This window comes from Sorex araneus, chromosome 3 (genome assembly GCF_027595985.1).
Source record: "Sorex araneus isolate mSorAra2 chromosome 3, mSorAra2.pri, whole genome shotgun sequence".
NCBI lineage: Eukaryota > Metazoa > Chordata > Mammalia > Eulipotyphla > Soricidae > Sorex > Sorex araneus.
The window spans coordinates 6,707,166-6,849,886 of record NC_073304.1 but is presented as its reverse complement, the minus strand read 5'-3'; the positions used below and the strand labels follow the sequence as shown (position 1 = coordinate 6,849,886).

At 54.5% G+C, this 142,721-nt stretch overlaps 1 protein-coding gene across 5 annotated transcripts; it reads right to left on the bottom strand.

Moving 5' to 3' along the window:
* Nucleotides 1-41,172: 41,172 nt before the first annotated feature.
* DICER1 (dicer 1, ribonuclease III) lies at nucleotides 41,173-114,511 on the bottom strand. Of its 5 annotated transcripts, none has more exons than XM_055130179.1 (29): nucleotides 114,269-114,504; nucleotides 91,400-91,463; nucleotides 90,329-90,422; nucleotides 87,288-87,471; nucleotides 84,925-85,087; nucleotides 84,118-84,248; nucleotides 82,917-83,051; nucleotides 82,286-82,446; nucleotides 78,450-78,618; nucleotides 76,990-77,462; nucleotides 71,487-71,619; nucleotides 69,177-69,419; nucleotides 68,366-68,514; nucleotides 65,738-65,870; nucleotides 64,281-64,356; nucleotides 63,116-63,255; nucleotides 61,260-61,439; nucleotides 60,833-61,046; nucleotides 60,482-60,635; nucleotides 58,655-58,837; nucleotides 58,309-58,414; nucleotides 56,999-57,174; nucleotides 55,379-56,123; nucleotides 51,548-51,703; nucleotides 47,893-48,736; nucleotides 46,802-47,070; nucleotides 43,554-43,716; nucleotides 43,384-43,459; nucleotides 41,173-43,030 (listed from the first exon to the last, which is right to left on the bottom strand). In XM_055130179.1, exons 4-29 carry the CDS (start codon nucleotides 87,399-87,401, stop codon nucleotides 42,865-42,867), a joined length of 5,652 nt encoding a protein of 1,883 aa, XP_054986154.1. In that variant the 5' UTR covers nucleotides 87,402-87,471; nucleotides 90,329-90,422; nucleotides 91,400-91,463; nucleotides 114,269-114,504; the 3' UTR covers nucleotides 41,173-42,864. The 5 variants fall into 5 exon arrangements, with proteins under 5 accessions (XP_054986154.1, XP_054986155.1, XP_054986156.1 ...); XM_055130180.1 differs by having other exon boundaries at nucleotides 114,427-114,454; XM_055130181.1 differs by lacking the exons at nucleotides 90,329-90,422; nucleotides 91,400-91,463; nucleotides 114,269-114,504 and adding an exon at nucleotides 90,169-90,303.
* Between the last annotated feature and the right edge of the window lie 28,210 nt (nucleotides 114,512-142,721).

The window sequence follows — 142,721 nt, the reverse complement described above, 5'->3', positions numbered from 1 at the left end:
TCACAGACGGTGCCGTGTGCAAAGCCTCACCCCAAGATTATTTACTTATTTATTTACTTATTTATTTATGGGCTTTTGGGGTTACACCTGGCAATGCTCAGGGGTGATTCCTGGCTCTGCACTCAGGGATCCCTCCTGGTGGTATCGGGGACCTTATGGGATGTCGGGGATCGAACCCAGGTCGGCTGTGGGCAACACCCTCCCCACTATCCTATGGTTCCAGCCCTCCCAGCCCCATGTATGACGCATTTTCTCCCATCGCAGACGGTGCTAGTGCTCCTTGCCCGCCCAACCTCGACACCTGTTGATGACGCACTTTCCCACACTGGAGACAGCCCCGAGCGCCCCCAACTCTCCCCCCAAAGCAGAGGGTCACAGCATGTGCATTTGCATCCCCCAAGGGCATTCCTGAGGCCAGGACCTGGGAGACAGAGCTTATCTGTGGGGTGTCCCAGGAAGAGGAGGAGAGGGCTGAGTTCCACCCACCTTGCAGTTCCACCCACCCTGCCTGGTGCAGTTCCTCTACCCTCCTGGGGGCAGGTTTGGGGGGGCACTCTCTCCTGTGTACCTCGCCTTTGTGAGCATGCAGTCGAGCGGGCTGGCAGGGTCCTGGGTATGCACTGACCCCTGCTGGACACTGCCCTGTGGGAGGGGTGGGGGGGGCCGAGTGGTGGTGAGTCTCTTGATAGACCCGGTTCCCCATGGATGCAGCAGGCTTGTGTCACACAGGCCGGGGTAGCCCCAGGTCAGGCCACTTCAGGGAAGAAGCCTGTCCTCCCCGCCAGGGACACCGTGGTGCTGCCTGGGAGAGAGCCCCCTTCCTGCCAGCACGCGCCTGTCCTCAGGGGCGCATGCGCACTTGCCACCTGGTCTCTCACTAAGGGCCCCCAACTACAGACACGCTTTTGCTTCACACTAAGACCACCTGCATCATCCTAGAACAGAATTCTGCTTCTGGGGAAGGAATGAGCCCGAGGTGCAGGGCGGGGTCTCCGAACCCCCAACCCCCGAGTTAGGGACAAAGGGTGAGTGAGCCCGGCAGGGGAGCTGAGTCCCCAGAGAGGGTCCTAGCACGTATGGCCAGGGGAAGGGAGGAGTTGTGTACGGTTCTGGGAGGATTGTATTGTGGACTGTGTGTATGACGAGAGGACTGTGTGTGCCATGTTTATGTATGATAATGGTTGTGTATAAGACTGTGTGGGTTGTGTTTAAAATGTATGTGGTTGTATGACACTGTTTATATATGACTATGGGAGGGAGTTTGGGGAGATTCTGTGTGTGCTATGGTGTGTGGTTGGAGGACTGTGTGTGATTGTATTAGGTTGTGAAGAGGGTATATGTGTACATGCGTGTGCTAGTGGGTGAAATTTTGTGTGATTGGGGTGGGGCACAGGATTTGGCTTGTGTGTTATATGTTTGCTATGTGTGTATGAGTGTGTGTATGTGATTGGTGTGATAGAGTATGTGTGTATGATCGTAGAGGGCTTAAGGGGAATTGGGTGTGCATGTGCCAGTGTGTGTATGTGTGTGATAGGGAGTGATTGTGTGTACAACTGCATGTGTTGAGTTGTGTGCATGTGTTGAGTTGTGTGCATGTGTGCATGTATTGAGTTGTGTTGGGGTGTGAGTAGGGTTGCGGATGTAGAAGGGTGGAAGGAGGATTCCTGGGGGACGGTCTCTGCCCTCACCCCTCTGAGCCCACCCTGACCTGCTCCTCAGCACCCTGAATCCCATCTGAGGGTGGCCAAGGCCGGGAGGCCCCGGGCCCCTCGCTTCAGACAGACCACACTGCCATGGACGGGCGGGCAGAGCCGAGGGCCAGGCACTGCCTGCAGATGGCAGGTGGGCTGGCACCTTCCAGAACCACCTTCCTCAGAAGCCGTTTCTCCCCATGTGGAAAGCAGATGGACTTCAGGCCCCCGGGCCCCCTGGAGCCCGGCCCCTCCCTCTGTCCCCCTCCCACAGCTGCCACGCCGTCCTCAGCCCCAGGCTCTGCAGCCTCCCCCACGCCTGGGGCTCTCATGGGGGGCTCTCGGCGAGTCCTGCGGGGTAGCAGGACCCCCACGTGTGCTGAGGCTGAAGCCAAGGAGAAATGGCCCTTCAGCCCCCCGAGACCTGCTGCCAGTTGCCGAAGTGTCTCCCAACCACAGAGACACGGCTTCTCGGGCTGCGTCTGGTCCCCTGGGGGACCCTCGTCTGGTCCCCTGGGGGCCCCCCATCCCACACCATGGGTCAGCAGTCACCCCTGGGGTCTGTCTGCACTGGGCTCTGGAGGTCTGTCCCACCCAGGGTATCAGAGTCAGCTGGCAGGCCCGGGGGGCTCCTGTCCCCCAGAGACCAGAGCCATCACCTGCCTTCACCCCACCTCCATCCTCTCCATCCTGCACCCCCATCCTGGGAGCCCAGCAGGAGGCCCTGCCAGGACCGAGTGCCAGTGGCGATGGTGCTGGGTCAGCCCCTCTGGACCCCGAGGGGCGGGTGGAGGGGCGGGCTCCCCTCTGTGGCAGCCCCTCCCACCATCACACCCACCCCAGGACCCGCATCTCCTTCAGCGCTTTGTGCTGTCAGAGGCCAACTGTGATGCGGAGCAAATGCCTCTGCGCCCGGCGGTAACGGCCCCCCGGAGAGCCCGCTGAGGAAGTTGTATGCTACCAAATAATAAAGCATCGCCCTCTCCGCGCCGAAGCTGCGGACAGCAGCAGGAGCCGCCGGGGACCCCGACGCTTCAGACAGGATCCGTCTGGCCCGTCCGGCCTGATTCACCGGGACTTAATCCATCACCAGGAATGAAGGCGAGGCCAGGAAGCCAGGTCGGGCCTGATTTCCTCCACGTCAGGCACCATCCATGGAGGCTCAGCGACAAATCTTGGGGGAGGGAGACCCCAGCCCCCGTCACTGAGTCTGAACAGAGGCCAGAGGCCCGAGCCTCACAAATGCTGGGTCCGTGGAGGAGAAAGGGCGATGGCCACTGTTTCAAAGGCAGGAAATGCAAAGGAAGCAAGCATGCCCTCCCCCCGCCACCTCCCCATGGCCAGGGCAGTGCCAGCCCCCTTCCTGGGTCAGTCTTCAAAAACCCCAGTGGGACCCTCATGAGGGAGGGAGAATCACCCTGAAAGTCGGACATGGGGAGCGGGGAGACAGTACGGCGTGTAACATGCTTTGCACATAGGTGGCCCAGGTTCCTTCCTGAGGCCCATCTGGTCCTCCGAACACTGCCCAGAGTGATCCCTGAGCACCAAGCCAGGAGGAGGGCCTGAGCACAGGCAGCTGTGGTCTGAAAACCAAAAAATAAATAATAAGAACCTGCAAAGGGACTGGAGCGATAGCACAGCGGGGAGGGCGTTTGCCTTGCACGGGCCAACTCAGGTTCTATCTCCAGCATCCCTTATGGTCCCCTGAGCACCGCCAGGAGTGATTCCTGAGTGCGAGCCAGGAGTAACCCCTGAGCATCGCCAGGTATGACCCAAAAAGGAAAAAAAAAACCTGCAAAGGCTCCTGGCCGTCCTGGCGCCTCTTACACTGCCACTGCAGTGTCCGTGCCCCCTAACCTCAGTGGCTCTCCAGGACATTCCAGCCAAGGCCAGAGGTGGAGCACCTCGTGGGCCCACAGCCCCCTTGGTGCTTCTGGAGGCGGGTGAGCGCCCAGGGCCTGGAGACAGGGCTGCCGGTCACGTGCCGGGTCTCTGCAGCACCGAGCCGCGTGCTGAGCAGGGTACACACACAGCCCCGCCTGGTGTCTGCCACAGCCTCACTGGGTGCCGATGATCCCCACGGACAGAGGAAGGAGTGAGGCGGGGCCATGCCGTCACAAGCAGGCAGCCAATCACGGGGGAGCCCGAGTCTGGAGCCAGCCCCACCCCCCACCCCGAGCCCCAGCCCCAGTGTGACCAGCCACCACAGCGGGGCCTGCCACAGGCCACCTCCTCCACACCCAGGCCCAGCAGCGGCAGACAGCGGCCTCCCTCCACCTCCCCGCCTCTCTTCATTTCCTCCAGCGGAGGTCCAGGCCGGCCACGCTGCTGGTCAGGCATATCCACAGCTGCCAAGGGTCCTCCCACGTCCCTTCTCACCGTCATGACCCCAAACAGCAGCACAGCACCCCAACAAGCCACAGAGTACCGCTCCCTCCCTCTAGGGGCTCAGGGGTGGGGCCCACATCTGGCAGTGCTTGAGGGGACCTCAGCTCTGTGCTTAGAGATCACCTCGGGCAGGCAGTGCTCAGGTGATCAGAAGGTACTGGGGATGGAACCAGGGTGTAGCTAGTGTCTCAGCTTCTGTGCTCTCTCTCCGGCTCTTCGTGTGCAAAAGGCTTCCTTGGGCCCAGGCATAAAAGTGCTCCCTCTGCAGGGAGCCACGTGGCCTGCCCTGCACTGACCTCAGTCCCCACGTCGCCTCGTGTCCATCCATCTCCCAACCACACGTCCTTCCAGCCTCAGAGCCGCCCCGTAAGCTGGTCCCTATCCAGGAATGCTGTTCCTGTCCATGAAGTGACCATTCTTCATCTTCCTCCTTGAAACTGACACAGCCCCAAGGCCCCCTGTGACCCCAGGGCCCTGTTCCTTCCCTCATGGTCCTCACCCACATCCCATGCTGTGTCTCTCTCTCCCACCAAATATCCGGCCCGAGGCATGGGAATTAGCCAGCATGAGACACACAGACACCGCCTCTGGGTGCCAGGGTGTCGCCTGGTCCCTCCTGCCAATCCATCATTGACCAGCAGAGGGGACAATTTTGATGGACGTCGGGTCAAACAAAACTCAGCCCATCCATGCCCAGGACTGCCCCTTGGCACTGAAAAGGAGCAAGTTGGAAAGCAACATGTGGGTGTCAGCGGCCTGACTAGGAGCAGCCAGAGGCAGCCTCTGGTGTGGTCCCTGAGAAACGGTATGAAACAGGAAAGAGGGCTGGGGGGAGTGCAGCGATAGGGCACTTGACTTGCAACCGACCCCGGTTTGATCCCCAGCACCCCATATGGTGCCCCAGTCCTACCAGGAGTGATCCCTGAGTGCAGAGCCAGGAGTCAGGCCCGAGCACCGCTGAGTGTGACCCGCAAACCAAAAACACTAAGTGGATTAAATAAAATAGAAAAGATCCTGGTGAAGGAAAAACCCACAGCTGGAAGGCTGCTGAGAGTCAGACCCAGGCATGGCCGGGCCCCAGAATGAGACTTTGCAGCCAAAGAAGGTGCAGAGCAAATCCGACCAGTCACCACAGGAGGTTCTCCACCAATCAGAAGCTCACAGACAGGAAGCCTCATTTGCATAAAAGGGCCTCAAGTGGACACTAGCCCTGCCTCTTTTGCCTAGAGAAACACATGCCACCCCCCCCCCTCACACACACACACACACTCTACCTGGGTCCTTGCAAATTCAGCTCCAGGTAGCTCCTGTCCCCAGCTCACAGGCTGTAGTTCAGAAGCCCCAGATAAATGTGGGCTGTGACATACACGAGCATTTATGAGCTGCAACACACAATCTGTAACACGAATGAACGGTGACACTTCAGAGGTAATGTATGCTCTTTCCCGCATGATCCGTGTTAGAACACACATGAGCTGCAACCAGCTGAGCCATGATGTGTACAATCTAAAACACGTGAGCTGCATGTCTTACCCCAGCTGGGACACACATGAGCCATACATGCTTGAAGGAAGACCCCAGAAATGTAAGCCTGTGGAAACTTCTCTGAGCATGTGTTACTTGCTTGATGTGACTAAAGAGACTAAAAAAAGAGATGGGGCCAGAGAGGGCAGGACACTTGCATGTGTCTGACCTGGGTTCAATCCCCAGCATCCCATATAGTCCCCAAGCCCCGTCAGGAGTGATCTTTGAGGGTAGAGCCAGGAGTATGTCCTGAGCACTACTTGGTGTGGCCAAAACAAAACAAAGCAAGAGACCTAGAGAAAGTCAGCAGAAGCCAGAGAAGGGCCTGAGGGAGTGTCCAGAGAGCCAAGGAGCATCCCCGATGAGCTGACTGGATTCTTTTTTTTTTTTACCTGCACAAGTTTAATGGACATTTAAAACTTTGCAATTTATCATTTTTTTAAAGATTTTTTTATTGAATCATCATGAGGTAAAGTCAGAGACTTAGAAACTTTCATGCTTACATTTCAGTCATACAATGTACGAGTACCCATCCCTCCACAGTGCCACCACCAATGTTCCCAGTATCCCTCCCGCCCACTCCTGGCCCCCCACCCTATGAGCCGGATTCTGAGATTGGTCCCCATGACACAATGTGGAATAGAATGTCCTGTGGACAAAGTCCCACACAAAAATAAAACTGCGGTGTGCATATGAGAAGCATCGAGCCCCGGGGTCTGGGTCCCAGTGGCTATGCGGAGCATCCATGAGAAGCACCAGTGAGAAGCAACAGTCGCAGCCTTTGGGAGACACTGCAGGGAGGGTGCACACGACTTCCTGGTGCTTTTATGCTCCTTCTATGACTATTTTGAAATAGGAGCAGAGCAACTGTACAGTGGGTAGGCCGTTTGCTTTGCACGCACCTTATCTGGGTCCCATCTGCACCATATAGTGCCCTGAGCACCTCCAGGAGTAATCCCTGAGCGCAGAGCCAGGAGTAAGCCCTGAGCACCGCCGGGTGTGACCCAAAAGCCCCAAGTGGGAGACAAAGAATCTTCCAGTGAGTCATTTGTCCCAGACACCAAATCTTTTCTCTTTGAGCTGGGCTCAAGGCCACGGGCGGCCAAGCCGCTGCTTTTCGTTAAGGGATGGGGGAGATGTTGGCAGCACCTCCCACGTCCGTCCCTGAGCTCCAAGCACCAGGAGGCCTGGGGGGCCTTGTGGCTCAGGACGAGATGGCAGTTCTGGCCAGAATTCAGCCCAGATTCTCCCAGGGGAAAGTGAAAAAAGAAAAAAAGAAAGTTCCCATCTGTGACCATGCAGAGAGCAGGGCCAGGAGCTACCAAAAACCAACTACGCACCCGGGACATGTTTAGTCTTGGCTAGATTGAGCTCCAACTTATCCCATGGGAGGGCTGGGGGTGCCCAGGTGATGCAAGGACCTGGACTGACCTGGGGAAGGGAATTGAGACCCGGAAGAGCAGGAGACAGTGGGTCCTGCACTCGGTTCCATCCTGTGCACCCCTCGGGAAGACCTCCCCTGCCTAGGACTCAGTTTCCCCAAAGTATCTACACCTGAGACCCTACTCAGAGCTAAACATCTCAACTGCACCCAGGTGGGGAGAAGGTTTTGGGGTCACCCCGGTGGTGCTCTGGGCTCAGGGATCGTCTGGTGGTTAACACGCAGGCAAGTGTGTTAACTGCTGTCCTGCCTCTCTAGTCCCTCAACTCCATCTGCCTCAACCCGGGGTAGCAGGTCGTGTTGCAAGGGCTGAAACGGGGTACAGGGAGGTGTTTGCAGCATCTGTGGCCTCTGGCCCTGAAAACCCAGGGCAGCCTCTCCTCCGCCACCACATGATCTCCAAATACACCTGCAGACATGACCAGATGAAAGTTCTGGGGGGGGGGGGGCCTTGCTGCCTTAGACCCAGGAGAGGCTCAGCCCTTCACCCCTGCACCTGACCTCCCACCTCTGCTCCCTGCCCACTGGGGCAGGAAATGGTCCTTCCATCAATGCGGTACGGCTGTGCTGTGCATGAGGTAGCTAAAGTGCTCACAGCCCTTCGGAAGCGTTAGACACTGGGTGCTTCCCCGTGGGCCAGGCTGCCAGCTATCTGTGGAGAATCCTAACTCCCTTTCTCTAAGTCCACCTGTTTGAGGGGGCGCAGGTGAGCCACAGAGGGAGGACAGGACAGAAGTGGAGGGTAAGCAGGTGACCCTCTGGGTCTGGAGGGTGAGTTCCCCCCCTACCTTGCACTACTCCAGAATTTGAGCCAGAAATGCAATGGCCATGGGAGAGACATCTTCCCCCCGTTTGTGAGTGTCTGGCCAGAGCAGAGCCCCAAGACTTTCCCTGGTGCCACGAACCCACTCTCATCTTCTGCATGAGCCCAGGTGAGGCTCCAGAAATGATTTCTTTACAAAACAAGGAAACACTAAGAGAAAGAGTGGGGTGACAGGGCTTGTCTTGTGTGCAACTGACACAAGCTCAATCCTGGAACCCCATGTGGTTCCTTGAACCCCAACCAGGAGAGATCTGGGGGGAAGCCCTGAACACCACCCGTGTGGCTCTCAAACAAAACTCATCAACACAAAAGGGTGTGGCTCCTTAGGGGTTCCCACGGACTCCCACTGCCCCTGAAGTCTCTGGTCTTGCCCAGATCTGGATTCTTCCTCCCCTGCCAGTGTCCAGAAAGTGCTGAGCATGGCAGGAAGGACCCTTACCAGAGGGACCCTCCAAGCCTCGTTTCTCTCTCAGATTCTTACTACAGGGCTATAGCCCACCTCCATGTCTGACTCCTCATTTACTCACTGTCTCCTTCCACCTGCCCCCAGGAACTCCACAGGCAACCCCAGATGATGCAGAAACACAGCATGTTTTCACTGAGGGAAGTGACCTCACAAGGGAAAGGGACCTCACAGAAGGAAGTGACTTCACATGAAGACGTGGCCTCACATGGGGAAGTAACCTCACTGAGGGAGTGGCCTCACTGGGGGAAGCGGTCTCACTAAAGGAAGTGACCAGATTGGGGAAATGTCCTTACCACAGGAAGAAGCCTCACAGAAGGAAGTGGCTTTATATGGAAAGTGGCCTCAGTAAAGGAAGTGGCCTTACTGGGGGAAATGGCTTCAGTAGAGGTATTGATCTCACTGGGGGAAATGGCCTCACTGGAGGAAGTGACTTTACCACAGAAAGTGGCCTCACTGGGGGAAGTGACCTTACTGGAGAAGTGAATTTACCACAGAAAGTGGCCTCACTGGAGGAAATGGCCTCACTGGGGTAAGTGGCCTCACTGGAAGATGTGACTTTACCACAGAAAGTGGCCTCACTAGAGGAAATGGCCTCACTGGGGGAAGTGACCTCATTGAAAGATGTGACTTTACCACAGAAAGTGGCCTCACAGGGGGAAGTGGCTTCACCACAGAAAGTGGCCTCACTGGAGGAAATGACCTCACTTGGGGAAGTATCCTCTCTAGGGGAAGTGACCTCACTGGAAGATGTGACTTTACCACAGAAAGTGGCCTCACTGGAGGAAATGGCCTCACTGGGGGAAGTGGCTTCTCTGGGGGAAGTGACCTCATTGAAAGATGTGACTTTACCACAGAAAGTGGCCTCACTGGGGGAAGTGACTTTACCACAGAAAATGGTCTCACTGGGGATAGTGGCCTCACTGGGAGAAGTGGCCTCACAGGGTGAAGTGGTTTCACCACAAAAAGTGGTCTCACTGGGAGAAGTGACCTCATTGGAAGAAGTGACTTTACCACAGAAAGTGGCCTCACTAGGGGAAGTGATCTCACTGGAAGATGTGACTTTACCACAGAAAGTGGCCTCACTTAAGGAAATGGCCTCACTGGGGGAAGTGGAGGAAGCGACCTCACTGGAAGATGTGACTTTACCACAGAAATTGGCCTCACTGGGGGAAGTGACCTCACTGGGGGAAGTGACCTCACTGGAAGATGTGAGTTTACCACAGAAAGTGGCCTCACTGAAGGAAAAGGCCTCACTGGGGGAAGTGGCCTCTCTGGGGGAATTGACCTCACTGGAAGATGTGAGTTTACCACAGAAAGTGGCCTCACTGAAGGAAAAGGCCTCACTGGGGGAAGTGGCCTCACTGGAAGATGTGACTTTACCACAGAAAGTGGCCTAACTTTTTTGTGGTAAAGATGTGACTTTACCACAGAAAATTGTCTCACTGGGGAAGTAGCCTCACTGGGGGAAGTGGCCTCACAGGAGGAAGTGGCTTCACCACAGAAAGTGGCCTCACTGGAAGATGTGACTTTACCACAGAAAGTGGCCTCACTGGGGGAAGTGGCTTCACCACAGAAAGTGGTTTCACTGGGGGAAATGGCCTCACTGGGGAGAGAGGTCTCACTGGGGGAAGTGACTTTACCAAAGAAAATAGTTCACAGTGGAAAATGGCTTCACTGGAAGAAGTGGCCTCACTGCAGGAAAAGGCCCATAGAACATGACAAAGTGAAGACAGAACCGGCAAGACTGACCAACCCAGATAACAGATGTGCAAGGTCTGAGCATATACCACAGACATTTCCACCCTTCATGCAGGGCTCAGGAATCTCAGGGGCAGAAGATGCGTGAACACAAGTGTGGCCTCACCCTGGAGACTTGCCTGTCACTTCAATCTAGATATAACTGATCTGTGGGCTCTTATGGGGACAGACATTAATACAATCGCTGGCGTTAGACACTTTGAATCGACTGCATTGTTTGCGTGTGTGCAGACCAGACCGATGACATTGAGGGTAGCAGAAGCAGGTGCTAGGATGCCAGGCAGACGTCACCTCAGGTGAGTCTTGGACAGAGCCGTGCTTGTCTGCACCCAGCCCCATCCCAGCCTGGGGGTGCAAACCCTTGCTCCCCCAGTTGGTTCAGGCTCCCCCCATGAGCCACCGAGACCTGGACTCAGACAACACGTGCACCTCTCACTCCCGGGGAACCAGACTCAGGTCAAGGTGCAGTGGACCGGGGTTCCTGCTAAGGGCTCTCTTCCCACTCGCGCATGGCAGCTCACGTCTGGGAGCCTTTCTCTGTGCATGCACATGTGTGTGCATATGTGCATGCACACATGTTTGTATCTATGTTCCTGTGTGTCTCTGTGCACATATGTGTCTATATTTTCACATATATATTTGTGTAGCACGTGTGCCTATGTGGGTCTCTTAGTGTCTGTGTGTGTCTCTGTGTGCATGTGTCTGTGTCTCTGCGCATGTGTGTCTATGTGTGTGCATCTCTATATGTGCTTTTGTATGTGTCTGTGTGTCTCTATGTTTACATGTGTGTGCACGTGTGTATCTGTGTGTGCATGTGCATGTCTCTGCATGTGTGAGTGCACACACATCCCATGTCCATGTGGAAAAACTTGGGGGGTCCCTTCTCCTCTGAGGCACTGACCCCCTCTGGCAGCATGGACCTCACAAACCCTCCTTCTGCCATCTTGGGGGCCTTGATGATGGGGTGAGAGCTTCCGACAGGAGTTGGGGGGCACAGACACACACAGTGGCTCATACTGGCAGCACCTGTCCATCGGGGGCACCTGGTACCCAGCAGGTGGCCGCAACATCGAACTCTTCCTGGCCTGCAGCCCCACGGCCCTGCTGTGTCTGTGGCCACCCCTTGAGCCTCCTCCTCCCGTTCTGTCCGCATGGGGATTCCAGCCGCTGGGCTCTGGGGTGTGGAGGAGGGCGGCTGCAGGGAGCTGACACCTCGGCCTTGAGCTGGCATGGCCCCAGGCTGAGGACGCCGGGCCAGGCCCTGCACCGTGTCGCTGCCCGTCCGAGCTGTCGCCTCCCATCAGCGCGGCCCTTCTGATGTACACAAGCCAGGCCCGCGCGGGGCTGCTCTCCGGTTTCTCGGCGCAGTAAACCCGTGTTTTTATTCCTCCATCTGTAAACATCTCTCCGTCTAATACGGTAACTGCTGTTTATACAGAGCTATAAAAACAGAGGTCAGAGCACAATAAGATTATAGTCTTACTTCAATGCATCCAATCCATAATAAAATAAAATCTTACAAACGAGCCAGAGGACCCGCTGAGGGTTTCTCTAAGAATTAATGTCTGTCGTATGTACGGATCCTATTCGAGCATAATATTTTCCACAGCTGTCAGGTCCGATTTTAAAGGCAAAATCCCTGCACTGGCATTTGTGTTAGGTTCTGTCTACACCACAGGCAGGCTTGCTCCTTCTTTGACATCTGACTCAGGGGTGTTTGATTACTCCAAGGCCATGGGGACCACGATGCCTGATGTGGTGTGAGGTTGGGGCGCGGGGTTGCATGGCTCAGATCCCTTCTTGATGAGGTGTGCTTGTGGAGAATGGGCCCCAGCAGTGGTGAAACTGGGGCCTCCTGCTCCCCTGGGGACATGGGCTGGGCCAGACAGGTTTGGGGCCCTGTAGTACGCAGTGAACAGGACCTGGGCTGTCTTGGAGACTCAGTTTTCCAATTAATAAGTAAGTAGTCTTAGGCTGGATCAATAGCACAGCGGGTAGGGTGTTTGCCTTGCATGATGCCGACCCAGGTTTCATTCCCAGCATCCCATATAGTCTCAAGCACCACCAGGAGTAATTCCTGAGTGCAGAGCCAGGAGTAACCCCTGTGCATCGCCAGGTGTGACCCAAAAAGGAAAAAAAAAAGTGAGGAGTCTCAGGGCTGGAGTGATATACAGCAGGTAGGGCAATTGCCTTGCATGTGGCTGACCCAGGCTCAATCCCCGGAATCCTGTATGGTCCCCTGAGCACTGCCAGGAATGATTACTGAGTAAAGAGACAGAAATAACCCTTGAACTTCATTGAGTGTGGCCCCTAAAAAAAAAGGATGGAGCCTTATAAGGTATGATGAGTTGAATTGTGATGTTCCCCCAAATTCATATGTTAAAGTTCTCCCCGTCATCTTCATCCCCATCAGGATGGGACCATATTTTGGGGCCTTTTAGAAGGTGATGGAGGTAAAATGTGATCCCCAGGGTGGGTCCTAGTCAGTCTGACTTGTGTCCCTGTGAGAAAAGGCTTATGTAGATACAAACGGGGTGAGGACTCAATGAAGGAGTCTGGCAACAAGTCAGGCAAGAGGCCACAGGAAAAGTCTCTAGGAAATTAACAGTGACTCAAGTGAGAGCCCATGACCTCTTACCATAGGCCCTGAGTTTTGTCCCGAGCACAATCATGCTCTGTTCTGCAGCCCATCACCACTGGGGGTAGCCACTGGGGCCTCCGGTACCATCATGCCCTGGCACTGCACCACCCCTAAAATTCAAACTTGTATCACTTGCTATTCCACTGATCTTCATTTTGCTCGAGCGGGCACCAGTAACATCTCCATTTGTCCCTGTTGCGTGCTTGTGTAGCTCCATGGTATCTGCTCGCTCCAGGAACAGGAAGAGCCTCAAATCGTTCATTCAGGGTTTTGACAAAGAAGTCTGACCATCTCGTCGGTGGGCGGCCACACGGTCTTTTGACATCCCGTGGAATCCAGTCCGGAACAGCTCTAGTCGAGCGGTCGTCTCTAAATAGCATTACGTGTCCGGCCCATCTGATTTTTGATGCCTTGGCAAACGAGACAGCATCCCTGATTCTTGACCATTGATGGAGGTCGGAACTCTGGATTCCTTCTCTCACTTGAGTGAAACGTGATACTCCAAGCATAGCTCTTTCGATTCCTCTTTGGGATACCCGAATAGTGTTCTCATCCTGGTTTCGTAGGGCCCAGGTCTCTGAAACATATGTTAGTGCAGGAAGAACAGTGGAGTCGAAAAGATGTGCCTGGAGCTGGAGGTTCTTTGTCCTCTTAACCACTTCTTCGACGCTCTTGAAGGCATTCCACACTGCTCTACCTCCTGCGCAGTTCTGGTGCCAAGTTGTTCCTCATGTTTTTCTTGACCCAGATACACATAGCTGCTGCATTCAGAGATGTTCGTTTCATTGAAAACAAATGGAACATCAGGTACTAGATCATTTTTCATAAGCACTGTTTTGGTGAGATTCAGCTGCAGTCCGACCTTTCCACAATCACCATCAAAGTTGGCCAGCATTTGTGCCGCTTGGCTAATGTTTGGTGTTATTAGAATGATGTCATCAGTGAAGTGGAGGTGATGTAGTTGCCGACCATCTATCTTCACTCCCATTCCTTCCCATTCCAGTCATCGCATGATGTTCTCGAGGGTGGCACTGAAGAGTTTTAGTGAAATGGTATCACCCTGTCGAACCCTTCTCTTTAGGTCAATGATCACTTCCTTGTAGAATGGTGAGATCCTGGTGGTGAATCCATAATACAGCTCGCAGAGGATCTTGATGTACTGAGTTTGAATGCCCTGTTTGGCTAGGGCTTTGCTAACTGCTTCAGTCGCAACAGAATCAAAGGCCTTCTTTAAATCCAGGAACATTAGACAGAGCGGCATCTTGAACTCTCGCGGAACTTCAATGAGCTTGGTCACTGTGTGGATATGGTCGATCATGCTGAATCCTTTTCAGAACCCGGCTTGCTCGCATGGTTGTCCTTCATCTAGTGTTCTGCCTATTCTATTTAGGATGACTTGAGTGAACAACTTGTAGACGATGGACAACAGGCAGATTGTGCGATAGTTGTCAATGTCATGTATGTCTCCCTTCTTGTACAACAGAACAGTCCTGCTGGTTTCCTACTAGGATGGAACCTTGCATACGGACAGGTAGCGTATGAAGAGCCGAGCCAGCATATTGATGAGTACTGGCGGCAGATTCCTCAGGTGTTCAGGTCTGACCTTGTATGGACCAGGTGCTGTACGTGTCTTTACCGACAAAATGGCATGTTGGATTTCGGAAGGGAAGACATTGGGAACGACATATCCATCCTGCAGAATTTGGTATGTGGGCAGGTGGACGTGACTGTCAAAGAGATCTGAGGAGAAGTGGTGAATAATCCTCTCCATTACCCTTCTGGAGGATGTGATAGATCCATCAGGACATTGGAGGGCAGTCATCTTGGTCTTGTATTTGGCAAAGGACAGGTGAGCGTTGCAAATACTTTTCCCGGCTTCTGCCGCATTGGCCAACACTGCTGCTCTTCTCTCTTTGAGGTCTTCCTTTATCACTTCTCTGCACAGCTTTGCGGGCTCGGACGTTAGCTTTTGGTTGCCTGAGGCTCTTGCCAAACCATGTTGGCAACTGAGCTCGAGAGTTTCCGAAGACAGGCATCTGTGGCTTTCCCACTCTCAGCGTTCCTCACGCAGTCATGGAGGTGCTGAACCAGTCAATCGTATTCCTTGTCAATGTTGGGGGTCTTCTATGCGACTTTCCCACCAGATTTGCTATAATTATAGTTTGAACTATAATTTGAAAAAACTATAACTTGGAAAAAAAGATATTACCGAATCTTCCCAGGTAGACTGGTCTGGGCTGAGAACTCCGGGACCTTCTCAGAATGGGGACAGGCTGATTCCCCTTTCTGACTGCAGATAACAGCAACCTGCAGCTACACCGGCACCCTCCAACTTAGAAACAACCTAGCGCCACAATGAAACCTTAGCAAGCTGCAAAGCCATCAAATTATCCCATACCATAGCTCCTGATCTCACTTCCAGATTTCACAGCACTGTCAGCCCAGTAGGATCATAGCAAATCTGGTGGGAAAGTCGCATAGAAGACCCCCGAACTCAATGAGCAAAAGCACCAGCCCCCACAGCAGACCCTCAGACAATGACTCCAGTGGCACCATTGCAGGATATGACAATAATCACAAATTAACTTTCTTAGTTTTGATAATTCCATTTGTCTTTGTGTTGTAACAGACAATATGAAGTAAATTTGTCTGTGCCTGCAAAGGGGGTAGGCTGGTGGTGGGTGAGAATCTGGGAACATCGGTAGAGAGAAGGTTCCACTGGTGGTGGGATTGGGGTTGCAACCTTGAAAACCTGAAATAACTGTTTTATAAACAGTTTGGTAAATTTCATCTAAATTATCATTTAAATATCACTTAAAATATAATTTAAATATTTATAAGTTTAAAACATTGATTAAAAAGTTAAAACTACTAATCTGCTTTTCTAGTATTATTACCCAGGTGGGCCCAGATGCAGGGATTAAAAACAATCCTTTATTCTCGGACAGCCCTGGAGCTCACAGTCCAAAGCGAGGCTGAGATTCAGGAAGAATGAGAGAGCACTCCTGGAGGACTTAGGGTGACTCCCTGCGATGCCTGCTTCTGTGTGAGGCAGCCGGCTTGTGTGGAGGACCCCCTCCTTGCATGGCCTCTCCCTCAGCCTGTCTCCCTGTCCTCCGGGTCAGCTCCTTTCTCAACAGTCTCCCTGCATTAACAGTCCTGGGGATCCTTTCAGTGTGCAAATCACAAATGGTGCCTCCATACCCAGGATCTGATGCACCAGATCAAGACCCACAGGCCCTGCATTTCAGCCCCAGCCCCTTCTGATATCTCTCTGCCTTAACCCCTCCTGACTCAGTGTTCACACTGGCCTGCTTTTTTCTGGACTATTCCAAGCATGTTCCAGCTCAGTGATTTTGTTCTCTCTAGGATCTCCACACATTCCACCCCTCCCTGACCGGCCAATACGACCAATTCCTCTGCTCTCCTCTTTCCACCAAATCTCCCTGTCCCTCCCTGGCTGGTGCTTCTGAATGAGGACCAACACTGGCTGGCACACAACTATATGCTTATCACCTGTCTTCCCCATAGGTGAAAGTGTTGGAGCTAGGACATGGCATGACTGTATCTCCAGTACCTGCATGCTTGCTGGCCCACCGATCATTGAGTAATTAGTTACTGAGTCATCTGTGGTTGGGGTTGAAACCTGGGAAAAGTGTCTTAAAGTGGCTTTGAAGCTCATAATGTCTTCTGGATCACCCTGTCCCTCCTAGTCCCTGGGTTCCTCTGGGTCCAGCAGATGGTTCTTGCCCTCAGGTTTTCTGTAGTCAGCTACAGGTTTCCTGTAATGCTTTTCTGTAGTCTTCCTGTGACAATGACCTCATATTCCTCTTTGAATTCTAGGATTCCAGCAAAGATCTAGATATCAATTGGTGTCGTGGTACTTATTTGGAGGATAGACAGATGGTTGAGTAGTGGAAGAATGAGTGGATAGAATAATACATGTCTAGGCAAATGAGTGAACAGAAGGATGCTTAGATGAGAATAGATTCGTGCATGGATGGATGGTCATAGGATGGATGGATGAATGGACAGAAGGAGACAGGAATGGGTTGGTGGGAGAGTGGACAGAGGAATGGTGCTTAGATGACTGAGTGGTTGTATGCATGGATAGTTGGGTATGGGGACAGTAAGAGGGTGGGATAGTAAGGGAGGAAGGGATGGTTGTATAGATGAATAGGTGGGTCAGTGGATAGATAGGTGTTTGGTTAGTGGAAGAATGGATGCATGTATTTATAGATGGTAAATGGATAGTGGTAGGAGGGACCAAGGGGGGTAATATGGGTGAGTAGATGAAAATATGGATGCTTACCTTGATGAATGGCATCAGGCATGGACGAAAAGGATGGGTGGTGGAAAGATGAATGAATGAAAATGACATGGAACATATCCCCTCCAAAAGGGCTGTGTTCATTACAGAGAACTGATCTCGAGGTCTTCCTTGAGTTATAGTGGAGTTCTGGTGGTCACAATCTCTATTATCCCAGCACATACTTCTCATTTCCCATCTCTCTGAGACAGGAGAAAGAACAAGAGACTATGCCTGTCTTCCTTGTGCGCTCCTCACCGATGCTCTGGCAAGGCACCTTGTGCTGGGTGGTAGTCTGTGGGAACGTTTCTCTCCACAAGATTGTGGTTCCCAGAAGGTGCCACAAACTTGGGGATACCAGGTTGTGGTCAAGAAGGACAGCAAGATCCCAGCCCACAGAAGGGCTCCCCGTCTACTTGGTAGGGTCAGTGATCCTGGGTGACTCATTTCCAAAAGAGACTTCCTAGGAGGGACTGTGGAGCGAGGGAGCTTGTGAGCCCTTTAGATGAAAGGCAAGATCATATGCTTTGTGTCTGCCCCATCCAGCAAGAGCCATTTGGAATGCTCTTGAAAATAGTGTATTCAAAGGCCCCAGCAGCCACACCCACACCCCACAGCTGCTGCCATGCAAGCAATGGTCCAGGTTCTCCACCACTAATCTCAGAAGAGATGCAAGCCAAGTTAAGTAGCTGAAACTCATTTGCTCAGTTTTATAGATCCCAGAGCATCTGGAGTGCATGGCCACACAACACCTCCAAATTCCATGATACTAACACTTCAGTGAGACACACCAGATTGGGTGGAAAAGTGAAAAGTGCACAGAAGCGAATAAACTCAATAAAAACAATAACATAGAAGGCTCAACTAGCAACAAACAGCTTAATAAGCTCTCAGACAATGACTTTTAAAAACCCACTGTGAGATATAACACTTTGCACAAAATTTCTTTTACTGAAGTATCTTTTTGATAACTCTACTAGCCATTTTGTTATGACAAGCAATATAAACTATTTTGTGCCTGCTAAGGAGACAGGCTTGGGGAGCACATGAGAACCTGGGGACAATGGTGGAGGGAAGTTCACACTAGTGGTGGGATTGGTGCTGCAACAGTGAATGCCTGAAACAACTGTTTTATGAACAGTTTTGTAAAGTTAAAATAAAATTTTTTAAATGTGTATTCTGGTGATGGTGATGCGATTGGTGGTGTAACATTGTCAGAAAAAAAACAACTATGAATAACTGTAACACAGTGCTTTAATAAAATAAATTGAGGGGATCAGAAATTCTGCATTAAGCACTGGTCCCATGTTCTAAACTACTTAACTCTTAGAAGTCAGCTTGATCTCATCACCAGCCCATTCTGTACAGCAAAGAAATGGACCTTGTGTTCAAACTGGGCTGCCTAAGGTCCTCTTCTGGAGCAGATGAAGAATTACTGTCGTGCTCTGCTCACACCTCCCCGCCTCTCCACACTGACATAAGGAAGAGACAGACTCCCAGTGGACACCTGAGCCAAAGTGGGGTTTGAGGGTCACCAAAGGCCGTCAAGTACACAGAGACACCTGTTCAAAGAGGGAAACTGTGGCATGTAACAGAAGTGGCTTGGCTATGGTCTCAGAGATGACAGAGCAGAAGCAGGCCTGGTCTTGGTACAATATACCCACCCCCCCCCACACACCCCTACTTTTCTCTCCTGCTCTGCTTTGGAATCCACTTTATCTCTCATGGCTTCCTGAACTGACCTCTAGGCCTTTCTGGGTGATGCCAGATGCCGGAAAAGCTCCATGCAAGTCCTTGGCAGGTTGACCTAATCCCAGATGCTGACTCCCACTGATGTCGACATCAGAGAAGCTGTGAGTCAGTATTCTCCAGAGAAACCCAATCAATGGGGTAGGTCAATAACTGATGGGTGGCTAGAGAGAAATAGATCTATCTTAATCCATACAGCTATGAAGATTGGCAGGTTCCAAATCCACAGGTCCACAGGGTGGGCTGGCTAGTGTCCACACATCAGTTTGAGTCCTACTTTTAAACTCACCCCCTCCTGCCAAGGGAAGGTCAGCTTTTCATTCTGTTCAGGTTGCAAAGGATTAAATAAGGCCCACCCCCATGAGCAAAGGGAGAGGGGTGACTTGCTTTGCTTGCAGTTCACTAGTTTAAATGTGCATCTTATTCAACAGCACTCTGATAGAAACATCTAGAGTGATATTTGAACACATAGCTGGACACTGTGGCCCAGCCAAGTTGATGTATACGATGAAGTATCACAGTAAGTAAATACTCAGCAAGAGTTCCCTGGTCCCTCACACAACAGAGTGGTGAAGCTCTACCTCCCACCGGCTGCAGGACCTCGGACTGCTCTGAACTCTAAACAGTGTGTAGTGCCTGTGCCTTGGTGAGGGGAATGAGGTGGCGGCCTTAAGAGCTCAGCAGTGACTGCACACAGGAACGTCCAGACTAATGTTGATTATGGCACCAACAACAGTTGGCTGCTGAGTGGGGGGGGGGGGGGTTGGGGGGGGTAGAGGGATACTGGGAACATTGATGGTGGAGAATGGGCACTAGTGGAGGGATGGGTACTTGAATATTGTCTGACTGAAATGTAATTACGAAAGTTTGTAAGTCTGTAACTGTACCTCACGGTGATTTATTGAAAAATAAAATTTAAAAAGAAGTTGGCTGCTGAGTCAAGAGCCTGTTCTTCACATTCCATACCCCTGTCCCCGGCAGTTAGTCCTCACCTATAGCAGGACTGGTGTTCCCTGAGCTGCTCACGGATGAGTCCTTGGGGATCTGCTGCTCCCTCCCCTCCCTGCTCACTTCGGGGTGCTCCAGCCACTGGGTTCTAATTCTTCCCAGCCCTTTGGAGCCCTCTCTAGTGTCTGTCCATTAAAGGCCACCAGTATAGACCATCCTGGAGCTGAGCTCCAATTCCTCCCCACACAGCACATACGTGCCTCCAACACTGAAGCACACACATGCACTCCAACACAGATACAGAGAGCTGCACTCAATGCACACATGTTCCCATACAACACACCCCTCATACACATACCCCAACACTTAAATACATGCACCTTAACATACATAACACAGAGACACACCAGATAGACATATGCACCCTAGTACACATCAGCACATAGATCCTCTACTCACACACACACACACACACACACACACACACACACACAAGCACACCCCTAAACACTTACTCCAGGATGCTCTGATTTACAGGAGAGAATATTTGTTGTGTGATTCTGGCAGAAGCCACCTTCAGACCACTTAAAAGCCATCATCCTGGGCTAAATGGAGCTAAATATAATAGCTGTGTTGGAAACTTGCTTACAGAGACCTCCTGTGTGCTGGAACCATGCCTCATTCTGGGCACCCAGAGACCAAGCTGGGAAGGAGTGATGTATTCTTCCAACACCCGGGCATTCACCTGGGGGAGGGGGAGCTGCCGTGCTCCTGGCGCACAGAGGGGGCAGACATCCAAGGCCTATTCATACTGCACTGACCCGCCCCTGAGGGCAGTGGCCACGCTGGCCTGAAAGCTTCCACCAGAGGCTGTTACTGTCCCTGCAGGTGTGAGCTGGCCTGTCCCAGAGAGGAGAGAATCCCGAGAGGGACCTTGATGCCTCTGAGGGCTGCGGTGGCTAACTGTGCACCCTCCATCCAGGCCAGGCTGGGGACCCCCAGAGGGGCCCATGGTCAGGCCTGGGGAGGTCAGTCACAGGTATAGTGAGGACACATTCTACACCAGGTGCCCCACCCCAGCAGGGCCCTTCTTGTCCTGTCCAACAGACACAGCTCCCACTTGCTGGTGGCTGGGATGAGGGCCACATGGAGGAGAGAGATGTCAGTTCCCAGGAGCTGGGCAGGGGGAAAGGCAGCAACAGTCTGAGCCCAGCCTTCTGCTTCCCTGCCCCCCTTGGCCATGGAACATAGAGAGCCAGTCAGACGGGGGGATTCCACTGAGCCCAAGTCCAGCCCAGAGGGAGGCATCAGGGCCTAGTGCAGTTCTGTGAGGCCGTGTGTGAATGTTGCACATGTATAGCTTCTGCAGGTGAAGCGGCTCTGTCGGTCTCTCCAAGCAGGCAGCCAGGAGTCCCAGGGGTCAGGAGACCAGCATGTCCCCCCTCCACTGCCTGCTGGGTGGGGGCGGCAGGTCACTTTCCTGCCTGTCTGTGCGTGAGGATCAAGGAGTGCGGCCAGCTGCAGCCTCTGGCTCTGCACGCCAATGGGCTGTGTCTCCCTACAGGAAGCTGCTGCCTCAATTGCTTCCTGGGTCACTTCCTTTGAGAAGTGTCTTTGACACACTACACATTGCTAGGAGAACCCAGCGGTCCAACCTAGCTTGAATTAAGGTTCGGATGGGGAAGTCAGCACAGTGGGTAAGAAATCACACTCAGGTCACACGGATGCAGCTTTCAGCCCTGGCTGTGTGAGCTTGGGCCCCTCGCTCACCCTCTCTGGGCCTCATTTCTGTTTTTTGCAAAATGCCCAATGACTATGGGAGCGGTACTGGCAGAAGCAGATCAGCCAAGGAAAGAGACTGCAAACTGGCAGACAAGTGCTGCCCAGGTGCCTGTGTGTGCTGCCCATGTATGTAGTGTGTGTGCTGTCCATGTGTATTGCCCTGAGTGCTGCTCTATTTACTGCCCATATGTACTGCCCATGTGAACTGCCCGTGTGTGCTGCCCATATGTACTGCCCCTGTGTGCTGCCCTTTGTACTACCCTTGTGTACTGCCCTGTGAACTTCCCTGCATACTGCCCATGTGTTCTTCCCTGTGTATTTCCCCATGTACTGCCCATGTGTACTTCCCTGTGTACTTCCCCGTGTACTGCCCATGTGTACTTCCCTGTGTACTTCCCCGTGTACTTCCCATGTGTACTTCCCTGTGTACTTCCCCGTGTACTGCCCATGTGTACTGCCCTGTGTACTTCCCCGTGTACTGCCCATGTGTACTGCCCTGTGTACTTCCCCGTGTACTGCCCATGTGTACTGTCTGTATGTGCTATTAGTGTGTACTGTCCGTTTGTACCTGTGCAAACAGTGAAATTTTCTAATCCACAGAATGACTGTCACAATGACCAGGCATGGCTGGAACCCTGATGCCCAGGCCTGCCGACTTGTTTCACATCTTGAGAGGCAACAGTGATTCCACGGACAGCACTGGCAACCCCAGAGTGTGCCTGCCCACTCACTGGCATGGCGGGCCTCACACCAGGTCACCCCATCATCAGGGTGCCTGATGGACCCACAGCACAGAGACCCTGGGGGACGTGGCCACTCCTGCCTCAGAGGAGGGGACTGACGGGACATGCGGGAGAAGTGCCTGACACTGCACCAGCTATTTCGTTTGGGGGGTCACACCCAGTGGTGCTCAGGGTTCACTCCTGACTCTGCACTCAGGGATCACCCTGGCAGAGCTGGGGGACCCTACGGGGTGCTGGGGGTCGACCCCGACCAGCTGTGTGCAAGGCAAATGCCCTCCCTGCTATCCCATCACTCTGGCCCCACCTAGCTTCAACCTTCCTGCTGCTTTGCACCCAGAGATCTTGGTCAAAGGAAGCGGAGCCTTTGTGTGTTGAGGGGTGGCGGGGACGAGGGCGTCGGGCCCTGCTGCGACCCGTCCATCTCCTCCCTTGGCAAAGCCCTGCTCTCATTTCCTGCCCAAAGATGGTGGCAAGTTACAAAAGGGGTTCAAATTTGGCTGGAAAACAGTGCCAGTATCCCCAGCTGTTCCAGATGCGCCCTCAGCTCTCTTTACCCACACCCCGTGCCACGCGCTGGCAGTGGGTTCTGCGTGCCAGGAAGGGGCGCCCCGTTCCAGTCCTGCACCCTCCTCCTGGCCAGGAGACTGGGCATCTCCCGTGGGAAGCAGGGGAGCACCCTCGGCGTCTGCAGCTTCTGCGCCGTTCTCAGCGGTGACCGCACCCCCCTTCCACATGCTCCTCTCTGGGCACCTCTGTCCTCTGGGAGCACCAGCCACCCCCCTGTCTGCCAGCACCGGCTTGTCCTGATCCACAGGGACCCAGTTCCAAGTACCGTCCCGGTCTCTGGCTGCTGAGGGTCGGAATGTACTTCTGAGGGGACGTGATTCAAGCCCCAGGCCTGGCAGTCCGGGAGAGGGTGTGAGAGGGAGCCTCATCGGACCCCCAGGGAGACCCATGCTGGGTCGCCTCTGGGGTCTGGGCGTGAGGGGGGGTTGTTGGCCGGAGGCACAGCGCAGACGGAGTCAAGGCCTGACTGTGAGGGCGGGCGGCTGTAAACTGTTTGCAAGGCTTGAAATAAACACCCCCCGCCCTCTGAGCTCCGCCCCTGCCCACCAGGCCCTTGGCAGTTGGCAGCAAACCGCACAGCCCAGACCCTGAAAGCAGTGCCACCCACAGAGGCCACCGAGGGGTCCTCCGCCCCCGACACCCTCCCGGGGCCAGACACAGCCTGGAGTGCGGGGGCCCAGAAAGACCCCACTGCTGCGGCCTCAGTTTCCCCACACCGTGCAGGAAGGCTTATTACAGGGCACCCCTTACCCTCTAGGTCCCTCTTCTGCCCCAGCGGAAGAGGAACCTAGTTTCCAGCTGGAAGAACAGGTCTGGCTGTTCTGCTGGCCGAGCTGCCCTCCCAGTGCCCCGGTGGGTCGGGGGCCGCCTGCCCGCCCACATCCAGGATGGAGCAGGACAGAGAGATCGGTGACAGCGGGGATATGTCCAGGAGCTTTGAGACCTGCTGCTGGGGGTGGACACTGCCCACCAACAGGGCCCACCAGGAAGCCTGCCCGGGGGAACCGGTCAGTGGCGTCCCCAGGCCACTGTGGACCTGCCTCGCAGAGCTGAGGAAGTGGCCTATGGACAGGATGGGGCGTCTTGGAGGACACAGGGGACACGGGTATGTTTCCCAGCCACGGCCCCTGGGGCTTTCTCGCTGTTGCTGGCAGTCCCGGGTGGGCGGCTTAGCAACGTCCAGCAGCTGGCTGTGGCCATGCAGCTCGTTTGGGTGGGGGGACGGGGGTCCCAGGGCAGCGGAGTGGATGCTCCTTTCTGTGGTGGGCACCGGAGCCCCCATCCCTCTGGGAGGCCCCTTTTTGCCCAATCACCACCCCTTCTAGGAGCCAGGCCTGACGCCACCTGTGGGTGCTGGTAGTGGTCAGAGGGGCCGCACTTTCCCCGTGCTGGGGTGCTGTGGACGAGGCCCGGCCCGGCCTGGCGGGGCACAGAGGCACAGAGGCTGGCGAGCCAGGCCCGGGCTGCAGGGGGAGCGAGCGAGCCAGCATGGGGGGCTTCCAAACCTCCCCAGCGGGGCCACAGCCAGCCCAGCCCAGGCTCCCCAGCACTGTTTGGCCCTGAGGGCAGCTAATTAGTGCCCTGGGGTTAAGCACTTTCCCAGAGCCCCCCTCACACTAGCCTCCTCCAGCCCTCACCCCTGAACCCAGCCTGGCTGCTGGCACCAGCTGATTGGCTTTTGACAAATCCAGCTTGGCCTCTTTTTAGCACCTACTCACCCCCTGGGGCTGGAAACCTGATTCCTTTAATGATTTGCTCCAGACCCTTAGGGGCGGGCCAGGGCGGGTGGAATTCCTGGAGGAGGTGGCGGGTAGATGTATTTAGCAGGTGAAGACTGGGGGGCTGGTCCCCACCCTGTCCCTACATAGGCAGGTCTCACTGCTTTCCCACCCCAGGCACTCCTCATCCCCCCAGGGAAGGACAGAGACCCAGCAGGATGGGCCCTCCCATATGGTAGCCTGCCTCCTGCTACCACCATCAACATCACCACCATCACTACCATCATTGTTGCATTACCAACACCCCCACCATCATCACCATTAGAATTATCACTGCCATCATAATCACCATCAGCAGCACCATCACCATCACCATCACCATCACCATCACCATCATCACCACCATCAGCATCAGCGCATCACCATCAGCACCATCAGCACACCATCATCACCACCATCAGCACCATCATCATCAGCATCATCACCACCAGCATCATCACCATCATCAGCACCATTACCACCATTACCATAATCAGTATCACCATCATCATCACCATCATCACCACCATCAGCATCAGCATCAGAGCATCACCATCATCACCATCAGCACCATCAGCACACCATCATTACCACCATCAGCACCATCACCATCAGCATCATCACCACCATCAGCACTATCACCATCATCATCACCATCATCACCACCATCAGCATCAGCATCAGAGCATCACCATCATCACCATCATCACCATCAGCACACCATCATTACCACCATCAGCACCATCACCATCAGCATCATCACCACCATCAGCACTATCACCATCATCATCATCAACATTACCATCATCAGCACCATCAGCAGCATCACCATCATCAGCACCATCACCATCAGCATCACCATCAGCAGCACCATCACCATCAGCATCACCATCATCAGCACCATCACCATCAGCATCATCACCATCATCAGCACCATCATCAGTATCACCATCAGCAGCACCATCACCATCATCACCACCTTCACCACCATCATCAGCACCATCAGCACCATCACCGCCACCACTGACCCCACCACTGTCACCAACATCATCCCAGCACCATCAGTCCCACCCCAGAACTGTCATCATTTGTTTCTATCAAAAAAATCCCTGAAGTTTTTGGGTATCTCAGCCACCCTAGATCTTGGGTGCACAGACCCCTTCTTTAGGGTGTTCTCCCTACCTTGCCCCCCTTTCCTACAGGTCTCCTTGCTCAAGCCCCTTCCTTATACCAGGAAACGGCTCCGTGTCACCCCATCTTGCCCATCCACCCCAGGACACCAGCCGAGCACTGTCTCTGATTCTTCCCTTGAATGGAAACAGGAGGATCCAGAGGATGAAAGCAGGGCCCTGAGGGGGAGCGTGAGGGCAGAGGAGCAAGTGGTACCTGGGGAGGAGCAGCCCCCAGCCAGCCACGGGACCGGGCAGGGCACAGGGACAAGCCTGTGTTCTCTGCATCTGCACCTGGGGACGGTGGGGGTTGGGGTGACAGCAGGAGGATACTGCTCTCCCTCCCCGTGTCATCCTTTCAAGAGAGTGAGGAAGAGGAAGCCCCAGGTCCTGGCTAGCCCGGAGAGAGAGAGGGCACCTGCCAGCCCTTAGGGGCTGCCCACCTGCTGCTAGGTCTTCCCGCCCTGGACATTTCTCACTGGCACCCCAAGGGGAGGCCCAGGGGCTCCCCCTGCCAACCCGCTGGCCTGACAGGTCTGGGGACAGGGCCCCAGGTGGTGACACTCCCACCATGCTCTCCTGGGCATAGGACACATGGCCCTGGCCTCTCACTCTCCTGCCAACCCCTCCTCGCCCCTGCCCTGCCCTCCCCACATCCTCTTCCTGTCCCCTTCATCTCTGCAGCCACTGAAATCCATTGAAAAATGAAGCCCGCACCCTCCCTCAGGGCCCTCCCTGGAGGCACAGAACCCCCAGACAGGGCAAGGGGAACACAAGGCCTTGAAGCCACCCTGGGGCCTTTGTCGGGGTGCCTGCCCCAGGACTGCCGGGTAAAGTCTTTCTGTAAAGCGACCGGGGGACATGAGGTCCCCAGGACCCTCACATCCAGGAACTAACCGAGGTCCCTGCGTCCCACGGGAGGCCATGCACCAGCATTCTGTTATGTTCCCCCACCACATAACAGAGGGTGTGAACCAGAGCAGCACCCCTTCCCGTCTTGCAGCTGGGTCTGGCTGGTGGGGTGTGAGGGCACCACAGGGCACAGAATGTGAGCTGGCCTCGGGCACACTCTGACCCGGTTGTGAGCATATAACCTCGTGCCCAGCACTCGGCAGCCTGGCATGGTGCCAGGTGGCCACCGGGGCCCAGTGACATCTTCATGGTGGTGCTGTCCAGACCCAGCCCCTCTGCCCTTCTCACTCCGCCCACCCAAGATCCCAGCTCTCAGGGGAGGCCTTGGGTGAGGGGTTGAACCTGGGCTGTGTGTGGCCAGGTGCAGGGAGGAGGAGCTGAGACAGGACAGGAGGACTCGGTGCGTTTGTCTGCACCCCACCCCTGCCACGGAAAGTGCTGGGGCGGGAAGGTGGCCGGCAGGGGGCTCGGCTCTGAGGAGGCCGAGGCAGCCATGGGCCGGGGCTGCCGGCAGATGTGGAGGGCGCCAGCCTTTCCCGGGAGCGCGGGGAGGAGAGGAAGCGCCTGGCGCGGTTGGAGCTGGAGGGCGAGAAGGCAGGAGGACGTGGTGCGGTGCCCAGGGAGGCCGTGGGTGGGCGATGGCCGGGCTGGGGTGCGGAGGGTCCAGCCGCAGCCTCGACACACTCGTTCCTCCCACACAAGCGCCCCGAAGGATCCTCTTTGGGACTCTGGACCGAAGCGGAGACAAAAGCAATTCAGCCATGGGCCCCTCACTGCAGGAGCACAGCCGGAGTAAAAGACCCCCCCCCCCCGTCTAGGGACAAGCTCCAGGAGGGCCTCCACAGCCACCAACCCCTGTCCCTCCACATTACCCCTTCCCCATCACCTCATCCGCCCCATCCCCCCTCCCATGCCATCCCCCGTCCTCATCACCCCCTCTCCCACCCACCTCAGATCCACCTACTTGTTCCTGGATTCAGACTCTTTCAGCCCGTGCTGCCTTGGAGCCTCCTCTGCCCAACTGGACCAGGGTCACCTCCAGGGCGCAGCAGCTCAGCCTCCGCCAACCCCCCCACTGTTCATCACGCCTTTCTCCTCCGGCCTCATTTCCTTGGACAGCCAATTGCGACTGGTTGCTTGATTCCAACATTCAGGCATGCTCTCCCCACTCTCTACATGACAATATAGCCTAGTAGGTGTCTGAATGTCTAGTGGTCAGGCAAGGGAAGAACTGGAACGCTTCCTGGAGGCGGTGACCTGGCGGTTCTGAAGGGCGAGGAGGAGTTTGCAAGAGGAGGTGGGGGAGGAATGGGAAATTCAGGCAGAGATTGGGGACTTGGGAATTCTTAGCGGGAGACACACAGGATCGGATACTGAGGGGCGCAGAGTTCCTAGGAGTTGGACCAAGAGCATGTAGAGTCTAAGAGGGGGGCCACAGTCCCCCTCGGCCCCTGAATCTGAGCACACAGATGTGGGCTACCCAGACTCCCAGGGGCACAACACCTTAAACAAGCTCAACAACCCCCTCCCCCCAAAAAATAAGCCATCCCCCATTTCTCCCACCAGTCAGCCCAGTCTCCACCCTTTCGTCCCCACGGCTCCGAGCCTGTGACCCTATCAGCCGTCACTTCTTTTTTCCCCATTCATTCCCCCCCTGATCATTATCCTCCACCCTCCTGACGCTTCAGACAGGCCGGCCACTTAATTTGGTAAAACTAAACAGCACGCCTCGCCCTCTCAGGACCCGTTCTGTTCTGGGGAATGTTTTTCAGAGCAGTGAAAAATTTAATTTTTTTTTCCCCCTCAGCATCAAGATGTGTCAAATGTAATTTATGCCTGGACATAATTCATCCTTAAAGATAAATATTGAAACCCAAGGGAGGAGAGACGGCGGCAGGATTTCCAGGGGGCAGGAAGGGGGGGGGTCTGGTAGGAAAAGGGGTTCTCCCTTCCCAATCCCACCAGGCAAGGGGTGAAAAAAAGTGTAAACCAAACGTGAAGAAAGTAGCTAAGCTCGGGTCCTGGTCCCAGACTCCCCTCTAGAAAGGTCTGCAGACTTTTTTTTTTTTTTTTTACAGGCCTCTTTTGTGTCTGTTGAACTGTTGCTCTGTCTTGCATAAAATCGCCCGCAATACAAGTCCTCAATTAAAGTCACCTGCTGGTCTTTGTCAGCTGAGCCTGACACGGTCGAATCAGGCTGCGCGAGCCGTAAGCCAATACAAGTCATTAAGGAGACGGGGACTCGGAGATGGGGCGCGGCCGACAGGAGCCATCCATAATCAATTGATATCTTCCTCTGCTGGAGGGGGTGCTATCGGGGACCCCCCACCCCCGACCCACCCCACCCGCCTCATCCACTGGGGCCTCTAGCCCTGGATCTAATTAGGCTGAGGCACAGCAGGGCCGCGGCTGTGCTGAAAGGCCATCAGTAGGCGGACCCATTAATAACTCGGCGGTGCCCTGCGTATTGTAATTGTCAGGCTGCAATTTACAGTAATCCTGCGATGCAACCGCCGAAGCTGCAGCTGAGTGGAAATTCATACAGCCATTTGAAAGAGAAAACCCCAAGTCGCAGAGGTTAAAAGGCCAGCGCAGGCAAGTGTGTGCTCTGAGTGACAGACATTTTAGTACTAGCCTGGGACTATATTTTAAAAGGTCACTGAAAACGCTTGGCTTGGGCCCTCTGACAAACAATGAACGTCCCATATATTTATTCGCCATCTCTTTGTTTTTACAGCAAGCAGAATAAATGAGTTAAATGACGTTGTGCGGGCCTGCGTATTGTCAGCACAGGTTATAAGTCATTATTAAACTCCATCAAATCAAACCGAACCCGGTCAAGGCAATGAGACTAAAAGTTATTTGCATTCCTGCTGTCATAAAAAATCATATCCCCTTACTCAAGACTTTCGTTTCTTTATTAAATGCAGCCACGAGAGTATTCCGGTCTGGCAGTGGAAGCTCAGGAAAGCCTTCTCAGCAGAAGCCAGCAGCTCCGACGCGCCCGGCTCCCGAGTCTCAGTGGTACGTATCTGGGCTCTCAATCAAGACATACATATTACTTTTAAATAAGATTAGTCTTTCTATTTTGCTGCTTAAGTTAAAACTTTTCATGTCATTCCCCACTTTTATGTAAACTCCAACGTAATTCTGTTTGAGCAAAATACTTCAAACAAATTAAAAACCTCAAGTCGAACGTGTCCTTAACGAAAACTTGCCTAATGGCATCGCCGCGGCTTTGCTGACACTAAAACACTTTTAAGGAAGATGGATTTCTCCGTCTCCCCGCCCTGGTACCCGCGGCGGTGCGGGCTGCGCCTTGGGTTCCCACGGCCAAAGCAGTATCTGTGCCGGAGAGAAAACTCACCCCCATCCAAGCCACTGGGCAGAATGCTGGGCTCCCCTCTCTTCGTCCAGTGGGGTTCTGTGATCATTCTAGATCATTCCACCACACATTGTGGACACAGAGCTACGGGCAGGGCCTGTTTGCGGAAGTGGGTTATGGGAACCAGTGGGATCGGGGTAGGTGGGGTAGACACTCGTAGGCTTGGTCACCATGCCGGGCTGCCCACAGCCCCTCTCTCTCTCTCATCTCGATGCTCCGATAATTCGGTATTTCCCCAAAGTGGGTGAGACACCCCCAACCCCTGCAGAGAACCTGCTAGAACAATGGCGAAATGCGTGTGGGGGTGGTAGAGAAAGGGGGGCAGTAACTTTAGAGGCAAGCGGGGGCCACTTTGGGTTTGTTCCCTGGACACGTGAAACCACGGTGTGTCTGCTAAGCCACGGCCGAGTGTGGGTCACTAGTGGTCTGGCCAGGGCCAGCACCGGCATCGGAAGGTTAATTTCTGGGTGGGGCACTGAGGAATTCTTTGTTTCCGGAGAGACCAACGTGGTCTGGGAGCCTGTGCAGTCTTGGGGCGCAGGGGGCCCTGGCGTCCACCCCCAGGCTGGCACAGAGGCCAGGGGCCACGGTGGAGAGTGTGGGCAGCAGAAGATGCCACCTGGGCCCTGGAGCTATGAGGACTTCTGAGTGCTTTGGGGACAGAGGGGGCCCAGCCCCCTGGTTCCACACTTTCCTGGGGACTGCCAAGGCGCCTGCAGGGTTTCCACCATGCAGGGGAGAGCTGTGGCAAAGGAGGGTTCAGAGGGGAGAGACAGGCCCAGCCCAGCCTTGGTGTGGGACGTGGAGTCCTCCAAGCACCCCTGGAAGCAAGAGGGGGGACACTGGCAGTGCCACGGGAGGTCCCTGCCATGGTCAGAGTCAGTTATAGAGATAGAGCAGACGGTCACTCGAATGCCCAGTCAGTGACCTCAGGTCATTGAAATAGACAGAGCCCATGGTGGGCCTGGCCTCATCAGGTGCAACCTGGAGCCGTGGAGTCCGTTTTTCTCTGCAGAGAGATTTCTGCGGTGGGGAAGCTGCCCTCCCACCCCCTGCCTGCAAGCAGCCAGCGGGTGAGAACACTGCAGCCAAGCAGACAGAAGCTCTGGTGCTGAAGAGATACAGCAAGGAGAGTGCTTGCCTTATACGCAGCTGACCTAGGTTCGATCCCCAGCATTACACATGGTCCCCTGAACCCTGCCAGGGGTGGTCCCCGAGCACAGAGCCAAGAGTGCTCCCCCAATGTGTTCTTTAAATAAAGAAACTAATTCTTTTCAGGGGGAGGGAGGTGTCATACCTGTTGATGCTCAGGGGTTACTCTTAGCTCTGCATTCAGGAGTTAGTCCTGGTGGTGCTCGGGGGACCCTATGGGGTGCCAGGGATTGAATCTGGGTTGGTCGTATGCAAGGCAAGTGCCCAACTTGCTCTACTATTGCTCTGGCTCCAGAAACGAATTCCATCAATAAGCCTTGGGCTCAGAGGCCCCGAGGAGATACTGCGGTTCCACCCCACCCCTACCCCTCGGACCACAGCCCTTAGGGTGAGCAGATCCTGAGAGACACTGGGACCACTTGGGCGGGCACCAGAAAGGAGCAGACATGAGGGCTTCAATGAGGCGGGGCCCCTGGGTTCCCGAGCAGCAGACTGCCCCCCACTTCCCCACCCACCCACTCACGGTGCCAGTGAAGGTCTCGCTACTCCCCCAGGGCTGCCACTGTGAACAGTGTCCAAGAGCGTTCCTTGGTTTTGTGTGTGTCATTTGGGGGCCACGTCCAGCTGTGCTCAGGGGTTACTCCTGGCTCTGCACCCAGAAATCACTTCTGGCAGTACTCGGGGAACCCTATGGGATGCCGGGGATCGAACCCGGTCAGCCGCGCGCAAGGCACACGCCCTCCCTGCTGTCCTATCACTATCACTCCAGCTGCTGAGATCTTTGGTTTTACTTTTTCATTTCTTTTCCTCTTCCCTTCTTCATTTCTTGGGGGGACCTCCAAGCAGTGTTCAGTAGGTCCGGGGTCCACCGGTGATCCTTGGCCAATCAGGCTGTGGGTTCAGAACCTGAAGAGGGGGTACTACTGGGGGCTGCAATGATGGGCTTCCCCGAGACCACCCCCACAGCAGAGCTGGGCCTCCTGGTCAGAACCCAGTGACGCTCGGGGGCCAGGTGGTGCTGGGGATCGGCCCTGGACAGGGGTCCCTCACCACTGTACTGTCTCCCAGCCCCTCTAGAATGTTCTTGTGCAGGAAGGAAGGGCGAACACCTGCATTGCCCACAGCTTCTTGGACACCAGGATTCAATGAACCCCATAAAAATGAGGAGGTGAGGAGCAAGTCCCGACTCCTGCAGCATTCATGACAGCACCCCTGGGGTGCCATCAGGACTATATCGATGGCCTCGACCATATCACACACACACACACACACACACACACACACACACACATACAAGCACGCACGCACGCACGCACCATCATGCTCATCCCCTACGAAACAGCCCCCTTTCCGCATACCTCGTGTCTGGTCCCACTGGGTCAAGTACCTCAAACCCCTCACGGGCTTCTAATGAGGTGAGTGGGACCCTCCTGGCAGCCACCAGGCTGCATGTGGGGTCACCCCAGCAGCCCAGGACAGGGGCCCGAGCTGGCCCAGGACAGCGCTGGGCACCAGGTCCTGCAGAGCATGGCAGGGAGCACCCAGAGAGGCCGAGCCGGAGGGTCCCCACAAGCCTCCATCCATCCCAGGGGCTCCCACACGTGTGTTTGAAGCGGGACGGCAACTGCACCTCCACACCATGTTCCTGGGAGTCTCGTGGCTGAGAGGAGGAAAGGAAGGGCCCGTGGGCCGGGAGCGGCGCTGAGAGCTGAGCGGGCTCTGCCTGAGGACCCCCGAGGGCCAGTCCCAGCATCTGCGGCAGAAATTCTGAATGATATTAAAAAAGTGGGGGAGGGGGCTTTCCCCAGGGCTGTGTGTTACACACGTGGGGACCCTTGTTTGACCCCCAGCACCTCAGCCCTCCCTCACACCACCAGCTGTAGCCTGGGCAGCCCCCAGCAATGAGTCATGGTCTGCCTGACCATCACTTGCTATGGCCCCAACCCCCTGAGCACTGCTTGGGAGTACTCCCAGGTAAAAAGGCTCTGATGGGAGGAAGGAACAAGACTCCAGCCCACTGCCCCTCCTCCTTGCTGTCCCCTCGGCCTATGGATGTACAGTGGGACATGGTGTGTCCCCCCCCCCAAAAAAAAAACAGGGGGCCCTGCCAGGGCCTTTCTTCTGTCTCACCTAGCTTCTGGTGAGGCTGAGATGAGGGTCTGGCCCAGCTCCCCATATGCCTGTGGGGAAGCAGAGCTGCAGCGCAGATTCAATACCGGAGCCCAGGAAACACAGGGCATGGACAGGGCCAGTATCCTCCACGCTAAGACCATAAATAGGTTATAGTGGGAGTTGACTTGGAAGGCTGGTTGCCTTACATCATCCCCCGGGAACATTCAAGGCCTCAGAGTAACATGGACAACATCCCGGTCACTCTTTGGACCCAACATTTGAAGAGAAATGTGGTTTGTCAAGAGGTCACGGGTGTTCGTGGCCCTATGTACTGGAATGGTCTGTATGAACTTCTACTCATCCCTCAAAACCCCACTCAAGTATTACCCCTTCAGGAAACATGCCCCGAATCCTCCAGTCTCCAAGGGGACATTGGATTGAAATAATCACTTGGTTCTATGCAACTGTACCCCATTATAAGTTGAACCCCGAATTCAAAATCTGTATCCACTTATCTTAGAGATGCTAAAGATATCCTTTCAGGGGTATAGTTTTAAATATCTTTTTTCCATACATATGTTTTGTGGGGAGAGGATGGGCCACAGCTGGTAATGCTTCAGGGCTACTCCTAACTGTGCTCAGGGGTTACTCCTAGCGGGGTTTGGGGTACCTTATGTGGTGCCAAGGATTGAACCTGAGGGGGCTGGAGTGATAGAACAGCAGGTAGGGCGTTTGCCTTGCACGCGGTTGACCTGGGTTTGATTCCCAGCATCCCATATGGTCCCCTGAGCACTGCCAGGAGTGATTCCTGAATGCAGAGCCAGGAGTAACCCCTGTGCATCGCCGGGTGTGACCCAAAAAGCAAAAAAAAAAGGATGGAACCTGAGTTCCCTACCTATCGTACTGTCCACCCACCTTTTCTCAATAGATCCACTTGAAACCCAGAAGCAGCACCCACGGGGGTGAGAAGCAGGGCGGGTGCTCAGAGCCACAGGGCGATGGACCGTTCTCCACCCATTCAGTGTGGCCCTGCCCCTTCCCCGTCACTCCACCCCCCCCCACACCCTGTCCGATGTCCCAATCTGCAAGGCTGTGATACTGCCCCACCCCATCCCGTCCACTCCCAGGAGCCCAGGAGTCTGGCCACCCCATGTGGACTGAATCTGCGGGTGAGGAAAGGACGGCGGGTGGAGTGGACCACGAGCAGGTGGCCTAGGGTTCGAGGTATTCAAACCTCTGTCCTCCCAGGTACATTTAGCAGCTCCCAGCCTAGCTTCTGCAAGGGGGGCCATGAGCCTGGAGGGTTGTGACACTGGGCAAGGAAGGGTTTGGCGGTGCCACAACCAAACGCCAATCACAAACCACCCATGGCACAAATCTGAGGTGTGTGGGGCAGCGCCCACCAGAGCTGCCTTTCTCCGGTGAAGAGGGGTCAGCAGCAGGAATTGCTCAAGCAGCCCCGGGTTAGAGCCCCGGCGGCTGGTGGCAGATCCTCGCCGACCCCTTCACTGCCTGGACACAGCCCAGAGCAGCCAGAAGTGAGTGACCCAGCAGGGGGCAGTGGCAGGCTTGGGCTGCCCGGTGCTGGCCCAGGCCCCAGCTGGGGGGCCCCCTTTTGGCAGCGTTGGTCCTGGAGAGTTCGAGGGGGACGGCCTGGCCCTTGCCTGGGGTGCAGGAATGCCAGATGCCCACAGCCTCGCCACGGCGGGCTGACGACGCCCTCCCCTTTGTCAACAAGCTCGGTTTCCATCAGCCCCATCTCGAACCGGCCAAGGCTTCTATTTATAAACAGAACCTCAGGCTGGAATCCTGGCTGGAGGGAAGGACTGATTCAGCCCTTCGCTCCCAAACGGGTAAATAGGAGCAACGGCACGCGGCCACCGCGCAGAGCCCACAGCAGCTGAGGCTCGCGGCGGACGGGAAGCGCGGACTCGCTCTCTCTCCCACAGATGTCGGGGCGCACTGAGCCCGCCTGGGGCGGGGAGGGAGCGTGTGAGGCCCTGGCATGGGGCCCGCGGGGGGCTGGGAGCAGCCGCTGCACCCACTGACCCTGCTGGCCCCCAGGGTCAGCAGCTGAGGCCTGCGTGGCCAGGCAGGCGCGAGAGCCTGACTCTGTCGCGCTCCCGGACAACTCCCCTCGGCTGCTTGGCACAGCCGCTGTGGAGCTGTGACCTGTGCTCAGGAAGCCCCGTCCACGCATGAGCCGCCTCTGCGTGTGAGTCATATGAGCCTCATCCACAGGTGAGCCATATCTATGTGCGAGTCACATCCTCACGTGAGCCAATCCTCATGTGAGCCACATCCATGTGAGAGCCACGTTCTCTGTGTGCACCACATCCACATGTGAGCCACATCCTCACGTGAAGCCATATCCATGTGTGAGCCACAACCATACGTGAGCCACATCCACACACGAGCCACATCCATGTATGAGTCACATTCACATGTGAGCCACATCCATGTATGAGCACATCCTCATGTGAGCCACTTCCACGTATGAGCCACATCCACACGTGAGCCACATTCACATATGAGCCACATCCTCACGTGAGCCACATCCTCACGTGAAGCCATATCCTTGTATGAGCCACATCCACATGTGAGCCACATCCACACACGAGCCACATCCATGTATGAGTCACATCCACATGTGAGCCACATCCTCACGTGAGCCACATCCATGTATGAGCCACATCCTCACGTGAGCCACATCCACGCGTGGGCCAATCCCCGTGGTGTGCCGCGGGACACGATGCCGGGTGAGCCCAGGCGCTGGTCCAGGGGGTCCCGCCATGCTGCCTGCCTCTCCTGCAGGATGAGTAGCAGCAACACGGCGATGGGGGCGGCCACGGGGAGGTCGCAGGCAGGACAGAGAACGGGGCACGGGGGCGAGGTGGTGGGCAGTGACCCGTTGCAACATGGCCTGGTTCAGAATGACCCGCCACTGTCCAGGGGTCCAGGCCTGTCTTCCCTGAACACGAGTCCCCGCCAGGGCGGGAGCGCCCAGAAGCAGGGAAGGACCTGCTCGCGGCGGAGCCCCGGGCCAGCCAGGGAGGCACACATCCACATGTGAGCCACATCCATGTGAGAGCCACATTTTCTGTGGCTGCCGACTCATGGGTCAGTGGTCAGACACGCCAGGATTGCCGGGGGACAGTGGCGCGATTCTGGGCCGTGGAAGGGGACGGCACTGCGGACCAAGCGCTGGGTGTCGGGCGGCCGCAGGCCTCTGTGGTGGGCGTGTGAAGCCCCCAGCAGCGCGGAGCTCCCGGCCTCACTCACCCCATCACCCAAGGGTCTGTTTCTCCCAGGGGAGGGTCCCGCCCCCCCCCCACCAGTGCTCCTCCATCTCTAAGGCAGAGTCCGGCCCTGAAAGGGCGGGTGCGCCTGCTTTCATCCTGCAGACCCGGCAAATCCTGGGTGGGGGTCAGCAGCTCGTAAAAGACCATTTCCCGAGGGCTGGCGAGAAAACTTCACACTCTGGCAGCCCCCAGCACTTCCTGCACCGCAAGGAAGCCGGAAGCAGCCATGCACTGGCCTCGCTGCATGCAGCAGTGTGAAAAAGGTGTGAGAACACACGTGTGCTTGAAGATGATGTGCATGTGTGTGAATGTATGATGTATGCAAGAATGTATGATATGTGGGTAGGTACATGTGTGTACATGAACATATGTGTAGTGCTCATGAGCATGGGTATGTGTGTGAGCATGTGTATAGGTACATGCATGTGTGCGTTTCTGCATAGTTGGTACATGCATGCACGTATGTGAGCATGTGTAAGCATTCATGCATGAGTACCTGTGTGCAGTATAAGCATACATGAATGTGTGAGCAAGAGTGTGGTGTGTATGTGTGTATGTGATCATGTGCATATGGTGTGTGTATATGTGAGCATGCGTGCACAAGCATGTGCACATTTGTGTGCTTAGGGTGCCCACTCTGGAGCGGAGCCCTGACTTCCCTCACAGGACACCCCATGGCAGCTGCCACCGGGATGGGCTCCGTGTCAGCCGTGCCCGGGCTGGGGCTCTTTCCTGTCCCTCCCGCAGGGTGGATGTGAGGCAGGTCAGGAGGGCCCAGAACCTTCTCTGAGCCACGCTGGCTGGGCCCAGTGACTCCAGTTCTCAGGCTGACGAGACTTGGGGTTATCAGCTCAGTGTCTCGGGGACCACAAATCTCTTTCCTTTTGAAAAGAAAATCCGGGACTCGTGGGACAGACCAAAAGCAGCAACAGGTCCGGGAGGAGCAACTGTGGCCCGTCACACCTGGGAGCCTGGGCCGGCCGCTCCTGGGGTGGGGCACCCCCCCCCCAGACTCCGGGTCTCTCCTGTCTCGGGCTCTGCCTGCCAGTCCTGGGGGCACTGATGGGAAGACGCCTCAGAACGGGAGAAAACAGACTCTGCAGGGCACGACCTGCTCCTCAGACTCGGTGGCAAAAGATCCCATTTACAAACGGGCGGGGTCAGGGCACGAGGGCACGGACGGCTCCGGGGGGCGCTGCCAGCCCTAAGTGAGGGAGGAGCCTGCAAGCCAGAGACCCCCCCCACCCTGCACACTCAGTCTGGCCCCCGGTTCCAGGCGGCTCAGAGCCCCCACGGAGGATGAGTGCCCCCGGGCACCCGCCGGGGCTCAGACACTTGCCAGCAGCAGCAGCCCATGTACACATGTCCCTCAGCCCCCAGCGGGAGGACGCCCCCCAGCAGCCCCCCGAGGCGTCCCTCTTCATGGTGGGGTGTGGAAAGAGCCAGACAGATGCCAAGGGACAGTGTCTGGTTCCACCTGGACATGGTCCTCGAGGAATCGGACTCAGAGCAGAAGTGGGGGCTGGGGGAAGGAGCGGAAGGGGGGCTGCTGTGCAGACAGTAGTTTGGGGTGGAGAATGTTCCGGAGACGGGTGGCAGTGATGGCGGCACAGTCAAGGGAAGGGATGCGATGCCCCGAAGTGTCCTTCACAAGTGACTGAGACGAGGAAAGGCCTCCTCCCTCACAAGTGAGAGAACAGACCCCACGAATGCCCCCTCAGGGCCGTGCAGACAGCTGGGACATGTGTGCCCGACCCTCAACACGCCTCATGCCTCATGTGGCAACCCTCATAGGCTCCGGGGACCCTCTTTCAGCTCTGGGGACACTCACTCAGCTCTGGGGACCCTCAGAGGCTCCAGGGACCCTCCATTAGCTCTGGGGACCCTCACGGACTACAGAGACCCTCACTGAGCTCCAGGGACTCTTAACTTGGTGACATCATTGGACACATAAAACCTTAAAGGTGAGGACTGCAGCTCCGAGGAAGTGTCAGGGAGGCAAGTGTCAGGGAGGGGACTCGTTCAAACTGTCCCAGGGTGGCTGCAGCCCTTTTCCTCCCTCAGGACACTCACAACCTGTCCCCCAGTGGTGATGCACCTGTGAGAGCAGGAGGTGCCAGTGGACCAAGCTTGAAGCCACAGAGTGGATGGGTTCTTATTGGCCCCAGGAACATGTCGGAAATACCTGTGTGTCCACAGTGGCCGAGCTCCCTTCAGGAGTGTCACCAGCATCGCCAACAGTCCCGCCCTGAGACACGCCCATCCACAGCCCCAGGACTCAGAGCGCAAGGGGTCTCATGGACATGCCCACAAGGAAAAGACCACTGTGGCCGGGGAACAGCGAGGAGACGGGGCAAGGCGTGGCAAGCAAACCTTTACCGTATTTATCCTCTCAAGTGACCCTGGAATAAAATCTTATTTTGTTAGTTAGTTTGGGGGCCACATCCGGCAGTACTCAGAGATTACTCCTGGCAGTGCTCAGGGGACCCCACGGGATGCTGGGGACTGAACCCAGGTGAGCCGTGTGCTAGGCAAGCGCGATACCCACTGTGCCATTGCCCGGGCCCCTGGGACGAGAACAACTCAAGCTTGTTTCCATGAGGGCTGTTTCCGTGCGACTAAAACAAAAGGAAAAGATGAACAGACGCCGACTGGACAGATGTGACTTTATTGGAGACTAACTTGGCTACAATCATCCCCCAAAAAGGACCAGGGGGAAAAACACACACACAAAAAAAAAAAAACCAAAAAACCAACAACAGAAGGGAGTAGTGAGCCAGCAGGTGCCAGCCGCACGGTCACTCGTGACATCAGCTTCCTCACGCCCGGCTGCAGTGTGACAGCAAGGGGTCAGCACCAACGTACCCGGGTTAGTTTGGCTTGATTTCACTCATCTTTGGGGGCTATGTAACCCACTGCTGAGGGGAGTCCTGAGTGCATCTATAAAATTTAAATTGTGGTGGGTGTCTCCAAGCAAAAATGGAACAGGGTTAAAATATATTCACAGATTGTGCTCACAGCTCGTGGAAGTGACAGGAGTCTAGCAGAGTCCCGGAGAGCACTCCTGTCACACCCAACTGCCTAAACAATCTTGGTCTCAATCATCTTAACAACTCTCCATGTGCAATACGAAATAAAGAAATTTTATTTGGAAGCCCTTCAACTCCTGAACAGTAACCAGCAGCTGGGAAAAACTAGGCCCGAGTGCGATCACAGTGACCGTGCGGGCAAGGAACGCGCCAGTCTCGGCTCCCGCGTACCTCAGAGGCTGTTGGCATAAAGAGGCTGGGCTCGGTCGGGGCCCAGTTGCGGGGGACAGAGGGACCCCCTAACACAGCAGCACATCGCACTGTCATCAGCTGCGCCTGGCTGGACCCCGGAGTCTGAGCGAGTTGCAGGCGGAGGCACAGACCAGCAGGGCCGAGGGTGCCCGCATCTCCGGTGCTCTGGGCTGGGGGGCCTGACTGAGGGCCCAGAGTGAACATGCTCCTCCACTTGGAGAGAACCACCAGCGAGCGCTAAGCTAGGCACTGCCCATCAGGAGAGAGTAGGGGGAGAGGGAGAGAGAGAAGGAGAGAGAAGAGAGGGGGGGAGAAAGAGAAAGGGGAGAGAGGAGAGGGAGGGAGAAAGGGAGAGATGGAGGGAGAGAGAGGGGGAGAAAGGAAGAAAGTGAGAGAGACACAGAGATGGGGGAGAAAGAGAGAGAGAGAAAGACAGAGACAGAGAAGGAGAGAGAGAGAGACAAAGAGGGGGAGAGAGAAACAGAGAGAGAGAGGCAGAAAGAGAAAGAGAGAGAAAGAGAGACGGAGGAGAGAGACAGAAAGAGAAAGAGGTTGGGGGGGATGATGGGGTCGGTGGACTCACCATGCACAGGACCCGCCGCAGGGCCAGTGGGAGGGGGCGGCAGGCTGAGGAGGGGGCGCAGAAAGGGGCCGCTCTGTGCAGATGCCGCTAACCGGGCAGCCCTCACAGGGCAGCACAAACGCCCAAGCCGGGGTCTCGAGGGCTGGCGCGGCGCTTTCGCCTCCGACTTGGCTAACGATGGGTCCGAGAGCTGCCAAGTAACCTGGGCTACTTTTCCTCAGATGTGAACCAAGAAAACGTGTGGAAACCCGCGGCCAACACAGCAGTGGCCAGGGGCCAGCCACGACGAGCCGGAACGTGGCACATCAGGCTGTTCACATCAACCAGAAGTCACAGTGTGAAGGTTCCAGACGCCCCAAGGCTCTTCCCCCGAGGGGCACCGCGGCTGTGCGACAATCCAGCCCCGGGAAAGCGCTGGGCTTGGTGCCACGAAGATCAGGCAGCCCTGAGCGACTGTCAGGTAGCTTAGAAACTGTCACCAGACCCGTGACCGAGTGGGACCCCCACTCCCCTCACCAGGAAAGGCGACGGCAGCTTCCTCCCTGCTGGGTAGACAGAAGAGCTCTAACCTGCCAGGAGATCTCAAGTTGAAGTGTTTTTTGGACTATTTTTCTTTTCTTTTTAATAACTAAAAATCCAGGCTCCGATTCCAGAATGAAATCTTTTAAAAATGAGACCACCCGCATTACTTTGCTCAAAAACTCATTTAATGGTTTAGATCCCAATTCCAGATCCGAGACGAGGAACAGTCGGGCAGCTGGACTCTCTCTCTCACCCAGGGCTCCCCGGGGGCCGGACTGCCGGGTGTCTGGGCGCACACACGTGTGCAGGGGGTGGAGAGAAGGAAGGCGAAGGCGCGGCCCGGGCCGTGGGGCTGCGGGAAGCCTCGGGCGGCGGCCGCCACATGGCATCGGGACGGACACAGTCGAGCCCGGCAGGTCTGCAGGACCGACCCGCGGGTCCGAAGGGGGCAAACGCAGAGGTACCAGAGTTACAGTGCAAACAAAACGAAAACGTCAAGCATGACACAGAAACATAGCACCACACAGGAGGGAAAACAGCCCGCATGCAAAGGGAAAGAACTGAGGTATTCGAGTGACGGGGCGGGCAGGCCTAGACAAGCTGGCCGGGGGGTGGGGGGCCCGCCCGGGTCTCGTTTCCCTCCCCCCGCGGCCCGGGGATGGCTGGTTGGTTCATGGAAGCGAAGACCAACAGCACAGCAAGCTGAGAGCCGGCGGGGGGGCTCCTCGGCAGGGTCCCGGGCCGTGGATGAGGAGGGGACACGGCAGTCAGGTGTGCGTGAGAAGGTGACACGGTTCAGGGCAAACGACCCACCGCCAATGTGCCCCCTCTCTGCCCAGCCCCGGGGACTCGCTAACTGGAGATCTTCAGTGAAACTGGGCGTTCGGCCCAAGATCCGCTCCCTTATGTTGTTGGTTTTAAAAAATATGTATTTTTTTTTCTCTCTAAATCCCCAGATGACAATCCTGGCTTCAGAGGTATCTATCTTCGGGATACACAAGCTCCAGCATCCCCCGGTGCGCAGTTACGTGCAGCCACACTGGCACACTGCTGGTCTCTGACACGGCCTCACAGGGGGAAGCTCGAGGGGGAAAAGGACTTGAAAGACGCTTGTTCCCGAAGATCGGGAACTGAAAGAATATTTAAGAGGGTTTGACTTTTCTTTTTTTTTTTCTTTTAAGGCAAGAATCTTCTTTGATGCGAGACTCATGAAAACGAGAATCTGATTCCCACGCAAGCCAGTGGCGTTCATTAGGCACCGCCCCCGCCACAGGGCACCGCCCCGCTGGCCTGGGCAGAAAGATGCCGCTGGCAGAAACTCCCCTCTGCAAACCAAATCCTCCCGTCGGCTTCTCAACGTGGGGAGCCAGGGGGGTCTCGCCAGCTGCTGGCGTGGGGAGCGGCCAAGGAAACCTGGGACTCACTGGTTCTCCGAACCCTCTGCAGAGCTGACAGAAACGAAACGAAACAAAAACAAAAACAAAACAAAACAAAACAAAAACAAAAACAACAGACAAACCCGAAGCTGACGACGGAACTCTCCGGGACACAGGCTAGAAGGCAGCAAGACACTCCTGGGACTCAAACAAAGCAGAAGTGAGGAAAGAAGATTGTGTCTGCGCAAAAAAACTAAAACTCCAGTTAGTTCCAATGTTTTTATACATATGTTAGATGTTTTATTCCATGATCTATCTCATTATGAAACAAACTTGAAATTCTGCCTCCAATTCATTCGGCTCATTCTCAACTTCAAATCATACTTTGCAGGAATTTAAATATTTTCTTCCCTTAATTCTGCTTTAAAAAGGAAAAAAAAAACAAAACAAAACAAAAAAACAACTTCTCCTTCCGGACAGGCTTCAGCTGTTGGGAACCTGAGGTTGATTCGCCTTGAGGTTGCGCAGGGCTCTCCTGGCGGCGGCCGACTTGGCGATGCGGTAGCTGCGGCCCACGCCCTTGAACTTGCCCTTGCCCACCACCTCCACCGTCACGCGCACCTTGCCGTCGTACGTCCTCTCGGCCGGGCTGGAAGAGAGCCCCGGGCAGGGTCAGACGGGGGCCTCCCGCTCCAGGTCTCATGGCTGTGCGTCCCGGTCAGCGCGGGCTGGGGCTGGGCGGGTGGTGGGTGCTCACCCCACAGTGCCCTTCAGGAGCGGATCCGACCCATCTCAGCCCGGGCCGGGAGTACCCGCTGGGCCTGGCGTCCCTGGAAACTCTTCCCACTGGTTTGGTCCGGTTTGGGGGACCACACCCGGCTGTGCTCAGGGGTCCCTCCCGGCGGGCCTCATATGCGAGGCTGGGGCTCGAACCCGGGTCAGCCGCATGTGAGGCAAGCGCCCCCCCACCCCCGTGCTGCCCCGGGCCCATTCTGGGCTCACCTGAACTTGGCGGTCTCCGGCTCCATTTCGAGCAGCTCCCGCACAGGGGAACGCGGCACATTCGCAGAAAACTTCTCTGTAAGCAGAACGAAAAGCGGGTGTGAGTCCCGTCCGTGAGGTGGGCGGCCCTGAGCTCCAACTCACCGCTTCCGGGGGGGGGGGGGCAGTACCTATGAGCGGCCGCATCATGGGGTAGTACACCTGCCACACGGTCTCCAGCGACATCCCGCTGTCCATGTAGATGGCACCGGCCAGAGACTCGAAAATGTCCCCCATAGCCTTGGGGACTTCGATGTCCTCTTCTTTCTCTTCGTCCTCCTCGGATCTCCTGAGCTGTGAGAGAGAGAGAGAGAGAGAGAGAGAGAGAGAGAGAGAGAGAGAGAGAGAGAGAGGCGACCTGTGAGCCACAGGGCCGTGCTGAGAAGCAGCCTCGCCTCCGCGGGAGGGAGTGGCCGTCCCTCGTCTTCTGCGCTGAGAGGGGCAGCGCCGGCCACCTGCCCCGAGGGTCTGCACAAGCGGGCACCTCGTGCAGGGAAAGGGAAGGCTCCCCCTGCCCGGCCCGCTGCTTAGTGCTCTCTGCCCAGCCAAAGGGAAAGTGAAGTTCACAAAATGACTTAAACACAAAGTCAGAAGTGGTAAAGGTAAGAAACACCCTATTTTTTTAAGTCGCTCATGATCAGGAAATCGAGCAGGTGCTGGCACCTGAGCTGGGCTGCTGGCCCTGGGGACGCTGCCGGGGGCAGAGAGAGTCTCTATGGCAGGGGTTTGCCTCCAGGCTCCCTCGTGTAACAAACCCTTCCCCCTGCCCCCTGCCGGAGAGCCAGAGAGCACTTGACTAACGCAGCGTCCAGACAGAATACTGTTGACCCAAGTACCTTAGGAAGCCTAGCACCCGGGCCGGAAAGAGCACAGAGTGGGCAGGACACTTGCCTGGCACGTGGGGATCCGGGTTCAATTCCCAGCCTCCCATAAGGCCCCCCCAAGCACTGCCAGGAGGGACCCCTGAGCACAGGGCCAAAGTCCTAAGTACCACCAGGTGTGGCCCAAACCCACCAACGCCCAACAACCCACCTGCCCGCCTCGTCCCCCAAGAAAGCGATTCCATGCCTAGGAACTCATCTGAGGTGGACCAGGATACGTGAGTGCTCCTATCACAGGCTACTGCAGCGAAGAGAAAGCTCTCGCCCAGCCACAAGGCCTGTCCACACGCGCTGTACAGTGACCCTACAGACCCCCAAGTCCACCCAGGCATGGGCCCCACCATGCGGGAAGGCCCTCGCACCATGTCTGCTGGACACACAGCAGAAGTGAGATCCCCCAAACGTCCACTGGGGATGTCTGAGGGAGCGGTTGTGCATGACTGTTAATTTTCCTTGGTAGTCCAGCCTTTCTGGAAAACAATATGGACAGTCCTCCAAAAACTAGAAACTGAGCTTCCATATGACCCCGCAATACCACTTCTGGGAATATATCCCGAGGATGCAAAAGAGCACAGTAGAAATGATATCTGTACCTATATGTTCACTGCAGCACTGTTCACAATAGCCAAAATCTGGAAATAACCCGAGTGCCCTAAAACAGATGACCGGTTAAAGAAACTTTGATACATCTACACAATGGAATACTATGCAGCTATTAGGAGAAATGAAGTCATGAAATTTGCTTATAAATGGATAAACATGGAGAGTATCATGCTAAGTGAAATGAGTCAGAAAGAGAGGGACAGAGGCTGACACCCAAGGACAGTAGATACAAGGGCCAGGGGGATTACCCCGTAGCTAGAAGACTGCTTCATGAGCGGAGGGGAGAAGGCAGATGGAATAGAGAAGGGATCACTAAGAAAATGATGGCTGGAGGAATCAGTCGGGATGAGAGATGCATGTCGAAAGTAGATAATGGACCAAACATGATGACCTCTCAGTGTCTGTGTTGCAAGCCATAACGCCCAAAAGTAGAGAGAGAGTATGGGGAATATTGTCTGCCTTAGAGGCAGGGGGAGGGTGGGAAAGGGGACGTATACCCGGGATATTGGTGGTGGGGAATGTGCACTGGTGGAGGGATGGGTGTTTGATCACTGTGAGATTGTAACCCAAACATGAAAGCTTGTAACTATCTCACAGTGATTCAATAAAATTTAAAAAATAAAAAATTTCCCCCTTGGTGTTCTTGCATTTTAAAAAAAAATTCAACACGTTACTTGTGAAAGGAAAATAAAACAAGTGGGACAGTAATTTCTACAGCTGGTTGTGTCATAGGGCTGGAGCAATAGCACAGCGGTAGGGTGGTCACCTTTCATGCAGCTGACCCGTGTTCGATTCCTCCGCCCCTCTCGGAGAGCCCGGCAAGCTACTGAGAGTATTGCACCCACACGGCAGAGCCTGGCAAGCTACCCGTGGCGTACTGGATATGCCCAAAACAGTAACAAGTCTCACAATGGAGACGTTACTGGTGCCCGCTCGAGCAAATCGAAGAGCAACAAGATGACAGTGACCGTGACAGTTGGGTCACAGGGAATTCTGTCACTGACAGATACTGAGAAAGCCACGCCCCACTCAGCCAGGGGCCTGGGGGGTCAAAGGAACGCTAAAACTGATCAGATCCAATTCTCCCTTTTTCGTGGAGGAGGAAACAGAGGCCCGGAGAGGTGGGGAGCCTCGTGAAGATCAAACGGTGGCGCTGGAAAAGGCAGAGCAAAGCACTGCCAAGCAGCTTGTGCGACTTCAATGCCTCCGCTTAACAAAGGGAAGGGAAAGAAGGAGCACGAGCTAACAGAACCCGCATGTCCCACTGCCATCAAACGAAAACGCAAATCTAATTGTCGCTAATTCCTCCAGCTCCGGGCGGAAACCCCCGCAGGAGGCGGCTGGGGGCGAGGGTGCCCACGCGGAGGGCTCCCCGCGGCTCGGGGCGGGCACGGGCACGGGCACGCAGGGCCAGGCTCTGCCCCGCGCCGTCCCTCACATCGCCGCTCCCAGCCCTCCTCCCCCGGAGCGGAGGCGAGGCTGAGGGTGCGGCCAGGAGGGGAGGCGCCCGAGAAGGAGAGGCTGGCCGCGGAAAGCCGGGCAGGGGTGCGAGGGAGGGCCCGGGGCCACAGCCCTGCCACACCACACTCGCCCCGGCTCAGACGCCGCCCAGGGGCCTCTGGCCGGGCTGCCCTGGAGCTGCCTCTCAGGGCCCAGTGCTCCCGAATGCCGGGGGGCCTGGCACGGCCCCGGCTCCTGGGAAGCAGAGTGGCCGAGCTCGCCCACCCGGGAGACGGGGACGACCCGGCTCCGCGCTAGACAAGGAGGACTTTGCGGCAGGGCCAGGCCCAAGCTGGCACAGAGGGTGAGCACGGGGGACAGGGAAGAGCAGGCGCCCACGTCCTCCCCACCGGCCCCGCCCCGGCCCCGCCCCCGGCCCCGCCCCCCACACCCACCTCCGAGTCCATGCCCTGCATCTCGTTCTTCTCCAGCTGGAACTGCACGAAGTCATCGATGACGTGGAAGAGCTCCGGGGACACGGCTTTGAAGTACTTGTGGTAGTCGTACTTGACGGCCAGCGACGCGAAGATGGTGTTGTTGACGAGCGCCGAGCGGAGGTCCGTGAGCACCCCCGGGGAGTGCTGCCGGGGGTCCTCGTAAAGGTGCTTGGTTATGAGGTAGTCCAGAATCGCATCTCCCAGGAACTCGAGGCGCTGGTAGCAATCTGGGGGGGGGTGGGGGAGAGGGGCATCACTCAGACCGGAGCAACACGGCCCAGCCTTGCACAGGGCACTGGGGCAGCCTGGGCGTGACTTCAGTCTCGACTCCATCTGGCACCCCGACAAAACGTCACAACGTTCCTCTAAGGCCAGCGGCCGGGAGCATCACCCGCACCCAAGCCCGGGAACCGACACGTGGCGATGAACCGAGCATTAATTTATGTTTTGTGTGAACCGGCTCGTTCTGGAGACATGGCTCCAGGGCTCATGGCTTCCGGGGCATCGGGGCAAGACCCCCCCAGCCCCCTCCCCTGGCTGCAAGCCAGCACAAGAGCACCCCTCTTCTCCACGGGACCAGCGAGGCGGGGCCGAGCCCCAGACAGAGAGAGGCAAGCCGTGGGCAAGGGACCGTCGGCGAGTGCCGGGAAGCAGGCCTCACCCCCACAGATGCCCCCCAAAGAGGGTGCAGCCCCGCAGCCTCTGCAACGCGGGCTTCAATGTTTTGAGGTGCTGCCCGCAGTGCCTTGCTCACACCCGCTCGCGCACTGGTGCTCAGGGCGGGCCTGACGCTGACACAGGAGGAGCCCAGCTGGGGGGTGGGGGGTTCTGGCTGACCCCACCCTCCCTTTCCCCAGGAGGGAAAGCCCAGCGGCCACCCACCAAAGGCTGAACCTGCCAGGGAAACAGCCCCCTCCATCGAACCCCTCTCCCCCCCCCCACTCCCGGGGCCCACTTTTGCGTGAAGAAAACAGAAGTGGGGGCAGGGCGGCAGAGGGCTGGGAAACGGGGGCGCAGAGACAGGAGCCCCGCGGCCGGCGGCGGCCTACCCGTGATGGTGTTGTAGTGGTAGGAGGCGTGGGTGAAGGCCTGCAGCAGGTACGCCTTGTTCTTGAACCGGTAGTTGATCTTCCTCTCGAAGTTGCCGAAGCCCGAGATGAGCTGCAGGAGCGTCCTGTCGGCGTCGGGGTGGTCGAACATGCACCGCGGGGGGATCTGCAGGCAGCCGTACTCCAGGTCCTTCCAGAGCGCCGGGCGGGGGGCGCCGCCACCACCACCGCCGCCGCCGGCCGCGGGGGCCCGGGGCAGGGCGGGCAGCACCTCCAGCCCCAGCGAGCAGAGGAAGAGCTGCGCGGCGCGCTCGCCGCAGCTGGTCAGGTAGCAGCCCAGCAGGGCCTCCACGCAGTCGGCGATGCTCTTGTCGGCGATGCACTGCTCCGTGTGCAGGTCGTACGAGATGCACTGCTTGCCCGCCTCGGCGCCGCAGCTCTCCTCCGACGGGTTCCAGAAGCCCACCACGAAGTCGTCCTCCTCGCCGGCCTTGCTGGGGTCCAGGTAGCACATGGCGTCCCACGAGCTGTAGTCGAAGTCCTCGAAGTCAGACGGGAAGGGCGCGGCCCCCAGCGGCGGCTTCGGGGGCACCTTCCACTCGCCCGCGGCGTCGGGGGCGGCGAAGGCCGAGAGCGAGATCTTCTTGACGAAGGCGCCCGACCCCATCAGCATGTTGTCGATGAACTTGATGTGCTCCTGGTCGTACTCCAGAATGTCGTCCTCGTAATCGGGGTCCTCCTTGGGCGCCCTCCACGTGAGCTCCTCCTCCTCCTCGTCGTCCTCCTCCTCGTCCTCCCCGAAGGCGTCCTCCAGCCTGCCGTTGGCCAACATGCAGTCTTTTGTCTGCAGCGGAGGGGCGCGGGGGGCCGGGGAGGAAGGGGAGACATGAGCTGCTGTTTTTAAAAGGGTTTGAAACTCAATAAAAGCCGGGGTTATGGATAATTTCAAATGACAACCACAAATACTAAAAGGCAACTTTAAAATCATAGCCATTTGTTTTCAATTAACATAAAATAAGTTATTTAATCATATAAACAAAGTAAAGCATGTTCTTTGAATGTTCATTTTCTAAGTTATAAAAATGACCTTTATCCAGTATGAAGCTTTACATGAAGGGTTTCTGTGCAGGGATATAAAGTTAAAATTAATGTCCACAAAGCAAAGCTTCCACCGGGCACGCCGGCTCTGGAAGGGCGCGCAATCAAAGAATCGCCGGCCAATCACAGGGGGCTCCGGTTTTGCTGACAAAGTTTTTAAATGTTTTGAAAAGGTTTTTCCAATTGACAAAATTTAATTCCAGATGTAGAAAAAAAAAAAGCATTACCTTTGCAATTAAGTAAGAATGTGATATGCAAGCAGATATAATTATTTCTTAGATCTGTAACTTTAAACATGCACAATAGGGTTTTATGACGAAGATTTTGCCCTGATCCACTTGAAACCAAAGTCCACTCGCTGCTTCGTAAACCCAAATTGCTGTGTGCCTGGAAACTAAAAGTGATCAGCAAGACTAAGCTATCAACTTAGAAACTGTGCTTCCCCCCCCCTTTACTAAGTTACCGTAATCAGAATAACAGATTAAGAGCATAACTGACAAAAATAGAAGAAAATTTAGACTAACATGAAACACAGCAATTTCTGTCACGAGATCTTTGCTAATTCCAATTTCTTTGGCCAAAGCTTATTTGTGAATGACAACCTTAATAATGGCTCCGATTGGGTAATGCCGTGACTTTTGCAATGCTAAGAGAAGGCCCAACCCTTCCAGAAGTTTGCTGGAAGTTTGCTGGCTTGAAAGTTTGGGTAGAAGCCTGTGGAAACCTGTCCCTGGCGAAAAGGTTCTCAAACTTGAGATTTCCTTTTAAGTCAAACTCCAAAGAAATTCTGCATTTATTTTAAAAGAAATTAGAGCAGCGAGTCATGACATGTAGATTGTAAAACTTTTTCAAGAGCAGGGAAGGCCACCAAATGAAGCCACGGGGGCCAGCGACTAGGAATAATTTCCTGGTGAAAGCCAGGCAATGTCCCCCACTGGAGTCTGGTCCTTAAGGGGAAAAAAGAGCCAAACTAGAATTTAAAGAATAAACTTGTCTCTTGAGCCCAAGCTCCGAGAAGCTAAAATGGAGCAGAAAACACGAAGGGCAGAGCCCGACTACCAGCAAGGCACGGGGCCTGGACTTACGGGGCCTGATTTCACGCAGCCGCATTTCACTTTCTTTCTTGGCAGGATATTGTGATTTGGACTCACAGGTGATTTGTTTGTTTGTTTGGGACCATACTCTGAACTCAGGGACCACTCCTGGTGATGCTCGGGGCACCTTCTGGGGTGCTGGGGATTAAACTGGGAGTAAGCCTTACCCGCTGAACTATCACTCCAGTCCCCCTCCCTAGAACATTTTTTAAGCCCTGCCAGTTCTTAAACAAACAAACAAACAAAAGCACCAGCTTGCCACTCTGATGCAGTCCTAGTGAACTTTCTAGGTGAATTATTACCAGGCTCCTTCCCATTTGAATGCAAATATTTCATTAAAACCCGGGCAGGGGCCAGGCGTGGTTCCAACCCTTTAGGCCCTGCTGCAGCAAATGAAAACCCTTCAGTGAAAACAGAAACATCTTTAGCCAAGAGCCTAAAGGCCGGCTCCTCAATATAAAAACGTTGCGCTCTATCGAAAAAATATATATTTTTAAGGAAATGAAAAGACGTGTTAATGTCACCGATGTGTCCACTCTTGACTGAAGAGCCCTTTAGAGTGGGGGATTGTGGGGTCATTAGTGACAGCTGCCTCCTCCCTGCAGGGCACCCGTTACTGGAACGTTCTTCAAAGAAACACTGTATCTTTGCTGAAGTTCTCCGAGTCCACACCTTTCCCTCTAAGTTAAGTCACAAGTGTAATTTTTCTGAGTACATGCTTCAAATTGCTCTATGAGGAGTATGAGTGTTTAGAAAATAGGACCTGTGAGGGGAAATTCTTGTTGTGAGCCCACACTGAGGCGTGGAAGCCGAAGGTGCAGGAACTGAGAAGGGAAAGGGCCTCACAAGGCCAGTGAGTGGGCAGCCCGCACCCACACAGCACAGGAGGGGTGGGCAGGGCAAACTCGGGGCTCCAAGGCCCCCAAGGTGCCCTCTGGTGGCCTTTGGGATGAGACAAATGAGCTGGAAGAACACGTGTTGCTGACTTTGAGTCAGGGGACAGGTTAAACAGCGCTATTTTCAAAGCACTGCGTCTGAAGATTAAAAAAAAAACATGATCACTTGAGGAAAAACCACCCTGAAAACTCCCTAAACTGCAAACGCAGCTTTGATGGCGATTATTTCACAAACAGACACAAATGCTCGGCCGAGAAGTCATTCCACAGCCTGGAGCCAAGGAGGCACCCGGGGGGCGGGGGGGGGCCTCTGCTCCTCCGAGTCCCCCTCAGACCTACTCTCCCACCTCTGGAAAAGGAAGATAACAGAAGCCCACAGCCCAGCACCCAGCACCTTCGTCTGAACTCCACAGAAAGACGGTCCGTGGAGAGAAGTCACGCAAGGTGGCAAATGGCGACTCTCCTGTTGTGGCCCCAGTGGGGAAAAGCCCTGACACACTGAAAAGGAGGCGGCACGATCCTCCCCCCCACCCCAGGGGCCCCGTCCCGCCGCCGCCAGGAGCTTACCAGGTCGTCCTTGCCCCACTTATCCGAGTGGCTTTTGTCCTGATTGACCACGTAGCCGGGAGGAAGCCAGTTCACGGGGGGGTCGAATATGGACACCACCATGCGGCTGGGCAGCCCCTTCTTCTTCCCCAGCCGGTACAGGTTACAGTTGCTGACCTTCGGCACAAGCAGAGGCACAAGGCGCTTATCCGAAAGGGTTCCCGGCGACGTTTCACGCGAGCCAGAAGCCGAGCGCTCCCCAGACCACTGGGACCATCACCAGCGGGAAGAGCTGCCTGGTCTTGAGGCCGAGTCACAAAAGAAAAACCAACCCCCACCCCCCCAAACAAATGACATCTTTCAGGTAAGAAGACAACAGCAGCTTGGAATGGAACCGACAGAGAAACATGTAAACTCCCGCTCAAGTCAGAAGCAAATGGTTAGGGGCTGGAGCGACAGCACAGCGGGTAGGGCGTTTGCCTTGCACACAGCCGACCTGGGTTCGATTCCCAGCATCCCATATGGTCCCCTGAGCACCGCCAGGAGTAATTTCTGAGCGCATGAGCAAGGAGTAACCCCTGTGCATCGCCAGGTGTGACCCAAAAAAAAGCAAAAAAAAAAAAAAAAAAGAAAGAAGCAAACAGTTAGGACACTGTCAGCTTTTCCAAGCAGGACACCAGGTTACCGGACGCTATTACAGGGGACTCGGAGAACAGAAGGGTCCCCGGGAAAGGTGCGCAATGCTGCAGTTCCCAGTCTAGGGGAACTCGCTCCCGTGAGCAGAGCCCAGCCGGGTTCCAGTCTCTCAGACAACAGCTCGGGGTGTCTGGGCGCGACCATCTCCCCCCCACACACACCCAACACGGCTCCTGGCAACTGGTGGGGCCCCCACGGGGGACAGGGACGGATACCCCGCACACAAAGCGCACACCACACCGGTCCTCGAGGGCGCCTCCCTGGGCCCTGCTGAACCATTTCAAACTAGAGCACAGGGAACAAAGGGAGGCCCTGCTCACCCCTCCGGCTTTGCCCTCCGCTGCCCCCCTCCCCCCACCCTGCACTGCGGAGCTCCTAGTGTGCACCTGGGATACAGGGCATTCACTCTTTCTTTTTTAAAAAACAACTTTGTATAGAATCACCGTGAATTAGTTACGAAGCTTTCATGTTGGAGTTTCAGTCATACAATGATGGAACACCCATCCCTCCACCAGGGCACATTTCCCACCTCCAATGTCCCCAGTATCCCCCCAACCCACCCCTCCCCCTGCCTCTATGGCAGACATTTCCCCCACACTCTCTCTCTGCTTTTGGGTATTGTGGTTTGCAATACAGATACTGAGTGGCTCTCACGTTTGGTCCTTTATCCACTTCCATTTCCCATCCCGAACCATCCCTCCAACCATCACTGACTCAGTGATCCCTTCTCTATCCCAGCTGCCTTCTCTCCCAGCTCATGAGGCAGGTTTCCAACGATGGAGCAGTATTCCTGACCCTGTGTCTACTGTCCTTGGGTGTCAGTCTCCTATTATGTTACTTTATATCCCACAAATGAGTGCAGCCCTTCCTTCTATGTCTGTCCCTCTCTTCCTGAGTCCTTCCACTTAGCACGATACTCACCAGGACTATCCACTTGCAAGCAAATTTCATGACTTCATCTTTCCTAACAGCTGCATAGTATTCCACTGAGGGCACTTCACTCTTTACACAGAAACCCCCTTCTCCTCCCACACTTCCTTGGCTGTGGAACTCGCCTCCCTGAGCTGCAGGGAGGGGGCCGGGAGTGTAGGCTGCCCAGCTCGTCCTTCAGCTCGAGCCCTTTTCCTATGTGGCCCCCAACTGAAGAGCATCCGGAAATGCTCGCTTCCTTTCCAGGGAGCTGAGAAGGCAACAGGAGAGGCTGACCCAGGTGGAGGGAAATGGGTGGTGGAGGGAGCAGGAAAAAAGAACTCAGGGGGGCTCAGGAGACACGGAGGGGGGACCCAGCGAGCACAAGGGGGGTACTTGGAGAAGGAGCCTAGGGTGCGGGCAGAGGCGCGTGCACGTAGGGGAGACAGTGCTGGTGGCGCCTTCCTGGGGACCGAGGGGCGGAGACTGAGCAGGTGCAGGGCTGCAGTGAGGGGGGCGCCGCCACTCGGGCCCCATCCTGGGGGCAGCTCAAGCTCCGCAGCTTTGGGGGGCTCTCCCGGGAAGACTGCCCCACCGACGCCTTCCTCGATGCAGCAACCCTGCCCTAGCGGCCGAGAGCCGCTTCCTCAGGCCCGAGGAGACCTGGAGCTCCTCGCCCCCACTTCAGGCGTCTCTGCACGCCTCCCCCGGCCCGTTTCCCCGGGCCCTGCCATTACCTACACACCTCCTGTGTCTGCAGCAGCCCGGAGAGCGGAAGGGCCAGTGTGTAGCGTCACTCCCGAGCCCGGAACTCGCTGGGCCAGAGCCTCACTGCGTTCAGGGGCCGCTCCTGGCGGGGCCCGGGGGCCCCTCAGAGGGCCAGGGAGGGAACTGGGACTGGCCGCGTGCGAGGCACGTGCTTCACCCCTTTCCTCTCTCCCCAGCCCTCCCCGCGCTTCTCAACTGAGGGCCTCGGGGATGTCCTGGCGGACCCCAGGGGACAACTGTGAAAGCGGGGACAGAGGCCCGGCACGAGGTTCGGAGTCCCAGGCAGAGTGGGGACACAGGAAGGGAACGTGCTGAATGACAAGCTAAGAGAAGGTCAAGGAGCAAGCACGGAGCTCAGCGCCCGCACGCAAGCTCCCACCTGCCGAAGGGGGTTGAGGCAGCTCATGTCCAGGGCTCGGTGGGGCTTACCCCACCCAGGGGGGACAGTGGTGGAGGAGGGAGAGTGCTCAGGAGGCCCAGAAGGCGCCCCCCCGGCGCCCCCCCACTGTCAGTCCCTACTGAAGGAGACCCGAGTGGCTGGGCATCGGCGGAGTCCGACAGCCGCCCTGGGCGCAGACCAGTCCCCCTTGGGCCTATCTCGCCTTCAAAATAGGGGACACGCTGGAGCCCGGCCAGAGGTCACCCCCAACGCAGGTGCACCCCAACAAACTCCGTCCTCGGGGACGCTGGCGCTGTGCCCACTGCTGCTGCGCCTCCATCTGACCACCCCGCTCACGGCAAACCCTCTCCAGGCCCCTCCGCATGGAGCTTCAACGGCACGCGAGCACCTCGCCCCTTCACTCCCCCTCAGCACTGCACCAAGGGGGTCACGGCCTGTGCCCTGCATCCAGCAGACGCAGGGTCCATCCCCAGCACTGCCCAAGGTCTCCTGAGCCCCTCCAGGGGTGATCCCTGAGCACAGAGCCAGGAGAAAGCCCGGAGCACCCCGGGTGTGGCCCCAAATCCTGCCCCCCCAACACACACACACACACACACACACACCCGGAGCACCCCAGGTGTGGCCCCAAATCCTGCCCCCCCAAACACACACACACACCCGGAGCGTCCCAGGTGTGGCCCCAAATCCTGCCCCCCCAAACACACACACACCCCAAATCTTAGCTGCACACCAAGTTAAAGAATGTGCTCTGGGCACCAGGCAGTACCCATGCCAGGAGAGGTGGGGGGGGGACTCTCCACTTTCGGAGAAGCCACCCCTGAGAAAGGCCAGCCGTGCCCACCGCGGCCGCTCAGAGAGCACCCCCTAAACTCCCCCCTAATCACCACGCAGCTCAGCCCGGGAGCCTCGGGCTGTTCCACAGCACGGTCTCCGCACCCCCGTGGGACCCAGTGGGTGTAAGACGCCCACCCAGGTCTTACTTCCACCCAGCTGCTCAAGGCACGTGGCCCAGCTCCCTGGCCAGCGCCCAGGAGAGCCCCGGCAGCCCCCTGCCCTGCCCCCCCGGGCCCGCGCCTCACCTTCTTGCTGCGCATGTAGGACAGGCGGCCCTCGTGGGCGTTGGGGTAGGTGCAGAACAGGAAGGTGGTGATGGCGTGCTTCAGGAAGGAGTCCCCCAGCATCTCCAGCCGCTCCAGGTTGAAGCCGTCGCTGGCGTTGGACAGGGTGAGTGCCTGCAGGATGAGCCCGGGGTTCGGGCCCAGAGTCCTCGGGGAGTGCCCGGGGCAGGGGCTCTGCTGGAGCTCCGTCCGGTCCCGGGGTGCGCTCGCCGCTGCCGCCGCCTCCGGGGTACCAGGCCGCGGCGCAGCCGCCACGGGACGTCCATCTGAGGTAGATGTGTTAGCGTTTCCGTCAAGGTATTTGTGACTCAGCAGAGTACATTCATCGCTGGGCTGGGGCTGGGGCTGGTTCGCGGAGTTGTAGAAATTTTGAATGGAATATGAGGTAGGTGGTTGTTCAGGTATTTCCGGCCTGCCGTGACTCAGCTCGTCTCCTTGGCAAAAGTCTCCGTTGGCCGCGTCGCAACTGCCGTTGGCTAGGTCTCCGTGGTGGGCCAGGCCGTTGACGGTGGCCGCGGGGGGCGCGGCCCTGCAGCTCCCGGGGGAGGAGGGTGGGTTAGCACCTGGGTGGGCAGCACTGTCAGGGGCTACAGTTGTGCTGTGCTTACAGTGAGGGTCGCTCTCCGAGGCGGAAGAGGAGCTCGTGGCCGAGATGAAAGACTTGCTGTCGATGGACCTCTTCCACCCGAAGTCCAGGTTGGGGTACCTACGGGGACAGTTTGGGGTGACTTTGTTACCAGGAGAGCAGGGCGACTTGATTCAGAAAAAAAGGAAAGAAAAAGGAAAGACACCAAGATGCCTTTTAAGCTTTTCTTCCACAAGAGGAACAGTGGGGCACAGACAGGGAAGTCAGGAAACCTGGGGGTGGCCACAGGCCCTCCTAGGCTGGGCACCCCCGACCCACGCCGGCCCACCCGCCTGCTCTCGGGCTAACTCCAGGCCCTGCCCACGGCTTGCCGCAGCTCAGCCTCTCCCAGTGGTGATCCCAACCTTACAGGACTGTGGCACAATGGAAGGGCCTCCAAAAGCCAAGGCAGTTAAATCCACAACGACCACTGAGTGAGACTCAGTATCTGGCCGGCCTGAGCTCCTTCCCGCCCTGGCCCTCTAGGTCTGGCCAAGAGGCTCAACCAGAATCACTGTCGATGGTTAAACCACTCATTTCCTCAGCGTCGTTTCTTGAGACTTTACTGGTGGGCAGAAATGAACATCGGGGGGAAAACACCAGATACACAGCAGTGAAGACATTCAGGCGCTGTGAGCGGCCCGTGACAGCACAACTGTCCTCATTCCAGCTGCCGTGTGAAGTACCCGTGACGTCACCCCTCGTGACTGCGTGAGCGCAGACCTCAGGGCTGGGGGGACAGATGCCAACCCACCGCGTAACAGACAGGGAACGCGACAAGCTACGCAGGTTTCCGCTCAGGAGACGGACACGCGGCTATTCCATCTCAGAGACACTGACGCTCCCTTCTCGAGCCTTTGGGGCGTTTTATACCGGGGTGATCCCACTGCGTCTTCATGTGGTTCAGCACCCCCCGGGACCCGGCCCGTGCTCTCCGCGGCAGCCAACAGACATACCTGAAGTCCACGGGGAGGGAGCGGACCCCCACGCCGGCCTCGCTGGCCGTCTGGGCTCTCAGCTCCTCCGCGGTCAGAAGGCAGTGAAGGCGATAGAGGATGCTGGGGAGACAAACAGCCTTTCTCCACAGTGACGCTGGGATCGGGTGGATGGCACAGAGCTCCGGGACCAGGATCTTTGCGCGGGGGGGAAGAGGGAGAGCGGTCAGAGAGAGCAAACCCACAGAAGGCCGGCAAGGAGGAGGGGGGAACCCCAGGCAGCAACCCCAGGTCAGCTTCACTAACAGAGCAAGACGGGCATCCTAAATAAGGGCCAGAGACTGCGCAAAGGGTGGGGCACAGGCCTGGCGTGCACCGGGCGTCCAGTTCAACCCCTGGTATTATATGGCTGCCCCCCCCGAGACCCCGCCCCCAGGCACTGCTAGGGACAGCCCCAGTGGCCCCCAGCACCACTGAGACCCGCCACTGAATCACCGAGAGTGAACCCCAGACCTCACGAGCACAGGCTGGGAGGCCCCCTTCTTTATACCGGGGTGTTTAACCCCCCTTTTTTTGTTGTTTTTTGTTTTTTGTTTTTGGGTCACACCTGGCGATGCACAGGGGTTACTCCTGGCTCTGCACTCAGGAATTACTCCTGGTGGTCCTCAGGGGACCATATGGGATGCTGGGATTTGAACCCGGGTCGGCCGCGTGCAAGGCAAACGCCCTACCCGCTGTGCTATCACTCCAGCCCCAAGGGAGGCCCCTTTCAAAGTCCTAACTACCGGCAAACATTCAACTTTGCAGCCACACCCTAAGAGTGCCCTGGGGACCCTGAGGTGCCAAGGATGAAACCTGGGCCCCCCACCTACACGGCCCATGCTCCAACCCTTTGAGCCAACTCCCAGCCCCACAATCTTCTCTCTTAAATACTTAAAGACACAATCCGTTGAGGCAAAATACAATTTACGAAATATTCACAACGATGTTGTGCTAACATCAGTGTACCACCGAGCATAAAAGTCCACCTCTCTCGCCTATCCAACCACATCCGCATGGCGGTGGTCGGCGAAGACTAGCTGAAACAGGGCAAGGGGCAGGAGCGACGGTGCGGCAGGCAGAGCATTTGCCTCACAGGTGGCCAGCCCAGCCTCGATGCCCGGCACCACACACACATGGTCCCCTGGGCACGGCCAGGAATGAGCCCGGAGCGCTCTCTGGGATGGCCCCCGACCCCGGGACAACGATGACAAAACAAGACCAAAGGGCTGGGGGCCACCTCGCCAACCCCAGGGGCTCTGAGCGGGAGCCGGGCGGGCGGCGGGCCTCACCTGCTTGTTCTGCAGACTCTCCCACTTGGCCTTCCTCTTCTCGGCACTGCTCAGAGGAAGCGCTTTTCCCTTCTGGTTCAGATGGCGAGGTGTCAAAAGATTGAGTCTGTGGGAAAGTCACAACGACCCTGTCAGACAGACGGACACCAAGCCCGCCCCCGGCGTGGTTCTCTTCAGGGTGCTCCCAACCCACCGAGGGCGCAGCCCCCAGGCCCCTGGGGGCAGGATCTCTCTGGGCGTCGGAGTACCGGGGGTGGGGAGTGGGCAGGGGGATGGGGCAGACGCGAGCTGACCTCGGGGCGCAGCCGTGTGAGGGACAGAGACGCCAACGTCCCGAGCAGCCTACCTCGACGACGTGTGGTCAACGTCCAGCAGGGGCTGGTTGAGATTGGTCAGGTCAAGGTTGTACTTGGTTTTATAATATTCTGCAAACGTTTCATACTCGGGGGAAGGAAATTTACTCAGTGGGGTAAGATCAGTGTATACATCCGCAACATAAAATCGATGGGGCTGATCAAAATTGCGATATCTAAAAAATAAATAAAATGAAAAATCGATGTGGAAGAGAAAGAAGCATCGTAGGAGGATGACAAATGCCCAAAGGCAACAGAGTCTGAAAGCTGGTCTTCAGCAGGAAGCTGACCCTGGTCAGGGAGGGAAGCGGGGAGGGTGGGGTGCTGGAACGTCTTATGCATGAAACCCTACCATTACATCACACTGCCTGAAAAGAAATTTAAATTCTGAGAGTAACAGTGAATTTTTTAAAAATTAAACATTTTAGGGGCTGGAGCGATAGCACAGCAGGTAGGGCGTTTGTCTTGCATGCAGTCGACCCGGGTTCGATTCCCAGCATCCCATGTGGTCCCCCCCAGCACTGCCAGTAATTCCTGAGTGCAGAGCCAGGAGTTGTCCCTGTGCGTTGCCGGGTGTGACCCAAAAAGCAAAAAAATAAGTAAATTGTTAATTAAACATTTTAGAGAGTTCAAGAGGTTAAAAATAAATAACACTAATGGAAAAATTCACTCAAAATAAAGTTATTTCAAGCAATCTGAAATAAGACCTACATAGCACGGTAGCACTGTCATTCCGTTGTTAATCGATTTGCTCGAGCGGGCATCAGTAACATCTCCATTGTGAGACTTGTTACTGCTTTTGCCATATTGAATATGCCACGGGGAGCTTGCCAGGCTCTGCTGTGCGGGCGGGATACTCTCGGTAGCTTGCTGGGCTCTGAGAGGGAAAGAACTATATACCCAATAAAATAGGATCCTCCTATTGGACTGTCCCTCTCATTCTAAATACACTTTGCTAGCATATGAAAATTAAATGGCACCACTTGAACTGCTTCATTTCATCAATATAAGCACCACAGAAAATTTCCGATGTCAAATATTTTGTGCACGATTAACCCAAAAGACACTTGCCATAAAGAAATAGATTACTATAGTCCGTGTGATAAATAGTTTGATGACACTGACATTTGAAATATGGCCTATCGACTGGAGAAAAAACAGTAGAATCACAACCGATGACCATGGTCTGAGATGTGGGGTGGAGAAGGGTGCTGGGCGGGGTGGGGTGACCAGAGTGAAGGGGGACCCTGAGCCATGAGTGGCGGGAGACGGACTCTGGGGGCGTGGGGGCCGGAATGCTATACACATGAAACCCTACAATGGACAGCAGTGGAAATCACGGGAACTAAAATAATAAATCAAAATTTTTAATTATATCAAGGAAAATAAAGAATTATAGCTAATGCTTTCTTTTGGGTGTCTGCATTTACCTGGATGGCTCCAAATCGCTCTCCTCTACATCTTTACCAAACTGGGGGAAATGCTGATTTCCTATGTTCACTTCACCTTAATAACATTATCGGAACAACTTTAAGGAAAGAGACTGTGATTTGGGATCAAGAGTTTTAGAATTCGGGCGCTGGGAATGGAAAGAAAGGAGATCTTGAGAAGAAACGCTGGCAACCTTGAAACCCCCGGAGAATCTGAAGCTCTGTCTGTAAGGTTCCTCTGGAAGAGTTCATCCCGCTGTGAGCGAGGACAGACACCCGGGCCTTCGACTGATGCCATCGGGGGCCACCCTCCCGGGGCCAACACCACAGCCCACCGCGGCCCCTTGGGAACAGGCCAACCAGGCCAACCAAGCACCTGCAGATACCAACCTTGGAATGATAACTGCATCCTGGTAGTCTTCTAATTTGAAAACGAACGGTGATTCCTTTGAGTACTTTGTGTTGGGAATGCCTATGCGAGCTTCAGACTTCTCAATGTCTTCCATGAACTGAAAGTCGATGTCCAAAGTGCTGGAGTGATTAACTATGGGGAAGAAAAGCCCATTTCAGTGAGGAAGAAAATGCAGTGCCACCCCATGAAGGTCAAAATCAGGAGAATTAGTTTTGATCGCCTTGAGGCAAACAGAGATTTCGGTAGCGTGTGGTTATGTCCCCTGTCAAGAGGAAGCTCCCTGGGCAGCTGGTCTGGGGGGGGGGGGCGACGCGGGGCGGCGTGCTTACCAACGTTAAGAGGTAGGACACAGTACGCGGAGTCGGCGTCGGTGGGCTTAAATTCTAGTGCAGGCTTTTCGAGCCGAAGAATGTGCGAGAAGATATACTGGTGAAGCCGTGTGATCAGCTCCAGCTTCTGCAGTGACAGCGTGAACCCGGACTTCTTCAGCTCGATGGATATGGTGACCTCCCCGGAGCGCGTGTACACGGGGAAGTGCGGGATCTGAGAGCGAGAGAGGGCGCCCGCGTGGGTCAGGGGGCAGCGTTCTGCCGAGCGCAGCCGTACTCGGGAGAGGGGTGGCACGGTCCCTCTCAGCAGGCGGCAGAGACGCCCCCCGACCTCCCAACAGCGGACAACTGAGGGGGACCAGGGACAGACGGGCGGACGCAGCGTGACCCACCGACGGGCCCAGACCCCGGGCTCGGCAGCGCACACCTGAGGTATGGGTTTGGCGGTCAGGATTCCGAAGCAGCGGGCGGTGTCTTCGGGAGGGTAGAGCTTCCGCCGTCGGAAGTTGAGCTCGTCGGGGAGTGGCGTGGTGAGGACCATCCCTATCACGTACAGGTAGCAAGGCTGGCCGGGCTGCGGGTAGCTCTCCCGCAGGCACTCCGGGATCTGGAATCGGATCGGAAAAGGACCAGTCAAGCTCGACTGCCTCGTGCGGGGACGGTGGCAAGAAAGCGGACTTACTCCCGGCATGGCCGCCAGCTGCTGAGGAAGTCAAGGAAAGGCGCCCGGGGCCCTGAGTGGTCCCGTGACCTTCGGGAAATCCTCCCCACTGGGGTCAGCACTTCCCGCACCCCACGTGGCCCCGTGGCCCCACACAGCGCCCCGTGAGGCCTGACACCAGGGTCGAACTGTCAGGGGCTATCTTAGAAAGTACTAACCACTCCACCTACTTGTTTCACACTACAAATGCCCCTCTTCCGGGGATCTGTCTTTACTCACTACACAACACAGGAATGAAATGCAAAGAATTTTTTTTTTTAACTCCCACATAATCCTGTTGCTCGAAGATAACCCTCTTTCTTTGCTTTGGGGCCACACTCAGCTATGTCCAGGGGTTACTCCTGGCTCTGAACTCAGGAATCTCTCCTGGTGGTACTCAAGGGGACGCCAAGGATCAAAAGCTATGTGCAAGGCACGTGCCTTACTCATTGCACTCTCTCTCTGGCCCCAGTAACCCCTTTTCTTAATTCTTTGATATTTTGTCTTGACATATACACATGCACATTTTCATTCTAGGAGAATCACAGCGCACAGACTGTGCCATAGCCTGGTCTCCTGTCCGAACAATGAAAACGCTCTTCAGGTAATTCAGCACCCCAGCATCTTGTTTATAAGAGCTCTAGTCAGTGAGGAAATCACACCTTGGAGACTGTGGCCGAGCTTGAATGTCCCTCTAACCCTACCCATCAGTCTTTATAGTTTCTGTGGTTCCATGACACACACGCCCACATCAGTAACGGAAAGCTCAGAAACGCCGGCTAAGAGATAGCAGAGGTATTGGAGTGCCAAATAATCCAGAATCTTTAAGAAGCGGATACAAAGCAATTCTAGTCTTCTCAAAATTGTTATCAATACGCGTCATACACGACTAACCCAGGGATCTTTACCACGGGAAGTGAACCGAGGGGACAAAGGGCATTTCAGGAAGGTGAGTAGCATTTATGGTTTCTGGTTTTGGGGGCCACACCTGGTGATGCTCAGGGGACCAGATAGGGAACCGGGAATCGAACTCAGGCCAGCCCACGTGCAAGGCCAGTGCCCTACCTGCTGTGCTATCTCTCTGGCCTCCCATGAGTACTTTTTAAAAACTGGACATGATTTTGAAAATGGCGTTAGGCTGGGTACAATGCTATTTCAAGTGAAAACTTGCTCAAAGGTCAAAAACAAAACTAAAGACGCCCGTGTTTAGTCTAAGATAAAGTACGGAGCAGAAGTCTGCTGCTGTCTGGGCTTCTTAGGATAAAAATATCCACAAATGTCTAAAATTGAGGGGGTGGGGGGGCGTGCAGGTGACACCCAGCATCACTGTGGGTGCTCTGGCCAGCTCAGGAAGCGATCATCTGAGAGATGAATCTACGGATCCTCGGAGAAGCAAAGCCCGAGCGATTCCTGAAGCAGGGGGCAAAAGCGCAGGGTGGAGAAAGGGGCGGGGCCGTGAGCGAGACACACTCGGGGCCAGTCACAAGGACCGGGGACGTCACGCAGAAGATCCAAGTCACGCCGGAACCGGAAGCTCCGGACTGGAGAGACCAGGTGGTGGCTCTGTCCTGACCAATACTAACTGCTTTCGGGTAGCACTGTCTTCGCTTGGTGGAGCCCGGCCTTCCGGGAACACTGGTCTCCTCTTCGTCGTGTAAGTCAAGCTCTTCTTCATACTTGACCGTCTCTTTCCCAACGGGCATCAAGTGGTCATCCAGCTCGCCTACGGAAGGGAGAGAGAACAGCCGCCATCCAGATCTGCCTCTCGGTACGAGCCCCAGGTCGGCGCTAGGGCAGGCAGCGACAGGCCAAGTCACGGAGACTGAAGCATCTTTGCCTTTTACGAACGCGGGCGGTCGTGTCGCGCCCTGTGCTGGCTTCCAGGAGCCAGGTTATAATTCTGCTCTGAAAGGAAAAGAGACCAAACACCAAGGGGCCGAAGACACAGGACGGGGGGCTCGGGCGTCTGCCTCGAGTGCAGCCAATCCCCAGCGGGATCCCCGGCACCGCCTGGGCCCCTGAGCACTGCTGGGTACAATTCTGGAGGGCCCCAGGCACCACTGGGGTGGGCCCGGATATTCCTGGGCACTGGCCCCGCGGGTGGGCTGGGAATCCCCGGGCCTTCCAATCACCCCTTGGGAAGTCCCCCCACAAAAAAACAATTAAAGTAGAAACAAAAATATAAACAAAAACTCCTGAACACAGGCAAACAACACGTGTCCCCTCCAGAGGCTGCGGGATGCGAGTCTCCTGGTCCTGTATGACTGTTCACGCATCCCGGGTAAGGAAGCACGGGACAGGCCCACAACAGAGTGTGGCCCCGGGGTGGGGGGGGGGGGCCTGGGCCTCACCGGCTGGGACACCAGAGAGGCATCCCTAAGGAGTGGCCCCAGCTCCATGGGGTGGCGGGGGTCGGTGGCCCTCTAGAGATCGGGACTCATAGAGTCACACGGACAGGCTGAGTCAGAGGCGTGTGGCGGCAATTCTGAGAGGGCCCAGGGGGCTGAGGAGCCTCGGGCGGGCGGAGCACGGCAGCTCCTGAACCTGGTGGCCCACGAGGTCCCCGCCACTGCCCGGACCTGGCCGGGGCCTCAGTGCAGGGGCGAGCCTGCCGAGGCCCCCGAGGTGCAGGGCTGCAGGGGTGCGGCTGGCCGAGCCCTGCGTGTGTTCGTGTCATGAGGCTGATGGTTTTTTTGTTTTTTTGGTTTTTTTTGGTGGGTCTGGCACCTGCTCCTCCAACCCTCTTACCGATTTTGTGCAGCTTTTCACAGCAGATGAGTGCCACGGCTCTCTCGGCCCGTCGGACGCAATCCATGGGCGGGCCCTGAGGGTGACAGAGACACCTTCAGTGGGTCTCGGGGCCAGAGGCATCAGAGAACCACGCCGCTCTGCCGCCACACCCCTACGTCAACCAGAACAAGGCGCTTTGTGTTCAAAAGCATCAGCAACTTAAAAAGCAAGCAAACAAAAAGACTGGGGCCAGAGAGACAGGACGGCATGTAGGGCACTTGCCCAGCACCCCCGGGGGTCCCCTGCGCCCTGCCGAGAGCTAGGAGTGAGCCCTGAGTACCACCGAGTGTGGCTCCCAAACAAAGCAAAACTGATCTCTGCATGGGAAAGGGCCATCTTAAAAATGCAGCTAGTGGGGCTGGAGCCATAGCACAGCGGGGAGGGCATTTGCCTTGTACGTGGCCGACCCGGGTTCGATTCCCAGCATCCCATAGGGTCCCCTGAGCACCGCCAGGGGTGATTCCTGAGTGCATGAGCCAGGAGTAACCCCTGTGCATTGCCAGTTGTGACCCAAAAAGAAAAAAATAAAATGCAGCTAGTAAAACATGCACAGTGGTTGAGAGCTAACAAGCTGGACCCATTTCCTCTCAGGAAGAGTCGCATGGATTGGACTTTCCCATAAGCTACAAATACGTGACAAGATGGGGGTGACATATGGGGTAACGGTGCTGAGCCACTTTCCCGGGGAAGCAGGGCCCCGTCCTGGACAGTGGACACACAGTGGCAGGGCCTCAGAGAAGTCAGCCGACCCTCCAGAATGAGCAAGCAGGGGAGCCAGCGGGAGCCACAGGAGTGAGAGCACAGTGGGGAGGGCACCTGCCCCGCACGCCGCTGCCCTGGATTCGATCCCCAGAACCCCGAACACCGCCACGAGTGAGCCCTGAGCACAGAGCCAGGTAGCTTTGCTGGGTGTAGCTCAAATATACAAAAAAAAAAAAAAAAAGAAAGAAAGAAAGAGGGGCTGGAGCGATGGCACAGCGGGGAGGGCGTTTGCCTTGCACGCGGCCGACCCGGGTTCGATTCCCAGCATCCCACATGGCCCCCTGAGCACCGCCAAGGGTAATTCCTGAGTGCAGAACCAGGAGTAACCCCTGTGCATTGCCGGGTGTGACCCAAAAAGAAAAAAAAGAAAAGAAAGAAAGAAGAAGGCGAAAAGCAGCAGGGGCTCTAGCGCTGCCCCTGGTGCTGGAAGCATCTCTGCGAATAAAAACATCTCGGCGGAAAATCCAGCCGGCACTCTGTGAAGTGACACCACTTGCTGGAGAGCAGGACGTGCCGCCGACGGCACGAGAGTTACCAACGGACGTATTTCAAGTCCACTGTCAGGCCAAACCGACCGATCCCTGGCCGAGATTTGGATTGGCGGGTTTTAAAAAGCACTTTAAAGGCAAAATCGTCCCTTTTTCTAAACTTACAACAATGGAGTCTCGAAGCGGCGAGTTAATTGGCAGGTAAAGAGTTGAATAAAATGTACCATCGGGCAACTTCTGGGTTCTACACTTCGGAGCTAGATGAGTAAACGGGTCGCTGGGTAACCTCGCACAGTATCTGTGGGGAGCAAGAAATTCAGGCGCTGAATCTCCCACCGAGAGAGAGAGAGAGAGAGAGAGAGAGAGAGATGGCCGTCCGGGGTGCTGGGTCACCTCTCATCCTTCTTCCCTTCCACAGGGACCCGGGCAGCACAGTCCCAGCAGAGAGGACAGTGGGCACGGGCACCAGGGAGGGCAGCCGCCGTTGACCTCCTCCAGGTGAGCACTGGGCCCAGAGTCCACGGGGCCCGTGGTCTTGGATAGTCACTGTGGAGCCCTGAACCCACAGCGGGGACACAGCGCCCGCTCCTGCATCTCACGCTCACGGGCTGGCCCCCAGAGGCAGCACGAGGCAGTGCGGAGGGCCGGCAAGGCGGCACGGGCAGAGCGTGGGGTGCAGGGGGGTGGGGGTGCAGGGACCCGGCTGGGTCGGGTTTCGGCAGCATGTTATTGTTGTTGTTTCTTTTCATCTTTCCCCTGGCACCCCATAGGGCTGCCCAAGCGCTGCCGGGAGTGATTCCAGGACACGGAGCCCTGAGAACCACCGAGTGTGGCCACCCTCCTACCAAATTAAAAGGCTTAGAGGGGCAGGGGCAGGGCAGAGGGATGGGGCGGGTGCGGAGGCCCCAAGGAAGCGGGGCGGGGGGTGGTGGTGGGAGAGAGTCTCCGACCACAGCGGCAGCCCGAGAGCGTGAAGATGAGGCGGACAGAGGGCCCGGGGTCGCAGGGCTGAAGGGTGAAGGGGGAGAGGGGAGAGCCGGAGGGGGCTCCGCCTATGGAGATGACCACGGGGCCCAGGCCGGGACACTCGGGCGCGGGCAGGGCTGGGGCTCCGTCTCAGACGCGGGTGACAGGAGCAGAGAGCAGGGCTGCCTGTGGCTGCAGCCGGGACCGCCGTGGGACTGCGGAGGGTGCCCCGAGCACGGCCAAGCGGGCCCTGCACGGTGCGTCCCCAGAACAAGGTAACGGAACGAGAAGAAAAGGTCTGATGGGAGTCAAATATCCCACGAGCTGCAGGAGGAGGACGAGCTCGGAAGGACACGGGCGCGAGCCTGAAGGAGCCACGAGCAAAACCAGCGATGGCAGCGCGGATGGATGAGAACCTGGGCGGTCAGAGGGGCCCGGCCCGTCACACCAGCCTGGGAGTAAAGGAAGCCGGGGGGCAGGGAGAAAGCTGCCCCTGGGGAGGAGGCACCCTGGGCCAGGGCAGCCTTGCACGTCCCCGCGGCGTCCTACAGCTCAGCGAGGCCGCCACAGGCACGGGAAGGACGGGAGACACAGGGGAGGTGCAACCGGCGGGCTCGGGGCAGCCCTTCGCTAGGCAGAAATGGGAGACGTGGGCGGGGAGGGGGGGGGGACCGGAAAAATGGTGCGTCCCCAACACCAGGACAGTGGGAGATGCCGCCTCCAGGAGCCCAGGGCAGGAGGTCAGTGAGCCTGGGACCCGCTGGCTGGGCCCACATCTGACCGCAGCTCAAACGGACACAGCGAGGGGCGGCCGGCCGTGAGCTCCGGAGGGTCGGTCGTACTCGGCCCTGAGATCTGAAGAGCTTCAGCTGGAGGAGACAGAGAGCCGAGGGGAGTGGGTGCCGCCCAGGGAGCCCCAGAACCATGGGCCCACATCTCCGGGCAGGGCCTGGGGGCTCTTCAGAGAACTCATGCAAAGTGTCAAGGTGAGGACGATTTTAAGCTGAGAAGCTAAAGAGCCAGGGACCGTCTGCCTGTATTTTGCCTTGGCACAGACGGTTCCTGGTGCAGAATCGAGAAATGCATCCTTCGCTTAGTTCTTAGCAATAGTATTTCCAATCCAGGATACATTAGAACAGTCTCAGAGATACAAAGTAGCAGAACACGACCTTACATGGTTGCTGTGAATTCAACACCTACGGCACAGCACAGCAACATTCAGGACTTAGGAACTAGTGAACACTGTAAAAAGTGCCGTCTCATATGCCTATGACAACCTATGTAACCCTTCACGATACTATTTTTGCCTTTTCAATACAAGGAGAAATAAAGGGGGGAAAGCATGACTTTTATTTCTCATCCAAATATTACAAGCCATGAATGAAAAGATTCACAGTGGTCTGCAACAGGTAAAACCTGGTACAATACTTGTAAACAGAAGAGAAGATGGGAGAGAAGGGGGAGGGGAGGGGAGGGGAGGGGAGGGGAGGGGAGGGGAGGGGAGGGGAGGGAAAGGGGAAGGAAGACTAGAGCAAAAGAGGGGAAAGGGGAGGAAGGAAGGAAGGAAGGAAGGAAGGAAGGAAGGAAGGAAGGAAGGAAGGAAGGAAGGAAGGAAGGAAGGAAGGAAGGAAGGGAGGAAGGGAGGAAGGGAGGAAGGGAGGGAGGAAGGAAGGAAGGGAAGGAGGGAGGGAGGGAGGGAGGGAAGAAGAGGAGGGGGGAGGGAGGGAGGGAAGAAGGGGAGGGAGGGGGGGAGGGAGGGAGGGAGGGAGGGAGAGAGGGAGGCAGACTTGCGAGTGGCTTGTTTTCCATGCAGACACTGGCACGCACCTATTGATGTGTCCGATGGCCGTGTTGATGGTGACCTGGGGTCCGTCCGGCCTCAGCACGTATGGCGGGAATGTGTCCTCATCGTCCACCACAGGCTCAGCGTCAGCCTCACCACTTTCGACTGACTTGGAACATTTATTTCTCAAGATCTGGACATTTGAAAGCCAGGCTTTAGGGGCCAGGAGGAGACCTGCCCTGCCGTCCGCTCACTGACCCGCGTGCCCGGAGAGGGCCCGGCTCTGACGCGGGACACCACGAGTCGCTGCTCCAGAACAGTGCTCAACCCCCGCCCCCCCCCCCGCCACGCCCCCCCCAGTCTGGTGTGGGGAGAGACACTCGCCACACGGGCTGGGAGAGCACCCTCCCTGCCGTCCTCCCAACAGCCCAGGGTAACGTTCCCACTCTTCCTAACTCTTCTCCACTCTCGGAACACGTCCACATTCTCTCCCCTAACAAGACCATCCTCGGTGATTGAAAAAAAGAAAAAAAAGTTTTAATCTATTCTGGGCTGGAGCCATACATAGCACAGCGGGTAGGGCGTTTGCCTTGCACGTGGCCGACCCCGGGTTCGATTTCTCCGCCCCCTCTCGGAGAGCCCGGGAAACTACCGAGTATCTTGCCCACACGGCAGAGCCTGACAAGCTACCCGTGGCGTATTCGATATACCAAAAACAGTAACAAGTCTCACAATGAAAATATTACTGGTGCCCACTTAGAGCAAATCGATGAACAACGGAACGACAGTGCTACAGCGCAATCTATTCTGATACATATCCGTCACTCAAAAGATACATTAAATTTTAGCTCCTACCTTTTCAATAGCTTTGTACGTTTTCAGGTCTTCTTCAAAACTTTTGATTTTGTCGGTATCTGCTAACATTATGTAATTAGAGATGGGGGCCCTGGCTCTCCCCTTGGACTGAACATAGGACCGATACTCTGTGGGCAAATCAAAACGAACCACCAAGTTGCATTTTGGAATATCAACACCCTCTTCCACAATACTTGTTGCAATAAGCAGGTTGGTCTCATGTGCCCGAAATTTTCTAAGTACCTAAAAAACAAATTCACCAAAAAAAAAAAAAAAAAAAAAAGAAGAAGAAGAAGCAATTCTAAGAAATTTTCCAAGGAAAGCATCGTGGTACAATAAGTGCCAACATTCACGCCCAGCGCTGCCTCTCCAGCCCCCTGAGTCTTTAAGTCTACACTGAAGAAGGGGTTCTCGTTTCTGAAAACCAAGCCCGGGATCACACAGGTAAGCTCTGATTTAAGGGCAATTCATGATTTAAAGAGGCGTTTGACCTCACATAAGTACCCACATGTAAATCACAGAACCTCTTCACGCCAAAGGGAGCAGCTCCTTTCATGACTTGAAAAGGAACTGAGGAACGAAGTGGGTGAACACATGTGCTCTGGGGTCGGGCTGCACGTCCCGACCCCCCGTAACATCCTGTGGTGTCATTCTGTGCCAACCACCCCCACCACCCCCAAAAGATGTCAAAGCCCTTCCACTGCAATCGCTCCGTCACTTGGAATTTAAAAATCACAAGCTTTTTCCCCTGACATCTTAGGACGTATTCAATTTTCAGGAATCGGAGCCTATTAAAAATAAACCAAAACCTTGTTTCATACTAAATTTAAAACAACATCATTCCCCATGTCTAGGATAATTTCAGTACTACAGTAAGTTGGTTTATAGGCAAATCTATCAGATTCTGACTCGTAGACTTGGAATATTATCAAACAGCTCTAATACAGAAAATGGCTTCAGCATGAATTACTCTGCCACTTTTAAGTTAAATAACGTTTAAAAGCTTTTGTTTGGGAGCCAGATATTATATTGGGTTTTAGCATCTTTACAAAGTTATTTCCTGTAAGAAATCCCCACCCCATTTTTTAATTAAAAAAAAAAAGCATGGAACAAAACTAAGCCAAAATCTTTAAAAGAAAGTGCTGTTTCTGAAGTATTCAACCAAGGAAGAACTTTATATTTTAAAAATAAAAAGGAGGGAAGTGTGATGAGATAGTATAGAGGGGAGGGCACTTGCCTTGCATGCAGCAGACCCAGGTTTGATCCCTGGCATCCCATATGGTCCCCTGAGTCAGATGTGACCCAAAAACAGGAAAGAGGGAAGGAAGGAAGGAAGGAAGGAAGGAAGGAAGGAAGGAAGGAAGGAAGGAAGGAAGGAAGGAAGGAAGGAAGGAAGGAAGGAAGGGAGGAAGGAGGGAAGGAGGAAGGAAGAAAGGAAGGAGGGAAGGAAGGAAGGAAGGAAGGAAGGAAGGAAGGAAGGAAGGAAGGAAGGAAGGAAGGAAGGAAGGAAGGAAGGAAGGAAGGGAGGGAGGGAGGGAGGGAGGAAGGAGGGAAGGAGGAAGGAAGGAAGGAAGGAAGGAAGGAAGGAAGGAAGGAAGGAAGGAAGGAAGGAAGGAAGGAAGGAAGGAAGGAAGGGAGAGAGGGAGGGAGGGAGGAAGGGGGAAGGAGGGAGGGAAGGAGGGAGGGACGGAGGGAGGGAGGAAGGGAGGGAGGAAGGAGGGAAGGGGGGAAGGAGGGAAGGAAGGAAGGAAGGAAGGAAGGGAGGGAGGGAGGGAAGGAAGGAAGGAAGGAAGGAAGGGAGGGAGGGAGGGAGGGAGGGAGGGAGGGAGGGAGGGAAGGAAGGGAGGGAGGGAGGGAGGGAGGGAGGGAGGGAGGGAGGAAGGAAGGAAGGAAGGAAGGAAGGAAGGAAGGAAGGAAGGAAGGAAGGAAGGAGGGAAGGAGGGAGGGAGGGATGGAGGGGAGAGGGGAGAAGGGCAGGCAGGCTCTTGCTGGGCGTCCAGGCCGTCAGCAGCCTCAGACCCCCCAAAGCCACATACTGTTTTTCTGTGCAAGCAGTTTGGCGTCATCAGCCCAAATAAAAGGAGCTGGGAAAGGTGATGACAATTCGGCAGAAAACTGGTGTATCCGACAGCTATTCTAATCCCAAACATCTGAGTGGCGCGAGAGCTGCTTCACGGCGACAGCGCGTCCCTGCCCGAGACGCGTCTTGGCGATTACCAGTGGGCGGGGGAGCCGAGACGCGGGGGCGCCCCTCTGGGCAGAGCGTGTCTGGGTGCGGAAAACGGTTATTGCTCCATTACTCTAAGTTACCTCTTCCTGCTTGCGGAATTCGGCCTCCATCTGTTTGTTTCGAGGCTGGTTCTTCCCGATGCCGTGTCCAGTTATGAAGTTGCTGCTGATGTAAGCCAGCTCCGGGTCCTGCTTGCCGGCTTCCTTTATCAATCTGGGGAAATTACACACACGCAGAGGTTAAGCATAGCTGAGGGGAGAAACTTAAAAGTTTTGTGTGTGGCGTCTTCCTTAAAATAAAACTTCACGAGCCTTTTGTTTTGGGTTTTGCTGGCGTACCTAACAAAACAGTCTTGGGTTTGGGTTTGGGTTTTGTTTTTTTTTGGGGGGGAGGGGGGTTCTTTGTGGCTTCTTTCCAGACTGCCTTAACCAGAAGTCACTTCTTCTCTTCATATATAGAGCTGTGGCCCAGACACTGGCACCAGCAGAGGGCTGGGTGGGTGGGGTGGGGGGGGGGGAACGGGCCAGGAGGGGACAGAGCAGGGCACCAAGAAGCAGGGGCCCTGTCTAGTTTGGCTTCAGACCACGCACGTGCACGCACACACAGACACACAGGTATCTCCAAACACGCACACAGCCTCCACCAGAGCCGGGCAGCACCAAACTCCGGGCCCCGAGTGTTTCTCCGGCCGAGGAATCCTCAGGTCCCCGTCCGGGCGCTGAGAGCCGGGGCCCTGGCCACTCCCGGGAAGCTCAGCCCCACCCCTGCGCTGCCCACTACCCCCCAACACGCTCCTGCCCCTGCACCTCTCTCTGGCCACAGCCCCAGCCCTGCAGAAGAGACGCCGGCCCCAGGGCCCTCTTCCTGCCACCTCTCCTATACTAGCGAGTGTCAGTCAGCTTTCGGTGGCCTTCGGCAGAGACACGGCCGGCCAGGGGCCGTGGCGCGGCATCGCGTTACAGGGTACAGAGGGCCGGTCGGCACTGCCATTACGGCTCCTCTGGAAATAGCCACCTCGAACAACTCGGCACGCAGGATAAACGGTTCCACACCTGATGTAAGTGATTCCAGATGGCGCCTCTGAAGTCGTTCGACATAGTATAAATTCCTAATAGAAAATTGCATTTTTAAGTCAAACCATTCTTTTTGTTGTTGTTGTTAATACACGAGACAGACTAATATCAAAGGGCGAGAAGGACCTTGGGCCGCCAGCTAGAGTATCTCCCGCGTCCTCATCAGTGAGACGCTGGCACTGTCTAGTGTCAGTTTGAACGTCTACTTGGCAGCGCAGGTACTTCTAACATCCAGAACCCGAAACTTCCTCCAGCCCAGCTCTGCGAGGCCCCACACGAGACTCTGACCGGAGCCGAAAGCGGCATCAGATACAACCCAACGGCATCTCCAGAAAGCGAGAGAGCCAAAAGCAGCCGCTTAGAAGTCATGATGCTTGGAAATTTCAACTTATGTAAATAGGCAGCAATATGGTATAATAAAGCCCCCCCCACAAAAAAAAATTGCATTCCAGTTGCCCCTAATTAGGCAACAAGTATGTTTACTTGGCACAAGCATTGATGTGGGCGACTCTCCCTAGCTGAGAAATGAAGGCTCGGAGCGGGGGGACTCCTGGCATCAACCTGCATTGGTGCCGCAGGGAAGCGAAGCAGCCGTGAGCACATCAGTGAAGCGGGGACCGCACGCTGACCGGCTGCGACAGGGGGAAGACAATCCTCTCTCACGTCGCTGTAACGTGAGCCGAGACAAAGCGAGAGGCTTCCAGAGAAGCAGAGTGAGGGTGGCGGCCGGCAGGGAACATCCAGGCCACATCCAAGCATCCAGCGTTTGTCCTAACGTCCACCTGACTGTCTGCCCTGCCCCAGCACACCGTCCTCCCAGCCCTGCCGTGTCCTGTCCACGGAGCTGCCGCGGGCAAGTTCCTGTTCTTCTTGTCACTGCAAATCCATCCGAGACCCCCTTTGTGCTCACAAGCCCGTGCACACGGACCGCTAGGAAGTCCAGAAAGCATGAGACCCCCGCACAGCCTTGGGGGTCTCCAGCTGCTCACCCCGATCTCCGCACCTCACTCGCCCAGCTGGCTCCACGCATACCCACATCCGGGTTAGAAAACCATGGAGTGGAAGAACTCGCTTATGCAGACAATCCCACCGGGGTGGGGGGGTGGGACTCAAGGCCGAGCCCTCGGTCCTGCCCAGGGCCATGCGACGGCGAAGGCTCTCAGCAATGGCCCCCGCCTGGGGCTCGGTCCCTGAGACAGTCCCACACAATTCCTCGAGGATCTTATCATGACACAACCCGCCAGGTCGCACAGAGAATGTGAGACGCCAGCCCCCTGCAGCACGCGAGGGAAGGTCCCTTTCATCTATGCCGTCTCTCTTATTTATTTGGGGTTTCTTTTCGGAACGGGGTGGGAGTTCCCTGGTGGTGGACTCTGGGGCTACTCCTGGCTCGGGAGTAGGGCCGGCCATCACGACCTGCAGTGCCCAGAAGGTGGAGGGAGGGCGTGTGCCCGTGTGGTGTGAAGAACTGGGCCTGCGTCCCCACATGCAGAGCCGGTGCCCAGCCCTCTGAGCCCTGCCCCTGCATGGTCTCTCCTAAGTAACCCAGCGAGGGGGAAGCCGCCTTGCAAAGACCCTGGGGCCTGGGGCTGGAGAGACAGCACAGCAGGAGGGGCGCCTGCCCTGCACGCCGCCCACCCAGGTCCCATCCCAGACATCCCGTATGGTCCCCTGAGCACCGCTCTGAGTGCAGAGGCAGGAGTGACTCCAGAGCACTGCTGGGTGTCGCCCCAAGACAAAAGCAAAATAAGACGGATCCTGGAGCTTTGAAAAGCTCAGCAACTGCTAGTGCCGGAGAGCCAGTACAAGGGCGAAGGCCGAAGCGAGCTCGAACCCCAGCCCTGCCGAGTGCCTGACTCCTACCGGGAGCAACCCTGAGCTGCACCTAGTGTGACCCCCAGAACAAAACCCCTACAAAACTCGGAGTAACTTCCACACAAGGCTGGTTTCCCTCGTGGATGGGAAGAAGGACCGGGTCTTCAGTGCTGGAGGGCCGCTTGGAGAGGAAAGAGGGGGGATGTGAGGAGGGGCAGGACACTCAGACCCCAGGCCCGTCCCCAGCACGGGGGCCTGAATCCCCGGCCTGACGCCTCCAGCCCTCCCCCACAAGCCCAGGCCACAATGAGGGTGTGTCCGAGGGTCTCGGGACCGTCCCTCGGGGGCTCCTGGCGGTGCAGGGGGGCGGGAGGGGCAGAGGGGGAACAATCGGAGCAGCAAAAGCCGGCATCGTTGGGCTGGACTCCAAAGCGCCAAACACGCATGAGCCCATGGTGGTAAAAATGATAACTAGGGTGAAAAGACGAGCTTTCCTTAGGGAAGAGTCGAAACACAGACCTCGAACCCTCCCTACCCCGGGAGCAGCCGGGCTTGGAGGCAGCGGCTGGGGCGCCCGAGGAGGCCACGGGGCCCTCCCGGCTGCGCACGCTGGCCTCACACCAGGGGTGGCCTTGGGCCCCGGCTGCCAGTGACGCTTCCCCCTGACTGTGAACCGAGGGAGGAGGAACTCTTGGGTCCCGCGCCGTGTTCTAAAGGCTGCACCCCCCAACCCTGCGCCCTGAGGCGGAGACCCCAGCCCCCCCTCGCGCGGCTGGGGCCGGGGCTGGCTCCCGAACGGCATCCCCGGCCCTCGGGCTCCAGTCCCCCCGCGCTGAGACAAGCCCCCGTTGTGTCTGAAATTAGCAGCCCCCAGAGCCCACCGCAAACCCCTCGCTTCCGCGTCAGCGAGCGGGAATTCCAGGCTCTTTTATGAAAATTGATCACAATTAATCTGCTCCTCCGAGCCCAGAGGAAGCCACTGATTGTTGGCTCCGCCGTGAACGCTGGCACGACTCCACGTGCGAAGGGAAAACTGCAGCGAAGAGGGGCAGGAAAGACAATCACCCCCGCCCCCGCCCCTGCCTCTCTCCGGGCTTCAGGGAAGACAGCTCTCACACTGTCCTTGAAGGGCAGGGAAAACGCCCACCACGGAGGACTCCGCCGATGCCGACCCCTGACCTCCAATCCAGGGAGAAGCTGCCCGCGGCCAGCCGGGGCTCTCCTGGCTGGCTTCCCACCAGCAAAGGGCTGGGAAGAGAATTAGGGTGGGGAGGAGAGACAGAGAGGTGGGGGGGGCTGGGGGGAGAGAGAGAGGTGGATAGAGAAAGAAAAAGAAAGGGAGGGGAAGAGAGAGGAGAGGGAGAGACAGATGGCGAAAGGGGCAAAGAGAGAGGGAGAGAGAGGGAGGGGGAGAGTAGGGGGTGGATGGACAAAGAAAGAGAAGGAGGGGGAGAGAAGGAAAGAGAGGGGAAGAGGGAGAAGAGGGAGAGAGAGAGGGGAGGAGGAAGGAGGGGGAGAGACAGACAGAGAGAGGGAGGGAGAGAGAGAGGGAGTGAGAGGGAGAGAGAGAGGGGGAGAGGGAGAGGGAGAGGGAGAGGGAGAGGGGGAGAGGGAGAGGGCGCATGCACTGTGCTGCCTGGGGCGTGAGGCTGAAGGAAGAGCCGACCACTCAGCGAACAGACCCCAGAACTATCTCGGCAACCAACTAGCAATTTGCCTCCAAACAAACCACTTTTCCTCCCCAGGTCCTTCCTATTTTTAATAAAAAATAAGTGGGCTGGATTAGGGGCTCGGAGAAGCCCGCTTCCGGCCTCCAGCCCCTGACTTCTGCGGGATTCACGACCCAGAGTTCTCTGCGGGTCCATCCGAAGGATCAGGCTGATGACGATGGAAATTACCAGGTTGCACGCTGCCGGGGGGCTACCCCAGAGTCCAACATTGAGTTACTCCTGTGCGTTTTCAGAGCCCCCAGTCAGTCAGAAGCAATTGAGGGATGGGGAGGGGGGGCCGGGAAATCCCCAATTACTGCAGGAACCCGAGCGTGGTTTTTCCTCAGAGATCGCCACTCGCTCTCGGAATTCGAGTTTGGCCAATTAGGGGATTGGGGGGGGCGGGGGGGACAGTCTGAAGCATCACATAAGGAGCCACTGGGGGCCCGGCTATCGTACGACACACCCGTCCGCTCACGAGCAGGGGCCGGGCGGGAAGGGACCCTCTCCACGGAGGAGGTGTAGACGCACAGCTGGGTCAGGAGACAGACTGCTGGGGAAGGGGCGGGGGCCCCTCCTCCGCGTGCTCACTCGGCCCCGACCAGGGAATGGCTCCGAAGGGCAATTCGGACTGGCTTAGCCTCCAGCCCTGCAAAGTGGCCGACAGGAACCGCTGCTGCCACGGAAGCAAAACGCCCGGGAAAGGGTCGGCACACTCGGCCCCACAGTGCTCAGAGGGGACGCCGCGCCTGACTTGGTCACAGATTAAAGGACGACGCGTGGAACTGAGCAGTTCTAGGGGAGCGAGGGACGAGCCCGCACTCCTGCTGAGAGTGCTCAGACGAGGCAGCCCCTCTGGGAGCACCCTCGGGCCGCAGGGGCCCCTGGGGACCGCTGCTCCCGGCCCAGCACGACTCCTGCGTGTCGCTGGCACCAGCTCGCCTTCGGCCACCAACACGCCCGTGGCTCCTCGGCAGGGCGCCTACCTGTTTAAGACGACTGCCGTGTATCTCCTCTCCACAAAAATAATCCCGCACAAAATGTTGGTAAACGGAGAAGGGAAATTTGTCTCTGGCTTCTCTTTTTCTTCAATTTCCTCATCATCGTCATCAACCTCGGAATCACTCCAAGACACGTAATTGTCCTGGTTCCTGTTGTTGTACCATTCCACGCTCTCAAACTGCTGGCGCTCGTACGGTTTGTATTTGCGCAAGATCTCGAGCAGTTTGATCACCTTAGGAGTCACGAACCTCAGGTCGAGCGAGGCGGGCGAGAAGTGCTGCTCGCACAGCGCGTGGACCTTCCGCAGGAAGGTGTCTGCGAAGAGCAGGAACTTCCTGTGCAGCCCCTCCTGCTCCTGCTTGATGTACTTCTGCAACTCCCGAACCATCATGCCGGCCACCTTGTCCGCACACCATGGCCCCAGGACGACCAAGACCTCCCGGCAGTCCGACAGTATCTACGAACAAGACACCAAGAGTCAAAGGCCAAGCGGTGACTGCCTGGGATTTTCTTTTTTCTTTTTTTTTTTTTTTTTTGCTTTTTGGGTCACACCCAGCAATGCACAGGGGTTACTCCTGGCTCTGCACTCAGGAATCACTCCTGGTGGTGCTCAGGGGACCATATGGGATGCTGGGATTCGAACCCGGGTCGGCCACGTGCAAGGCAAACGCCCTACCCGGTGTGCTATCGCTCCAGCACCCCCCCTGGCATTTTCATGTGCAGCTGAACTGGGACGGGCTCCATTGCAAACCTCCCCATCACATGGATCTGACATCACCAACAGAAGTCCTGAGGCTGATCCCGAAGGCCACGGATGGGCCACTGATCTGCTCAAGCCCCACTTCCCCACATGCTTATTATTCACATATGTGTCTCAGGTCACCCTTGCCCCCACCGCAATGGGAATAATCTAATAGAAATTTGGACTGGTGCAATAGGACAGTGGCCAACCTGGGTTCGGTCCCCAGCATCCCATATGATACCCCAAGCACTGCCAGGAGTAATTCCTGGACACAAAGCCAGGAGTAACCCCTGAGCATCACCAGGTATGACCCAGAAAAAAAAAAAAAGAAAGGAAAAAGAATAAAAGATACAGCTGTAGAAATAATGAAAGAGAGATTGAACTCTGTGATGAGTTAGAGGGACAGATGAGTCACATCTATATACATCATGCGAGGAATTATATCAAGCAGGGTGATCCTAGCCCATCTTGTAAAACCAAAGCAGTCTGCACTGACTACTGTAAAGATCTGTCACTATTAATAAACTCCATCCAATAAGTATTTGTGAAAAATGCCCAAAGAGATAAGGAGGTAAAGCCTTGAACTAAAATGAATAGGAAATAGCAAAAAAAACACTCCTTAGAAGTGTATTTTCATTTAAACATCACAAACACAGGGAAGCCCTCTCTGATACTTCCTGTACTTGCTTTGTTCCAGTTTACCTGTTTAGAAATTAAAGTAGAATCTCTTTCTTTTGAATGTACAGATATGTTACAGTCATTGATAAAATTAAGTGCATCTTCTAACTCCATCAGCAGTCTCTCGTACAGCCCACTCCGGTCAGCAAATGGTCCACAATCCACCACCATCTCACAGGGCTGAGAAGTGCATCTTTGGGACCAGAGGTGACAGTTATCAGTTACACAGTGAACCCACGACAGCCTTATGATCCATTACATCCCTGAAACAAAAAAGAAACTTCCTGCTTCCAGTAGGTCTTCCAACTCAGGGTCTAGGAAGGCTCAAAACAAGCCTGAGTCTGAGTATCTTTTGCTGTGAGGTTTTACGGAACAGATGCGTAAGGCTCAGAGCCAAGGATTGTGTGATCTTTCATGACTATTGCAGCCTCTTGGATGTGGTTTTTGGTTTGGGTTTTTTAAGTTTTAATTTTCATCTCTTGCCCTTTTAGGCATCAACCAAAATGAGAAACAATGTTCATTTAAATACAAAAACTATCACAGTGATTACTTCCTCAGAAGCAGAAATAGGCAAGGGGCAGGGGTGGTGTCATATATCATAGGGGAAAGTTGTATCCCTAGAGATGCCCATTTCTCGACTATTTGAAAGGCTTAGCATTTTATTTTAAAGGGAGTTTTTGTTTGTTTGTGGGCGACACCTGTTGGTGCTCAGGGTTTGCTCCCGGCTCAGCACTCAGGGATCCCTCCTGGTGGGGCTCCAGGAACCACGTCAAAATGCTGGGGATTGAAGCAGCGTTGGCTGCATGAAAGGCAAATACCCCAGATCTGCACTCTGCCCCTTAAATGAATTTTTAATGTGCCATCGAAAGAAATCATTCAGAATTACTGAACCTTGGCTATTTCGTGCCTTTCATTAAATCTAACCAACATAAATATACATAATATTCTTTTTATTTTAAAGTACAAATAGTGACTTAAGAAAATGAACAATAGGGGGGTGGGGAGAGAGTCGAGTAGACAGGATGCTTGCCTTGAAAGCAGCAGACCCAGGTTTGACCCCCGCATCCCTATGGCTCCTGGAGCCCTGCCAGGAGTGATCCGGGAGCACAGAGCCAGGAGTCAGCCCCGAGCAGCACCAGGTGTGGGCCCAAAAACAAAGAGAGAAAAAAGAAAATGAGGGGCCGGAGCAATTGTAGGTAATGTGTTTGCCTTGCATGCAGCTGACCCGGGTTCGATTCCCAGCATCCCATATGGTCTGCCAAGCACCGCCAGGAGTAATTCCTGAGTGCAGAGCCAGGAGTCACCCCTGAGCATCACTGGGTGTGACCCAAAAAGAAAAAAAAAAAAAGAGGGGCTGGAGAGATAGCACAGCGGGTAGGGCGTTTGCCTTGCACGCGGCCGACCCGGGTTCAAATCCCAGCATCCCATATGGTCCCCTGAGCACAGCCAGGGGTAATTCCTGAGTGCAGAGCCAGGAGTAACCCCTATGCATTGCCAGGTGTGACCCAAAAAGCAAAAAAAAAAAAAAAAAAGAAAAGAAAAGAAAGAAAATGAAAAATAGCAATAACATTTAGATGCCAGGTTTCTGCTGTTTCAGCCCAAATCAGAATTTAGACTTAACTAAAGACTCCCATTTAGAAGCGGGTACTGATCCGCTCCGTCTAAGTATCTGCTCCTCGGGGTTCCCGCCATCCCTCGTCCAAGGCCCGGGGATGGTCTGCAGGTAGAAAAGGGTTGAAAGCCACTCTCTGACCCTCGACTTCCGGGGGCTCACCTGTGCAGGTCTAACAATCTAATCCAGCCCAGACGAAAGCACTGGACGGGTCTCTTCTACATTTATGGATTTTTAATCAGGAAAACGAGAAACAGCATAACTTCTGGTTTGGGGTTTTGGGATTTTTATTTTGTTTGTTTGGGGGGGTTGGGGGTTTTGATTTTTCTGGGTTTTTTTTTGCCTTTGGAAACCTATGGCACCTATGGATCTGAACCATTACTTTTTTCCTTTCTCTCCACAAAGAAAACTTCCCCGAGTCCCACTAGATGCCGGGCACACTGCAAGGGGTTTTCCATCTGTCAGTGTAATGGGTCGTCCAAGATGCCCCGCCCGCGACGCCAAGACCATCACATGGGTTTTAGGGCTCACAGAGCTCGCAGCAAGTGGGGCTGAGCGAGGCCAGCATCCCAGCCCACGTGGGTTTCATCCCATCCCTTGGCCGAGCACGAGTGTCCTCCTGATGCTGTGACCGTCCTAGGAAACACCACTGACAGTCTCACTAAGGGCTAATAGGCACGCAGGATACCTGTGGAGGATTTGGTTACGTTACACAGTCCCTTTCCATCCCACTCACATGGGTGCCCTTCTGCCAATGTAAACGAATCATAAAAGGTATGTTCTACCGTGCGGCCGCTAGTGCGGCCACTTGACCTCATATCTCTTCATTCTCAGCAATGGAAAACAAATTGTCAAATGCTTCCTTTTCAGCAGGTCCGACTTTAGGGGGGAGAAACTCCAAACAATAATAGTGAGTTTTTAGTTGAAATATTGAATGTAATCAAAGTAAAGTGAAAGTAAAGTGAAATTTATAAGTTACACAGGCGGGGTAGGGGGCTGGGAAGGTGGGGGTGGGGGGAGGTATACTGTGATTCTTGGTGGTGGAATAATGCACTGGTGAAGGGATGGGTGTTCGAGCATTGTATAACTGAGACTTAAACCTGAAGGCTTTGTAACTTTCCACATGGTGATTCAATGAAAGAATAAATGTTAAAAAAGGTATGTTTTAATGAAACTCCAAACAGCCTCCTCAAACAAGCAAGCCTATAAGTAATAAGCAAACTTTTTTTTGGAGATTCACACCAATTTTCCAAGCGAGGGTGGGGGTGAGTATTTATTTTAAAAACTATTGTACATTGGGGAAAGGAAGGGAATACATGGGTGATGGGTGTGGTGTCGGGGTCATGTAGGCATGAAACCATGAGTAACATTATTGTATACCACGGTGCCTCAATCAAGAAAGATTTTTTTAATTTAATTAAAATACAAAAGATAATGTGTGTTAAGCCCAGGACTATGGGTTCCCAAGTGGCAAGACGGACAGAAACACTAAGCAGAAGGAGTTTTATTCCAGTATACTGGGGTAAACTCTCTCACCCACAGAGTGGTCTCTGGATAGCAACCCCGACTTCAGGCAGCAAGCAGTTTATATAGGGTTTGATTACATACGCAGTACACGCCTTATTGTTTCAGAAAAGAATCTTACTTAGTTACCAAACACAGGTGTTTTGGCAAGTGTCTAGGGTAATGGTGGTTAGGCAATAGTTAAATAAAGGTTTCCAGTAACAGCACCAATTTTATGATTACATAGACTTCTCGTTCTTTTAGGGTTAACAAAAAGCAACTTCTGAGGCATTGTGAGAATTGATTGCTTGAGCCCAGGAACTTTCCCAGGTGGGTTCAGTTTGGCTAGTTACGCCTTGTTTTATTGCTGGGAAACGGAGACTGTTTAATTCCTGTAGCTCAACCTGAGGCCTAGCTGCTTTTGCTGATTTCTGCCGCCTGTCACGGCTGCACTCGGGCTTGTTCTGAGTCTCACGTGTGAAATCCTCAGTTCTCTGAGTAAGCAGCAAGGACTCATGAGGAGGAAGCGAAGGCACCGTCTCTCACACGCTGGCTGAGAGGGAGGGCAACGCTCTTCACCTGGGTGAGAAGCCCAGGTGCCTGCTCCTTCCCGTGGGAGCCAAGGGCGGGCAGGTGAGTGTCCGGGTCGGGTGGGAATCCTCAGTCTGGCTCTTTCCCTCTGCCTGGTCCCCCGCGCAGGGACAGCTGGCCCCGGGAAAGCCCGGGCAGCCACGAGCACACCTACCTGTCCAAGACCACCAAGTCCGTGGCAGTTTCGGCATTACTCTTAAGGATTTTCTCCAGTTTCTGAATTTTTTCTCCCAGTTCCTCTGGATCACATTTCCCATTTAAAATGGAAGCAGTGAGTCCCAGAATCCGAGGACAGAGTGGGTAGTTTTCGCAGAGCTAGCACGAGTAGAAGAGACCCACAGTGAGCACTGCACATGGCAAGGCCATTAACAAAAGAAACAGCACAGATTAAAATTGTCAAAGCCATAATGCACACTAAAAATCTTACTTGTGGAACTACTACAGCTCGCTTAAAAGAGCTGCTTAGCCAAAAGGCACATTTAAAACACTGAGAGATTACATACTTCATTTATTCAGATAATGTCTGAAATGCACTGTAGGTTTAGATTATACATTTACTATACAATATCACACATTCAGTAGTATATATTTATATGAACATTAGCTTAATATTAATTCATTCATCCTCTGGAACCAAGGTTCTAAAATTGATAGCAAGCATTGCGCATATATATATATATACATATATATATACATACACATACATATATATATATATAAGAAAACTGCCTGTACTCTGCAATTTGACCAAAATTATTCAAACTAAGAAAAATTTAAAAATTTACCTTCATAATTTCTCGGTAGGGATGGTCTAAGATTGCAAGATGGCACTCATCAAACACCAAAAGATTAATGTCTGAGAGTGAAAAGTAACCATTTTTCAAAGCATTCAAGGCGACATAACAAGTCATAACAAGAACCTGAAATAAAATCAACATCAGACACAAACAAGCCGTTCAACCCGTCTCAACTCACTTAGATGAATTCCACATGGACGAACAGACGGATGGATGGAAACCCATACTTGGGAAAACAAGAGTTGAACTGGAAAACACGGAGACAAACTGAGAAGGAAAACTTCAATAATGGGCCAGAAAGAACTCAACAAGTCGGAGAGCAAACCGCGCTAAACACCCGCGCCCCCCCTCCCAGAACCCCCCAAACACACCATCTCAACAATGAAAGCCCACAATGCACGGTGAAATCTACTCCATCTACTGCACCTGGGCTTTCAGGTGTCCACTGATCTATGGACGGCTGGGTCTAGTTCACCAGACCAGTGCAAGTTATCAGTTACCATAAGAGAATTTGCTGTGCTAGCCTCTCTCTGTTGTTGAACAGGCATGGTTTTCTAGAAAAAGACACACTGAATGTCCTTTTGATAGTCCTCTGGGCATTTAAGGGGTTCGGCTCTGCAAACTCTGCCCTCGCAGGCGCTGCACTTCTGGGTATGGTATGTGTGTGCACCAGATCAGTTAGGAGGCATCGGAACCCACCAGGCTCCCCAGGTGCCAACATGCAAAAGGCCTTCCGCATGCCGGGGACATGAAAGTGTGAGTTAAAGGAAGTCTCTGTCAAAGACCCAAAGCCCTCAACCGAGGAAATCCTTTAGTGTTAAGACCGTTTAATCTCAACAGGAAATTTTCTGACCGTGGGTTACCTGCAGGTCGGAAACAGGTCATGGGAATTGGTTTTCAAGCAAGTAAAGTATACTACAAAGCTGTTTCTTTTCTATGAAAAGTAAAACAAATCAAATCAGCACTGTATTTGGATCTAATATAAAATTTGAGAGAGAGAGAGAGAGAGAGAGAGAGAGAGAGAGAGAGAGAGAGAGAGAGTACAAAAGGGCTCGCATCTAGCATCTAGACTGATTAAGTACGAGGTAGCTGAGTCTTTAAGCCAAAGAGACAAGAAAGGCTACAGGCCATTTTAGAAACCAAACCGAGGGATCTGTAGGGACGTCTCAAGAGAAACCTCAAGTCTTACCTGGTGCTTAGTGAACTCTTGGCTCCATTTCTCCTTTGTACAAGAAGCACTTCCTTCGAGGCTTGCGTATTCCCCGACCTTGAGATCCGAGTGGGTCCGGACCGCGGAGGCCTGCTGCGTGACCTGGTTTGCTGATCACAAAGATAACGCACCACGTGAGGAGGGGCGGTCAGGAGAGACCACTCACAGCCGACCGCCGGGTTAGTGATCATTAGGACCATTAAAGAATCGGCTGTGGAAAATCAGCGGCCCTGAGACCTCCCCCTACTTCCTGTTCCTCCAGAGAGGCTTCAGACCTCCTCCTCCAGCTGATGTTCTCCAACCCGAGAAGTCAGCTTCGAGGTGGGAACCCAGCCCCGCACTCCAGGGTTATCTCTTGTTGTTGTTAAGAAAGAAGACGGTGCACAAGCCCGTATTTTCGGCATGTGCCGAAAGGGAGGGCGCAGGGGAAAGAAACAAGAAAAACGTTCTTGCTGTCTGAGATTATGGGACAGGAGACTGTGTTCCCAAAGGACGAGACTATGTTCCAAAAGGAACTCACTCCCAGCAGCCGCAGAGACAGAATGAAAAGCAATTGTACTGATGAGAAAAAGTGAAGTTTAACGCCTGAGGGAATGAGCTGATGAAGGCTCAGGAGCAACGCTGACAGGAAACACAACCAAGGGATATTTCTGCTAGCGGGGCCCTCTCGAGCGAACAATCACTTTCAATGATTTCACGTATTTAACACCCGCTGAGAAAAACCTGCTTCGTCACACTGTCGCATCCCATTTCCTCCACAGAGTTGGTTCAGATATTTGGTATTACCAGAGTTGACCAAGAACACCGTCCTTTTCCCATTGTCCTGGCAGTCCCCGCGGATCTGATAGGACAGCTCCTTCATGAGTAGCACTGCGATGAACGTCTTCCCTGAGCCAGTGTTTAAGCAGACTATGGTGTTATGGTCCAGAGCTGCTTCAAGCAGTTCGACCTAGAAACAAGTGGGGGGGCAGAGAGTAGAGGGAGGGGGTATTATATACATATATGCACCTCTTTATCGAAGAAGAAAACTTAGAAAACTAGAACTGTCACATCTTCCTAAAAATAGTCCGCAAATAAATTTCTCTTTTTACATCTCTGAGAATAATCAGCAACACGAAAATGCCTCTTATGGCGCTAGAGAGATGCTACAGAAAGCCAGGTTCAGTCCCCAGCACCACATGTGGTCGCCTGAGCACTACCAGGAGTGAACCCTAAGCACAGAGCCAGGAGTAAGTCCTGAGCATTGCTTGGGGGGGGTGGGGGGTAAGGTAAACAAAACAAATCATTTTTTTATATTTTTATTATTGTTATTTTGTGGGGGCACATCCAGTGTTGCTCAAGTCTTATTTCTGGCTATGCACTCAAGGATCACTCCTGGCAGGTTTGGAAACTATATGGGATGCCAGGGATCAAACCTGGGTCAGCTGCATGCAAGGCAAGCACGTTACCACCTGAATTATAGCTCTAGCCCCAAGCCAAAAAAAAAGCCTTTTATATAGAGCTATATGCATAATCCTATGTTGAAACAACATTTACAAATTCTTTTTTTTTTTTTGCTTTTTTTTGGGGTCACACCCAGCGATGCACAGGGGTTACTCCTGTCTTTTCACTCAGAAATTACCCCTGGTGGTGCTCAGGGGACCATATGAAATGCTGGGAATCGAACCTGGGTCAGCCTTGTGCAAGGCAAACGCCCTACCCGCTGTGCTATTGCTCCAGCCCCTACAAGTTCTTTAAGAATTATTTTTGCACAGATAGGAAACTTCTCCTGCATAAAATGAAAGACTAAATTTACAGGTACTGTGGCTCTGCCAGTTTACGGCCAGAAACCCGATCTCAAGTCCTACCTAGCTCATGAGGAAAAAAATCCCCCTCAAATGGGAAGAAATTAAGCAGTTCAGACATAGACACACAAGCACACAAGCACTCAAGAACACACACACACACACACACACACACACACACACAAACCATCAGCTCAATTCCCCTGGAGATGTTAGAAAAGAAAAGCTCTATTAAGAACAACTGTTTGGGCAAAACTTTCTTGGCTGAGACCTCCGGGGCGATCTCAAGGAGGGCGGGCGGGCCAGCTCCCACCCCAGCAAAGCAGGGCAGCTGCCGCTTACCACGCCCCAAACCACTGCCATGCCTCCGGCCAGACCCCACCACCTCAGGACGGAGACCACAGAGGACCTCAGCATCTGAAACCCTCTGGAAGTGGGTCTCTGTGGCTGGACACTCCAGGCCTTCTCAGACCCGGGATGGGCAACCTCCCCACCACCTCCCGGTACTTCCAGGGGAACCAACTGCCACCCCCACGTCACCCCGCCACCACCTCCATGGTCAGCTACCTGCCTTGCTGCAGAGACTCAGAAATAAATCTTCAAAGAGATCAACTAGCCACAAAAACTTCTTGGACATCCATTCCTGGCTGAGCCCTCGGGGGTGATCTCGGCGGTGGGCAGGCCAGCCCCCACCTGAACAAGGCTCCGGCAGCGGCTCCCACACCCACCAGCTGGCACCATGCCCCTGGCCCGGCTGCCCAGGTAAGAACCGTCTGGAGCGGATGGCTGCATTTTCAGCCCGTAACCTCTCCAAACACCATCACACTGGCAAGCCAGGGGGGGGCACACCGGACTGGAAGGGATAGCACGGAGCAGCCAATCAATCTCACTAACACAGGAAGGCTAAACTCGCAACAACAGCCTAATAAACCCTCGGACAAGGACTTAAAGGTCCCCCCGGTGAGATACAACAGTTTCCACAGATTTTCTTCTGCGGAATTTTTTTTTTTTATCATCCCGTTATCCCTTTAGTGGTAACAAGCAATATAAAATAAAATATTGTGGGCCTGCTACCGGGGCAGGCTCGAGGCGGGGGGTTGGGAAGATGGAGACAGTGGTGGAGGGAAGGTGTGGGATCGGGGTGGTGGGATTGGAGTGGGAATATTGAGTGCCTGGAACAAATAGTCATGAACCACCTTGTAAACCGCGGTGTTTAAATAAAGTGGGAAAGAAGAACGAGAGTTCAGAACAAGAAAATTAATCAGAAGAGAAAAGCTTCAAAAGGTAGATGAGTTTTATGTCAACTCTATGCTAATTTATTCCATTTTAGTGCAAATGCTCCGGTATTAGTGTTCTCATTAGTACCTGATATTTTCTTGGCGTATAAATGTTATCAGGAATAGCTTCTTGTTGCCATGGCAATCCAAAGAAAGGACCCATTGGTGAGGAAGCGGGGGTCAGGAGCTGCAGAGCCGCCATGCTGAGGGGTCGCAAAGCTTCTCACCCATCCAGTGTTTCTCTCATTGCATTTCTGCTCTAGCACAGCTTACTACAAAGGGAAAGAGAAGACCGTTACACGACCATGCAGGGTTAAAGGCAAAAGGGAGCACAGACACAGGAGAAACGTCAGAAAGGTCATTCCCACAGGCCTTGCAAACTCCTGAAATTGCTTAGCTTTTCTTTCTTTTCTTTCCTTTTTAATCATAGGGATCGTTTTCAAAAGTCAGACACTCCGTACGCTCCAATCCAGCAGGTCTCCAAGCAGAAACACGGTGGAAAGAATCAGACACCTGCACACAGATGTGGCACATCCCCAAGTACTTAGTCCTGCATTACTACTGAGGATTCCAAAGTGGCTTTGACATGTATTAATAAAAAAATCAACGAGTTAGGGTACCGGTATATAATGGGACACTCTGAATCCATTAAGAGACATATCTAATTTTACTGAAATAATTGTATCCATAATATACCTTTAAAAAAAATTAAGCATGATATGCCTTTTAAAATATATACGTGCGTAGTGTGTGAATAAGTAGATTAATATATTTATGTAAATAAACACAAACATATTCCAACTGCGTTTTAACTCCTATAATTAAATCATCAGAAAACTGCTCTTGTTCAGACAATTAGCAAATGAAGGAAAAGCATGAGGCCTGGTGCCTGTCCATAAGAAAGATTCAACCCCCCCAAATATTACGTCATTTTATCCAACTACAAAGCACAGGCCTCCCCTCCGTAGATGGCCTGCCAGCGCACAGCCGGGTCACCGAAATGCATTTCTGGAAAGGTACACGGGCCCCGGCAGAATGGACACGGGGCCTGGCCGTGGTCTCGGGGCCCCATCTGTGTGTCACATGGCCTTTCGCAAGGAGAGAGTGTGTGATAAACGTCGGCTGATGTGAAGACCACGAGATAAAAGCCGAGTCTTCTCGAATTCCCCACCATGAGGCAGAGGAACAGGCTCTCTGGGCCGTCAGCAGAACAGCCGGTTCCGCCCGGCTCCTGAGCAGCCACACTGCACGGAAAGAATGGCATTCTTTGTTCCCGCACACAGATGCCCGCCCCTCCTGACAGGTTCCATATATACGCACAGGGGCAGCCGATATTTAAGCCGCTGCATCTGATCCAGTAAGAAGTCTCAAGTGTAGACACTGCTACACAGAGCCACACAGCAGATTCTGGTTTCAGAGTCGGGGCAGACAGGAGTCAGCCCCCCCCCACACACATGACCAGGGCACCCTGGCACCCGGCAGCAGGGCTCAGAGCTGGGGGCCGCTGGGGGCCGGGCAGCTGCCTCCTGGGAGGGGGAGAGGGAGGAGGGCGCCAGCAGGGCATTCCAGAGCAAGGCACAAAGCTCCCGCCTTCCTGAAACCCGACTCCTCTCCCATCACAGCTCCGCAGCCTCCAAGGAGCCCGCTCGGCCTCTGCCCTCCCTGCCGCCCTCCCTGCGTCCTGCCTGGCCCCACTCTCCGCCTGGCCCCGGGGTGACCCCAACACCCATCCGAGTCACAGCGGAGGGCTCAGGAAACAGGTGGCCGAAGTCCTGCTGGTGGACGGAGGTTCCCAAGGAAGGAGGCGGCAGGACTGAGTGTGACCCTCCCAACACCAGGCCCTCCTCCTCCCCACCACGGCCCCCAAGTCACCCCAAGGAAAACCACCAGGAGGATCGCACTTGGGGAAGGTAAAAACTAAGAAAAGACCCTTCCGGTTTTTACGAGAGCAGAGCCGACAGCCTCCGAAACAATCAGTGTCATGAGACAGAGGTGGCACAAACCTCCCACGGTGAAGAAGACACCGGGCAGGGCCGCCTGCCTCTCGGGGCGCTAGGGGGGCGCACCTGGGGATGGAGGAGCCGCACCTGGGCGCAGAGTCACTGCGTCCACGCTTAGGAAACGGGCGCCATGGGTGCACGGGAGAAACTGCCCAGAGCACAGCTTGGGGACAGGGAGAGCCCCACAGGCTCGGTCTGCCCTTGCTCTCGCGACATTTCTATGCTTGGAATTTCCAAATAAGGAGTTTTTTAAAGCAGCTCAGCTAAACAGTAGCACGTGGGCCGGGGTCTCCAGAGCCAGACGGCGGCACACTTAGGCATCAGCCACGGGCTCGAGCCACGAAGGTGTGGCCACAAACTAGCAGGCCTGCGCCCTGAGACACCAGGCAGCCCTGACGACCTGGCCCACACGCCTGCGTCACGCATGTTCACTTCCTCCTTCCCGGGGCACACGCTCCAGAACCAGCCACGTGCCTCGCTCCTAACTGCGACTGCACTGGCGGCGGCCACACACCGTGTCACCCAGCTAGTGACCTGCACCGTGCGTGCGTGGAAGTCTGCACGGGAACACGCAGAGAAGGGGCCCCAGGACCGTTCACATGCGTTCCACCTCGCTGGGAAGTGACCGCCCGCCCCCTCCCACTGGCCCATCAGGGTGAGTACAGGAGGGAGTCGGGGGGCGGGGGGGTGGGAAAGGAGGGGAGAGGCAGCTTTCCATAAGCTCATTTTTATTCATTTAAAACACAGCTGCTGACCACAGTGACACACTTTCTATTTAGGGAAAGCAGATATGAGAGTGAAAATTCAACATGTAACGCAATAATGTGAGCAGAGGAAGACCTTCTTTCGCCCCTTCTCACACTCCGCGGCATGTTGAAATCGCTCCCCCGGCCCCACCCGCCAACTTGGCCTTAGTGAAGCACCGAGTCCCAGCTAGAGCAAGTGTCGGTGTTTCACAGAGGAACTAACCTGTCAGCTGCCCTGACAGGGCCAGTAATTGGTCAGACACACAGGAGACTGCAGAGGCTGCCCGCAGCCCCCACATGCGGCTCGCTGGGATGTGTGTGACTTGGCCAAACACGTCAGCCCACCTTCGCTACCTCTTTCACACAGACAGTCACAGATTTACCGTTTCAATGTTCGCGATCTCTGCTTGGCTGTAGTTGGAACTGCATTTTGACATTGTGATAGCAGTTTACTGGAAAACCACAGCAAGCCCCGCTCTGAAAACAAATGCAAAATAGCCAGGGGTTAGGAGTGGGATTTAAAGGGAATACAAAGACATCTGCAAGACAGCCCTGTGCATATGCAGGGCTGAATAAAAGGCCATTATTTCCCAGTATGTCATGAACAAAAGGACACTGAGTTATTTTAGGTACTAAGTCTTACTCTAAAACAAAGAACAAGAGTTTACACTCCGGACAATCACATGCCTAACCCCCTGAGAGCTGGGGGCAAGAAAAAGTCAGAGAAAAGGTCGCAAGGATTTCAAAGTGCACACAAGGAAATCAAACAAAGTAAATAAATCCAAAAGTTAGTGACTATAAATAAATAAAAATACAGGGGGGCTAAAAGTGTGTTGTTTCCTACATCCACATACATAAAAGATTTAATAAAGGGCACCAGGAGATGTACTTGTCTGAGGGCCTCCCGGTGGTCAGAGCTAAATCGATCAAGAACTTTCATTTCCCAAAATGAAATTAAGAAAAAAAAAAACAAAAACCAACCCACCTCAAAGAACAATGCAATCCATAAAATAAACTCTTGCACAAAAGTCATTTACGGACAAGAACATTCATAAACAGACTGACAATGTCAATGAGGTAAAGAAATTGGAACTGGGAAGGGGGGGGCTTCTCCTAAAATCGATTTTACATCAAAAACCAAGATGAATCTTTAGGAAGAATTTGATTTGATTACACAAGCTGAACTTGGATGCAGAGGCATGATCGAACCACGCAGAGATCCCGGGTTCGATCTCTGCCTCTGGGTTCCCCGCCCCCCCCCTTTCCGGGACCATACCCAGCGGCACGGGTGCCGGCCCTTCAAGCATCCTCCCGGTCCAGGGCCTCCTCTGTGCCCTGGCCCAGTGGGGGTGCCGCCACGCCAGGCTCCAGCCTCCCCTTTCCCCGCACGCTGAGTTCTTCCAAAAGCCAAAGATGGAGAAGCCCTACCACTAAGTCATTGTGGACATATTTACCTCAAAATGCTGATTCTAAGTTCTTTCAGTTGCCGAGTCTGTATTAATTCATACCCTAGGTAACCTAAAAAAAAAAAAAATCAGAGAGAAGATTTTAGAACACAAAAGCTCATTTTTTAACAAACTAACTTTAAGAAAATGAGACAGTTTCATATTTATGGGGCCGGAGAAACAGAACTGTGCATGGGCAGGGCACTCACCTTGTGCGCGGCTGACCCGGTTGGAACCCCGACACCCCCTGTGATTCCCTGGGCCCTGCTAGGAGTGAGTGATCCCAGAGCACTGAGCCAGGAGCAAGCCCTGAGCACCACCCCAAACCATGCCCCACCCCCCCATTTTAAAAAATATTTCTTTTTTTTTTTTCTTTTTGGGTCACACCCAGCGATGCTCAGGGGTTACTCCTGGCTTTGCATTCAGGAATTATTCCTGGCAGTGCTTGGGGGACCATATGGGATGCCGGGGATTGAACCCGGGTCGGCCGCGTGCAAGGCAAACGCCCTACCCGCTGTGCTATCTCTCCGGCCCCTAAAAATATTCCTTGTATCAGACTAAGACCCCTGGCGAACCATCCATCCGCTGCAAGGCGAAAGACGGCATGTCTGAGAGTGCTGGCCCTACGCTCTGCCTTTGCTGTGTTCCGCGGCAGTGAGTCTTCGAGAAAGCCGTTAGCACAAACCAATGAGGAGGGAGTGAGGATGCTCGGCCCTAAGTGAGCATTTTCACCCAGGAAGGTCTGCGTGAAAAACCACCCCCAGCTGTGGACAGCCCGGAGCCCACCTTCCCGCCCACCCACAGGCCAGGCTGCTGCCCCGCGCTGCCCCCACATGGACTGACTTGCATTTCCATCCTCCACTGCTGACGTGGCAGACACAGATTCAATCAACACACCGACAGGCCCCGCGCCACATCTCTCCTGGCTGCCCTCTGCTCCGGGAGCATCACCACCCAAATAACAAACCGACAGTCATTGAAAATTCAGTTGGGGGTGGGGGGTGGGGAGCAATACTGCAGGGAGGGTGCTTGCCTTGCAAGATCCCGGGTTCGATCCCTGGCACCCCACATGGTCCCCTGACACTTCCAGGATGATCCCTGAGCGTCACTGGGTGTGGCCCAAAAGCAAATAATTAAGATTCCGTGTGATTCCATTATAAACGATCGCAGGTCTCCAGATGATTTCCCCCGGACAATTCAATACCAGGATGCACTGGCGAGGTCGCACACTGAGTACGACAGCTGATTTCACCCGGGGATGCACAGGCAGGAAGCCAGGCCCTCTGCTTTGGACCATCACCACCACTTCCAGTTAAACACGCAAACTCCCTTTTCACCGGCCCACCGGGGACAGGCCTCAGACCAAAGGCTTGGTCCGTTTCAGTACAAACCCACACACTTAGCTCATTCACACGCACCAGCTAAAGGCAGCTGGCTGTGCCCTTCTACACAAAGGCTCAAACAACAGAGAACCAGGTCTCCGGGCTGAGTCTACAGGCAGCCTGGAGCAGCCTGGCACGCGTGTTCAAAATGGAGACCCAAAGTCTCCCAACTGGCCAGGTGCCAACGGGCGCCAGCGCTCCACGCTACAGAGTCTCACTGTCCCGTCACACAGCTCCACACTACGGACTGTCAGATTCTCACTGTCCAGAGCCACACAGCTCCAAGCTACGGAGTGCCTGAGTCTCACTGTAGGGTCACACGGCTCCACGCTACAGACTGAGTCTCACTGTAGGGTCACACGACTCCACGCTACAGACTGAGTCTCACTGTAGGGTCACACGGCTCCACGCTACTGACTGAGTCTCCATGTCCAGATTTCAACCCTGCTCTCAGGAAGCCCAAAATACACAGCTACCATCGAGTCCCGCAGTGATCGGGAGGAACAACATAGTGTGAACCGCTGACACTGGGCCACTGTCGGCCGGCAGGGAGAAATGAAGCACACTGAAGTGCAGATCTGCACGTGAGAACCACGGCATCAGCCTAAGCACACCAGGCCTCCATGGCGACAGGCGTCCTTGGCTGGGAGGACAGCACTGCCGGGGCAGGGGCAGACGCCAAAGAACAAGACTTCATCCCTTCCCTTACACCCAGCAGGACTCGGGGCCTCCCCCTGCCTTCCACGGAGCTCAGGGATCACTCCAGGGATAGAACCCAGGGCCAAGCCACAGTACTATCACTCTGGCCCGTCCAGAAATCTTCTACAAATGTCTCTTTGAAACTTAAGCAGTAAGAAAGACCAGGCCCAATCGTCCGGTTTCCTGAGAGATGAATCTCATCTGTCTCCTGACTCCAACCTGTGAACCCGACCCTCGGCCATGAGAGTGCAAGAGCATCAGCCACTCTGTCTTCAAACCGCGAGCAGTCAGTGCACTGACACTGGGGCTGGCACCAGGCAGCCTCGTGCATCTGACTGGTTTCTTTCAAATCTCACGCACTAAAGAAGTAGCCAATTTGGGGCAGGAGCGATAGCACAGCGGGTAGGGCATTTGCCTTGCACTCGGCCGACCCGGGTTTGATCCCTGGCATCCCATATGGTCCCCCAAGCACTGCCAGGAGCAATTCTTGAGTGCAAAGCCAGGAGTAACCCCTGAGCATCGCTGGGTGTGACCCAAAAAGCAAAAAAAAAAAAAAAAAGAAGTAGCCAATTTAAAGAGGAACGAACGCTGGAAAAAGGTACAGTGACATGCATGATACCCTTTCAGTAACACTACTGTAAACCACAAAATGGGGGGGATAAGGAAGGGGGGAAAAGTACCTGCCACAGAGGCAGACTGGTGGCAGGAGGGGAACTGGGGACACTGGGGACAGGATTGGTGCTGGAGCACTGCACGGCGGAAATTCAATCATGAATAACATTATGCCTTTGTAGTTAATGGTGATTCAATTTCTTGACGGAAATTTCATTTTATTTAGAAGACATATTTTTAATATTTTTTAATGAACCACCGTGAGATACAATTACAGATTTACAAACTTTCGTGACTATGTTTCAGTCATACAATGATCGAGTACCCATCCCTCCACCAGTGCCCATTCTCCATCACCAAGTTCCCAGCATCCCTCGCGCCACCCCCACCCCATTCCCCATCCCTGCTTCCCTGCCCCTGCCACTAATCATCAGGGAGACGCAGATCGAAACAACAATGAGATATTATCTCACACCACAGAGACCGGCACCCATCCAAAAGGACAAAAGCAACCAGTGCTGGTGTGGAGGAGGGTAGAAGGGGACTCTCCTTCACTGCTGGTGGGAATGACAACTGGCTCATTTCTTTTTGGAAGACAATATGGACGTTTCTCAAAAAAAATAGAAATTGAGCTCCCAATTGACCCAGCAATACCACTTCTGGAGATTCAAAAAAATACAGTAGAAATGATATCTGCACTAGTATGTTTATTGCAGCACTATTTACAATAGCCAGAATCTGGAAAAAACCTGAGTGCCCAAGAACAGATGACTGGTTAAAGAAACTTTGATATATATACACAACGGAATACTACGAAGCTGTTAGAAAAGATGAAATCAGAAATTTGCATATAAGTGGATCAACACAGAGAGAATCATGTTAAGTGAAATAAGCCAGAGAGAGAAGGACAGACATAGAATGACTGCACTCATTTGTGGAATATAAAGTAACAGGATGGGAGACTATCACCCGAGGATAACAGAGGTAAGGACCAGGAGGATCGCTCCATGGCTTGGAAGCCGCCCTCACATGCTGGGGGGAAAGGCAGCTGGGATACAGAAGAGACCACTAAGTAAAGGATGCTTGGAGGGCCCGCTCGGGATGGGAGAGGTGTGCTGAGAGTAGACTATGGACCAAAGATGATGGCCACTTACTACCTATATTGCAAACCACAACACCCAAAAGGAGAGAGAGAGCAAAAGAGAATGTGCCTGCCACAGATTCAATTTTTTTAAATGTTAAAAAGTAGCCAATTAGGGCTGGAGCGATAGCACAGCGGATAGGGCATTTGCCTTGCAGGTGGCCGACCCGAGTTCAATTCCCAGCATCCCATGTGGTCCCCTGAGCACCACCAGGGGTAATTCCTGAGTGCAGAACCAGGAGGGAGTAACCCCTGTGCATCGCCGGGTGTGACCCCCCCCCCCAAAAAAAGAAAGTAGCCAATTAAATAAATGATGGAAATGAGCAGAGCTCTGGCCAGATAACCCACCCGACTTCTGGTCTGCCCCTCATCGACACTGGGTGACACAGGTGAACAGAGGGGCACTCAGATGGCAGAGGTCCTCACCAACACGCATGTGGCTGTGACTGGAGAAATAAATAAAGACCAAAGGGACAGGGAGCCCCCAGGCTAGGGCCTCAGAGAGGCTAATGACAAAGCACAGAGGGGTGAGGTCCCACAAGGGCCGAGACCAGCATAGGGACAAGACCAGGCTGACACACGTGGGTGGGATGAGGGCACACAGGGGCAGGACATGGTGATCTGGACCAGAATAACTGACAACGTTCACCAGTGAAGAGAGGACCGGTCACTGGGGAGGGGCCTGGGCCCCCACCTCAACTGCCCAATAAACTCACTTCACATGCACCTGGAGCTGTGCATGCAGACTCTTCCTACAGTGCTCAAGAACCACTAATTCCAGGAACAGCTGCCCTTTTGGGGTCACAGTTGCACCTCTGAAGCCTGCTGGCAGCCTGCTGGAGGGCAGGGGGCTGTCCGGCCCATTCGGGGCGAACGCTCACCCAGTGACGAAACCCCGACTTCCCCTTCTACCTCCGTGCAGAGATTCTCTAGATTGGGAGATTTTGTTTTCAATTATATTTCCCCAACAGTTGAAAAAAAAAAAAAAAAGAAGAGGGCAGAGTTGGGGGCGGGAAAAAAAACACCAAAAACCACAGTTCAAGTCTCAAATAGCATTCATAACAAATAACAAAATTCCATCTCGTGGAAGCAAAAGACTAGAGAAATCTTAAACCCTGCAGCCCACTGATAGCGGAGAGAGGAGTTTAAGAAGTGAAGACGAGGGAAGCCAGGTCCAAGAGAGCTGGACTACGGTGGAGTCTGCACAGAAAGGGTTCTGATTACGTGAAACGGGTGGCCACAGCGCCCTTCCCCTCTCGAGTCCAGTGTGGGGCCGGGACAGGGGAGAGCTGCTCCCTCGCCCCTGGGGCCTCTGCGGGCTGCAAGAAGGGGCAGGGGGAATGCCGGAGGGGGAAGCGGCCTTGCTCAGCAGATCTTGCACTTAGAACCACCTAAAGGGGTGCCAGGGACCCAGGCCAAGGTCCATCACCTTCTGCTCCCTGACACAGTTGTTTTGCTTCTGAAAAGGGGAGCAGCTACCTGTCACACTCGTTAAGCTGGAGAGCCAAAAATTTGATTGAGATTGAGAAAATACTCAACAAACAGTAGTTTAGAAGAAACCAATACCAACGTACTTTTCAAACAATTCTTTAAGACTCTAAGGGACTCCTTAAAAGTAAAACTTCTTCACCCTAAAATTCAGCATGAGGGGGCTGGAGCCATAGTACAGTGAGTAGGGCATTTGCCTTGCACACAGCCGGCCTGGATTACATCCCTGGCATCCCACGTGGTCCCCCCAAGCACTGCCAGGAGTAATTCCTGAGCAGGGAGCCAGGAATATTGCCAGATACGGCCCAAAAGCCAATAAAATAAAACTTAGGATTTAAAAAAAAAAAAAGAAAAACGTACTTGCACATACACTTAAACTATACCAAGACTGTAGCGTTTCTAAGCCAATGAACCGGAAGTGCACTGCAGTGGCAACAGTGTAGCAGGAGGAAAAAGAAACATTTCAACCACAAAGTGCATTTTGCACCAGGAAATGCAGTGAAACTCCCTTCTCCTTTCCACAGGATCTCCTGAGAAAGGCAAAACCCAAAAAAGCAGGATAAGCCCTCTGGCTCTAGAAAGGCGGCCCCTTCTTGTTCTCCGGGCAGTGAAACCATCATCCTCAATGTCGAATGGATGAGCTTCAAAAATACGAATGATAAGGGGCTGGAGAGATAGCACAGAGGGTAGGGCATTTGCCTTGCACGCGGCCGACCCGGGTTCAAATCCCAGCATCCCATATGGTCCCCTGAGCATGGCCAGGGGTAAATCCTGAGTGCAGAGCCAGGAGTAACCCCTGTGCATCGCCAGGTGTGACCCAAAAAAAGAAAAAAAAATACGAATGATAAGAAAAAACAAAAAGAGAGGAAATGCTCAAACTGTCCGCCATCCACAAGTCTGTCAAGGATTTATCAGCTCCTAAGTGGTGACTAGATTATTAAAAGGTCCGACCCAAGACTGAGAGACCCAAGAGGAAAGATAAGGGACAATCATTTCCAGAATCCAAGGGCGACTTCTTAAAGGGGCCCGGGGCAAACTTTGCACATGGGGAGCCCAGGCTCGGGTCCCAGTTGGGTGTGTGTGCCCCACATCTCAGGAAACAGAATTTTAAGAATCTAAGCAAGGATCTCCTTAGGTGTGCCGTGACGCTACACACAAGATAAGCAGATCCACGCGGATGTGACAAGATTGTTGTTATTATCAGACATATGGACTCTCACGCACTCAGCCTCACACCATGGAAACAGAAAGCAAGGGACCAGGCTGAATCCAAAAAGATTTGATTTACTGAAGGGAAAGGAAGGGAAAAGAAAAGATGGCAGAGAAGTTCCCGGATTATGGAACGGGTCATCGCCTTAAACAGAACTCCTGAGAAAGCCTGAAATCTTCCTCCTTTTGTAGCCATTTTTTACAAGGGGGATGAGCACTTTTCATTGAGTGAAAGCAAGAGGGGTGGTAAAACGGGTCAGGATGTTGAGATGATTCGCGCCTGGTGCCCAGTCATGGGGGTTACTCCTGGTATCAGGCACATCTTGGGCCCCCTCTGGTGATTCCTCTTGACGGGATTCCTGACCTCACCTGTCCTTTCACCTCAGAATCTAGAATTATCCACTGAAATGCCTGCAGGTACAGCATATAGGGCAATTGCCTCGCCTGTGACTCTCGTCCCCCGAGCCTCAGGAGTGAGCCCTGAGGAATGAGCCATCGGGAGTAAGCTCTGCACATAGCCAGGGATTAGCCCCCCTCCACCCCACTAAAAAGACAAATAAAATCTGCATATTTATCTACCTCATAACATTAACACAAAAATCTTCATACATAAATGTTCTATTTGCACTACCATTTACAATAGCAAAAATAAAAAAGAAATCAAATCAAATGCCCCGACCCCCAAAAGCTAAACATCTAACAATAAATAAAGGCAATGATCTGATAAAACTGCAGTTCATTTTACAAGCCATTTAATTGAACAATTTTAAAAAGTGACAATAATCAACAAAAATTGCTACATTACTGCATTCATGCAAAAAAAGAGGACATTTTTAAATTTAGAATTAAAGTTATAGTGTGCACTTAAGTATAAAACTTGAGTTTTAAGGAATTCAGATAGGATAGGAGGAATGGAAAGAGAAAATGATCCCCAAAATTGATGATACTTTCTAATTAAGAAGTGTTCTTCTCAAAGACGAAGTCATGAAATTTGCTTATAAGTGGCTGGTCATGGAGAGTATCATGCTAAGTGAAATGAGTCAGAAAGAGAGGGACAGACATAGAATGACTGCACTCCTTTGTGGGATATAAAATAACATAATAGGAGACTGACATCCAAGGACAGTAGACACAAGAGCCAGGAAGATTGCTCCATGGTTGGAAGCCTGCCTCATAAGCCGGGGGAAGAGGCAGCTGGGATAGAGAAGGGATCACTAAGTCAATGATGGTTGGAGGAAACATTTGGGATAGGAGATGTGTGCAGAAAGTACATAAAGGACCAAATGTGATAGTCTCTCAGTATCTGTATTGCAAACCATAATGCCCAAAAGGAGAGAGTATGGGGGAAATTGTCTGCCACAGAAGCAGGAGGAGATTTGGGTGGGGGGGGGCAGATACTGGATGTTGGTGGTGGAAAATGTACACAGGTGGAGGGATGGATGTTTGATCATTTTATGACTAAAACTCAAACATGAAAGCTTTGTAACTATATCTCACGGTGATTCAATAAAAAATAAGAAAGTGTCTCTCAAAATCTTCTGAATCATGGCATTCCTTATTAATTTGATCCCCTCCCTTTTTTAACTAGAAAACAAACTGAGAATGAATTGCATAAAGACAATAATTCAGAGTTATGTGACTCTGCTTTAGGGACTCAGAAAAAAAAAATAAAACCAAAAACACCCTCTTCCTTTCACAAACCATTCAACGTGGTGAAATTTAGCCTCTTCTCTAACTTAAACCACAAACTCACTCACCTTCTTTTCTTACACTGCTCTAGGAACCAAACAAATTTCTGGGTTTTTCTAAATCTGTAACATAAACATATTATGTTTACATTTCAATGTAATTGTGCCTAAAATTAGATTTATTCAAAACTGAAGTTGAATGCAGGTCAAATACCACTTTAACAAATACCATCCATCAAAATCTCCATCTTAAAAAAAAAAAAAGTATCTCTAGGCTGCAAGCCAATGATCTGCTTATTTGAAATACTTCTTCAAAAGACAACATTCCAACACGTTAAAGGAGCACTGATACCACGCTCCTCCTCTGGTTAACTAATACGACACTTCCCTTGCAGTTCTTTTTCCTGAGGGGGGGAGAGGGAGTGGAATGGAGGGAAGGCTGGTGTTGGGCGACACCCAGCGGTGCTCAAGGGCTATTCCTGGGCTCAGGAGTGACCCCCTGGCAGTGCTCAGAGCACTGTATGCTGTGCCTGGGATGGAAGTGCAAGCACGTGCCCTAACCCCTGGACTTTCTCTCTGGCCCTCCCCAAGGCAGGTGCCCTAAGCCCTAGGCTATCTCTCTGGCCCTTCCCCAGCAGTTTTGTTTCAAGAAAGGCAAATCCAATTGCCTTGAATGCAAGCTTAAGGCTAATGTTTGATCCCAAGCTTTGGTACTTGACTCAGTAAACAAGCATCGTCCAACAAGCGCTAGCAGTTTCCTCGGCTCACACGCACTTTCCGCTCTTCTGCTTTCCTTTCAGACAATGTGGGACCACGACACCACGTGTCACACTTGGTTCAGCTGGGGGCCACACCCGGCAGTGCTCGGGACTCACTCCTGGCAGGACTCGGGAGGCCAAGTGTGGGCCGGGGAAGGTGGCGCCCTCCCACTGCACTCTCTCTCCAGCCCCGCGGGTTACACTGTTTCAGGGATAAAATGACTATTTCAGTACCAACATTCCAACACTAAGAAGAGCTCAGGCCCAAGACCAAATGAGCTCAGGTGCCGGCTCGAAGAGGATGTGGGGGCAGGACGAGTCGGGGAGCACACAGGGCAGGGCCCCTGCTGGCCGGTGACGACGGAGAATCAGTGGCTCAGTGGCCGGGCCTTCCTCCTCAAGCTTCTCCCCTCCCAAGCCCTCACCCAGCACCCCCAGGCGAGCGCTAACTATATCCTCAGATGCTTCTGCTGCTCCCAACACTGCCCCCCCCCCAATAAAAGACTGCAGCATCTTTCCGAGGGGAGAAACCCCACCTAGATTGGCACAGACTCTGAGGAACGCAAACACGCTCACAAACACATTACCGTGTTCCCCAGAGACTTTATTTCTAAGAATTACTTTCAGGGGCTGGAGCAATAGCACAGCGGGGAGGGCGTTTGCCTTGCACGCGGCCGACCCAGGTTCGATTCCCCGGCATCCCATATGGTCCCCTGAGCACCACCAGGAGTTGTTCCTGAGTGCAGAGCCAGGAGTAACCCCTGAGCATCGCCGGGTGTGACACAAAAAGCAAAAAAAAAAAAAAAAAAGAATTACTTCCAGTCTGTGCTGAGAAAAAGCTTTACTGAGGGGACCTCAGTGGGCCCGAGGGAGGATCCAGTAACAGGGGCAGGTGAACGGGCCCCAGGGCCTGAGCTCAGCCCTGCCTCACGCAGTCCTCCTCGAGCACTGCTGGGAGGTGCTGGTGGCCCCAGCACTGCCAGGCCCAAGCAGCCTCACGTCCTCTAGCTCTAGAACTGGCCAAGTGACCACTGAGAGTGACCGTGGCACCCACTAAGCACTGAGAGAAGGCTCCCACAGCGCACACACACACACACACACACACACACACACACACACAATTAACATGCATTGTTTCAGAGGAGGCTTTAAGTCACCCATAACTGCCCCCAGAAAGGCGCGTTCAGGACTGTGCACTGCAGCCAGGTGCCCTGGCCCCATCCACGCCACCCGCCCTCTCACCCAGACCCTCTGCCATCTCTGCCGAGCACGCGAGAACTTCTCCCTGGGCAGGGGCCAGCGGCTCACACCCCAACCGTGACAACCCTTCAGGGGGAACTTTCCAAAGTTAGGAGCCAGACGCACGACTTGGGAACCCCCAAGCTTCCAAGGCTACTGTAGAAACTTGTCTTTCACTCGGGTCAGAATCCCAGTACCCGGGCAGGGCGCGGCTGGCCTGCAGCGTGCAAGCAAGAACCCTGGGGGTCTGCAGCACAGGAGGGAGAAAGCATCACTCAGATAAATGTTTTCTTCTCTATTCAGCATCACCTACGGAGCGACGGAGAAATCACCGTTCTAAGCACCACGGTGGTAACCGAAGGAGCAAATCGCCACTGGACATTAACACGATGGGGGAGGGGGAAGGCACGCAAGTGTGTGTTTACAAGGGCCCCGGTGCCTCTCTCTGCAGCGGCCGCCGAATCCCACGGGAAGGGGACGCTCTTCCAGTGCAAAGCCTGATCTAAAGCCGAGTGGCCAAGTCGCCAGCCCTGCCCGGGGCCGCACCAACAGCAGCCGGCCGGGACCGCATTCTCCGCCCACACGCGAAGCCTGAACGTGTCGGCAGGGAAGCTGAGCCGGACCTGGGGTTCATTCGGCAGAGTTGGCCCGGACACGCCCCACCAGCCTTAGCAGCAGATGCCAGGAGAGCCGCAAGAGAACCCCAGACTGAAAGGTGATGAGCCTCAAGCACGGCGCAAAAACCTGACCCTGGGGCTGGAGCGGAAGCACCGCGGGGAGGGCGTTTGCCTTGCACGCGGCCAACCAGGGTTCGATTCCCAGCATTCCACATGGTCCCCCGAGCACTGCCAGGAGTGATTCCTGAGTGCAGAGCCAGGAGTAACCCCTGTGCATCGCCGGGTGTGACCCCCCCCAAAAAAAAACTGACCCTGGGTCACACCCAGGGGAGGGGAGGAGGGTGGGCGCCAAACACTTCAGGCATGAGAGAGACCAAACGGTTCTTCCTGAGGGGCAGGGGGAGAAAACAGCAGACTGGAGGAACTCTCCGTCAGCCCCTGTCTGCCCCACGGTGGAGGGTTCATTTCTCTCCCTGGCACGGGAAGGAAAGGGCTCTTCTGGGGGCCCCAGGCTAGGACTGCATAAATATATGTCACTAAAGTCACCTTATCTGCCCTATGTCCCCTCCTAGGCCCACCTCGCCATGATCTGCCACTCCGAGAATCCCCAAACGCCTTTCCCTTTGTCACCTCCCAACAATCAACCCCCCCCCCCCCCAGCATTGCAATGGAACAGCGGGTCAAGGGCCTGAATTCTCTGGACTGTCACTTGTCCTTGCGGCCCTCTCAGGAGCTGTTTAATCTATTAACTTCCCGGGCCCCGGCTGCTGAGCGCAAGGGCACTCACTCCAGGCGCACTCAGAGAATGCGACACCGGGGCCGGGCTTGATTTTCCTGGACCCAACAGCTCTACCGGGGCTGTGTAATGAGGCATATCCTGAATATGTAGTGAGGGAAACGTGAATGCCTGCGACACGTCCTCAGACACTTCAGGGGGAAAAGGGATGAAATCGGAGAGGAAGGGAAACCCGGGTGAGGCGCCAATCACTGGGAGCCGTGGCCAGCAGGACGGGGCTTCTCTGCAGTGCCCCGTGACCCGCAAACCTGGACATGTTTTAAAACGTGAAGGTTCAAGACCTAACGACTAAACACCGTTACATGTGTCCGACTATCAGAAGGACAAAGAGAAACAGGCCCTCTCCGCTTGGTTGCAGTGCCGCCTAAAAGGGAACATTTAAAGTGGTTTTTCCCCCACTTAAAAAAAAAAAATCGGGGCTGGGAGTGATAGCACAGCAGGTAGGGCATTTGCCTTGCACAAGGCCGACCCGGGTTCGAATCCCAGCATCCCATATGGTCCCCTGAGCAGGAGTAATTCCTGAGTGTAGAACCAGGAGTAACCCCTGTGCATTGCCGGGTGTGACCCAAAAAGCAAAAAAAAAAATCTTTGGTTATTTTTTTTTTTTTTGGCTTTACCTCCTGTCTCTGAAACTATTCATCCATCCTGACTGACAAAGATGCACGCACCCGCGTAGTCTGCACCAGAAGTGAACTTCGCTGGGGGAGTAGTGACAGCAGCAGGGAGGTCCCGAGGGTGGTGAGGAGACGCTTGAGGGAGCACTGAAGCCGAGTCCATGTGCACACATGGAAGACAGATAGTGTGTGCGCGCGCGCACATGCATGTGAGTATGTGCATGTCTGCCAGACTCGGCCTCACGCTTCGGCCTTGATTTCCCCTCCTCTCACCTAGCTCATCTCCACCCGAGACCCCAGAGCAAGAAAGCCGAAAGGGCACTTCCGCTTCCCTCTTCCTGGCTGCACGCACACCAGGGTCCCCGCCCGGCCCTGTCCCTGCGTGCAGTCCGCCGAGGGTCTCTTCTCCCAGGAGCCTCCCTTCCCCTCCTCCCAGCCCCCGGGAGCATGAGTCACGCCTGCTCCAGCTCCGCCCCGCCTCCCACGCTCTCCCACCGCAGAGCAACGCGGAGCCCTTGTCAGAGGGCCTCCCGGCGCCTCCCAACTGTGCATTCATCTAAGGAGAGGATGACGCTTCATTACTGGCGAAGCCCAGTTTTCTCTTAAGCCTCCAGAGACAGGAATTCCAACAAGACGACCCGCATCAGAATGGAGCCTCTTAAACTCACTCTTGTTTCCCTCCCCTGCTCCAGTGAAGCACAGCACGCGGAGATGCCCCGCGGGGTGCGGGCGGTGCAGGGAAAAGGAGGTGGGCAGGGAGCCAGGCTGGAAGTGGAATCCGCTCGCAGGCTCCAGGAGCTCAGGGGCAGGAGCGCCCCCCTCAGGCCCGGCGATGGGAAGCACCAAGCCCAGGTCCTGATTCCTGCCCATAATCTACCACGCGCACGGTTCACTCATGGTCCAAGTCAAACGTGCATAGTACTAAAAGCACCCGGCAACATTCTGTATGGAAGACGGATAGTCTGTGTGTGTGTGTGTGTGTGTGTGTGTGTGTGTGTGTGTGTGTGTGTGTGTGCACGCACGTCTAGAGGACAGGGCTGGGGAGACCTGCAGGGACACGTGGAAGAACACCCCCAAACCCCGAAAGAAAGGGAGAAAACCAAAACAGTACCGCAGGGACTTAGCCTTCAGGTAAGTCAAATCACAATAGTGAAAATATCTGTTGGAAAGAGGAAAATCAAAGGGACGGAATCCATTCGGGAGAGAAGGACAACACGGCAGCTCCCACCACTGAGCTCTGGCCTGACGCCTTGAGCCAGTATTCCGGAATCATCGGCTTGCACCAGCGCAGACCCGACTCTGAAGATATGAGATGGACTGAAGGCCCCACGGGAACTGGTCGGCCAACAATCAGGCACCCACTGCGCCCCCCAAAACACAAGGTGATCCCCAAAAGAGTAACCAACAAAGCTCAAATCACCACATAACAGTGTGTGTGAGGAAAAGAGAGCAGGAAAGACCTTCAATGACAGGTACATCCTCCCCCGATCCCCAGGCTGGCCCTGCACACACGCACACACACACACACACACACGCACACACACACACGCACACATATATATACACATATATACACACATATATATTATATTATATGCATGTGCATATATATATATATATGCACAGGTACACACACATACACAGGTATACGGTGTATTGTCGAAACAGAAACTCTCACCACAGATGGGTCCTCTCTAGAACATGCCATCTGGGCCTGACTGCCCTGCCCCCCAAGTGATAACATCCAATGAACAGCTCCATGTTTCATATGACTTAGAAACAATCCTTCAAAGGCCGATTCAATGGGCTAATGCACTTGCTTTGCATGCTAGAGGCCCAGGATCAGTTCCCAGCACCACATGGTCCTTTGAGCACCACGGGGAGCAACTCCACACACCCTGCACTAGTCTTCAAGCACCACTGGATAAGGCTCCAAAAGCAAAAAGCAGAAGTCAAGTCAAAAATAAGTGGGATGAGGTTGGGGCAGGGGGGTGGGGGGAAGAGAAGAAAAGTACCTGCCATCGAGGAAGACAGGGGGTGGGGGTGGGTGAGGGGACACTGTGCTGGGAAATGTACACTGGGGGAGGGATGGGTGTTGGAACACTGTATGACTGAAGTCCAATCATGAACAGCTTTTTAAGTGTCTCACAGTGATTCAATAAAAATGTTACAAAATCACTGTCACTGTCACTGTTATCCCGTTGCTTATCAATTTGTTAGAGCGGGCACCAGTAACGTCCATCATTGTGAGACTTATTGTTACTGTGTTTGGCATATCCAATATGCCACGGGTAGCTTGCCAGGCTCTGCCGTGTGGGCGCAATACTCTTGGTAGCTTGCCATGCTCTCCGAGAGGGGTGGAGGAATCGAACACGGGTCGACCGCATAAAAGGCAAACGCCATACCGCTATGCTATCACTCCAGCCCAAAAAAGTTAAAAAATAAACAAAACAAAAGAAGAAAATTCCGGTTAAACTGACGTTAAAAAAAAAAAAAAGAAGTGGGATGGGAGTCTGGAGTGACTCAGCAGGAAGGGCACTTGCCGTCCACGCAGCTGACCTGGATTAAATCCCCAGCACCACGTACGGTTCCCTGAGCCCCACCAGGAATGATCCCTGGGCCAAGAGCCAGGGGTCAGCCCTGAGCACTGCTCACTAGGATCCCTCTTCCATTAAAACAGCCACAAAACCTAGGCCCAGGGACGGCACAGTATAGACCTCAAACATCTGAGAGGTGCCAAGTGCAACTGCCAAAACACAGACAGCATCTAAGTTACCTTCATTCCATATCCAGATGGCAGAGCAAAACCTCTCTCACACCAGACCAGACACAAATGCCACTTTTACTACAGATCTAAATGCACAAAGCGAAAAAAAATAAAATAAAATAAAAATCCCATAAAGTTATCAGAGAGAAGAGGAAAAAAACCTCATGCCCTGGGGGTAAGCAGAAACATCTTAAACAAGATAGAGAAAAGCATTCATCAGCATGGGGACGTCAGGGGACACAGGCCAGGCAGACTGCAGTGAAAGGCAGAACTCTGTTCGTCCAGGGATCTGACAGGAAGAGCAAGCCAGAGTGGAACCGGAAGACAGCTCCTCCAGACCAGGAAGGGGAAGGCAGAGGGGCAAACTGGTCATGGGCAAAACCCTTCCCAGTCCAGGTTTCAAACCAGCCAGTCAGCTACAGGAGCAGTGAGAGTAACGCAGACCGCCCCACGGTGGGCCACACCCCCGTCAGCGGAGCTGCAGTGAAGACAGCGCAGCCAAGCCAGGGGAGAGAACGAGCAGCTTAGAGCACCTGCCCGCCCCACTGCAGAATCACGAGCCAGACATATCTGCTGACTGCAGACACAAAGCTGAAGACACACATGTCCACACACGTCTCTCCATAACGTACAACTGTCTGCTGAAAGGTACAACTGAGAATGCCCAGGACTGCAAAGGTCATGAGGCCCAGAGCTGAAAAAATGGTCCTCAACCATGCCCGAGACCTTTCCACGGGTTACTTGCTCTTTGCCAAAATCAGAACCTTCCAGAAGGCTCTCTCCACCTCTCAAACATTTACTCACTTCACAGGTACAGAGATAGAGCACGGAAAGGTTCAACTGTCTCTGCCATCTCCCGTCGGACTTTATCTTGTTCTCAAGGCTTATTTCCCAGGGTTCTCTGCTCACATGCCCTGTTCAGAACCCTCACAAGCCCAGGGTCCATCTTCTTCTTTCCCTGCGGTCACTCCATACAGACCCTAGTGGTCAGCGAACTCTCTTTTCCACATCTCCTACGGAGTTGAGATTTCCCAGCTGGATTTGGAGACGCCTGTGAATTACCTGGTGGCTATGAAGAGAACCAGAGAGCCCTGGGGTTAAGGCAGCTGGTTTCATCCTTGACCCCGCATGGTGCCCCAAGCACGCCAGGTGCAGCCCATTCACTCCTGAGCACCATCTTGGGTGACCTGAGCACCACTGGGGTGCTCCCGGCTCTCCCCAACTGGAGAGCCCTTAGCAGCAGCATTCTCCTCAGGCCCTTGCATGGAACCACCTGCCCCACTGCCCAAGAACCACTGGGAGGGGCTCCCGGACCTCCTGAGCAACACTTAGGGCATGCCAAAATTTAATTAAAAATTTTCAAGATATCTTGGAGATGCGTCCCCATTCTCACGGGCAAGAAAATTAAAACAAGGTCTAGAAAGGCCCTGGCAAGGTGCCCTGAACTCAGTTATTTAGAAACAAAGCCAAACTGCCACACAGATTGCTTCTCCCCCCCTTTTTATTTTCCGGTTTTGGGGCCACACCTCGCGATGCTCGGGGCTCCTCCTGCTGCAGGACCTGGGGAAGGGTTCCCGGCAGTGCTCGGGAAGCCACGTGGTGCCAGGAATCACTCCCAGGCCTCCTGCGTGCAGAGCCAGCCCACGAGGTTGGCTCTCCGAGCCAGAACACAGGTTTCCGAGCCGCGCATGACTTGACACTGTTCAATCCGTCGGTCGACCAGTCGTGTCGGCCTCAACGATGTAAGATAGTCGCCCCCACAACCCCAAGAGGCCGAGGCCCCCTTCCCAGCGGAGCCCCCGCGGGTGCTGTCTGTCCTGCTCGGTGGTCAGAGATGGGGGAATCAGACCCTGACCCATACTTGTCCCCATCAGTCGTAGAACACTACAGTGGAAACTACCGGCCCTCCGTTGTGCTGAGCCAACAAAGCTTGAACTTGCGGGAATGCCAGCTGCCCTTGAGTACCAGCTGTGCAGCAGGGCACGTTCAGGGCAGGGCAGTCTGAGTGTGGGGTTCATCAATCACATTACTCCTGCCCCCACGCAGTGCTGCCAGCAGATGGAGGCCAGAGACCGCCGGCCCCCAAATATCCCACCCCACCGCGCTAGAGAAGCCCTTCCCCGTCTGCCCTCCACGCGGGAGTAGCTCCAAAGCCACCCCAGGCCCTTTGTCCTTCGTCTTTTAACCCATCGGTTGCCCATTAGAGATCTTTCTCTAATTATTCAGCGGGACTTTTTGGTTTTGTTCTCAACTGGTTTGCTGAGATTTTCCAACTCCCTGAACAATTCCCAGATGTTTCAAACACCCTCCCATACCCGCCCCCCCTCCCCACATAGACACACAAACACACACTGTATTGTCACCACTGGCCAGGCTCACCCACAAGAACAAGGAGGAAGCTTCTAGCCCTGCCATGCTCCCGCTGTTCTGCAGTCCCCATCCAGGAAGGTCTCGCCCGTCCCTCGCGCTGCAGGAGTCTCATGACCCGATCAGATGCTTCACATAGACAGCAGACAGAGGCAGCATGGCTGGCCTGAGACCCCACGAGTAATGATCTTTGTAGCCCCCTAAATAAACGGTAATTCGCTCCACGAGACAGCTTCTATGCACTTGGCAAACGTGAGCCTTTTCTTAGAAGCTGCATGAGTTCAAACATTCAAGATCAAACCAACCAATCTCTCAGCCTTCGTATGACCCTTCCATGTGCAGGGCCCGGGTCCTCCCCTGCCCTTCCCTTCCCATTTTATAAACTGCAACAGCCAAGGCACCTACTGTCGCCTGAGCCTCAAATTTCAAATGGCTCAAGCCAAAACTGACGTCACCTGTGTCTTAGTTCTAGTAAGCATTGTAGTAACACCCGGGAGTGTACTTCTGCAGTCTTACGTAAAAGGCATCGGCACGCTGCATATTAGAGACCAAACCAGCTAGAGAGACGGCTCAAAGGACGGGGTGCAAGCTTTGCATGTGGGAGGTTCAGGGTTCGGGGGTTCAATCCTCAGCACTGCCAGGAGTGACACATATCACACACGCACCCCACACACACATATCCAATCACAGAGCTAGGTGTAGCCCCCAGGCACAGCCAGGTAGCCTGAAAACAAAAGAACAAAAGAATAAAATAGGGTGCAAGTCAACAATTCACTGACAGGTTCAGACAGGAAAGCTGTTCTGCACCCTAAATTTTGTTTTGTTTTGTTTTTCGTTTTTTGGGTCATACCTGGTGGTGCTCAGGGCTTACTCCTGGCTCTGTGCTCAGGGAACACTCCTGGCTAGCTTGGGGGACCACCTGGGGGGTCGGGGATCAAAGTCCTATCACTGGTATGCAAGGCAAACATCTTACCCACTGTATTATCACTCTGATCCCTAGACCCTAAATTCTGCAATTTAGCAAAGACCTTCCTATAAAACGGAAAATGCCATCAGCAAGATGTAAGAAGTCACGCTTTGCTATCTAGGCACACACTTGTGCACAAACAGTTCCACCTCTGAGATCCACATACCTTTCCAGAGACGGGCAGAGAGCCCTGAAACAGTGCGGGTTCTTACACGGTACAGGAGAGTTCATTTTCAAATGCGTTCTTATGCAGCCCTTGTCAAAAGCCTGACTGGGCTATCTGACGTCTGAGACAGCACTGGCGAGATAAATGAACCATCCTCCAAGAGTCAGACCTCCAGGATGACATGCACCCACACTGAGGCAACTTTTCCTCTTGTGGCCCCGGCTTTTCTCTGCCTCCTCCTATACAGCCCTGTGAAAACCGTTTCCCCATCATTTGTGACATGCAAACTATTTTCCCCTTCTAGGTGTTATTTTATGTAAGAATCCCAATGGTTAATTATTCTTTGGACAGAAGGAAAGCTCACTTCTCCTGATTAATTGGTACACTTCCCTTCATTAATCAATGCCAACTATAATTAGCCCCACTTCCGCTCCTGCTCTGGCTAATAAAAACATTTTGCATGACAGATGCTGAGTTCTGCTGGCCTTAAGCTTCTCATCCGAGTCCCCCTGCCATATCCTTCACATCGCGCCGCTCCGAGCCTTTGCTTGGAGCCTTTGCTTTCCCGGGCATCCTGAGCACCTGTCTAGTCACTCCACGCTCCTTCCCAGCACAGCCACCGCACTGTCACACGTGGTTCTCTCCAGAGAAGGTGCCCTCTCATCAGGGAGACCATCTAGCCTGCCGACCGTCCACAGGACCTGGGACACATCAGGGAACCAGCAAAAAAGCACTGAGAGATCCAAGCTCACAGGTTAAGGAGGCAGAGAACCAAGGCCACGGAGCTGCCTCAGCAAATCAGTCTTCCATGGCAAGCCAGAAGCGAAAAAGGACATCGGAAATGGTGCAAAGAAATCTCTTGGGAGGAGCAAAACAAATTTAACCAGTGAGGAACTTACACATATTCGGCTTCTGGAATGAACTAAACTCTTAAATACCCCAAAAGGAGAGCTCAAGGGCCTCCAGCTAAGTAACTGGCCCCCGCTACCAGCCTCGACCCATTCTAGACAGGCCCTGATGCCACCTCCTCCAGGGAGCCCTGGCGTATGGAAGAGCTGGTCTGTGAGGACTGAAACATGTTCGTGCTGGGCCAGGCCCCAGGGAACCGGAGCAGGTCCTGGCTTTCGGGGAGATTCAAGTCTCTCACTGGTACCAGGGAACCATCTGCGGGGAAGACGAGTCTGGAAACTCCCTGAGAAAGCTCAGAGAATGCAAGCAAGCCTGGGGATGACAAGAAAACCACCTACGGACCCACCAAAGAAGTGAAATACAAAGGCCCCTGCATACCTGCGAGAGCCGTGACTGGCGTCCCACCGGAGAACACTGAAGGGCGCGGAGTGAGCCGTGGGGTCAGCCCCTGCAGACAGTGAGAGTACCTTTACCCTCACCCGGGAAGGAAGTCCCTGCACGGGCCCAGACTGCCGAGACAGAAGAGAAGGTGCAAGCAGGACGCCCAGGAGGGCCAGTGTCAACAGACACAGACTCAGCTGGGAAAGATGGGGAAGATCCAGAGAGCTGCGGGGCCGGACTCAGGGTTGGGGACCCTGCAGGGCCGGAAACGGAACTCGGGTGTTCGGTGGGCAAAGCAGGCACCCAGCCCTCAGAGCAATCTCCCCAGCCAGGTCACATCTGTTTACCAGACAAAAAGGGAAGGTCTGAACCAGGAGAAATCAGAGGCCACCCACACATGTCCTCGGGGTTCGCTATAGGCTAAAGTAGCTCTCCCTAAAAGCTACTGGGAACAGCCACACAACACAAGGAGAGTGTGTGGGACATGGGACATGAGATCAACTGCCTCAGAGCTGTCCCCACCACTCTGGACTGGTCCCTTGCACCTGTGACCTACAACCCGGAGCCCCTGAGGATAAAATAAGGAAGGACCGGATGGACGGTGTCTGAGACACGGTGAGGACTCGAGCAGAGGGGTAGGAAAGCACCGGAAACATCTGGACCACCTAAGCGTCTTAGTGATAAACAGCTCCCTTCTCTCTGGGGCCATGAGTAATGACCACAGGCTGTTAAGGTCACCAGTGAGAGAATGTGTATGAAATACCTGCCTTGCTCCAGAAAACAAGCAGCGTGCAAGTCAGACCTGGGCAGGGAGTGAACATCTCAACACCACAAAGCCACCTCTGCCCCGAGGCCACACTCCTCACCGCACCCCACCATGAAAATCACGACTCACGAGCCCCACTTTGGAAAATGCCCTCAAAAACTCAGACAATAGGAACCAGAGCGATAGTACAGCGAGCAGGGTGTTTGCCATGCCTGCAGCTGACCCAGGCTCGATCCCAATATCCCATATGGTCCTCCGAGCACTGCCAGGAGTAATTCCTGAGTGCAGAGCCAGGAGTAACCCCTGAGCATCACCAGGTGTGGCCCAAACACAAAAACCAAAAACCCTCAAACAATAAAACTCAGCCAGGGTAAAGCCACTGGGCAACTCCTGCTAAGCCTTGGGTGACAGGAGGGGCCAGAACTCAGCCGTGGAGAAGAGCTGGTAACAGCAAGGAGAAGTGAGGGGCCCTGGGGACAGCTCAGGGATGACAGCATAGAACCCCAGAAGGGGCCTTGAGGTCCACAACCACACATGCTTATGTGACCCCCGATACAGCAAAACCAGTGACTCGGGGATGTATAAAATGTGCATTTTTTTAAAAAAGGAAAAAAATGTAGAACCACCCCTTACTAAAATAATTACAAAAGGGTTTCCCCCCACCACCAAATTGAATGTGATTAACAACCCTGTCCTTAAAACAGATTTGGAGCCCAAGTCACTCCGTTAACCCATGTTACCTCTTAAATGTTAACTGGGACCTGTCTGCGTGGGCCACAACCAGCAGAGCTTCTAAGAGGGGCTCAGAGGGACCATGCAGGGCTGGGATTAGAGATCCAAGCCATCTCCCTGGTCCTATAGTGACCATACTAAAAGCTGTATTTACTCCTTTTCCATGAACCATGTGCATCAAAACAGCACCTAGCAATATTTTACACATGTACCACTGGTCACGAGCTTTAAAGACCACACTTTGCCAAGTAAACCGATTATTCCAGAATGTAGTTCTCCAAACCAGGAATACTCCTCAAATGACTACTGTCCAGAGTGCCCTTCAATACATCCAGCATCCCTCAAACAAGGGTCCTGGGGACAGACCAAGGGGGAGCCACTGGTGACAACTTCAGAAATAAGGGGCAAGGCAGAACGGAGCGAGGGCAGCTGGTAGGACAGGGAGGTCACAGGAAGTTAGGTCAGCGGGGGTGACCGTGGGGAAAAGGCTGAGAAATGCTGCTCTACCCCATCACCCATCTTCACTAGCTGAGGAGGAGCGCGCATCCCATTCGGTCCCCCATGCACCGCCAAGAGTAACTCCTGAGAGCAGAGCCAGGAGTAACCCCTGAGCATCGCGGGGAGTGGCCCAAAAAGGAGAGAGGGGAAGAAAAAGAAGAAACTCCAGGACTCATACCAACCCAATTCCAATTTCCTTAACCTTTATTCGGGGCACATTAAAAAGTGGGGTTTCCACCCCGACCCACCCCCGACCACATAACTCCCGTTTCTCTGTACTGGCTGGCACTTGAGAGGCAACAGCCGAAGGGGCAAAGGTGCAACTTCCCCACCGGGAGCCTTGTCCCCGCGGGGCCCTAACTCCCCTGGGGAAAGTGGCAGCCCGCGGTGCGGAGTCAGGACCGGGCCTGCGGGCAGGACAGCACCGCGCGCGCGGGTGAACCCTGGGTAACATCTGCGGCTCGGAGATAGGGGCGCGGGGGCGCGGGGGGCAGCAACGCAGACAAATCTATCGCGTTCAAGACCGACACTGATTGCCCCCACCCCCCTCGCACGCCGCGAGCAAAAATCCTCCCAGGAGGGCTCCGCGGGGGACTGGCCTGGCACTGGACGCGCAGAGAGACGGCCTCGGTCCCCCAGCCCCAGGACCCCCAGCCCCTCCAGAGCTGATCACCGGCCGATCCACGCGAGCCCCCCCCCGAAGGCTGCACCCCCAGCCCCGCGGGGTGGACCCCGCCGCCGCGGGTCCCCCGGGGATGCCCCCCCGAGCGCGGGGCCCGACCTGTCAGCGGCCGGGGCCCCGCGGGCTCCCCGCGCGCCCCACGCGGGGCCGCCGAGTCCCCGCTCCGCGCCGGCCCGCGCGGGCCCGCCGGGGCGGACGGAGGCGCGGATCGGGCCCGGGGAGGTGGGCGGGGGGCCGGGGCCCCGCAGGCCGCGCGCCCGGGCCCCGCCGGGAGGCCGCCCCGGCCGCTGGCCCCGGCTGCCCGCTCGGGCTCCGGCCGGACGGCGGCGGCGAGCGCGGGGCCCCGGCGGCGCCGGCTCCCGCCCGGGACACAAAGCGGCGCCGCGGGAGCCCGCCTCACCTGCAGCCCGGGGCGCCGCGGCCTTCGAGAACCATCGGAGCGCGCTCCGGCCGCGCGCGTCACAGCCCGGGCCTCCCGCTGCCGCCCCGCGCCGCCGCCGCCGCCATTTCCTCGCGCTCGCCGCCGCCTGGTCCCCGCTGTCAGGTTACTCCATTCACCTGGGCCCGGAGCCGCCCGCGCCGCGCCGCGCCGCGCCTCGACCCCTCCCGCCCGCGCCTGCGGAGACTGCGCAGCGCCCGGCCCGCCCGCCGCCCGCGCGCCGCCCGCGGCACCGGCGTAGCGCCGCTCCGAGAATGCCACCCGCGCCCGCGCGCCCCCGCCGCGCGCCCGCATGAGAGCGCGCCTCTGATTGGCCGCGGCGCGGCGGTGAAAGGTTAAGCCCGGCGCCCCAGCCACTCAGGAGCCGGGAGACAGCGGGCGCCGACCGCGGGGGCGGTGTCGGAGGCCCGGCGCCCGGCTGGGACCCCGCGCGCCTCGGCCTGCGTGCGGCCCGGCGCCTGCACAGCCCCGCGCGGAGCTGGGGCAGCCCCGGGCTCCAGGCGTCGTGCCCGCTTGCTGCGTTGCCCCCTCGGGCACTCCTTACCTCCCTCCCCCCACAGTCGGTCCCTTGCAAGTGGTCCTGGACTCTGGCGTTTGTCCTCCTGGACGCTTGACCACCACCCGACCCTCCGCACCCCAGAACTGGAATCGCGCCTGCCGTGGGGGCAGTGGTCCCGTTTATGGAAATCGGTCATTTGAGTAGGTCGCAGCTGTGCACGCAGCCTTGTGACCGTGACTTAGCAGCAGGGATGGAAGTGCAGTCAGAGCCAGCCCAGAGTCCCTGCCCTGAACCCAGGCCTCGTTTCCAGATGATTCCCCACCAGGTTTCTGCGTCCACCTACTAAGCTCAGGACAGCACCGTCCATCCCCTCTGGCCTTGGGCCACCAGGCTCTGCGGGCCCTCCTCAGAAATCAGAAAGTCAAATGTCTGTTTTCTGTATCCCAGAACATTCATAATGATTTTATTGACGACCTGCCGCAGTAACACAGTAACTTTTGGATACGTTGTGGTCAATATGTTTCATTTCATCTTGTTTTTTTATTTTGTTTCACTGTGTTCACCTGACTCTCCCAGGGCTGACAATGCTCTTCATGTTGCTCTTTGAAGTTTGATGACTTAGAGACCTAGGCGTCGTTTCCCGGACTCTGCGAGGTGTAACTGCCCGGGGTGGAGTGGGTTGATGGATACATAGTTGCAACCGTGTTACTGTCTATGGAATACAAAGTTTTCCTAAAGGAACAGTAACACCAGCCACAAAGCCGCTACTAAGTGAACAATGGAAAAGTGAATCCAGGCCGGCTTGCTTCCGCCTGGTGTGTTCTATCAGGAACTACCGTGCTCACATCCGGTCATGTATTCTGTGACAAATTGGCATGAAGTTTCACCTAAACAGAGACTTGACTTAGACTGCTCCTGGCAGGCCTCCAGGAAAGTCGTGTTCCTTCTAAATGTGAAGCTTTGTAGTCAACAGCACTGCCCAGATGAACGTGAATGTTTGAAGATAATCTTTCTGCGCAAGGATGACTTGGGGAGGGAGGGGGAGCACTGGAAGTGGGGTCCAGTTCACGGTAGAAATTTGTGGATAGGTAAAACGTTCAGCCCCTCTCCTGCTGCCAAAAGTAGCTGAATTTCCCCCCAATTTGCCAGTTTCTTTCATTCTCAACAACATTTTTAATTTCGGGTTGTTTTTTCAGGTTGGTTTGGTTTTGCTTGTGTTTTTTGCTATTTGTATGGGCTTGCTCCTGACTGTGTTTAAGGATCACTGCTGGCAGGCTTGAGAGTCCACATGTGGTACCAGGGATCTAACCCAGGTCGGCCTCCTGCAAGGCAAGCACCCTACCCTACTACCGCTCCTGACAATTTAGTTTTTATTTATTTTTTTATTAAATCACCATGAGGTACACATTTACAGAGTTGTCTGTGATTGCGTTTCATTCATTCAATGTTCCAACCCGCCCCTTCACCAGTGTACATTTCTTAACCCCAGTGTCCTCAGTTTCCCTTCTTCCACCCCTCACCCCACTGTGACAAGGACAGTTGGATATGAGGACGCTGGACAAGAACTGAGTGCTGAAAGTAGATAAAGGGGTATATCAGATAACCATATACCTGTACTGCAAACCGTAATGACCCAAAGGGGAGAGAGAGAGAGATGGGGGGGGAGAGGGAAGGAGGGAGAATGAGAAAATGGGAGGGAGAAAGTTTTTGTTGTTTTTTTAAAAATGCATCAGGGGTCAGAGCAATAGCAAGTCATTTGCCTTGCACATGGTTGACCCGGGTTCAATCCCCAGCATCCTATATTGTCCCCCAGGCACTGCCAGGAATAATTCCTTAGTGCAGAGCCAGGAGTAACCCCTGAGCATCCCTGGGTAGGACCCAAAATTTTTTTAAAGGAAAAAAAGAAATGTATATAGTTCATCCATCAGAAAGAATAAAAAGGATCCAAAGAATTCCCCCCTCTGCACATATAACCTGGTCCCTTGTGCTTTTTTTTTAACCTAGTGTATTGAGAACATATGTTTATAGCAATCTCTACTGACTTCCTCACTATTTTATTTTTATTCCCAGTAATACATTATTGCCAATATGGACCGTAAATTTTTTTAACCAATACTTTGTTGATGACTTTTAGACTCCTGGTCTTTCCTAATTAAACATTGATCCATTTGAACTGATTCCGTGTAGAGGAGGAATAGATCCCAGTGCATATGTGTCCGGCTGGCTACACAGCTGACCATTTGTTGAAGCTTTCCTTCTAGTCTTGCTTTTGTTCTGTGGGGTCTGGCTGTCCACGCTCCAGTTGCTGGCTTGTTTTAAATCTGGAAACATAATCTGTAAAGGATAGTGTTTCACGCTTTGTTTGGATCACTAGAAATCCTAGAGCTAATATTTCAGCTTGCGGGAGCACCGTGCAGAACCATGGGGTATGCATTTTCCGTGGGCTCATTTTTATTTTTCCTTCGCCCTGATTATTTCCATGATTGGTTTTGCTTTGTGTGCAACAAGCCAAAATAGAACTAGACCTTTAAGACTTTCTGTTTGCAAACAGAAATCTCTCCAAAGTAGCACTATCAAGGGAAGAATGTATCACAAGGAGTAGGAGTAGAGTACAAAAGTGGGTCGCAGAGAAATAGGGCTACATCTTAGGAAAGGATGATCACAGAGTTAAAAGGATTCCAGGAACCCAAATTATACCCTCTTTCCTCCTGAGATTCTCCCCTCCCCTGCACACTTGCTTCATCTTTGAATGTCTCTCTACTGCCTGGTTCTCTCTGCCTTTCCAGCTATACAGAAGAAGACACGCATCACCCCCACCCCATTCGGCCAGGACCTCAGCATAGGATGGGGGATGTGGAGGGAGACAGGGAGCATGAAAACAAGGGAACAAGGAAGGGGGCATCAGACCCCAAAGTGAAGCAGTTGATTAGAGTGATGCAGGGTCTACACAGAGAAACAGGATTCTCATGAGAAAGGCACCCAGACTTTTTTTTCCTTTGGGGGTCACTCCTGGTGATGCTCAAGGGTTACTCCTGGCTCTGCACTCAGGAATCACTCCTGGCGGTGCTCAGGGAACCCTATGGGATGCTAGGGCTCGAACTCGTATTGGCTGCATGCAAGGCCCTTTCTGCTGCACTATCACTCCCATGACCCAGACCTCTCAGAGTGCAGTGAGTACAAGCACAGATGGCCGATTTCAATGTGAACTGAAGGGGGTAGGGGAGCAAGTGGGGCTCAGAAGGCCTGGGGGCTGTTCTGGTGATTTTCAGACAACCAGGTAAGGGCCAAAGGACGTGGTCCAGTATCAGGATTACCCTGGAGGTGCTCAGGGACCTCCAAGGTTATACCCAGTGATCATGTGGTTCAGGGGGCCACACTAAGGTCCACCACATGGAAGGCAAGTTCCTTAATTCCTATGTCAGCTCTTCAGAATGAATTGTGGATTTTTTTGATTAAAAAAACTCACTAAATGGCAAGGTAAAGATATGCATGTGTCGGACATATTTATGTATATTTATTTATACACTTGTCATCCTGTTGTATAAATAAATGACAAGTGACAAGTGAAAAAAATGAAAAAGTTCTTCATGATTGAAGAAGATACTGTGTTATTTGCTGCTCTTAGAATGTTAGAAATAGTTCATGGAAAAAGTATGAGAAGGAATTTTTAGTTGTTTTTTATGAAGTGATATTATTTACACTTTAAATTTATTGTACCTCTCGAAGAATCCTGCAAACTACGGAGAGTATCCCGCCCACACATCAGAGTCTGGCAAGCTACCCGTGGCGTATTTGATATGCCAAAAACAGTAACGTTAGGTCTCATTCCCCTGACCCTGAAAGAGCCTCCAATCGTTGGGAAAGACGAGTAAGGAGAGGCTGCTAAAATCTCAGGGCTGAGTGTAATAGAGATGTTACTGGCGCTTGAGTAAATCAATGAACAATGGGATGACAGTGATACAGTGATACAGATTTATTTATGCATTTGCATAAATGATTTAGTCAGTGATTTCCTAGCTCTTTTCATGGAGAGAGCTCAGACCAGCAGCATCGCAACAGCTGGGAAAATACTGAACACCTAAGTTAAAACACTACTTGCCCTGAAGGTCACTAGATCTCCTATCCGAAAATGGGGGTATTTCAAAAAGATAAAGCAGTTCAGTTAAGGGGCCGGAGCGATAGCATAGTGGGGAGGGCATTTGCCTTGCACGCGGCCGACCCGGGTTCAATCCCCGGCATCCCATATGGTCCCCCAGGCACCGCCAGGAGTAATTCCTGAGTGCAGAGCCAGGAGTAACCCCTGAGCATCACTGGGTGTGACCCAAAAAGCAAAACAAAAAACAAAAAATAAATAAATAAAGCAGTTCACTTAAAAGGGTTCCTTCTGGGCCTAGACCTTATAGGTAGGGCATTTGCCTTGCATGTGGACAACCTTGGTTTGATCCCTGGCATCCCATAGGATCTCCTGAGCACTACCAGGAGTGATTTCAGAGTACAGAGCCAGGACTAACCCCTGAGCATTGCCTGGGTGTGGCCCAAAAACAAAAACAAAAAGGGGGTTCCCTCTGCCCAAATCTGAGACAATTTAGTATCAAACTAAATGGTAAGAGTGGGAGATTATATCCCATGAGAGAACAGAAAAGAATCTGTGAGCCATGTATTAATATGTATGTGTGTGTGTACACACACACATATCAAACTAGACAGAAAACAGACAAATATTAGAGTAGATATAATTGATAGATACAATAGTAGTGAAAGAAACTAGAACAGCCCTATTTGAAAATAATTTCAATGTTTGTGCCATCTAGGGAGAGAAAATTGGACAAGAAATAAGATATTTGCATACGTTCAGGGCATCTGCCCCTAAAATTCCTCTTTAGGAGGCTGGAGTGATAGCACAGTGGGTAGGGCATTTGCCTTGCACGTGGCTGACCCGGGTTCGAATCCCAGCATCCCATATGGTTCCCTGAGCACTGCCAGAGGTGCATTGCAGGGTGTGACCCAAAAAGCAAAAAAATAGTAATAAAATAATAAAATAAAATTCCTTGTTAATAAAAACCTGGGGCTGGACAGATCATATGCCAGCAGGCAGGGCACTGGCCTTCCACGTGGCTGATCTCCGTTCAATCTCCGTGGTCCCCGTGGTCCCCTGAGCCTCACCAGGGGTGAATCCTAGGTGCAGAGCAAGGAGCAAGACCTGAGCGCCTCCAAACAAAACCAAAGAACTTTCAGAGGAGCCCCTGCATGGACTCACCTGAGACAATGTTCAGAGTCGGTGCTGGAGCACGGGGTAACCGAAACACTTGCGGGGGAGCTGTTGCAAGGCGCCGCCATAACATGGCCGGTCGGCAGGCAGCAGTGTGCGCGCTACGCCTAAACCTTCATTGTTACTCGGCGGAGGACAGCGGAGCTATTGTATGTGCACCTTGGCTAAGATCCCAGCAGCATGAGACCTGCCCCGGCCAGCAGCCCCATGTGCAAACAGCCAGCCGGAGCCCAAGATGGCCCCGCCCCGCCCCCAATGCCAGCAGCCTTGCGGAGTACAATAAATGCATCTTGGGAAAGTCCCCGGAAGAGCTAGAAGTTAAAATGTGCTGAGGGGGGCTGGAGCAATAGCACAGCAGGTAGGGCGTTTGCCTTGCAAGCGGGCGACCCGGGTTCGATTCTCAGCATCCCATATGGTCCCCTGAGCACCGCCAGGGGTGATTCCTGAGTGCAGAGCCAGGAGTAACTCCTGTGCATTGCCAGGTGTGACCTAAAAAGCAAAAAAAATAATAAAAATAAAAAAATAAATAAAATGTGCTGAGGGAGCTGAGCGGCGGGGACACGCTTAGGAACTGCCCAGAACATCAGGAATGTCCAACCTGGCCTTGGCTCTGGCAGATGGGATCGGGCCAGCTCAGCAGGGCTTCAGCTCGGTGATGGAAAGAGGGAGGGAAATGAACCGCCATCTGCCACCTGGTTTTGTCATGCCCCCTGGCACCTGGGATGGAACTGATGTGAGGCCGGGCTCCAGAGTGGCTTCTGGGTGGGTGGGGGCTCAGCCCCGACTGGCCATCTCAAATGGGACATGCCAGCCGGGAGGGCAGCCCGCAGCCTTTTAGGTTATGAAGCCAAAGGCTTAAAACGCTGTTGCAAAGGGAAGGAAACAAAAGGGTCGTGGTGATAAGCGCTGCGTGGAGCGCGGGTCTTCTTGTCAAAGGGATGTGATTGGTCTCATGGACAAAGAGTGGACGGAACTTTGTTCCCATTGGCTCAAAGGTCTGTGGGCGTGGCTTGTGTGTTTGTATTAGGGTTCTCCAGAGGACATATGAACATATGTATGAGGGGCTTGTGGGAGGCAGGGGCCGCGGGCAGCCTGCCTGGCAGTGCTCCTGGCTCTGTGTTCGGGGAGCACTCCCTGTGGTGCTCAGGTACTCTATGGTCCCGGGGATGTAGTACCCAGGGGTTGGCTGCAAGCGAGTCAAGTGCTTTAACGCCTATCTTATCTCTCCAGCCTTAAGTCTGAGATTTGGGAACGGCCTCACAGGGGAGACGGGTACCTCACCCACATCTGCCAGCTGGATGCTGGAGACCCAGGGGAGCTGGCAGAGAACTGGGCAAGAGGAGTGGTTTGGGCAGCTGGCACCAGGGGTGCGTGTGCTGGAATTAGACCCAAGAGACAGGCGCCTCCGTGGCTGACGGCCAGGGGGAGCTGGGCGCGATGGAAGCTTTGTGCTACAGGAGGAGCCAACAACAGCTTAGGAAACTGGGCTCCAAGCAATGGGGTGCACGGAATGGGAGGAGGCGAGCCTAGCTCTGGGGAGGGGCGTCAACTAGGAAAGAAGGTGTCGGGGAATTCGCACCTCCCAGGCTGTTTCCTCTGGCGTGTGAGGGAAGAGGGAAGGAGGGTGACAGCTGGACAGTGACCAGCCCTGGGGCTTCCATCTGTGTTCTCACTGTGGTGCCACCTCTGAGGGCGGGGAGGGTTACCCGCACCCTGAGCCCCCTAGCGGTGGCAGGAAGATCTGATCCTTAGGAACTGGGTTATATCCCCTCCACCCCACCCCCCCACCTCCAATCTTCATGTTGAAGCCCGAACTGCCCAGTCCTTGGAGATGTGACAGTATTTGGAGTCCAGGCCACTGGGGAGGTGCGGAGGGAAGTTAAATGGATAAAGAGGGGGGGGGGGGGGGAATCCTGCTCCAGAATAATCACGGCCTGCAAGGAGAGGCCACGCAGACAGCGATCCCCAGAGGGCAGGGCCCATGGAGACAGAGGGGCTGGGGGTGCCATCTGCAAGCTGAGGAGGGGGCCTGGGAAGATACCCGAGCCCCAAGCAGTAAGGAAACAGCTTTTCAGAGCCGTCTTCTTCAGCCCTCCCACACCTGCAAGACCGCACCTGTCCCTCAGGCCACACCTGTGCCACAGCCCCCGCCTGTCCTGAATGCTGTGTCTGTCTACAGACCCGCCCGTGGACCAGCCTGTAACCAAGATGGTAGGCCAGTGGCTCCAGCCCTTCTCCACCCGAGGACTGGCGGTGTCTGAGTGCCACTAGTTTAGGCCACCATGTCTCGGGTGCTCTGCCATGGTCCCCCTGGGCTGCTGTGACAAAACAGACACAGATTTCTTCTGCAGCTGCATCATGACATAATTATCTCCTGGGTCCCCACCTGGAGCATGTGCCTCCAATATCTGAATTGGTGGGGGGGGGCAGAAGAGGGGGAAGCTAGTCATTTAGCCAGAGCAGTGAGCCCTGGCTTCCTGCTTTGCTTGTAGCCCAAAGGGAAGGCTGTCAGGGAAAGGATGGGAGGAAGCCTGGAGGGGCTGGGGGGACAGCACCAAGGGCCACAGTGTGACCTGCATGCACAGTTTGATTCCCGGCACCACATGCCCCGCCCCCCCAGCACCACTGAGGGTGCCCTGGTGGCCTCTGAGCCGAGCTGGTCCGCAGTAGCACCACACTGCAGGGGCTGGGTGTTGATCGCAAGGCTGAGTGTTGCCGGGAGTAGCTCCTAACTCCCCAAGTACCACTAGGGTGGCCCCACAACAGAGAAAAAGAAAAGAAAGCCAATAAGATCACGCGAAAGGCTAGCGCCCTTGCTCTGCTCTGCGTGCTGGAGGCCCGGGTCGACCCCCACATCCACCGTCCCTCTGTCACCTTGGTCCACCTCTTCCTTCTCCCGCTTCCCCCAGTGCTTGGTAGTTTTGTGACCCAAGACCATGGGGCTGTCTTTGTCAGAACCCTACTCCCTTGTTCTGCCTCTTACCACAGATGAAGTGAGATCATTCTGTATTTTTCCTTCTCCCTCTGCTGAACGTTAAATGAGGCTCTCCAGTTCCGTCTGTGTCGCAGCCAACTGCAAGATTTCATCTGTTCTTGGGGGCTGGAGTGACAGCACAGCAGGTAGGGTGTCTGTCTTGTGTGCAGCCAACCTGGGTTCGATTCCCAGCATCCCATATGCCCCTATGGTCCCCTGAGCACTGCCAGGAGTGATTCCTGAGTGCAAAGCCAGGAGTAACCCCGTGCATTGTCGGGTATGACCCAAAAAGCAAAATAAATAAAAAATAAAATTCATCTGTTCTAATAACTTGGTGCTCAGGGAACCATGTTGCAGCTTCACAATAGGAAGCCCTCCTGCCCAGTCCCTTTCTGACAGTATTTGGAGTCAACAAGGGAACCCCAGGTTCCTTCCACCTGGGAGCTGTGATGTCAACACACAGATCTCTAAAATGACCTCTGAAATGACAGCTGCATCTCCCTCCAGTGCACCCCCCTGCAGCCCCAGGAAAGAGGCCGGAGGGGAAGCGAGTGCTCTTCATTTTAAGGGTGTGACCCAGACTTGCACACATTATTTCTGCTCAAATCTCATTGGCCTAGTCCCTATCACATGACCACACTGGCCTCAAGAAATGCTGGGAAATCAAGCAATTAGCTAACTGTCCGTACTATTGACCTATTTTTTTTTAATGCATGACACCTTTACAGAGTAATACGGATATTTCACAAAAGTATTCAGATATTACATTTGATGTATCATTGTTATTATTTTTTTTCTCTTTGGGTCACACCCAGCAATGCACAGGGGTCACTCCTGGCTCATGCACTCAGGAATCACCCCTGGCAGTGCTCAGGGGACCATATGGGATGCTGGGATTTGAACCCGGGTCGGCCGCGTGCAAGGCAAACGCCCTACCCGCTGTGCTATCACTTCAGCCTCTATCATTGTTATTCTTTATGATCTTTTTTAATGCTTTTTTTTTTTTTGGCTTTTTGGGTCACACCCTGCAATGCACAGGGGTTACTCCTGGCTCTACATGCAGGAATTACCCCTGTCGGTGCTCAGGGGACCATATGAGATGCTGAGAATTGAACCTGGGTCGGCTGTGTGCAAGGCAAACAAACACCCTGCCTGCTGTGCTATTGTTCCAGCCCCTCTAACGCATTTTTTTAACATTTTGTTTTTATTCATTTTTTAATATTGAATCACTGTGAGATACACAGTTAAAAAGCTGATTGGGTTTCAGTTAAACAGTGTTCCAACACCCATCCCTTTACCAGTGTACATGTCCCACCACCAGTTTCCCTCCTGCCCCCTGCTACCCCCAACACACACCACCTGTCTCTATGGCAGGCACTTTCCTCTCTCTCTCTTCTCTCTCTCTCTCTCTCTCTCTCTCTCTCTCTCTCTCTCTCTCTCTCTCTCTCTCTCTCTCTCTCTCTCTCCCCTCTCTCTCCCCCCTTCTGGGCATTGTGATCTGCAAACAGGTACTAAAAGATTATCATGTATACCCTTTTACCTCCTTTCAGCACTCAGTTCTTGTCCAGAGTGATCCTTGTTCACCTATTGTTGTCATAGTTACCAAAAACTTTTATCACCCAGGGACAGATGGCAGGGGACTTAGCCTTTCAGATGCTATGACCTCCTCTGTCAAGCTGGTGAAATTACCTCTTGGGATTCTCCAGCAAATCTTCTCATTAATATGATCTTTAATTTTTTATCTTAAAAAGTAATTGTGAAAGAATTGCAGTCGTGCTTATTCTCAGTGCATTTGTGGCAATGACCCAGTAATCATTTCCAAGTTAGGGGGAGGAGCTGGGGCAATGGCACCAAGGCTGCAGCACAAACTATTTGGGAAGCCTCAGGGGACCCCCTGACACTGCCACGTTGGTTTTAGAAATTTTTTTTTTCTTTTTGGATCACACCCAGCAATGCTCAGGGGTTACTCCTAGCTCTGCACCCAGGAATTACTCCTGGCGGTGCTTGGGGGACCATATGGGATGCTGGGAATCGAACCCGGGTCGGCCGCATGCAAGGCAAACGCCCTCCCTGCTGTGCTATCACTCCAGTCCCTGCCACGTTGGTTTAAAAAAAATTTTTTTAAGTCAAGATGTACACTAAGAAAATGTCAAGGTATGTGAGTCTCAAAGATAGACACTCAGGAAGACATTTTTTAGGCACAAGGTGATGTGCTGAGGTACACATGTTTAAAATTTAACACCAGTCAGCATGAAAATGGGAAAGAACGAGAACTAAATGTTCATTGACCCTAGTGGGAAAGGCACAGTTGCTTCATCAATGTCATTTTCTTTTGGCGGGAGGGATTTCCCAAGCAGGGGCTGGGGCATGTGCAACCACTCCCAGAGATACTCAGCCAACTTCTCTGGGCAGTTCAATACTCGGGCCGAGGGATGTAGCACTGCTCTGGGCCTCTGGAGCTGGAGAGCAGTGACCACCAGAGCCACACCTGCCACTATAGCCCGTGATGACACTGGTGGTATTGGGGGGCCATGAAGTGCTGGGTCTCAAATTCAGGTGCCTATGCATGCAGAGGAATGAGTCCCCAACCACTGAGCCATCTCTATGGCCCTTGCCAGAGTGGTTTTTGTTTGTTTGTTTATTTGTAGCAGTGCTCAGGGCTTATGCTGAGCTCTGCACTCAGCAATCACTTGTTGCCTCGGGGAACCATATGGGATGCCGGAGATCAAACCCACAGCCCATGCAAGGCAACCCGAGCCCTACCCACTCTACTATCTCTTTGGCCCCACACTAGAGAGTCAAACACTGGGAGAGGGGCCCCACACCTCTTCAACATTTGAAAGGTAAAAACACAGTTTCCGGGGCTGGAGCGATAGCACAGTGGGTAGGGCGTTTGCCTTGCACGCAGCCAACCCGGGTTCGAATCCCAGCATCCCATATGCTCCCCTGAGCACCGCCAGGAGTGGTTCCTGAGTGCAGAGCCAGGAGTAACCCCTGTGCATCGCTGGGAGTTACCCAAAAAAAAAAGCAAAAAAAAAAAAAAAACAGTTTCCTTTTCCTGTGCATAGACTAGTGGCTCATGACCACAGACTATCACAGGAGCAAACGGTTTCTGTTATGATTTTTCTGTCTGAAGCAAGATCAATAAAGCAGTGTTGACCCTTCCCAGAGGACTTTCAGCCAAATTCAGATGTGGGGAATGTCTCTACCCAGCAGGTGCCGCCACCGGTGCCCTGCCCATGGCTCCTGGAGTGAAGGCGTCAGGGCTGTTTTGGACCCACCTGAGGAAAATCAACTCCATCTCCCGAGGCTTCCCCGGGCTGGCTGGGCAGTGGAGCAACTGCTGCCTGTCCTCACCGCGGCCCCTCCCTGCCACCTCCCAACCTTTGCAAAGTCCTTTGCCACCTCAGATCAGGTCACCCCACCACAGTGATGGTGGCTTTAGAGGAATCACAGCCACTCATGTCCTAGGCCCTCTTGGGAGTGACCTCCTTGTGTGAACAAAAGTTTCTGTCTGTCCCTTAGACTCCAACAAGATGCTCTGAGCAGTACACCCATACTCCAAGAGTACCACACCACATCTGATGAGGTTCAAAGTAGTAGGCAACCCATCTTAGAGAGAAATATATATACATACATATATGTATCAGATATATATATATATATATACATATACAAAAGCACACAAGCCTTAACCTTTAATAACGTGTTAGTGATATCTTATAGAAGGTCTTAATGGCCCTTGTTGAAATAGAACAATATTTACACTCTTTCCCCTAAGGATACTTTTTTGTAGCATTTTCAGTGGTTTTTCATAACAGACAATACAAAATATATTATTTCGGTTCTGCTTTGAGACAGGGATTGGGGTTCAGAATGGAAACATCCGAAATATAGTGGTGGGAAGGTGTAATGGTGGTGGGATCGGTTTTTTGATTATTAAATGTAATCAAATATTGTGAACTACCTTATAAAATAATAAATAAATAAATAAGATGCTCTGAGCAGACATCGTGTCTACAATGCCTGAGTCCATCGTGGTAAGCAAGTCAGAAGAAGGACAAATAGTGAATGATCTCATTCATCTTTGGCAGACAGAGTAACAAGGATAATGGAATGACAGATGTCAAGGGGGATACCCCCGATCACAGAGCCAGGGTGGTACCACCAAGCACGGCCCCCAAACCAAATAAACAAATAAAGAAAATAGTTATGTTATTGGTTCTGCAGTTAAGGGCTGGGGCTATGGGACAGAAACAGAGCTCTTACCTTGCATATGAGAGACTGGGTCTGGAGCAAAATGGGGTTGCTCCATCCGTCCACAGCTAGACCGAAACATGTAGAAACTCTTCAAGACCTGGTACCTTCCATGTAATCGGAATAACACTGCCCTTGGGCTTGGAAGGATCTGCTTCTGCATACTTATATCCTCAATCTTGGCCAAAGCAATCTTGTCTCTCCAAGGCCTGCTCTAAGTTTTCTTTAGGGTACGCGGTGGATGTGGAGTATGAAACTGTGGGACCCGCAGTCAGTGACCCAGTGGCTGAGAACATTCCTAAACAAGCTGCTGCCTGAGGTCCCAGCTGGTGGTCCTGAAGGTCTTCCGGGCCATGACCCAACAATAAGGGGAGGAGGGAGGCTTGAAAACTTGTGGGGTGGGAAGTCACTACCCTGCCCTACTCACAGTTTGGGGAACACCAGCAGCATTTAGCATGCAAAAAGCAGCACCTTGTTTTCTAGTGTTTCCTAGTGTTAATTTAAAATGCGTGAGAGCATGCTTTAATTCACACTTCTCTGGTGCCATTTCCACCCAGTTATTTATTTACTAGCCGTGACTGTTCATAGCAGCTCACAATGCTCCAGCCTCAAATGACCCTCGGGGAATTCCATAGCGACTTCCTGTTATCCTCAGGTGCTCCTGAATCTTTGACTTCCTTCTCACAGAGGCTGGGGAAGCAGCTGGGTGGTGGAGAACATTCCATGGGACAAGACCCTAGGTTTGATTCCCGGTACACACAGACACACACAGACACCGATACAGACTTAAGTACAGACACACACTTGTGCACATACAATCATACAATTCATACCATGCACACACACGCACATGAGCACACAACACAAATTCACACATACACACATGCAGACCACACACACACACTCATAATTAACAATTTAATAATAGCCTTGATTTCTTAGAGTAGTTTTAGGGCTAAGGAAACAGTCATCAGAGAGCACGGAGAGGTCCCGTCTGACCTGTCCCTCCTAGCATAGTTCCCCAGTTTGCAGGAAAGAGGGCTCCCAAGCCATATTCAGGGAATCCAGGAGCCCCTCCAGCATGTCTCGACCAACCAGGCTGGTGGTTCAATGCAAGGGTCCCCAGAAGTGGGGCCGCTCAGACCCTGCAAAGCTGGGGATTACCCCATGCTCGGGGACTTCCAGGTTTCATCTGGCAGTCCCTAGGAGACCAGGCAGTGCTTTGGATAGACTCTGGGTTGGGCACAAGTGAGGCATGCTCCTTCCCTAATGTCCACTCTCCCTCAGTCTCCCATGATCAATCCACTGCGTTAGTTATCAAGTCACAAAGCACACTTGACATCAGGGTGCACTGCCCTGTCCTTCGGGGAGTTTGGGCAAATGCCTCATGTCAGGATGCTTACAGAATTGTATCACAGCCCCATCATCATCATCATCATCATCATCATCATCATCATCATCATCATCCCATTGATCTTCAAATTTCTCGAGCGGTCTCAGTAACATCTCCATTTCATCCTAGCCCTGAGATTTTAGAAGCCTCCCTTTACTCATTCTTCCCAACGATGCTGCATTGGAGGCTCTTTCAGGGTCAGGGGAATGAGACCCATCATTATTACTGTTTTGGGCATATGAATACACCATGGGGAGTTTGCAAGGCTCTCCTATGTGGGCAGGAAACTCTCGGTAGATTGCCAGGTTCTCTCAGAGAGAGAACTGGCTATAAGATGTCGCATGGCCGATTTGCAGCCACTCGCATCTGGGAGCTTGGTTTTAAATCTCTGGATGTTGGCCGTTGGTGGGATTACACGGTGCCGGGGGCAGTCCCTGGGTGTGACCACCTCACTACTGGAAAATGGAAAATCTGGGTGGAAGAGGCCCAGTCCCGATCCGAGCAGGCTTGGAGGTCTCAGCCCCAGGTCCCACACACCTGGGTTCCTCTGCTGGTACCTTCATGAGTGAGGCTCATCCAAACCTGTGGAGAGGGGCCTTGAGCATGGCTGTGGCTAAGGCTTTAAAGGTCTTCAGCCGCAGGGAGCTCTGCTCGGGGTGGGGAGGGAAGCTGAAGCCCACCCCCTCCGAGTGGCCCCGGGGAAGACAGCCAGGCCCATAGGCATTGCAGCCCCACTGCCCTGAAATGCCCCTGGCTTCTACCCATTCATCCTTCCCCTCCCTCCTGAACCTGGCAATCAATGGTCTTTTCATGGTTTTTAATAACTGCATTGTTTTGCATTGTTCAGAGTTTCCAAGAGTTGGAGTCATATAGCATGCAGCTTTTACTGGCCTTTCTTTCAATTCCTCCTGTGTATTTTCATGGTTTCCTCATTCATGTTTTATATTTTATATTTCACTATGGGGAGGGTCCAAAGTTGCCTACCCATATACCAGTTAAAGGACACACTGCAAAAAGAAAAAAAAAATTGGGGCTGGAGAATAGCACAGCGGGTAGGGCATTTGCCTTGCACACGGCCGACTCGAGTTCGATTCCCAGCATCCCATATGGTCCCCTGAGCACTGCCAGGAGTAATTCCTGAGTGCAGAGCCAGGAGTAACCCTTGGGCATCGCCGGGTGTGACCCAAAAAGCAAATAATAATAATAATAATAATAACAATAAAGGACACACTGGAAGCCTCCTAGTGCAGGCAATTATGAATAAAGTTGCTGTAGTGTTATAGTCAGGGATGGGAATTTGTGGAAACACACGTTTTCAGGTCCTCTGGGCAAGCGCCAAGGGGATTGGTACCTGGCTCTCAGGCTAAGGCTGTGTGCAGCTTCCTAAGACAATACCTAACCACCTTCAAACATGGTGGCACCCTCTTGCGTTGCCATCAGCCAGGAGGGGGCGCTTGGCTGGCACCCATCCTCCCCAGCATGGAATGGTGCCAGCTTGGAATTCTGGCCATGCTAATAGGCTCGCAGCAGCATCTCATAGCTTGAACTCACTACGTTCTGATGACAGAAGGTGCTGCATGTTCTGCGCTGAGTCCCCATCTGTGTTCCCCTGGAGGGACCCCTCTAGGTCTTTCTCCTGCTGGGCCGCAGAAGTTATCTCCTTTTGCTTTTGTTTTTTGGGCTACATCCAGCGGTACTCAGGGGTCCCTTCTGGGAGACCATAGGCGGTTCCGGGGATCCAATAGGGATCACTGTGTACAAGGCCAATGCCTCCACCCCCCCGCCCTGAACTGTCTCAGAGGATTTCTGACCAGACAAGACCACAGTGGGGAGCCTCGTGCTGAGCCTGGCAGGGTGGGAAATGGAAGGGAATGAGCCGTGGGTGATAGCCGGGACCCTCTGCACCTTGGGAACCCCCTAGCCAGCTACCCGTGCTTGAAATCAAACCATGGACTGATACTACTAGAGGGGTGTCTCTAATATGCAGCCGAATGGACACCCGATTGATGGGGTGACCCTTCTCTCTAGTCAACGAATCCAGACAGAATTATTTTTTTTGATTTTTGGGTCACATCCAGCCATGTTCAGGGGTTACTCCTCACTCTGCACTCAGGCGTTACTCCTGGCAGTGCTCAAGGAACCATATGGGATGCTGGGAATCGAACCCGGGTCGGCTGCATGCAAGGTAAATAACCTACCTGTGTGCTATCGCTCCAGCCCCCCCCCAGAGAGAAATTTAAAAAAATTATTATCTGTATTTCTTTGTGGAGGCCTCCCAGCCAGGGCTCAGAGGCGGGGCCCACTCCTGTAGATACTCAATGAGGCCAGATGGTTCCATGCTCAGGCTTGGTAAGACTCGGGCCCAACAGGGCTGGGCACAGGGAGTCTCTGGAGCCAGATCCAGTCATTATCAGGGGCCATGTGGTGGCAGGGATCAAACTCGGGGCTTTCTGCATGGAAGACGTGTGCCTCTGGTCCCTGGGCTGCCTCCTGGACTCCGAGAACTGGGTTTTAAATAACAACTTTAAAGCAGGGGCCAGAGCGATAGACCCGCAGATAGGGCAGAGCACTTGCCTTGCACGCAGCCGATCCAGGTTGAGCCTCAGCATCCCATATGGACCCCCGGCACTTCAGGAGTAATCCGAGTGCAGAGCCAGGAGTAATCCCCAAGCACTGCCAGACGTGGCCCAGAAAATAAAATAACGACTTTAAAGCAGAACTTCTGGGATGCACTGAGCATGGGGAAGGCAGCCTGGACTTGGCGCCCACTGAGCCAGACAGTAGAAGGAAACTGGCTTTTCGGTCAATCAGAAAAGCCCATCACTGTCTCAGCAGCCAGGGACCCCTCTAGGGTGAGGCTCACGGATCTCCCCCAACCTCTACTCATGCTGTCGGAGGACACGTAGGGTCTCTCCACCCCCCACATCTGAGCCGGGGCAGTGTGGCCTGATGCTGCTGGAGGGGCTGGCTCTGGGCAGCTGAGAACGTTTTTGTTTTGTGTTGTTTTGAGCCACATCCGGTGGTGCTCAGGGCTTACTCCTGGCACTGGTCTCAGGAATTGCTCCTGGTGGGCTCAAGGAACCCTATGGGATGCCACGAATTGAACACGGGTTGGTTGTGTACAGGGCAATGCCCAATCCACTGTACTCCCTCCAGTTCCGATGACTTCCTCTTGGCCAGGGTCCCTGGATTGTGGGTGTCAGCAGCTCCCACACCCCACCACTGCCTGTTCTCTTCCCAATCTTGTCTTCCAGGGGTCCTTCTGCAGGTGGTGGCTGGTCCCTGGCCGAGCAGGGCTTCAGGACTGCAGCTTGAATGAGAACGTCAAGGCCTGTTGGGATGAAGCTGCCCAGGGCACTGAGCCAAGCAATGGGGCACAGAGGGGCCTATGGGCGTGTCGGCCTCCTCACACACGTGATGGAGGCTGGTCCCCACCTCTGATGACCTGAGTCCAGTTATCCCAGAAACAGTAAGTTTAAAACACATAGCCCATAGGGGCCGGAGCAATAGTACAGCGGATAGGCCGTTTGCCTTGCATACGGCTGACCCAGGTTCGATCCCCGGCATCCCATATGGTCCCCCAAGCACCGCCAGAAGTAATTCCTGAGTGCAGAGCCAGGAGTAACCCCTGAGCATCACTCAATGTGCCCTCCCCGCCTCAAAAAATGGCATAGCCCACAGGCTAAGGAGCCTTGGAGGCAGCCAACCTGGATTCAGTCCCCAGCACCCCATACGGTCCCCTGAACCCAGCCAGGAGTAATCCCTGAGCACAGAGCCAGGAGTCAGGCCTGAGCACTGTTGGGTGTGACCTCCACATAAGCAAAGTCCATGCCACTCTGGCTCACAGGGCAGAGGCGGGCAGTGAGGGGCGTGGGCCACTGTTCTCAGCAGGATGAGCAGGTGACAGCAAGGTCTCGCATGGGTTGGCTCTGTGGGGGGCTCTGGCCAGCATCGGGCAGGTTCAGAGATAAGCATGTGCGCTGCCCAGGGCCGTGACAGCTGAGCGAAGTGCCATGGCTTGAGTCACCAATAATGGGTGTGTCCTTTGAGGTCATATTTTTTTCGTTTGGGGGATCCATCCATCTTTATTTATTGGTCTTGATTTGGGTGGGTTCCCCAGCAGTTCTCAGGAAATCAGGGGGCCCACAGGTGATTTCCCACCCACCAAGCCAAGAGTTCAGCACAAGGACCCGATGACACAGTGCCAGGCAGACACTGGCCACACCCACAGTGCTGGGGACCTCCGGGGCTGCACCCCGAAGTGCCTGGGGACCATGTGACACTGGAGCCATGTGACTCTGGCAATGGGATTAGAATGGGCATTTGAATCTGCACCATTTTCTTGTTAATAAAATTGCATATTTTAATAAACGTGAGTATAATGTATATGGTCAAAAGATTCGTTTAGGGGGCTGGAGCAATAGCACAGCAGGTAGGGCGTTTGCCTTGCACGTGGCCGACCCGGGTTCGATTCCCAGCATCCCATATGGTCTCCTGAGCACCGCCAGAGGTAATTCCTGAGTGCGGAGCCAGGAGTAAACCCTGTGTGGGGTCACCTGGGTGTGACCCCCCCAAAAAAAAAGAGAAAAAAAGAGATTCATTTAGAGGCAGCTAGAAATACTCTACATATTTCCTAAGAGACATTTTGAAAATAAGAGGACAGACTGTAAAATCAACTGAAAGATTCAAGTAAGATTAACCTTTCCCTGGAGCTATGAGGTTGTGTGTCTCACCAGTCTGTGCCACATTGTACAGAATTGGTTTGTGAGCTGGAATACGCGGGACGGGGTGTGGGAGGCTTGGTTAGAGTCTCTCCTCATTGACGTGACTTTAGGGGCCTCTTGTCCCTGGATGCGGGGCACCTTTTCTCACGCAGTATCCTGGGGTCCCATCTTGGAGTACTTCTCTGAGTCATTTTGCATAGAACAGCATCGAAGATTTGAAAGCAAATCTCACCACCCCTGACCCCTAGACAAGGCTCAGACTGAAAGCGTGTCACGTGCCCTGTACTTCCTGTGGCCCCTCCAGAGAAGCCAGCATTGCACCCCTCTCACCCTGAGAGTGGGGGTCCCCCGGCATGAGGCTTCTCATACTGGGGCCGTGGAGGAAGCTTTAGGGGAAGGGGTCAGCCCCTTCCTGTCCAGTCTCGGGGCTGAGACAGTGGGGCTCAGGCCAGAGAGAAATTGCCAAGGAGAAACATTCAAGGAGCCTAGAACATTCCAGGCCCTCAGGGGTGCCCCAAGTACACACAGGAGAGAGAAGTGGAACTTTCAGCTGTGCTGGGTGGGAGGAGAACAGGGGATGCTCCCCTGGAGAGGAAATTTGGCCCCGGGTCCTTTCTGGAGGGGGTGCTCAGAGAGGGAGGGTCTGTTGCTTGACAGTTGAAATGGACTTGGGGATCCCCGTCTCTCAGACCCTGGTGCAGGGGAGCCCTGGGGGAGACACTCAGGCTGCCCTGTGGGTCTGTGCCAGCTCTGTAGGGGACACACAGGCCCCATGCCCCAAGTGATGTTCTCTGGGGGGTGTCCCTTGGGGGGGTATCCACAAGATGGGGACAGTGGGGGCAGGGCAGCTCTTACAGCTGCTTGGTCGTGTGTGGAATATGGTTCTCTCGCCTCCTGGGCAGCTTCTGCAGCCTGCAGAGCCCACACCAAAGCCTGGGCAGGCCTCTGGGTTGCCACCATCACCACCACCACTAACACCGCACCTACCACTATCCCCAGCCCTATTGCCACCTCTCACATCACCTTCACCACCAGCACTGATGCCACTGTCACCACGATCATCATCAGCACCATCACACCAGCATCCCCACGAGCATCCTCAGCACCACCACCACCGTCCACGAACATCATCAGCACCATCACACCAGCATCCCCACGAGCATCCTCAGCACCACCACCACCGTCCACAACCATCATCAGCACCATCACACCAGCATCCCCACGAGCATCCTCAGCACCACCACCACCATCCACAACCATCACCAGCACCATCACCAGCATCCCCACGAGCATCCTCAGCACCACCACCACCGTCCACAACCATCATCAGCACCATCACACCAGCATCCCCACGAGCATCCTCAGCACCACCACCACCGTCCACGAACATCATCAGCACCATCACACCAGCATCCCCACGAGCATCCTCAGCACCACCACCACCGTCCACGATCATTACCAGCACCATCACACCAGCATCCCCACGAGCATCCTCAGCACCACCACCACCGTCCACGACCATCATCAGCACCATCACACCAGCATCCCCACGAGCATCCTCAGCACCACCACCACCGTCCACGAACATCATCAGCACCATCACACCAGCATCCCCACGAGCATCCTCAGCACCACCACCACCATCCACGACCATCACCAGCACCATCACACCAGCATCCCCACGAGCATCCTCAGCACCACCACTACCGTCCACGAACATCATCAGCACCATCACACCAGCATCCCCACGAGCATCCTCAGCACCACCACCACCGTCCACAACCATCACCAGCACCATCACACCAGCATCCCCACGAGCATCCTCAGCACCACCACCACCGTCCACGAACATCATCAGCACCATCACACCAGCATCTCCGCGAGCATCCTCAGCACCACCACCACCGTCCACGATCATCACCAGCACCATCACACCAGCATCCCCACGAGCATCCTCAGCACCACCACCACCGTCCACAAACATCATCAGCACCATCACACCAGCATCCCCACGAGCATCCTCAGCACCACCACCACCGTCCACGATCATCACCAGCACCATCACACCAGCATCCCCACGAGCATCCTCAGCACCACCACCACCGTCCACGAACATCATCAGCACCATCACACCAGCATCCCCACGAGCATCCTCAGCACCACCACCACCGTCCACGAACATCATCAGCACCATCACACCAGCATCCCCACGAGCATCCTCAGCACCACCACCACCGTCCACAACCATCATCAGCACCATCACACCAGCATCCCCACGAGCATCCTCAGCACCACCACCACCGTCCACGAACATCATCAGCACCATCACACCAGCATCCCTACCAGCATCCTCAGCACCACCGTCACCATCACTGCCGCTCTCCCTTTCGCCAACCCACCGAACCATACACTCCATCATCCTTATCACCTTCACTATTTATCTGCCCAGGCTTCGGGCATGGGGAGGGTTTAAATTCTAATCCCTCCGGCTCTCAAGTCACTTGGCTTCCCTTTTACTCTGGCAACACCATGTTTTTGTGGGGGGCGCAAAAAAAAGGTAACTTTTGGTTGGCAAAGACACAAGCACACACAGAGAAGTAAGAATTATCCGTGAGACGCTCAGCTTAGGAAGTTTATCCGCAAGAATCTTCTTAAGGATCTGTGTCATTTTACAAGACCATTCATCATAGCACCAAGCCTAATATCCCTTAATAGAAAACAGTCAGTTAATTTCCCACATATAAATTATGTAAATAGTCATTTATATCTTCATTTATAATCAATAAATAAGTGCACATTCATACAACTGTTGTTTTTTTTTACAAAGACCCCGTTTAACAAAGCTACAGCTATGTTCTCTAAATAGATAAAATAATCCTCGTACTTCAAAATAACATTTCAGTCATTTTTAACAGTTTCCTTAAAGCTCTCAGTAAAAATCTTCAGGCATTATTAAATCCTGCTGTGACATTAAAATAAACAGTAGCATTAACTGTTAAACATATTAGAGACTTTGAAAAAATAAGCATCTTCCACGGTCCAAAACCATACGGGCTGCACAAGCTCCAGGCTTAGGAACGTGCCGTGGCCACGGGCCCCGGGCAGAAGCCACCGAGCCACTTTTCCTCGTGGTTTTTGGCAAGTCCTACCAGCACCCACGCAGGAGGCTCAGGCAGATACAAGGATTGCACCTCTGAGGGCCAAGGCCAAGGCTAGGGGCGGAGGCGGCCCCCACCCTCAGACGTCATCCCCCATCCCAGGGCCTTTCATACGAATGTGCCAGACTTTGGCTTAAGGGATCCAAGGTGGGATTGTGAGGGAGAAATTCCCCGTGGGGTTCTGTGCTTCTGTGTCGAGTCCACTAGGGGAAAGAGAAAGTGGGAGGGGCAGACGGCCTGAGGCTGGACTTCCGGCTTAGAAAGTGAGTCCCCTGGGCAATGGTCCAGATGTTGACTTCATTATTTGGTTTGTTGGGGAGCTATACCCAGCAATGCTCAGGAGTCTTTCCTGGCTCTGCACTCAGGAATGACTCCTGGTGGTGCTCCGGGAACCCCGTGGGCGCTGGCCTTGCTGCTACGTGCAAGGCCAGCGCCCTCGGCAAAGGGACATTTTCAGCAGAGCCACTTCCTAACCACAGAACCCACCTAACTCGAATACCTTTGGGGTTTGAAGAGAGAGAGAGAGAGAGAGAGAGAGAGAGAGAGAGAGAGAGAGAGAGAGAGAGAGAGAGAGAGAGAGAGAGAGAATATGACTCTATCTTTTTGGTTTGGCACCCATGCTTAGCAGTGCTGGGGGAGGGAGGTGACCCCCAGGGCTGCCCACAGATGGAACCCAGGGCTCCCCACATCCAAAGCCTGGGGTTCCTGCTCTTGGAGTTCTTCCCTGACTCTGGAAGATGTGGGAAAAAGAGGCTCTTTCCATTTCAAACCCAGAGAGGAAAAACTGGTTATTCAAGGAGTCTGAGCAAAACTGGGGATCCCTGACGCCCACGCCAACCTGTGTCCCAGGAAACGCCAACACTTCAGGCCACCCCATGCCCCCGAGGTTCCTCCAGAAAACGGCTTCCAAATGGGCAGCGTTGGCAACCCGACCTTCCTCCCAGCATCGTCTTGCAGAGAGAAGGCTCTAGTGGCTTTTGGGGGGACTGGGGAAAAATGGTGGCTGTGACCCCCCAGAGCAAACCTATTCAAAACTTCCTTTTCTTTGCTTCTGCAACAACGTGGACCTCATGGCTTATAAACATGGAGAGGAAGGGTTGGCCCTCCCACGGCAGCTCTCCGCACCTCAGCCCCGTTCTCAGGGCCACTGGCCAGCATCAAGGGGACTCATGTGCCTTCCGAAGGGGGAAGTCCCACTCGCTGCTCTGATTGGGGCTGGCACGGGAGAAGGGCAGGGTGAAGGAAGTCCTGAAGTGGCCATGTTAGACACTCAGATCTCTCAGTTCTGTCTCTGGGTGCAAGCAAGGACTAGCGTGAGAACTTAGGGCCCCCCCAGTCATGCCCGCGGAGCTCTGAAAGGGCCACTGCTGCTGTCCAGTAAGGGGAGGGAGTGCAGCCCGTGTCCCCAAGGTTGTTTTTTTCTTTTCTTTTTGGGTCATACCTGGTGATGCTCAGAATTACTCCTGGCGGTGCTCAGGGGACCACATGGGATGCTGGGAATCGAACCCCGGTCGGCCGCGTGCAAGGCAAATGCCCTACCCGCTGTGCTATCGTTCCAACCCCAAGGTTCCTTTTCTAAGGCTTAGAGTCAGGAGGGACAGGGCTGCTGGAAGGACAGCCACATGGCTGGGCCAGCACACCAGTGCTCCACTCAGGTCTCTTCCTTCCTTCCCTCCTTCCTTCCTTCCTTCCTTCCTTCCTTCCTTCCTTCCTTCCTTCCTTCCTCCTCCCTCCCTTCTTCCCTTCCTTCTCCTTCCCCCTTCCTTCCTTCCTTCCTTCCTTCCTTCCTTCCTTCCTTCCTTCCTTCCTTCCTTCCTTCCTTCCTTCCTTCCTTCCTTCCCTTCCCAGTGACATCAACACCAGGCTGTGGCCAGGGTCACGAGACAGGGTCACGGGAGGTAACAGGTATACAATGGCTTCAAGTTCCTCTGGCAGAAGGCACACCTTAGACGCGGGACCAAGGTGGGCAGAGGGGGCTGAGGCGTCAGATGGACCCAGGGGCCACGAGGCAGGTCCGTGTTTGGGGGAGCAGGGAATGCTCAGGCCCCTCCTGGAGTCCGACTCACGCACAGGGACGCGGTTACCGGTCCCAGAGTCAGCTGAGCGCCTGTGAGATGGCGGGCAGGTGGACGGGCCCCAGACAGGCCAGGAAGGGGCAACAGTGCCAGGACCCCTCCCCCCTCCCCATCACACCCCTGGGGGAGGGAGTGGATGTGGAAAAACGGGTGGGGCAGCTTCAGTATTATCCACGCCCACATAGCAGCATCAGGAGTCACTGGGGGACACTGGCTTGGGGCCACACGTGGCGGTGCTCAGGGATCACTCCCGGTGGACCCCAGGGGAGCTTCTATGGTGTCAGGGCTTGAACCCAGGTCAGCCGTATGCCAGGCAAGCGCCTGCCTGCTGTGCCCATTCTCTGGACCCAGGGGGTGTTCCGTGATTTTTTTTTCTTTGAAAAGGGGACCACGGGTCTAATAGCTTTGGGGGGGTCTCTGAGTGAGATGCATGCCTGGGAGCTGCGAGCAAGGTCACAGGGGGGTGAGAGGTGTGTGCTCAGGGCAGCAGACCCTAGAACCGGTCCTGCGCTCCCGGACCTGAGCACGCAGCCCAGCGAGGGAGACTCGGCTGCCCCCGACAGACCAGAAATGGTGAAGCCCAGGCCACGGGTCAGCGGCCACTGGAGCAACCGGGGAGCCCCGAGACCTCTCTGACCCCACAGGCGCTGGGGCCCAGAGGCATCAACCTGTCCACAGCCTGGTCCCGCACCTGGGAGCACTGGGCGGGGAGCAGTGTGGCCGGCTGCGCCAGAAAGCCTGAGCAGACAGAAGGAGCGAGACACTCCACATCCCTCCCCTGCTCCGCTCACACTGGGGGCCGTGCAGGGGACACGGCAAAGACGTGGTGACCCTGCCAGCATGCCCAGCCCCACGACCTGCTCCAGCCTCGCTCCCCAGGTGGACAGGCCAGAGGCCTATTCTGCACGGGTGTGGGGGGTGGCAGCATGGGCTGAGACGGTGAGTCCCCCCCCAAAGGCAGTGTCAGAGGCGAGCAGGAGGAGGTGGGCTTTCGGGGCGCCCCTCGCGGTGTCCTGGCCACGCAGAGCGGCCCGAGGTTTCCAGGCTGGTGGGGCGCTCTCCCAGCGTCCACGGGAGCCCTCAGGAAGTGGGGCCCAAAAGCAGGCGGGGAAGGCCCAAAGCGGGGGGGGGGGGGGTTTCCCACTCACAGCGAGGAGAGAGAGGCTGAGTCCGAACCCGGCCAGGCCTCCCGCCGTTCTTCCAGACATCTGCAACAAGTGGCGCTGGTAGGGCACGTGTGGGCACCAGCTGGGCACGGAGGGGAACATCCTTCCCCGGGCGAGGTGCGGGAGCCTGGCACCTCTACCCGGTCACCCTCGCCTCCCTGAGACTCGCTCCCCGGGGCACTCAGTCCCCAGGGAGGGGCGGCTGCGGGCTGCTGTCCAAGGTGCCAAGGTTGAGTTTTGCAGAAAACCTACCCAGGACTCAGTGTCCACTAAGACGCAGGCTGACTATCGACTATCTGCCCTTTTCCGTTTTGTTTTTTTTTGCTTTTTGGGTCACACCCGGCGATGCACAGAGGGTTACTCCTGGCTCTGCACTCAGGAATTACCCCTGGCAGTGCTCAGGGGACCCTATGGGGTGCTGGGAATCGAACCCGGGTCGGCCGCGTGCAAGGCAAACACTCTCCCCGCTGTGCTATCGCTCCAGCCCCTATCTGCCCTTTTCTGGAAATTTCCTTAAATGACCTGACGTGCAGGGCTGGCTCCCCCAGGCAGCCAAAGAAGCCTGAGCCAGCCTCGAGATACCTCTTCATAAGGCTCTACCTTGCACGCAGGAGAGGGTGTGGAAACTCACTGCACCCCCAAAAGAGAGCAACAGCGTGTCTGGGGTGGCTGTTCCGGGAAGCGAGAATGTTCTCGCCGGAGCCAGGGCCTGGGGGAAGCTCGTCTCTCCGCAGATGAACTGGGTCTGAGCCCGGAGGGTTCTGGGCAGCCACGACCCAGAGGCCGCCAGCAGGGCGGGCAGAAGTGAGGTGACAGCAGCCAGACAGATGATACACTTAGAGCCTCGAGCTGGCGGACAGGTGGCAGGTTTAAGCTCCTGCGGTGGTGATGCTGGGGGGCTGTCAAAGGGATGAGGGGAGGAGGTGGTGGGACCAGAGCAGCCGGACTCCTCACCCCTGCACCAAGGCGCTCAGCGGGGGACACCACCGGAGCCCCAGGTTCGGGGCACACACACGAGAGCAGGCGCTGACCAAGGGGTGGGCGGGCAGCGGGAGGTCCTGCGGGTGTAGAGGCTGCGTAGAGCGCGGGCTCGCTTCTTCCCTTGTGAAACCAGGAGCAGAGGGCCGGGGGGCTGGCGCGCACAGCCACAGGGGTGCGGGCAGCCGCGGGGGAGAGAGAGGGACCAACCTGAGACGCTGCTGGGCAGAGCCGCTGGCTGCTGGGGTATCCTAGCTCCAGACACCAGAGGCTGACGCCAGCAGCCGGGCACAGCCTGTGCCAAGGGGCAAAAGGACGGCCCAGGAAATGATGGTGCCCAGAGCTTGCCCGGTGGCCAGGACAGTGTCCCCATCACAGGCACTGGGTGGTGACAAAAGCAGCCCAGAATTTGCCCCCCAGCCAGGAGTTCACCCAGGGCTGCCTGTGCCCGGAGGGAGGGCACTGCATGGAGCCCCTCTTGCCCAGGGGGCACCTTGGCCTCCATCACTGGTGCAGAGTGGGGGTGCCTGTTCTGAAATGGCAGAGGACACTGCAAAGGAGGGGGGCAGTCCTGAGTGCCCGTCGCTCCCAGGCAGAGTGCCTTGAAGAAACCACAAGGGGCTGCAAAAATGGATGTGGGGGAGGGGTCCTCTGCGGAGGAGGCCGGGGGCCACCGGCTGAGTAGGAAAGACCCACGCTGGGGCGAATGCACAGACAAGGGGCCCTGGAGGCACCCCAGGCAGGACCCAGGGCAACCCCATGACCAGGGGACATTCAGGCAGACAGGGAAGGCTGCTGGCGGGAAACAAGAAGCAAGGGGATGTCCAGGCGCTGAGGACAGTGAAGACAAAGCCCAGCATCCCGGGCGGGTTGGAAGGAGAGAGCGGGACGGCAGAGCCTCCGCGCAGGGGTGAGGGCTGAGAGCAGAGAAAGACACAGACCGACAGGACACCCGAGGGCCGCGCCCAGTGCAACGGCGACAGCACAGGGAAACGACTTGCTCTTTCCAGCTCTTTCCAGGGCCCAGGACAGGGCTCCACCCGAGGGTCTAACAGGACAGGGCAGCGAAGGACAGGCACAACAGAGGACACGCACAATAGGGGCTCCGAGAGAGGAGAAGGGCCGGGAGCAGCAGGCACCGGAAGTCGGTCACCACACGGGATGGTGGCAGGGGCGTCACTCTGCCTAGCCCCACTTGGCAGGGCGGGGGGGGGGCGAGATGCAGCCCTGGGGTTAGGACCTCCCAGGGACTCTGGCTCCGGGAGCCACCAAGTCCCAGCCCCAGCAGACAAAACTGAGGGGATGACAAGGCAGCGGTGAGAACTGGCACAGGCCCTGGGGGCAGTCCTGGTTTAGCCCCAGGCAAGCTCCGAGGGGGCTGGAGAAGTCCCGTGGGGTTGCGGGCATCGGTTCCAGTCAAAGGGCCAGGTCAGGAGTCAGCACGGGCCCGGCACGCTTGGGGCCCGGGGCCCACGCCCAGCACTGCCTGGTCTCCCGAGCACTGGCGCTCCCCAAGTGTAAAGGAGCACGGGATGGCATGCAGAAGGCAGCCGTGGGGAGGAAGAGCTCGAGGAGGGGGAGTGTGACTTCCGGGAGCCCACTGGTGTTCACGGGGCTGGCGCTGGGACAGCCGGGAGGGCACCTGCCTTGCTCGCAACTGACCTGGGCTCAAGCCCCGGCACCCCATAGCGTCGTGATCCCTGAGCACAGAGCCAGGAGTAAGCCCTGAGCACTGCCAGGTGTGCCCGTCCCCACTGCCCTAAGGAAAGCCTTAGAGGACCTGCCACTTTTTAAAGTTATCAACTTACTTGGGTAAGAGTTTAAAATAAATTTCTTACAAATGGACCGGGGCTTGAAATCTGTAACTCAGTTTCTTCCCGATAAGCCCAAACACAAATGATACAGTTTCCCCTCTCCCCCA

Coding starts and splice junctions, on each gene's coding strand:
- DICER1 (XM_055130179.1), bottom strand. CDS start 87,401: ATGGCGGCTCTGCAGCTCCTGACCCCCGCTTCCTCACCAATGGGTCCT. Junction 82,447..82,916: donor CCTACCGAGAAATTATGAAG/GTAAATTTTTAA, acceptor TACTCGTGCTAG/CTCTGCGAAAACTACCCACT. Junction 68,515..69,176: donor CGTACAAAGCTATTGAAAAG/GTAGGAGCTAAA, acceptor TCAAATGTCCAG/ATCTTGAGAAATAAATGTTC.